The sequence below is a fragment of the Carassius gibelio genome, chromosome B11 (genome assembly GCF_023724105.1).
Source record: "Carassius gibelio isolate Cgi1373 ecotype wild population from Czech Republic chromosome B11, carGib1.2-hapl.c, whole genome shotgun sequence".
Classification (NCBI taxonomy): domain Eukaryota; kingdom Metazoa; phylum Chordata; class Actinopteri; order Cypriniformes; family Cyprinidae; genus Carassius; species Carassius gibelio.
Window position 1 is genome coordinate 4,825,819 of NC_068406.1, and position 105,374 is coordinate 4,931,192.

A 105,374-nucleotide genomic window follows, 5' to 3' on the forward strand; every position below is an offset into this window, starting at 1 on the left:
AGATATGTTTTTGAAAGCAGTCAAAACATTGTATAGTGGGTGTAATAGTTCTGTCAAACTTGCGCATGGCACCTCACAAAGATTTGATATTCATCGTGGCATTAGGCAAGGATGCCCTCTCTCTCCTTTTTTATTTTTGTTAGTTACTCAGGTTTTAGCATCGCATATAAAACGAAATCAGTTTAATGGTATCACAGCTTTAGGTGTACAATTCAAACTTAGCCAGTTTGCTGATGACACTGCAGTGTTTTTGAAAAACAAATTTGAAGTACCCAAAATAATAAGATACGTTGAGGAATTCACTGGTGTTTCAGGCCTTAAAATGAACTTAGATAAATCTGTATTATTTCCCCTTAAAGATTGCTCCTCTTCAGAAATAGAAAATATTCCAGTTAAACATAAATTAACATATTTAGGTGTAATAATTTGTAAAAATGAAAAACAAAGGAGTCAATTAAACTTTGAACCAATTATTGAAAAAACTAAAAAGAAATTTAATTTGTGGTTATTGAGGGACATTTCGATATTTGGGAGGGTTTTATTGTCAAAGGCGGAGGGTATATCTAGATCTGTTTATACGTCATTATCATTAGATGTGCCTCCCAAAATTATTAAAGATCTAGATCAGATTCTTTATAATTTTATTTGGAGGAAAAAACCACATTATTTAAAAAAGGAGGTAATTTGTAATCCTAAAGAGCAAGGCGGACTGGAGGTCTTAGATTATAATACTCTCAATGATACTTTTAAAATTAAATGGTTGATAGAGTTTATGAAAAATAGAGAAAGTCCTTGGAATGCATTTCCTAATTATATATTTAATACTCTTGGAGGCATAGACTTTTTGTTGAAATGTAATTTTTCTGTTGACAAAATTCCTGTTAAATTGGCCGGTTTTCACAGACAAGCCCTGTTAGCATGGCAATTGGTTTATAAGCACAATTTTTCACCCCACAGATATTTCATATGGAACAACAAAGACATATTATTCAAAAACAAATCTTTATTCTATCATACTTGGTTCAAGGAAGGTATACTTTTAGTAAGACAGTTAGTTAATTCCCATGGATACTTGTTATCGTATACTGAATTTCTTCAGAAATTCCAATTACCAGTTAAACCAAGAGAATTTGCGATTGTTTTTGATGCAATTCCAAAGAGTGTGATGTTACTTTTAAAAAACTGTAACTTAGAAGAAATCAGCATAGTTAATCCTTTTGGTAACATTTTCATTGAAAATACTGATGTTTTAAAGCAAAAGTGTAGCAATAAGATTATAAGAAATGCTCTTTGTTCTGTCTCCTTACCCGCAGCAAGATTTTTTTGGTCATCTTTGTTTGGTAATATCAATTGGGTTAAAGCGTGGAAACTGCCAAATAGGTTTTGTATCAATAACAAAATTAAGGAAGTGTCTTACAAAATACTCCATAGAATTTATCCTGCTAAGCATGTTTTGGAAAGATTTAAGCTTAATATTTCATATTCTTGTGAATTTTGTGGTCAAGAAAAAGAAACTATCTTACATCTTTTTTTTCATTGTATTTATTCAAGAATATTTTGGAAAGATTTGGAATTCTATATTAACAGAAAAATTGAAGGTATGATAGAAATTTGTATATTTGATGTAATTTTTTATACAGAAAACGAAAATTTGAATAGTAAAGAACAATATATTATACAATTGTTTATTTTGTTAGGAAAATTCCATATACATAAGAAAAAGTGGGCTCAATGTAAACCAAATTTTGTACATTTTATAAATGACTTTAAATTATATCTAAATCTCTTGGAACAAACCGAAAACAAAAAAGCACTGAAAACATGTAATGCTCTGAAATCATTGAAATGTATGTAACTTTTTCTCTCTCTCTTTTTCTCTCTCGCTCTCTTTTCTCTGGCAGCTAATGTTTATTTGATTATTTGAATATGTAATACCTCATGTTCTTGTGGCATTGAATTAATAAAGCATTAAAAAAAAAAAAAAAAAAAAAAAAAAAAAAAAAAAAAAAGAAACAATCCGCTGGAACGAACTCAGCTCTAGAATCAAATCACTGAGGCTGCTTCTTAAATAAGTGAGGGTGCTCTGGCTGTAATATAGTATATACACTACCAAACAAAAGTTTTTGAGTAAGATTGTTTTTTTGTTGTTGTTTTTTTCGTCTCTTCTGCTCACACAGTCTGCATTTATTTGATCCAAAGTACAGCAAAAACAGTAAAATGTTAAAATAACTGCTTCCTGTTTAAGATGTTTAACCATCATTGATCCTTCAGAAATCATTCTAATATTCTGATTTGATGCTCAAAAAAATATTATTATTATTATTATTATTATGTTGCTGAAAACAGCTGAGTAGATTTGATCCAGGTTTCTTTGATAAATAGAATATGATTAATCTAAAATAGATTGTTTTTGTAACATTATAAATTTATTTATAATCCCTTTTGACCAGGGGCGTCGCACCCGTGGGGGATGTGGGGGTTTTAACACCCACACTTTTCCCGGTGAGAGGGTTCGACACCCGCACATTTTCTGCAGTTTTTCCGCAGTTTTGCACAAACGCCTTACTACAGTCGTTCCTCCGTTTCTCTGACCGCTCTGTGTCTGCGCTCGCCGCGGCTGCCTCCTCCCCCCTCCCTCTCAAAATTGACACCGGCTTTGAGTGTGATCGGCTGATGATTGGCTGTTCTGCCTTAAGTCCCGCCTCTCTTGGGGTGTTATCCATATGATGTCTATGGTGTTATCGGTCAGCTCGTGCTGAGGAGGCGGGAACTTATGGTTATTTACATCTCCCTTTTCCAGGTACTTTGAATGAGTGTTTATGCTTTAGAGGTTTTTAAATAAGCTTTATATGTGTTTGGGAAGATGTTCTGTTAATCGTTTTGTTGACATGTCGAGTGTTTTCGGTATTATTTTTCGTTTTTTAGACTAATGCTAATTGCTATTATTGGGATATTGTTTGCGTACCTGTTGAAGAACTATGAAAAAAAAGTGTATATTATTTTAATGTTTAAAAACAGTAAATTGTTACATTATTTATACCACCAGAGAAAAAGCTTTGTGTGGGCGTTTTTTTCTCCCCTTTTCTGATTTTGCGTTTTTTTTCTCCCCTTTTCTAATTTTTTTTTCTTTTTTTTTTTCTTTTTTAATGTAGGATTATTTTTTTCCCAGCCAAACACTGCAAGCCGGAAATCCCGCACAGTGCCAGAGAACTTTAAGCCCTGCATTTTGTACCCCTCTGTCAATGTGTTCATCATTTTTATTGTTTATAAACAAACCACATCCATCCCCCACACTTTTGAAAAGCTTGCTACGCCCCTGCTTTTGACCAATTGAAAGCATCATTGACAAATAAAAGTATACATTTCTATAATTTACCCCCCACCCACCCGCTAAATAAAAATAAAACATTATATGACTACAAGCTTTTAAATTGTATAAATCTTAAATTGTAGGCCTAAATAAAGGTTTTAGAGACATCTATTGCTATGGTACAAAGAGTGCTCCCTTGATAATCACTAAAAAGCTGTCACTCATCTTAGTTCATTACGATCTCACAAAGTTAGGTTATAATCAATGAAGTACCCTACACTGCTCAATAAATCTCTTATTGACATAAAGTCTACACTTTGTTATAATGAGATGATTTGTGCTGAACACAATCTGAATAAAAACTTAAGTTTTTAAGTTAGTAGGAGTTGCTTGGATTCTAGCTTAAATGCCTCTGAAGATTGGCTGTTCAAGAAATCAACAGAATTGTCTGTGATTGGCTACAGTGATAGACAAGTTGAAATACAGACCAATCACCAGAGCACAAACCATTACACACTGGATAGTCTTCTAAATCTGCAATAAAACACTATTATTATAGCTTTAACTGAGGGTGCTATCGGTTTAGTTTGAAGGGTGCTTAAAGGGGTCATATGATGTTGCTAAAAAGAACATTATTTTGTGTATTTGGTGTAATGCAATGTGTTTGTGTGGTTTAAGGTGAAAAAAATATTATTTTCAACATAATGTACATTATTGTTCCTCTTCTATGCCCCACCTTTTTACAAAGTTCATTGGTCTGGAAAGCAAGCTGTGCTCCGATTGGCCAGCTATCCAGTGCCTCGTGATTGGCTGAATACCTCAAGCATGTGAAGGAAATGTTACGCCTCTTAACACTGTAATGTCGTGTGTCCCGGAGCGATGACAGAACCAATAAAACCCATTATAAACAAGGCATTTGTTGCATCCAGTGGGGACATAATTACGGATTATAATGACTTATACTGTCTTTTTATGCGTTGCTTATCGTGCAGCAAAAACATAAAACCATGTCTGAATTTATGATCGGAGAAACGACAAACAACAAGCTCTACTCAGCACTGCTCAAAACTCACGTTTGAATCATCAGTAACAAATTCTTTAAACATGTAAACGTACTAACGTTTGCGCTGCACACATCTGAATATTTGGGTTGATCTGTTGTTAATACGACTTAACCACTGATTTTTAGTTGTGTCCACTTTTGGAAGGCCAAACAAAGGAATTTGGCTTCCACAACGAAACACACAGCGTCTCCACGTCATGGCGGTGACAACAACAGCGAGAATAAATGTCACACCTCCTTTCTTTGCCTGAACATTTGGGAGGGATTATGCAAATCTTCCCAAATCATGTCGTAGACATGTGGGGGTGTGTTAGAATGAGCTGTTTTAGGGGGTGTGGACAAATCTTAACTTTGATAAAGAATATCTCTTTGAATTTGAGGCTTTAGTCTTTGCAACTTTACAGATCTTCTTTATGCACCAAGAGCTTGTAACAAAGTGTCTGAAGTGTCTAAATCTATCTCTTTAAAAAGATGACTATGACTAGGACTATAATTTAGCATTCAAAGAAATAATTAAGTTTAAGTATGTCATTTTCCACTGTATGCACAAAATTTAAATGAAAGGTATGTGTATGCTTATTAGACCAATTAGCCAGCTGGCTGGCTAACATAATGTAGCCTTTATTTTGTTGCCTTTGTTGTCTGTTAGACTATTTTAGGTATTTCATATTGCTCATATTTCTCTTTGTTGTATTAAGTAGTTGTCACTGTAGGTATTTGTGGGAGGAACTCATGTCTGGTCTCTTCAATATGCTATTTTAACTGATTCACTCATGAAAAACCTACAAGGAGCTTCAAAATCTCCATTGTCAGTCATGCACAAAAGTATTGGCAGTGACACAAATTTTGTGTTTTGCTAAATTTGATACTTAAGCTGTTGTGGTGTTCATTCACATTGTTTCTACAAGTAGAAACAGTATTGGCAGTGACAGACATATTATAGTAAAGTTTTGCATTATCAGAATACTTAAGTGGGAGCGGAGGGGCGGAAATCTAAAATCCCGCCTAAGGCACCAACAGAGCCTGGGCTGGTCCTACATTCAAGTTCAACCAGTTGACAGAGAGTTTACTGAAGACAGACTCACATTTCCCAACAACCCCTGCAAACACACCATTAGATAAAACACTATGAAACTAAACACACCAATAGATAATAGACATATATTTTAGCCTCAAGGATGAGTAATATGATAAATACATCCACACAGAGCCGATATAAAATACTCATTGTCATATTTTACCTTTAACCAGCAGTGATGTTAAGTACATTTGTTAGTGGACTCTAAGTAATGCATTACAATATTGCTTTACTCCATTAAAAAGTGACTAATTGCATTACTAATTTACTTTTTATGGAAAGTAATGCATTTCATTACTTTTTTTCACATGAGCTGGGCTTGCTTATTTATTTTTATATTTTCGTCAACTGTAATAGCCCTTTCACACCAAGGGCCCTATTTTAACGATCTGAAACGCAAGTGTCAAAGCGCGAAGCGCAAGTAAGTTTGTGGGCGGGTCTCGGCGCTGTTGCTATTTTCCCGGCGGGATAAATGGCTCTTGCGCCCGGCGCAAATCTGAAATGGGTTGGTCTGAAGTAGCTTCATTATTCATAGGTGTGGTTTGGGCGTAACGTGAAATAAACCAATCAGAGCGTCATCCAACATTCCCTTTAAAAGCAGGTGCGCAAGTTCCATTATGGATTGCTATTATTATGGCGTATTTACCAGGCGCACGCCAGGAGCGGTTCACAGCCGAGGAGACTGATGTTCTTGTAAGAGCAGTGAAAGACAGAGAAGTTGTGTTGTATGGGGATGGGAGAAACCCACCCAAAATTGCGTCGGTTAAACAGGCGTGGGAGGAAATAGCCACAATTGTTTCATCGATTTTTTTCCTGGTTCTTGACGGACAAACATATTTGTCAGATGTCCTTACATAGCCTATATGTCTTGCCACTATTGGGCAAACAGGTCTGATCCTTAATTACTACAATTAGCCTGAATAATTTGTAAGCTAGATTTATAACTATTTTTTCACATCTTCGTGGCACACCACAATGATTTCCGTCATCTCATGTGTTAATATTTTTTTTTAGTGTAACAGTTTAAGATTTGCAAAAATAACTGTTGCATCTGTGTAGATTACATGAGCAAAGTGTATGCGCGTTGTGCACGCTATACATTATGGTCAAGCATGCGCCCTTAAAATAGCATAATGAACAACGCGCAACGCGCCACTGACTTTAGACTAGGTTTTTTCTGGTCAGTGGCGCAATTGTTTAATGGAACAGCAAAATAGCACCAGGGATTGTTTGCGCCGGAACACGCCTCCTTTTTTGCGCTGAACCGCCCAGGGAGCGCAAGTTCATTCACTAGTTTAGCGACGTGCTTCTGTGGAGGGAAAAGCGCGCTTTGCGCGGGTGCAAAATAGGAATGACACATGCGTCGGTGTACAAAGTCAATTGCGCTGGGTGCAAGATAGGGCCCTAGGTTTTTTCTGGTCAGTGGCGCAATTGTTTAATGGAACAGCAAAATAGCACCAGGGATTGTTTGCGCCGGAACACGCCTCCTTTTTTGCGCTGAACCGCCCAGGGAGCGCAAGTTCATTCACTAGTTTAGCGACGTGCTTCTGTGGAGGGAAAAGCGCGCTTTGCGCAGGTGCAAAATCGGAATGACACATGCGTCGGTGTACAAAGTCAATTGCGCTGGGTGCAAGATAGGGCCCCAAAAGTGAAGTGAATCAGCTTCAGGGTGAAGGAAATGTTCTGTCAGGAAGACTCTAATGCCACATCATTCATTCATACTTCTGGCCAATCACTGACACCTGGACTATATAAGTTCTGAATTGTCTGTTTCATTTTTGTAGTTTATGATGCTGGTATTCCCTGCTCAATCAGAAAAAAACAGACTTTAGCCCAACTTTTCATAAAATTACTTACAAATAATTTTTTATTAATCCTCTGTGAATGATTATTTAAATTGCATTCCTTTTACGATGCACGCAATATTGTTAATATTGTGCAACAAACTATATAAATGTTTGCTGATGTCTGATCATCCTTCTATGATGTAAAAGTGTTAATATTTTCATAACAAAAATGTGAAACACAAGTGAGGCTTTTATGTCTGCTATCAGTCCGAAGAACCCAGATAGCACATGTATGTCTGCAAGATGTCTATTAAAGATCTTTTGATCTGGAAAGCATCTGCTGTGTACAAATGTCTGACAGACGTCTTTCATATGTCAGTTTTACATACATTCTAAATCATAAACATCTTAAAGACATCTAATATACGTCTATTTGACATCTTATAGGAAATGTTTTATAGACGTATTGCAGATAAGCAATCACTCAAAAAATATGTCTTGCCGATGTAAATGCAGAAGTCAAATAAACATCTCCATGATGTACAGAGTTTTGGCACATCCAACTGTTAATTTCATCAATGCATTGGCAGATGTCGGGTCTCAGGTCTGATCACCTTTTCTTGGTCTCTGTGTTTGGGTGTTGTTCAGAACAACTTGATCAGAACAACTTGATGATATAACAGAAACTATGGACTCTCTCTTTTCTAGCACTTTAAATAAAGTTGCTCCTTTACGCTTAAGGAAGGTTAAGGAAAACAGTATGACACCATGATGAGCATACTCGCACCCTAAAGAGAGCAGCCCGTAAAAAATGGAGTGCAGCTGGAGGAAAACAAAACTAGAGGTATTTCGTATTGCTTGGCGGGAAAGTAACCTATCCTACAGAAAAGCATTAAAAACTGCTAGATCCGATTACTTTTCTTCTCTTTTAGAAGAAAACAAACATAACCCCAGGTATTTGTTCAATACAGTGGCTTAAGTAATGAAAAATAAAGCCTCAATAAGTGTGCTGACATTTCCCAACTTCACAGCAGTAATGACTTTATGAACTACTTTACTTCTAAAATCGATACTATTAGAGATTAAATTGCAGATGGAAAATTTGACACAATTGACCACAACATTCTTTTGCATACACTTGAGCACTTTGTTGGCATCAATGGAAGTACAATGGTTTAAATCGTACTTATATGACCGCCATCAGTTCGTAGCAGTGAATGAAGATGTATCATATCGATCACAAGTGCAGTATGGAGTACCTCAAGGCTCAGTACTCTTCACGCTTTATATGTTACCCTTGGGAGATATCATCAGGAAACATGGTGTTAGCTTTCACTGTTATGCTGATGATACTCAGCTCTATATTTCTTCGCGGCCCGGTGAAACACACCAATTTGAAAAACTAATGGAATGCATAGTGGATATTAAAAACTAGATGACGAGTAATTTCTTACTGCTAAATTCTGAAAAAACAGAGGTGTTAATTATAGGACCTAAAAACTCTGCTTGTAATAACCTAGAACACTGTCTAAGACTTGATGGTTGTTCTGTCAATTCTTTGTCATCAGTTAGGAACTGTCACGCTGTGTAGTCTCTGGTTCCCTGGGTGTCCACTAGTGGGCTCACTTCCCCTTAGGCACTTCAGCATAGGCACTAGAATTTCTCAAGTCTGGTCCTGTCTTCACAGTAATTGCACTCTAGTTAATTGCACCAGGTGCAGGAAAGCTATTGTCATTAGCCTCCTTATAAATACCAGTCTTTCCCTGTTGTTTGTATGGAGTCCTTACCCTTCATGTCACCAGCCTCTCATATTCCGAGTTGCCTCATTATCTTGTCATCCTCCAAGTTCCCGTTCCTTTTCCTTACCTCTTCCCTCTTTTGTTTTGTTTATTTTTGGACTGTCTGTTTTGGCTTTGACCTCTGCTTGTTTTACCACGATTTGGATTACCCCTGAATTGTTAACAAACATCTGCGATTGGATCTCTCGTTCTCCCTGTGTTTCACTGGTTGCGAATCCTCACAGAAGGACTACATCCACAGAGATCCAGCGGTATGTCTATTCCAATTTCCTCCCCAGCCACCAACCAGGAGAGGAATGGCTTTGAGGGTACTCGCCTGGTTGTGTTCCGGGGGACCAGGGGAGGTCGCTCAGGAGTGAGTTGTCGAGAGGAGGTCTGACATCACTCTCCCATATGGCCCACCGGAGAACCTGAGTTTGGTTGGGAACCGCCGTCTCACCAGTGTGAATGGAGAGGGGAAAGGAGGCGCAAGTCTGCCGAGCCAGCGCCACTGCACAAGATGGCCGCCACCCCAGCTCCGCTGCGCAGAATGGCCGCCGACCCAGCACCATTGCACAGAATGGCCGCCAACCCAACACCACAGCACAAGATGGCCGCCAGCTCAGCGCCTTGAGGCAGGATGGAAGCCAGCCCAGCTCCACAGCACAAGATGGCCGTCAGCCAAGCGCCACGAGGTAAGATGGATGCCAGCACAGCGCCACAGCACAAAGTGGCCACCAACCCAGCACCACGGTGCAAGATGGCCGCCAGCTCAGCGCCAACACCCAAGATGGCCGCTGAGAAGTTTTTGGATTATTTCTCCATGCTGTCAAAGATCCTAGAGATTCCCAAAACTGTTCACGTCACGTCTGCTGAGCCAGTTCCACAGTGCAAGATGGCCACCAACCCAGCGCCACTGCACAAAATGGCCGCCAGCTTGGAGCCACTGCAGAGGATGGCAGCTACAGTGGACTTTCCTGAGTTGAGTCAGGTTCCCGTTGACTCTCCAGAGTTGAGTCAGGTTCCGGTTGACCTTCCAGAGTCGAGTCATATTCCTGTTAACCCTCCAGAGTTGATTCAGGTTCCGGTTGACCCTCCAGAGTTGAGTCAGGTTCCAGTGGACCATCCAGAGTCAAGTCATATTCCTGTTGACCCTCCAGAGTCAAGTCATATTCCAGTTGACCCTCCAGAGTTGAGTCAGGTTCCCGTTGACCCTCCAGAGTTGAGTCAGGTGCCCGTTAACTTTCAAGAGTTGACTCAGGTTCCGTTTGACCCTCCAGAGTCGAGTCGGTTGTTCATGGACCCTCCAGAGTCAGGGTTAGTCACCATCGACCTTCCAGAGTCAGGGTTAGTTACCGTTGACCTTCCAGAGTCAGGGCTCGTTTCTGTTGACCTTCCAGAGTCGAGTCAAATTCCAGTTGACTATCCAGAGTCGTGTCAAATTCCAGTTGACTATCCAGGGTCGAGTCAGGCTCCTGTTGACCATCCAGAGTCGAGTCACGTTCCAATTGATCCTCCTGAATAAAGTCAGATTCCTGTTGACCTTCCAGAGTCGAGTCAGGTGCCCGTTGAATTTTCAGAGTTCAGTCAGGTTCCGGTTGACCCTCCAGAGTTGAGTCAGGTGCTCATGGACTCTCCAGAGTCAGGGTTAGTCACCGTTGACCTTCCAGAGTCAGGGTTAGTGACTGTCGACCTTCCAGAGTCAGGGCTAGTCACCGTTGACCTTCCAGAGTCAGGACTAGTCACCATTGACCTTCCAGAGTCAGGGCTAGTTTCCATGGACTTTCCAGAGTCAAGGCTAGTCAATGTTGACCTTCCTGAGTCAAGTCAAGTCACTGGTGATCTTCAAGGACAGACTCAAGTCACTGGTGATCTTCAAAGACAGACTCAAGTCACAAGTCACTGGTGATCTTGAAGGACAGAGTCAAGTCACTGGTGATCTTCAAGGACAGAGTCAAGTCACTGGTGATCTTTATGAACAAAGGCAAGTCACCACTGATCTTCATGAACAAGGCTTCCGCCTTGACCACATAGTTGTAGTGGTCTTCTGCTCCGCCCTGGGGGGCATCCGTCCCGACCACATGGAGGTGGTGGTCTTCTGCTCCACCCTGGGGGGCTTCAGCCCTGACCACACGGTTGTGGTGGTATTCTGCTCTGCCCTGGTTAGCATTACGTGATGTCCTTCATGGACTTATGTATTTGTGTTTTTTTTGTTTGTTTGTTTTTTCTGTCTGTTTCCTCCTATTGACCTGGCCCTTCGTCCCTCCCCCTGATCCTCCACCGGTCCACCTCCCTTCTGGGTTTCTAGTCTGTGTCTGTCATTCCGTTTCCCTCTAGGACCTGGCCCTCCATCCCTCCCCTTGATCCTCCGCTGGTCCACCACCCTCCTGGACTCCTTGTTTTGTTTTGCACTTCTCTTGTTTCTGTTTCTTCATTTTACCTGGTTGTCTTGTCTCTGTTTCCCCATTTTACCTGGTTGTCTAGTCTCTGTTTCCCCATTCTACCTGGTCCTCTTGTCTCTGTTTTACCATGTTATCTGGCCCTCCGTCCCTCCCCCTAGTCCTCCGCCGCTCCACCTCCCTCCTGGTCTCTTTGTCTGTTTGGTTTTCCCTTGGGTTCGGGTGGAGCATCTGGCAGCTGCTCCGTGTAGGAGGGGGTAATGTCACGCTGTCTAGTCTGGGTGTCCACTAGTTGGCTCACTTCCCCTTAGGCACTTCACCATAGGCACTAGAATTCCTCTAGTCTGGTCCTGTCTTCACAGGAATTGCACTCCAGGTTAATTGCACCCTGTTGTTTGTATGGAGTCCTTACCCTTCGTGTTACCAGCCTCTCGTATTTGACCTCTGCTTGTTTTACACTGCTTTGGATTACCCTTGAATTGTTAATAAACATCTGCAATTGGATCTCTCGTTCTCCCTGTGCGAATCGTCACAGGAACCGAGGTGTGCTTTTTGATCGCAATCTTTCCTTAGAAAGCCACGTTTCTAGCATTTGTAAAACTGCATTTTTCCATCTCAAAAATATATCTAAATTAGGGCCTATGCTCTCAATGTCAAATGCAGAAATGTTAATCCATGCATTTATGACTTCGAGGTTAGATTATTGTAATGATTTATTGGGTGGTTGTTCTGCACACTTAGTAAACAAACTACAGCTAGTCCAAAATGCAGCAGCAAGAGTTCTTACTAGAACCAGAAAGTATGACCATATTAGCCCGGTCCTGTCAACACTGCACTGGCTTCCTATTAAACGTTGTATAGCTTTTAAAATATTGCTTATTACTTATAAAGCCCTGAATGGTTTTGCACCTCAGTATTTGAATGAGCTCCTTTTACATTATAATCCTCTACGTACGCTACATTCTCAAAACTCAATTTTGATTGCAGTGGCAATTTGATAATACCTAGAATATCAAAATCAACTGCAGGTGGCAGATCCTTTTCCTATTTGGCGCCTAAACTCTGGACAAACTACCTAACATTGTTCGGGAGGCAGACACACTCTTGCAGTTTAAATCTAGATTAAAGACCAATCTCTTTAACCTGGTTTACACATAACATAGTAATATGCTTTTAATATCCAAATCCGTTAAAGAATTTTAAGGCTGCATTAATTAGGTAAACCGGAACCAGAAACACTTCACATAACACCCGATATACTTGCTACATCATTAGAAGAATGGCATCTACGCTAATATTTGTCTGTTTCTCTCTTATTCCGAGTTAGCCGTAGCCACCAGATCCAGTCTGTATCCAGATCAGAGGGTCACTGCAGTCACCAGGATCCAGTACGTATCCAGACCAGATGGTGGATCAGCACCTAGAAAGGACCTCTACTGCCCTGAAAGACAGCGGACACCAGGACAACTAGAGCCCCAGATACAGGTCCCCTGTAGAGACCTTGTCTCAGAGGACCACCAGGACAAGACCACAGGAAACAGATGATTCTTCTGCACAATCTGACTTTGCTGCCGCCTGGAATTGAACTACTGGTTTCGTTTGGTCAGAGGAGAACTGGCCCCCCAACTGAGCCTGGTTTCTCCCAAGGTTTTTTTTCTCCATTCTGTCACCGATGGAGTTTCGGTTCATTGCCACTGTCGCCTGTGGCTTGCTAAGTTGTGGTCACTTCATCTACAGCGATATCATTGACTTGATTGCAAATAAATGCACAGACACTATTTAACTGAACAGAGATGACATTACTGAATTCAATGATGAACTGCCTTTAAGTATCATTTTGCATTATTGACACACTGTTTTCCTAATGAATGTTGTTCAGTTGCTTTGACGCAATGTATTTTGTTTAAAGCGCTATATAAATAAAGGTGACTTGACTTGACTTGGTGTTTATGGCTTGGTTTCACAGCTCTCCATGTGCATATGGTCTGTGTAATTGTTTGCCTGCTCTCCTTGTTTCTCTGTTTGTTAGCTTGGCTTGTTGTCACACCAGGTTCTTGTTAACCCCCCCCCCCAAACACACATACTTTATAGTTCCCCGTGTTTCTCTGTCTTTTATCAGACAGTTGTGGTTTATCCGGATTGCTCAGACTGTCTTGTTGGTCTCGCTCACCTGTCTCGTCTTGCTCCGTCAGGCTCCAGTGCTCATAGCTGCAGCATTATTTCCTGTCCCTCTCTGTGCATTCAGATTCCCAAGAATTCTCTTCAGCATCCAACCACCCTGGGTCTCAGCGGTCTCATTTAGTGGATTGCTCAGCCTCTCGCTCGGAGTAGTGACCTGTCTTGCTGGCTTCTTCTCCTCTGCCGTCGTTGCGGCTTGTGCCAGCCACTGTTATTCAATCAACTGTGTGGCAGGAGTTTCCACGTCCACACAAGCTGTCTGTGGAAGGGCTGGTCACCTATTCAGATTATTTTCTATTCAATAAAGACTTTGTTATACCTGCATCTTAATCCAGCCTGTCCTTGACAGGCAGAGGGAGTCAATGAGGCTGTAGTCATTTGGAGATTAGGCTAGGTAAATCTGGGTATCATCAGTATAGCTGTGATAGGCAATTTGGTTCTTTCTCATTATTTTTCTTAGTGAGAGCATAAACATGCTAAACAAGAACGGTGCAAGAATTGAGCCTTGTGGGACTCCGCATGTCATGGACGTCCACTTAGACTTATGCTCTCCTAGACTCACATAATAGCTTCTCCCTTCTAAGTATGACTTGAACCATTTGAGTACCATCCCATGACTATCAAAAGAAGATTTGATATTGGTCTGTAGTTGCTCAATATGGTGTTATCAAGATTGCTCTTTTTCAGGAGGGGCTTTAAGGGGTCATCGGATGCTAAATTCACTTTACATGTTGTTTGAACATAAATATGTGTTGGAAGTGTGTGTACACATCCACCCATATAATAATAAGAATCCACCCTGTGTTTTTTTTTCTTCTGTATTTTAAAATCCCCTTTCAGTGGTAAGGGCTGTGTCTTCTTATGATAGATAGAATAGCTGTTCCTAGTTCCAAATCAAAAAGCATCAAGGCTGTCTTAATAATGAATTTCAAGTTTCATCTTCCACCACCACATCTGCTCAGCTTTTCTGCATTGTCTTTTCAGGACTCTAGCTGCTGCATTTTGGACTACCTGTAGCTTGTTTATTGAAGATGCAGGACAACCACCTAGAAGTGCGTTACAATAGTCCAGTCTAGAGGTAGAGGTTCTGCATCAGAAACAGGTAAAAATTTTCATGGCTTGGCAATGTTTCTAAGATGGAAGAATGCTGTTGCTGTCTAATATAACACCCAGATTTTTGACTGTAGAGGAAGTAACATGGCAGTGTAAAAACTTTGGGCCACAGCATCTTTTGGTTTACTTTAACAAAAAACAGTTTCTGTTCTTTACACCATGACAATATCCATTCATTTAAAGCAAAAAGTCTTCTTAACCTTTCATGTCCTCATCGATACATGGGAAGCAGTCCTGACACAATGATATAACGTCCTGGGTGCACAGAGAAACACACAGAGTAGAGTGTTAGCAGCGTGTTGTATACTTACCTTGGTCTTGCGAGCATCAGCCCGGGAGGTTTCCAGCACGGTTCTCAGCTCTCAGCTGGGGATGCTTCTCCACGGCCGACAGCTCGAGCTACACCGAATACAGGTCAAACGTGTCCTCACCTGCACTCAAAGGTAGACACACATCCGCCATTAAAGCAAGTTACAGTGAGTAAAGCAATGGTAATGTGTGTGAATAGAGTATTAGCAATATAAGCGGGATTAACAGCAAAAAGTGGACTCAGGAAATCAAAATAAAACTAGTGGTAACAAGGCCCTCTGATTGTTTTTATTGTAGAATACCATAAGGGATATATTCGAAAATGATGGTGTTTAAAATTGATTTTAAGATCAAAAATAGATGATTAAGAAGTAACTTGATGGAGCTCAAACTCAACACATGCGGCAGCAACCACGTGTGCTATATCCAATATGTAAAAATATATAAATATAATTCTCACATAAGTAAAAAGGTCGCCTTAGCAATTAAAGAAAAAAACACTTAAGAAAATCATGGTCAGATCAAAATGTCTGAAAAACATTTGGTCCCATATTTGGATCAGTTTTACTGGTGGTCCACTGTATGAAGGATTTCTGAGTATAATATGTCACAGTTTATTTTGCTAGTAAAAAAATAATAATAATTTTTGGTTTGACTGTTTCAGAGATAAGGAAGAGTAGGATCCATGTGCAGTGAATTTTATTAAATAAATGAACATACAACACAGATTTGAAAACCAAAAACCAAAGGGACAGAACTGAGGACACACCTGCAATCTCTGACAACAACAGAAAGAAACAGAAAAACTACAACTAGACTACAAACAGGCAGGAAAAGGGAATTTAATAGATTTCAAAATAAAAGACATGACCAAAGAAAACAGACCAGAACAACAACAGTAAAAAATGCAAATATTAATTAAGAGAAAAACTTAAGTGTTGTTTTACAGTTGGGTGGAACTTCCAAAATTAAAAATAGCAATAGTAATTAAGTAAATATAGATAAAGCTTATCTTGTACAATTGTTATTTGTTACAATTGTTAATTACAAACTATATTGTAGTGTTATGAATATAAATTTAAAAGCAAAAAGTCTATGAGAGCCTGTAATACTGTTAGTACTGTTAATTGCTACATTAAATCAGATGTCACATGAGATGCATAGTTCTGTCATTTGTCATTTTTTATGTTGTTTCTGTAAATAAAGAAAATAAGTCTTTAGTTATTTCTGTTTAAATAAAATTGTGCTGTCGTTGCAATATGCAACTATTACACAAATATCAAAATACAGATTCCTCACCATTTTGACAATGAAATTCCTGCATCTTTGCCAACTCATTGTAAAATGATTAGACATCCACATCCCCTCTTTCCTCTGCTCTTTGCTGATGTCCAGAGTTTAGTTGAGAGAGAAAAGCCTGTTTATTACGCTAGAGAGTTTCAGTGAAAGGCAGCATTACTGTCATTCAGAGCGTCTAAACAGATAAAACACAGCCTCGTCTAAGGGAGCTCGCCGTCTGCAAACTCACCAGTCATCAATGAGAGTCACACACAACGGGATAAGATCATTAAAAGATCATTAAAGTAATAGCTCAGCAATTTTGTACTGTTTTGGCTTGTAAACAGTGCTTGATCTGTGAAGATTTTCATTGGAGGATCCACTGGTGAGCAAGTGACAGAATACTACAATTCTCCAAATCTGATGAAGATCTATATTATCAGCACTATTTCTTTAATCTTTACAGATATTACAAACACGACTGATGTTTAGGTGAAGGCATTATTTGAAAGTCTGGAAAACATCTCTGTGTCACTAAACCTCGTACCTCATAATAAGGCCTTGTTACAAACATACTGTACAGGTATGCATACATGAAAAAGGTGAAAAACAAAACATCTTTTCCACACGATTACGTTCAGTTTTTCAGAAGTGTTTCTAGTGTTCTTTTAATAGTCTCTGTGATTTCCTCTCTTCGTATGACATCATCTTTCTGTCCAGCGCTGGTTCAGTTGCTCAAATCCATCAGTAAAGCACGGCTTTGTTACAAAAACAGTGAAAATCACTTTTTGTGCTGAGTAACACATTCCAAGCAAGCGGCCTTTGTGTGTGTGTGTGTGTGTGTCTGTGTGTGTGTGTGGTGTGTGTGTGTGTGTTACAAACACAATCTGTGGTGGAGGCTGTTTACATATGGACCACATTCTCAGCAGGGTTCAGAGCAGAACTATTAATTAAAGTGTTGTATGTGATGTTGAGCTGTCGGACTGATGGGCGGAGTCTTGTGATGGCCACGCCTCTCTTCAAAAACACAGCTACACTTCACTTAAATCTCTCTCCCTTCACTGTGCTGTTCACTTCATGGTAAGCTTGCATTGTCTTTCATTTTCATGACATATATCAATAATTCTGCAATGATTCTTCACTGCTGCTAAAACAAAAGCAATAAGTGTTTATGACGGGTGTAAGGATTACAAGATGGATTTCTTGACCTGTGGAGAGAAGGAGCCACTGTATGCCAAATACAGCACTTTTCCCGGATGGCATTCTTCACACACGTAAGTTCATAAAGATATTTATTTGAAATGTTTGTCACGTTCTTTGAGTTCGTCACTTAGATTGAAAATAAAATCAGGAGTTGATTTTACAAGATGTTTACATGCACACAATTGGGATATTACACATAGTTATATAATTTGCTTTCATATTCTAAAAAGACCATTATTGAGAGGATAAGACAATGAAAATATATTCCTTATTATTGTGTATTAAAGATCCCCATTTCCTTCTGTTCTGTGTCTGGTTTTGTTTGTGTGTGGTGCATGTGGTTGTGTTTGGGTTTATATCTATTGGATTACCTGAGCTTTCTTTAATAAAACACTCACCTCATCATCTTTGGAGTCAAAGAAATGGACATAGCCTCTATCAATGTTGCTTTGATGGGGAATGGTCACAGGTCACAGTCCAAAGTGACTTACAAATGAGGTCAATATAAGCAATCAAGACCAACAAAAGAATAATAATATATACTAAATGCTATGAGAAGTCTCGGTTAGTATAATGCAGTACATGTAGCAAGGTTTTATTTTGTTTATTTATCTGATTAAGCATAGAATCAAGCAGATATAGAATACTAGTGTTAGAGGGTTATTTATTTAATAAATCAAAATAAAACATCTAAATAGACCAGAGTACTAGTGTTAGAGGGTCAGTTTTGTAATAAATAATAAAAAAAAAACAAGTACTGTAGATAGAATAGGAAAAGAATAAAGAATGCTAGTGTTAGAGGTAAAAAAAAATGTAAAGGGTCATGAAACCCTAAAACATCTTTGGAGATTTTGAACTGTACAGATTCCACATCAGTGAAAACAACAGCAGCAACAATAATAGCAATCATTATGTTTATTATTAAGGGACATTTTTTTTTTTTTTTTCGTTTAGTTGTTTCTTTTTTGGAGCAAACGTCATGAAAACTGATGTATGCGTTAATCTGGAGTGGTGATTGGCTGCCGTGGCTGGAGAGTATGCATCTTCATCATCAGTTTTCCAAGCGTTTCTAAGTATTACTGATGAGAAAAAAGTATTTTAATCCGGTCACTGCTCTGAATTCTGCAAGAGGTTGTAGTACAGCAGAGGATTCAAATGTCATACAAGAGCTAAGTTCAATTCTATAAACATGACTGTAACAATATTTAATATTGTTACAGTCATGTTGAGCGCATCAAGTTGTATTTTTTTAATATATATATAAAGAAAAAATAGATAAAAGAGAAAACTAAGTAAGTTTTTCAGCATCAGCTGTAGCCACCGCACGATGAGATTCAGCTGATTGTACCTCAGTGGGATTCCTGCTGGTGGATTTCTTCAGTTCCCCCCGAATGGATTGATGGATGCCTTTTTACCACTTCAGAACCAGACCCAGAGGGCTTACATTTTATGATTCATTATTCCTCAAACATGCCTTTTTTTCTTCTTTCTCTATGTTATGTTTTCACTGAATTATCATATGCTTATGTTTTGTCGTTTGTATTATTGTTATTGTCTTGTTCTGTGCCGACAACCAATGCAAATTCTGTTGCCAAGATTCATGAAAAAGAAAATGAGTGAAATTAGCTAAATATTGTAATTGAAGAAGTACAGAGGCAAAATATATTGTATTTTTTATTCAGAAGGTTGAACATTGTTAACTGACACACGTGAGATGTCAGAAGCAGAATGTGAAGAAGTGGGGGAAGAAGTAGTCCAAAGATGGTTAAAAATGCATTGACATTATTGATAAAATCAAATGCGAAACCAAATATACCATACTCGACAGAAAAACATGGTGATAAGAGTAAATGTATTGGAATGTTTTTATCAAACCCATTAAAGAAGTAAATTCTTTGTGTTTTTTTTTTTGTTTTTTTACAATTTCCCACCTATGATGGTTAAAAAGATTAACATTTTGTCATTAGGTGTACATCAACATGAATAAAGAAAGGAAATATCTTTTTTTGTGCATAAATTGGTCATAAAACCTTTTCTTCATCCAAGTCACAACCACAGACAAACACAGGTTGTGTCCGAAAGCTTAGGTGATAAAGTAAGTGAATATTGAATTACTGTGCAACTGATTTCTTGTTACAAATAACATCAACTGTACAAAAAGTTGATCAGGAACATTTACATTTACACAAACTGACCACCAAATGCAATTTTCAGATGGTATCTTTAATATTTTAGCCCAAACATCACAGAATGAAAAACACAGGACTGTGGGATATCAAAGGCAGTGAAGGATACATCTATTCTGCCTTCAAAAATCAGTCCGATTAGGGTATGTCATGACAGGAAGCGAAGCTGACATTGGATTCGGACGTGCCATGATGGACAGGGCAGGGATCAGACTTTAGGTCAGCTGACTTTTCACTACAGTTAGCTGTTAAGAGAAGTCATTAACATGACATTCAGCCAAGTATGGTGACCCATACTCTGAATTTGTGCTCTGCATTTAACCCATCCAAAGTGCACACACACAGCAGTGAACACACACACACACACACACACACACACACACACACACACACACACCCGGAGCAGTGGGCAGCCATTTATGCTGTGGTGCTCGGGGAGCAGTTGGGGGTTCGATGCCTTGCTCAAGGGCACCTAAGTCGTGGTATTGCCGGCCCGAGATTCAAACCCACAACCCTAGGGTTAGGAGTCAAACTCTCTAACCACTAGGCCACGACTTCCCCTTAGGGGAACTTAGGGATTTGTGTAATTTTTCCTATCTGCACTGTGAATGTTCATGTGGTGTGTTGTAACTCGTTCATGTGGACTGTGATTGACTTGTTTCGACAGCTCAAGAACAGTTAAAATTTTAGAGAGAAATCAAATTATGTTTCTTGAAACTGTACATTACTCTTGTTTTTCTTAACAGATATCAGCACAAACCTTCTACAACCACTTACCTGCAACACCTGTCGGAGTACATCGACTCAACTGGGGAGCCAAAAACTTGGGTGGCGTCAGGAACCAGAACTACCAGGGATATTTATGACCTTAACAAACAGACTGAAATAGCATCAAGTGCAAATTTTCATTTACACACCAGGTTATCTCACAGAGAATTAAAGGACTACATTGGTGAAGTGAGAAATCCTGTACCGATAGAAAGACAGAGATCAGATAAGGGAAGGTATGCAGAAAGAGACTCACATGCACAGCACAAAGGGTGGGAAAACACATGGCCATTAAACTACAGAGAAATAAGAGAAAACTCTGGAACAAACAGTCATAATGAGATACAAGCCTATGCCGATTGCTTTCACCATACGCCTTCCAAAAATACACCTCGTTTTGAGGTTGGGGAGTGGAGGTCATCTAGGTGTGCTTCAGACATAGAGGGAGTGTTGGGATATGACCAGTGGACTGTTAGTCCAGACACCTCTGAACAATTCCAGCCAACTGCTTTAATGTCACAGACAAATTACAAAACTGAGCTCACTGGGGAACATCGGTGGAAAAGGAGCCCTTGGAATTTAAGAAATACAGAGAGTGTTTTCCCAGAAGGATCTTTCAGACAGCCTCCATCCTACACGGTACCACCAGCATACAGCTCCCAGAAGAAGGGGGACAAGATAACAGCAATACCAAAAGTTACTTCAGAGACAAGCGTGGAAGCATTTGAGCAGACATTTAAGAGCAGAAAAGCACCCTTTACAGATTTGACAGAAACACATTGTGATCATTCATCAAACAATGGACATTATTTAGAAAACACTAACCAGAAACAGAACACAGAGAGTTATTGCAGAGTTATCACAGGTGGAAAACACTGTCTAGAAGCTGTAAATGAATCCACTGTCATGCGGTACACAACAATAAACACAAAACCAACTTCAACTCAAGAACAGCTTCAGTACCGAGAGTCTCCACACATGACCCATCCTGAAATTACTCGGATAAAGCAGAACAAACTTGGAAGAAGAAAAGGTGGTGAGACTGTGTTTTGTCTAGTTTCTCGAATGGGAGAAGTGTCAGGCTTGTCAAGTTCTCCAGAGGAGCCTCTTAAATCCCACGTGTTACCTCTTTTAACTGATTGCAAACTGGATGACAAGCCAACCACCACTGAGCAGATAAATCCACCTCAGCACAATGATGACAACAGACAAAACCAGGACGTGTGCTTGAATAAGGATGAAGCTCTAGGGCAGCTCCACGAATCCTTAATGTTTGGAGAGTATAGGCACACACCCCTAGCTCAAAGACCCAGTTCTATCCAGGATCTGGGTAATGCAATAGGACCAGATGAAAATAAAGAAGAGTTGCAATGTTATGTCCAAGGGAATGACTCAGAGTCAAACTGTTTAGCCCAGAAATCACCAATGCAGACAGAAGGACATGAAAAACCATGCAGGGAAATCATAGATAAATTCCCATTGTGGAAAGAGCCACAATATCAACATCACTCGACAGGGACGGCAGAGCAAAGAAGCCAGGGGATAAACGATGATCCTGAAGCTAGCAAACGTTCAACGAGTCTTGTGGTCATTGACGCAACTTGTGTTGTTGTCAAGGTGGAGCTTGTACTTCTTCCAGAGAAGGAGCATGTCCAGTATGTGTGTTTGACTGAGGAGAGTCCTTCACCAAATACTAGAGACGAGACCGAGGTGCAGAAGCAGTACAGCAGTGTCATCTCAAACCTGGGGACTCCTGAAAACAATACTTTGGACGAGAGAGTAGAAAAGATTCCTGGAATACCACATGAGCATCCCAGGACAAGTGTACAGACACACGAGAGCATTTCAGAAAAACATGACCGCTCCTCTGAGAGTCACGTAGTGGATCCGGTAAAAGAGTTCGAGGAATCTCCATCCGCAGCTACAACTGTTGATGACCGGCGAGTGCAGGAAAATAAACTGATGGTGGGACATTCCTGGAGTGGAACAACACCGGAGAATAATGAAGGCGTAGAAGAAGTGCTCAACATAATGGAAGGGCAATCCACTGCGCAAGAAGACTTTGAGACTTTCACAAATGCAAAATCCACATCTGAAATCCAACCTGAAAAGACCTTAGATATGAATCAGTCCACAGGATTGGATGACAGTGAGGTTGAGCACAGTACACAGAAAGATAATGATAACCACCAAACAGATACTACTAAGGACCTCACCGAGGACAGCTCAACAGAAGACAACCTCTCAGATGATAAGCGAATACTTGCTTCAGATTTCTTCACACCTGTCCTTAGGAAAAGTGCCGAAAATTGCATCAAGGTTGTTTTACCTTCACCTGTGGGTTCCAGGACTCTCAGAAGGTCAAGCTCTTCACCTCATTTGTCATTCACCTTTGCTTCCAACACCTTGGATGTATCAAATGTTTCAGCTTCTCCTGTGGTTTCTGACACAGAGAATGAGCCACTGTTGCCTCCATCTTTTACCGACACAGAAACCAGCCAGTGCTCCGGTTCTCCAAGAGTTCGGTCAAGCTGTACATCCTCATTCCCCGCTCCTTCTTCTGCTCCAGTTCCAGAAGCTTCTGAAAATGCATCTCTCCCACAGACAAGACATGTTCCTTCTGATGATTTACTCTGCACTTCATTGCCTGGTGAACAAAAAATGCAACATGCCAAGTCTCTGTGGGATGCGGTAAGTCGTATACGCAAACACACTGCTCCTGACTCTGAGACCGAGGAAGAGGAGACGCTCGAGTTTGGGGAACAAACTGAAGGTGCAGACACTGACTTGCTTTATCAGAGACCGAACACAGAAGAAGGAGGAGAACTGGAGGATAATACTTTAGAGAACTGAACAAAAACCAAATGTTGTTTCTATTCCTGTGCCAGAAACACTGTGTGTATATTATCATTGCAAGCATAGGCTGTAGTGAAATAGCAACAACCCCAGTGACACCACACACCAATATTTCACTGCCGCAGTCAGTCTGTGTATTAGTATTAGGGATTTTACAGTGACACGTTCTGCAGTTTACGTTGTTATGCCAGTATGTCTTAATGAGTGAGTCATTGAATCGTTCATTCAACCAATTAGTTCAAATATGGTGATTGGGTGTACTTAACACATGATTTTCTGCATGATCTGCATAATTTTTGTTGCATAAATAAATTTTAGTGCATAAACAATAATATACAGTGAAATTTGTTGTGCCTGTCGCCTGAGACTGGATTTGTCAAATAATAAAAATTAGGCCTGTACAATGAATGAATGAATGAATGAATGATAAAATATGGCTAATAAATCACTTGGTATTTATCTGTAGCACTCACAAATACAGTGTTTTTTTATTTTGATAAATAGTCCATAGTAATATATTTTCCTTATAGTGTGATTTTTACAATAGCAATAGGTCTAAAACTTTAAAGGTTCTCAATAATGCCTTTTGGAACTTTTACTTAATTTACTTTCTTGTATTAGATGTTAAACTGTCTATGCACCAGTGGTGTAGCGTCATATATGGATGGTATGCAGGTGCATATGTGCCCGGGCAGTTTGAGGGCACGCCGAGCTGGGGGGAACTTTTAACTGAAATGGGGGAACAAATATAGTCCTGCATGAGCCCGGCCCTTGTCCAACAGCTGGTGAGAATTCCCGGCCCAAGTCCGACTGGATACCGTGTCTTTTTCTCTCTCTTTCCCACTGCACAGCTATTAAAATAGTTCAGCTTTAGTTTTTAATGGCAAAGTTGTCATTTTTCTTTTTGTTTGTTTGTTAATTCAAGTGTTTGTTTTTTAAAGGAACGACCAAGCGGCAGACAGTGAGTTGAGCATTATTTTTGATCAATTTAGCCTTCTCAAACCAACACGAATTGCCTAAAATAAATAGACATAAAACACTTCATGCATGTCACAGTATTAATTTAAACATGTATGCTAGATAAATGAGCACTGTTAGGTGTATATCCAATCGTTTGAGGAGAGTGGAAGCTAATGCATGCTTTGCTTCGCCTGTGCGATCCCTTGCATTATTTATTTTTTAATAAAGATTTTTTTTTATTAAATATACACCAATCATTTTTGCTCATAAAGGTAAGATTAGGCCCATACATCATTCAGAACAGCAAAGGGTCTACTTGGTGCTTCACCAACATGATAAATTAATCTATAAAATGCTTAAAATGACTATTTTAAAACAAAATAATTCAAATCGAAAACAAAAACTCTTTCATTATGTAATCCATAAAGATGCATTTCCAATGAGGAGATGGTGAGTCAGGGTCAAATTCATTTTTGCAACATCGATCAGAAAACAGTAGTTTATTAACAAACAATTCAATAATTCCCTCACAATTTTTTTCTGTTGGTTTGTGTTTTGTTTGTTTATTGTTTGTTTTTTAGCCCGCTGTGCCAAACTTGTGTTTGCATTCAGTAGCCTATACAGCAGCATTTTTGTGCCTTGTTGAAAAATAACAAATAAGATTAACTTCATAATATTTGTAGAATAAAGTCAAAATTACGATGATAAAATCATGTTATATTGTGAAGTTCATGTGAAAATTCCACCTGTAGACCTACTTCTGTAATATCCGTCATTTTGACTTTTTTTTAAAACTCTGATCGATTTAGAAGACATTCGTTTGTATTCAATTGTTCAGATTTTTTTCAACATGCATTCAAATATTCATGTTTATTTTGTGCTGCAAATATTCAACAGGAAAATCTATGTAATGGGGGGCCATGCTAATCATTTAGCATATGGGTCCGGGACTGACTCACACACAAACACAAATAGTATGGAATGTATGTATGGTATGAAATGTGTTAGAAATGTGTTGTAGTGCAGTGTCAGCTTTTGTAGTTCAAACGGTATTGGTATTAAATTACAGAAACAACAAGACTTGTGCTTATTTATGACCTTCTTTAATGACTGTCTGTGCCTGAGGGTCAGTTGTATTGAGATTGTTTAATTTTTTACTTTCTCTTTATATCCTACTTCGTGATTAAAACCCCTTTACGTGCAAACATCGCCGACGGCCCCAGTTTATTATTGTTTCACTTTCACAGCACATTAAACATCACTGTCTTACTTCATCTGGACAAACTGTGCATCAATTGAAAGTTTAAAGACTCTAGCTTCGATATTTGACCAATATTTTGATAAAACATTGTTGCAGTGACAGATATTTAGTGATTTATGTCAGGAGTGCAAAATAATAAATCCGTATTAATGCCACATTTTGAATAGAAATTCACCACTCACTCATATTCAGTCACGTCAGCAGCGGTTTATTTGTGTTCACATAGACTCACTGAACAGCGTCAATAAGGATTTTTAGACCAAAGATGCATATCTGCGGAGATATATGGATATATTTACTGATGTTTACTTCATATTTCTTCAGACAGAATCGTCATTTCTATTCATTTTCCACGGATTTACGCGATCAGATGATAAACAGCCTCTCCCAGCGATCTGTGTGTGCGTGCAGTAGTCACAGCTCGTGCGGTGTGTGACTCAGACTCTGATTGGGTCTTCCCTCCAAGTATAGAGGCTTGTTCGACTTCACGCAGCTCTGCGCAAACCGATCGTCGGCTGACTTGAAGCAGTGCATGACTGTTAGAAATTTTGTCCGACTTGATACAGCGCTGACGCCACGTGACTGTGACGTGTGCCGTCAAAGTACCGCGAGAGCGATTCGAGAGTAGCCGGAGAACTCAGCCAGCGCAGCTTCTGAAGAGCGGCTGCACAGGTTCTGATGACGACACAACTGATCCACGATTGGCTGGATTCACTGATGACACAGATGACGTGCGTTTCAAGTTTATTGCCAGTCACTTCAGTTTCAGAAATTCTCATATGGACTTTTAAAACAGTTCAATACGTTTTTATTTCGTCTACATCTTATATATCATATTTCTTAAATATTGTTTTACTGTATTTACTTTATTGTTAATATAAAGTTTGTGTATGTTTATTTCGCATGACTTTCTTTTTTATACAGACCCTTTACAGTATTCAGCAGCATAACCTATTCAAATGAGCATTTTAATAACTAAAATATTAATCTTAAAAACATACAATCTAATGTGGTCATAAATGTATGCTCCATATACAAATGATACATAATACATTATGTTCCTCCATTTGTTTGGTTTCTTCATATTGTCTAGTTTATTTTGCTGTGTTTATACTTCACCTGCATGTGGTTAGCAAACTGCTAACAACTTGCTGTAACTTCAACTTAACAACATTTAAGACCCTTCCAAAACACCACTTATACACACATTTAAACGCGATCAAGTAAGCAATCGCCATGTGATCTGCCATGACTGACGTAATTGCAGCAAACTACGGGAGCCACAACGTGTCCGGCTTCATATCTCCGTTTGCAGCTCCTCCCCACCTGCACGCGGCTACTCTTGCCGATCGGTTGCATCCAGCCGCAGTCGATGTCGAACACACCTAACGTCTCTGCAGGAAAGTAATGGGAGTTACGAGATCAAGGTGTTTTTACACCATGATACCTGATTAGTTGATGTAATAGTGACGTTAGGTTTAGGGGTGGGGTTGGGTAAGGGGGATCATTTAGATTGCATGATTCAGAAACACCCAGCAGTTTTAAACCACCCACATGGTGATAAACGCCCACTTTTACTCTGCAGAGACCTAAGTCTCCTTCCCAATGTCAATCTTAGAGTGTCATATCTGGACACCGCCCCATCGTGTCACATGCTTCCTGCACACTTCCTGGTAGTTATCTGGCCAAAACAACACTGAAACACCTCTGTACACACGAAATATCCGAATAATAAACCCGCGATTACGATAGTAAAGCTTGGTATGAGAATTTCTTGAGATCTGGGGCGTTTTTATGAAAATGTACGGAAATGCTAACTTGTGCAGCGATGAAAAAGGCTACAAATAACATATTTTTTACAACAGTAAACGACCAAATTCCACCCCTGATCGCTAAAGGAAGTTATTATAAACACTCGATCGGGGTTTAAAGTGAGTTTTGAGTAAAAGTGTACTAATAATTTCATAAATTGTCAGATGTAGCTCGATGCTAACGTTAGCACCAATGCTACTAATAGCAGGTGCTTTTCTTCTTCATAATGCATTTTTGTCTCAATAATTCACGTAAGGTCGTAAGAAAATGTTTTGTTGTATTTTTATAGTAAGACTTTTGATAAATAAGGGCTAAATGCAAAGAGAGACTGAAGTGAGATCGCTGCTTTGTTGCTTTGTAAAGCCTGAAAAACCACAATCAAGGCTAATAAAGGTGGAATAAAAACAAAAGAATAATGATAAAAGAATAATGCGGATAATGTGTCGTACCTGGCGGAGGTGTGAAAGACTCGTTTGGTGAGAACAATACAATCATGAATCGGGCAGCTTTCAACAGTGAAACATACACAAAGAGCACAGGAATGTTTACATGTGAGATCTTATAGAGATGACAAGTGCCATAAATCAATCTGATTAGCCTTCTCTAAAAACACACATGACATGGCCTTAGAAAATATTTCATAAAATTCACAGTTTTACAGATTCGATTATGAAATTTTTTATGAAGGTTTGAAAGACTTGTGGCCTTAGCTACACTGTGTTTTCAAACTCATTTCCTACATCAACATTTTTTTAAATACATTTAAAACATATGTTTTTTATATTTTTATTTTTGTTTTTATGTTTGAGCTTATATATCTCTATTATCATAACAGTCTGAGTGATTCTGATTCCTGAACAGTAAACTTTAAAGTGTCAGCTTTGTGAACAAAGGTTGATTATGTATCTAGTCAGAAAGAATCATGAGCAGAAACCTTTTTATTTTGGGTATGTAATTTCGGTCTCCATGCCAAAAAAGGGGGGTTACTAGTAAGGGGTTAAACTTGTCGTAAAGCTTCAGTTCTCATAATTTCAGCATTTTCCAATTACAGTGCCATACACAAGGAACAGTAAAATTCATGCACAGTTTTATTTTACATTTCTGAAATGGAAAGTTTACCTTTAAAGGTACTATTTTAAAATGCCTTTTTACGGCATTAATGTATTTAACAGGAGTCACACTGGGGCTTGTGGATCACTAACAATACCTTTACTTAAGCAACACTTAATGGTTAATCACACATGACTGGTTTTACGGTTTTACCGCATTATCGGTTTAATATTTAAAGCTGCTGTATCTTACCCATATCTAAAAACTAGCATTATAATTATAACACTGTACATTCATAAGTGTTTGGAGAATAACCTCCTCTAAAACTTACTAAAATAAATAATTTCAAACCATATCTCAATATCGTATCATGTTCACACTTAATTAAATTAGTTGAAGTATAGAAATGCATATTGGGCTCAAAAGATTTCAACAGCAACCATAAAGGAATATTTTGTATTATAAATACATAATGGCATTATATGTGTCCTGTTACTCCCCAATATTCAAACTTCCCAGCTTCAGATATAAAATTAGACTCTAATATGCTAATATGGAGGACGGATGGAGGGCTCATCTCAAAGTAGCTTTATAAATATTGATATTGCTGTCAGGATCTCTGTGCACGAGCTCCACGCCGAACATCTGCGGTAACATGCGGTCGTAGAAGTCTTGAGCGCCGTGTTCTCTGCGCATCGTTGACGCCAGATAGACAACAGCCCCGTCCCGGCACAGATGAACCAGTGTGTCCAAGAGAAGAGGGAAGGTTTCAGGCAGATAGACGATGTCTGTGCCCAGCACAAAGTCCCAGCTGGAGGAGAATCGGCGGTGGTCCAGGCCCCACGCCAGCGCTGACACCGTGGGGCCGTCCGAGGGCCATCCTGAGAGCGGCGTGTTCACCGCAATGTTCCTCTCGATCTGACAAACAGCAGAAGGTAAGTCTGTGATGGTCACATGGGCTCCTAAAAGACATTCGAAGATTTACTGTGAGTAAGGTTTGCTTGAGTGAAAGATATTCAGCTCTCCTTATGATCATGTTGAGATTAATTTTAATAATTTCAATTATTATCACACACATGAATCACAGCTTTACCTAATCGTGCAGCCACTATGCCAACCAGTCCTGTTCCTCCACCCAACTCTATGATCCGCGTCCCACTGAGATCCAGAGACTCCTTCTCAAAGAACTGACATAAATGCAGAGCCTGTGACAAAACAAGGTAAATGACTTAAAGTGTCCTCCACTAATATTGGCACCTTTGTTAAATAGGAGCAAATGTGGCTGTGAAAATAGATCTGCATTGTTTAAAAAAAACAAAAACAAACTCTAGCATGTTCAGTTGTCAGACATGGCCTGAACTTCAGCACTGGCTATTGCAGTGATGCCATGCATCTAAACAAGGTCAAAAACCAACAGATAAACAGATGTTATTGTACCGTTTAAACTGACTGAACACTAAAAAACTCAGTTCTACACTGGGACCTTGAAGGTATGTTTTTCTTTATTGACTCTGTCTCACACACACACAACTCATGCACACACACACACTTCAAGAACTCCCAGTATGCTGAGCACACAACTGGGTCAAAGTGAGCCAGAACAGGTGGTGTGGCGTTCTGCAGTCCAGTTCCATGGCTCATCTTTCTTTAGTAATTGATGGAGGGGTGCTGTGGTTCAGTACTGAGGCAGAAAACGAAGATAGTAGGCGGTCATGCCCTAAAAGGAGGCTACCTTGGATCTGGGATTCGGTGAACAGCCTCAGTATTTGACTGGAGAGGGGTTGATTCCTCTGGACGTGAGAGGAAACCCCACAAAATCATTGGCTGAGGTGGTAAACGTGTATTTCTTTGCATTCAGTGTAAGATTATGCTCCATAAGAGAAATAGCCGCCCTATTGAGACGTTCATTATGCGTCTGGATATCTGCTGCATGAACTACTGTGTCATCCAAGAAAACGACGACTCCAGGAATACCAGCTGATTTGGGGGAGTGCAGGGCTGCAGCAGTGGCAGATGGGAAATACTTACATACTTGTGGTATGTACTGACATTGAGCAGAGATGCCGCTGCACCCGTATCCAATAGCGTAAGGCTCACCTTACAGAGAAGCACAGTACATGTCCTAAAAGCAGTTTGGCCCGCTGAAACGTGTCTGATTTCATCAGAGGGAGACGGTTGTAGCTTCTGTGATGCTTGCGTAGCAGCTGCTGATCAGCGTTCTTTATCGAAGTCATTTAAATTTAATGCAATTCCTGCATATCTGTCCCCATGCAGGACAATACTGGGCCCTTGAGTTGTGTGAGCTAGATCCACAGATGCTGCAGAAAACTAAACTTCTATGATTTCCTTGAAGCTGTGTAAGCTGCACTGGAAAACACGCTTCTTCTGTGTCTATCTTATCTGAAGGAAATGGACCGTGGTGTGTAAGACAGACTGATCGTGATTTGCTGAGTGAAGTGTTGGGGAGTAGCTAGCTAGAAGAAGCGACGCCACTAGCGCAAGTAAATATATCAGTAGCTTTACAGTAGCGATGCTACTTTTAAAACAGTGTAGCTTTTCCATTAACTAACAACTTTTCCCAGCAAATAGCGATGAAGCGCGACCAAATGATAAATTCTGTTTTGCGCTCTAATAAGTCACACGAATCAACCGTTATTTATGTAAAACAAAGATTAAAATGCATATTACGTAGAAGACTTAAAGCACAGGATGGGGAATAATATCCTTTTAAACAAATTAATTTTCTTTATTGCACTCTAGATCAAATGTCTAATATAATCTGTGCTTTACAGTTTTGCAATGAACACTTACTGAACAGAAAACACAATTGTGATATAGTAGTGTGCTTATCATTCTGGTTGCAGTGGTCTTGTGCACAGCTGATGATTGAGGTCTCCATTCAGTCAGTGAATACCACATGAGCTGTGAGTTTAACCTGCTCTTTATGACTCCTCTCTATCCAGTTTAAGTTGCAAATATTTTGATCTTCCATTGATGTTACATTAGTAGCAATTTTGCACTTTGAAAGTTTGTTATTTTATGTCAGTTAAAGACAAAATAACTATATAACTATACAGTAGCCTATTTTATTGTGTGTATCGGATAGTTTACCAAATCAAATGATTGGGACACTTTTTGTCATTGAAATGGTTTGTAAAAGTGTCCCAATCAACCTAAATTCACCCTACTGTTTGAAATCATGATGTTTATTATTTAGTAAAAAATGAAAAGAAAAAAAAAGTAGTTTCAATGTAATTTGTTTGATAGCTAGCTACTTTTACAGAAGGGTATCTTGAATGTAGCTTTAATTTAATTCATGAGTAGCTTAACATGTTTACACTCATTCTTATGTATGATCCCTTTAATTGCACTCTACCTGCACACTCCAGCCAGATGAATTCATTAATTAATTGCTGCAGTGAGTGAGTGCTCCATGATAAATGTATATTGTATTAACTGGTAAAACCATCTTATGAACTAATATTGAAATATAACTGCGTTTAAATGAATATTGTATGATTTGTGATTATGCTACATTATATTTGTGGTAACATTAAGTTTGTTCAACTTATTATCCATCCTTAGTTTACACCAAACAACGCAGAGACAACCCTATTACATTGGTGCCGTGACCCGGATGGGACTGAAGTTTGGGGTGGGGGGTGAGTGTAACGGAGGCCAGCGAGTAGGTGCTGTGCAGGTAAACCTCACTCCCCGATCTCAAGAAAAGCACTGTTAGTTCCTTGTTAGTGCGTCCAGCTCCCACGAAGAGACCCGGGTTCGAGACCCACTCTGAATGAGAAGGAGGTGTGGTGGTGAGGCCCGGGAACTCATGCACATTCACTTAAACAACTCTCTGTAACATGCTGAACACAACAGTTATGAATAATGCGGGTTTCAAATACATTCAAGTATTAGTTAGTTGCACATAAATACAGAAATCATCTGCAACACTTTGTTTATGGTCAAAATGTGTGCAACCAGTCTTATTATATCATGTTATATCATTATATTATGTTTTACAATTTTTAAGTGCATGGAGTGGCTATAAAGAAGACATCCATATACCCAAATGAGTATAAGATTAGTAAATAAATAAATACATAAAAACTATTTATTTGAATACAAGACACTTTTGTTTTATTTTTTGTCCTTAATTTACCTATGTGCTAATTTATTACCCATATGTGTTCTTCACTAGAGGATCTGCTTGCTGTCTAAATCTACTCATAACTCACGGAGTCCCAGACTGACGCAGCGACGCCCAGGCTCGCGCTGTAATCCTGCTGAATCCTGATGTTCAGTCCGTGGACTCTGTATGTGTTTTCCGTGCTGAACGTCTCCTCAAACAAACCATCTTCTGCTGGGAAAATGTGCGCGGCGTCTCCGATCATGACAGCAACAGCTGAAGACGCGTTTACATCTGAGAGTCAGTGCAGAAGTCTTGAGTACGGAGCGCCATCAGCGCCAAAAATCACCAGCAGGTTTTAGTTTGCTGCGCTAAATCGCCTTCACTGTGATATAGTTTCATCTCTCTGCTGACAGGCTCTGGTTTATGATCATGTAGATGCATTTCCTCGGCTGCAATGAATCCTGCATATGATGTTAAATACAGTTAACATTGTTATTAACTGTATTAAACTGTTCTTAAGTAAACGGTAAAATAGTGACTTTGATATTGTTAGGAATTTCGAGATGAACACTTCACTTCACTTTACTGATTTATTTATTTTTAAAACTAATTTGGTCTAAAATCTGATCGTCAGACTTCTGAGGAGCCTATATTTTTCATCTCTCAATCATCATTGGATAGCATTGCATGTTTGGATCATTTTAATCTCATTTTACTTAAAAAAAAAAAAATATATATATATATATATATATATATATATATATATATAGCAAATTCATATTTATGTTCATTTTAAGTCTCTGAGGAAAATTGATTTGAGCCCCCCCCCCCCTCCCCCTCCATATTTTCACTATATCAGACTATATGAGCTATACAAATCTGATATAAAACATATATGCTAACTTGTTTTTGGAAGAAAACCGGGAGGCTTGAGACTGTTCCATTCAATCCAATTAAAATACACTGTCAAGGTCCAGAAAGTATGAAAGACATCATCAAAATAGTCCATCTGCCATCAGTGGTTCAATCTGACTTTTAATAAGACAATGAGAATACAAAAAACAAAATATCGACTTTATTCAACTCAGAATTGTGTTCCGAAGACCAATGATGCATTTACAGGTTTGGAAAGACATGGGGGGTAAGTGATTAATGACAAAATGCTACCCTTTAAGATCTTAACCAACCTTCACCAGAAGATGTCATCCTTCCATCAGCTGCTGTTCATGGATGACTCTGTGATTGCGATCACACAAACACTTACAGGAACATGGATCACAGAGAGGATAAAGTATACCATGTGTCAAAAATTTGATTGATGAGGGTCATAAAAGCCATCTGTTCTGGACACCTGTTTGTACCCCCCACCCCTCCCCTCCCTGTACACCCCGGTGACCTAGATATGAACTTACGACCCTAAGAAGGAATTTCTGTGAGGGAGGGTGAAAATGTGTTGGGGGTCTATGTGCTTTTTTTTTTTAAACTGTGGAAAAGGTTGAATTCATTAAAATGGTATAAGGGAAGTTTTTATTAAGGTTTTAAGTACACAGTGCATTTCAAGAAAAAAGGTTATAACACAAACAAAATGGGAACGATGCAATGATTGTTTTCGTAGTTGGAAAAGTGTAAAACGTTGTTAAAGTTGTAACAAATAAAAAAGAAAAAAAAAATAGGTTACTGGTTATTTATCTAAAACAACTAAACAAGTCAAAACTATCAGATGTGTTTTCGTTAAGCAACACGGGAAAAGATGTGAGAGCTTGTAAAAATTTAAAAAGGTGTTTTGTTACCAGTTAGAAAAGAAAGCATTTAGCATTTGTACCTTACCTCAAACTAAAAAAGAAATGAATGTAAAGCGGCGATACAAACCAGAAAACTTGGCGTTTGTCACGATGTTATAAAAAGTTAAAAAGAAAAGAAAAAATATGGTAGGCATTACGCGGATCAAAAATAAAATCCATCAGACAAGATCCTTCAAATCAAATCTATGTTGTACTTTACCACTAACTACAACTTTAAAAATCGAGAGTGTTACTGACAGAGAGTTAGACGAAAGAAAAAAAGATCTCACAGCAAAGTGTCAAGGCATCTCCGTTGAGCGATACTGACAGCGCCGCAGACACACTTAGAATGAGGCTCGGGGAATGCTCCGGAAAAAAAACCACGCCTCCGGCGCTAGAGACTGCCCCGCTGTAGGCGTGATAGCAGCGTCAAATAGATTTAAATGTTAAAATAATTAAACTAAGTATTTCTTAATAAATAGACATCAGTCCTTAATTAGTGAAAACTTTAAATCCGTTTAAACATAAGATCAATTTGTACTTTTTAAATGATGTAGCTTTAGGCGATTTTATTTACTTTTAGTCTTAAAAAATAAAAAATAAAAAATAATAATAAAAAACAGCACTGAAAAAAAAGCATTGTTTGTTTTTAATGTATTAAGTTAATTACTCTAATCTACGACTAGTCTAAATTTAGACTATTGCCGTCGATATATCTTTTATTTTTGTCAAGCTTAATTTCTCAAGCTATGACAATTAACACACACACACACACACACACACACACCCAGCCACCCATCCACACTTTCCTTCAGCCGAGTTTGTGTCGTGTTATCTAGTAATTAAACCAGACATATGTAGTTAAAAACATCCCCATTTAACAATATGACAGGGAAGGAATGTCTCGTCTCAGGTCGTGCAGCGAAACGTGACCGTGTCGTGCATCTGGTGTCTGTGTGATGTCGCCTGCATATCAGTTAGACATCAGCGGGCGTAAAAACATCTAAAGGTTTTTGGGGGTTTGCAACTCAACTGTTATCTAATTAGTTTTCCGGGGGTTCTGGTGTTGTAGCTAAATGGTGCGCTGCAGGTCGGCTAAAGTTTAAAAAAAAAAAATGTGTGTAATCAAATTCAGGGATCAAAGGCGCGACAATTTCAAATTTATGGCTTAGGCCTGTGATCCTGAGGTTATCTGACAGTTCATTTAGTGGGTCAAATGGATGTGAAATCTTTTAACAAGTCAGACCATATAGGAATATGTAGTTTAATTCGAGTTAATTTAGTTTATTTTAGTTACATTTATAATTTTTATTAACCCCTAGATCTTTCAACCTCAACATAAATGTACCGAGAATGCAAACAAGTACACTCACACACACACACACCCACCCACCCACACTTTCCTTCTGCCAAGTTTGTGTCGTGTTATCTAGTAATTAAACCATACATATGTAGTTAAAAGTATCACCCATTTAACAATATTACAGGTAAGAAATATCTCGTCTCAGATTGAAACGTGACAAACTTAGTAGTGATTCTTTAAATCCTGTTTATCAACTCTTTGAGATACTTAATCATTGAAACATTTCTATAGTCACATCTTTATTTAATATTTTCTAAAATGAGATCTGGTTTATTTCTATTTTAAGTGTAACTAAGTTGTATTCTTTCGTTGTCATATCTTTTACATTTTATTAAAATAGGTTCAACTGATTGAGGAAGATCACATTTAACACAAAGTCCAGACACATGTTTTTCCTCTTATAAATAATGACTGATTAAGTGCAATGTGTCCAATTTTATGGCGAGAGCTTCCTTTCTACCCCCAAAATTCTCCTTTCATTAAATTTGATGTCTGGCATTTTAATGTTTTTATCTGATCCACTACCTTCTATTCCTATATGTGCAGGTATCTATACAAAATAAATATTTGTTTTTGGTTGTATTCTGAACAAACTCTGAAAAATGAATGACAAATTGTCTTGTTGAAGATTCGCCACACTTTAAACTTGGTAGTACTGCAAATGAGTCTGAACATATGACTACTTTAGGTATATTAATGTGTTCAACCCACTGAAGAGCCAAAAATATGACAATCATTTCTGTAGTATAAACAGACGGATGATTAGATGTTCTTTCAGGTATTCTATATCTACCCACTTGGAACATATGTGTCCTGTTTCAGGATCTTTAGATACATCTATGTATATGAGTTACTTTAAAACTATATGCTCTTTATTTTTCATCTAAACAAAAGTCCTTGATGTTTTATTCTATTTTAATTAGCCACTCAAACTTACTTTAGTAGCCTAAATCATTGAATATGTCTTTTATTTTCTTAATATCAACTTCTGGCACGAAATTTTACATTCATAAATGTATGTTTTTCAAAATCCTCACATTTAGTGTCATTTAAAGAGGAATTTGTGATGTATTTGGAGACGTTAAAAGAAATGAAAAGTCTCAAAGCAAGATTTTTGTATTCTTCATTAAAGGACTTTGGTTTTTCTTAATGTGAAAATCTGTTACTCCCCTACTTTTTCATTCTTTATCTTTTTCTTCAGTGTTGTTTTATTTATTTTACATTTATTTTGTTTTATGATGTACAGAGTGTGAACGAAAATTGATTGTAATCTCAGACCATATTTGTAAATCTACCAGTAATGTACGCCTTTATATTTTTAATGTTTAAAGCATCGAATAAAAAAGAAAAAAAACACCCACTAACACATCCCCCTAACACCTCCCTAATAAAGTTGGTCACAAAGGTTTAAATGTATGTTAAAAGAGTTAAACAAAGTAACGTTTTTAATAAAAACACATCAGTTCTTATTTGATGAAAACATTCTACCTGGTTTTAATATTAGACCGATGTTTTTACTTTAAAATTAGGTTAACCTATACCATTTTATTTTCATCTCAACAAAAATTCCTTGTTGGAAAAAATTGTTGCTTTATTTCATTTTAATAAGTCACTCACCCATACTTTAGTAGTCTAAATCCTTGAATACGTCTTTTATTTTGTCAGTATTAACTTCTATCATTGCTATAGCGTAGCTATATCAATTAAAACATGCGTTTAGGCATACACAAATCTAACTGGAATGAAATGTTTTGGAATGTCTTTGATTTTTTTGCCAAAGAAACTTTAACAACATTACAGGAGAGGCTAAATATTTCATCTCAAGTAGTGCGTAGAAACGCGTCTGGTATCTGGAATCTGATGTCTTTGTGTTTACTGTTACGACCATGTCAGCGAAGATTGTAAAACATCTAAAGGTTTTTGGGGTTTCCAACTCAACTGTTATCTAATTAGTTTTCCGGGGGTTCTGGTGTTGTAAATGGTGTGCTGCAGGTAACCATAAAATGGTTTATGGTTTAGGCCTGTGATCGTGAGGTTAGCTAAAAGTTAATTTACTGGTCAAATGGGTGTGAAATCTTTTAACAAGTCAGACCATATAGGAAGATGTAGTTTAATTGGAGTTAATTTAGTTTATTTTAGTTACATTTATAATTTTTATTAACCCCTAGATCTTTCTAAACCTAGATCTAGACCCCTAGAACCTCAACATAAATGTACCGAGAATGTAAACAAGTACACAAACACAACCATACAATCATAAACACACACACACACACACACACACACAAATGTAAAACATTACAGAAAACATGAACATGCAAACTAAATAAATACTAATATACACTCAAACAAGTAAAGAATACACAAACAAACAAAATAGGTCACAAACACGAACATATCTATATAAGATTGAAAATGAGTTGTCCTAAGTTTTCTTTGAAACCAAAAGTGTTTGTTGGTACAAATGTCTGACAGAAATGTATACAAAAGATTAGACATCCTTTCTCACTTTCCAAATGGTGTTGTTAACCATGATGTTTAAAATAGTTTTAAAAAGTATTATTTTTTAGCATTCATGCAGGATTCATGTCAGCACTCAAGTGTTTTAACAAGAGTCCAGAGACAGATGAAAATAGATGTGTGAAGAAAAAAAAAATGTAAGAGGATTTTAAGGATAGACTAAATGGTTTAGATTGTTTAAAACAATTGAGTTTACGCATTTCTCTTGAATGTGTGTATGGTAACCGCTGCATACATGACGCAGAACAAATACATAACTCATAAACGCATTGTGGTTAATAAAAAAGACTTATTTATCTAGCATAACTTACCTTCTTTTCATAACAATAAACATTCTTACGACTTTAACAACTGCAAACAAATGGTTTGGTTGGAAAAAAAATTAAAAATAAAAACATATTGTGTTTTCTTAGTTAGAATGCTTATAGTTTGTAGTAAAATCACATATATAAGATAAAAAAAAATTCTTCCAAACCATGCTGCTTTCACACACACACACACACACACACACACACACACACACACACACACACACACACACACCTCACAAAACTGTCAACAAGGACCTTAAGTTTTTGTTATAACGTTTAGCTGTAGCTGAGACCTTGGTGAAATTATTTTACGTACAGTTTTGGGGAGTTTACTATGAACGTTGTAATAGGTTATAGATCACAAATTAACCCATTTAAAAATCTAAAAGTTTAAAAAGTAATGTAACTGATAACATTTGATTACATGTTTTAAGACTAATGTTTTCAACCGTTAATCTTTTGAAACGTGTAAACAGGACAGGGGTTAACATTAGAGTACTCAACAACTAATGACCGTCAGACTTTTCAAATCCTTCATCACTTAAATTAGGATTGTGAACATTTCATTTTAAGAGCAAACCCTTGTTTGTGGACATTGTACGCATTTTTAAAGTTAAAGAGGGTAATGAACTCTTTCACCAACTATTCTTGTTAGAACGCATAATCAGTGTTAGGGGGTCAACTAGTTACATATAGCTAAATTATATCATTTGATTAAAAATAAATGTAATCAGTTACAGTCAGTGAGAAAAATAATTAAATTGGTTAATTATGAAAATGTTACATCTGAATATTTTTACAGATTACAGATTTCATTGATATATTTCATAAACCACCTTAAATACTCTAAAATATGAGTCAGATGTTTCATGAGTTAAAGACGTATGCTTATTTCCTATTTGGCCGATGTATATTTATTTGTTAAATTGAACCGATTTACCAACCGTTGTTAGATGCCATGGCATTTCCCTTCATAGGTGTGCAAAAATCTGATTTAAAAACAGTGTCATAGCTGTTAAACTTTCTTGTTGTGTTTTTAAATATGTATTTAATCTCCAAGCAAATCTGATTTCGTGGTGGTTGTGCTTTAAAATGAAATGTTCACAATCCTAATTTAAGTGATGAAGGATTTGAAAAGTCTGACGGTCATTAGTTGTTGAGTACTCTAATGTTAACCCCTGTCCTGTTTACACGTTTCAAAAGATTAACGGTTGAAAACATTAGTCTTAAAACATGTAATCAAATGTTATCAGTTACATTACTTTTTAAACTTTTAGATTTTTAAATGGGTTAATTTGTGATCTATAACCTATTACAACGTTCATAGTAAACTCCCCAAAACTGTACGTAAAATAATTTCACCAAGGTCTCAGCTACAGCTAAACGTTATAACAAAAACTTAAGGTCCTTGTTGACAGTTTTGTGAGGTGTGTGTGTGTGTGTGTGTGTGTGTGTGTGTGTGTGTGTGTGTGTGTGTGTGTGTGTGTGAAAGCAGCATGGTTTGGAAGATTTTTTTTTTATCTTATATATGTGATTTTACTACAAACTATAAGCATTCTAACTAAGAAAACACAATATGTTTTTATTTTTAATTTTTTTTCCAACCAAACCATTTGTTTGCAGTTGTTAAAGTCGTAAGAATGTTTATTGTTATGAAAAGAAGGTAAGTTATGCTAGATAAATAAGTCTTTTTTATTAACCACAATGCGTTTATGAGTTATGTATTTGTTCTGCGTCATGTATGCAGCGGTTACCATACACACATTCAAGAGAAATGCGTAAACTCAATTGTTTTAAACAATCTAAACCATTTAGTCTATCCTTAAAATCCTCTTACATTTTTTTTTTCTTCACACATCTATTTTCATCTGTCTCTGGACTCTTGTTAAAACACTTGAGTGCTGACATGAATCCTGCATGAATGCTAAAAAATAATACTTTTTAAAACTATTTTAAACATCATGGTTAACAACACCATTTGGAAAGTGAGAAAGGATGTCTAATCTTTTGTATACATTTCTGTCAGACATTTGTACCAACAAACACTTTTGGTTTCAAAGAAAACTTAGGACAACTCATTTTCAATCTTATATAGATATGTTCGTGTTTGTGACCTATTTTGTTTGTTTGTGTATTCTTTACTTGTTTGAGTGTATATTAGTATTTATTTAGTTTGCATGTTCATGTTTTCTGTAATGTTTTACATTTGTGTGTGTGTGTGTGTGTGTGTGTGTTTATGATTGTATGGTTGTGTTTGTGTACTTGTTTACATTCTCGGTACATTTATGTTGAGGTTCTAGGGGTCTAGATCTAGGTTTAGAAAGATCTAGGGGTTAATAAAAATTATAAATGTAACTAAAATAAACTAAATTAACTCCAATTAAACTACATCTTCCTATATGGTCTGACTTGTTAAAAGATTTCACACCCATTTGACCAGTAAATTAACTTTTAGCTAACCTCACGATCACAGGCCTAAACCATAAACCATTTTATGGTTACCTGCAGCACACCATTTACAACACCAGAACCCCCGGAAAACTAATTAGATAACAGTTGAGTTGGAAACCCCAAAAACCTTTAGATGTTTTACAATCTTCGCTGACATGGTCGTAACAGTAAACACAAAGACATCAGATTCCAGATACCAGACGCGTTTCTACGCACTACTTGAGATGAAATATTTAGCCTCTCCTGTAATGTTGTTAAAGTTTCTTTGGCAAAAAAATCAAAGACATTCCAAAACATTTCATTCCAGTTAGATTTGTGTATGCCTAAACGCATGTTTTAATTGATATAGCTACGCTATAGCAATGATAGAAGTTAATACTGACAAAATAAAAGACGTATTCAAGGATTTAGACTACTAAAGTATGGGTGAGTGACTTATTAAAATGAAATAAAGCAACAATTTTTTCCAACAAGGAATTTTTGTTGAGATGAAAATAAAATGGTATAGGTTAACCTAATTTTAAAGTAAAAACATCGGTCTAATATTAAAACCAGGTAGAATGTTTTCATCAAATAAGAACTGATGTGTTTTTATTAAAAACGTTACTTTGTTTAACTCTTTTAACATACATTTAAACCTTTGTGACCAACTTTATTAGGGAGGTGTTAGGGGGATGTGTTAGTGGGTGTTTTTTTTCTTTTTTATTCGATGCTTTAAACATTAAAAATATAAAGGCGTACATTACTGGTAGATTTACAAATATGGTCTGAGATTACAATCAATTTTCGTTCACACTCTGTACATCATAAAACAAAATAAATGTAAAATAAATAAAACAACACTGAAGAAAAAGATAAAGAATGAAAAAGTAGGGGAGTAACAGATTTTCACATTAAGAAAAACCAAAGTCCTTTAATGAAGAATACAAAAATCTTGCTTTGAGACTTTTCATTTCTTTTAACGTCTCCAAATACATCACAAATTCCTCTTTAAATGACACTAAATGTGAGGATTTTGAAAAACATACATTTATGAATGTAAAATTTCGTGCCAGAAGTTGATATTAAGAAAATAAAAGACATATTCAATGATTTAGGCTACTAAAGTAAGTTTGAGTGGCTAATTAAAATAGAATAAAACATCAAGGACTTTTGTTTAGATGAAAAATAAAGAGCATATAGTTTTAAAGTAACTCATATACATAGATGTATCTAAAGATCCTGAAACAGGACACATATGTTCCAAGTGGGTAGATATAGAATACCTGAAAGAACATCTAATCATCCGTCTGTTTATACTACAGAAATGATTGTCATATTTTTGGCTCTTCAGTGGGTTGAACACATTAATATACCTAAAGTAGTCATATGTTCAGACTCATTTGCAGTACTACCAAGTTTAAAGTGTGGCGAATCTTCAACAAGACAATTTGTCATTCATTTTTCAGAGTTTGTTCAGAATACAACCAAAAACAAATATTTATTTTGTATAGATACCTGCACATATAGGAATAGAAGGTAGTGGATCAGATAAAAACATTAAAATGCCAGACATCAAATTTAATGAAAGGAGAATTTTGGGGGTAGAAAGGAAGCTCTCGCCATAAAATTGGACACATTGCACTTAATCAGTCATTATTTATAAGAGGAAAAACATGTGTCTGGACTTTGTGTTAAATGTGATCTTCCTCAATCAGTTGAACCTATTTTAATAAAATGTAAAAGATATGACAACGAAAGAATACAACTTAGTTACACTTAAAATAGAAATAAACCAGATCTCATTTTAGAAAATATTAAATAAAGATGTGACTATAGAAATGTTTCAATGATTAAGTATCTCAAAGAGTTGATAAACAGGATTTAAAGAATCACTACTAAGTTTGTCACGTTTCAATCTGAGACGAGATATTTCTTACCTGTAATATTGTTAAATGGGTGATACTTTTAACTACATATGTATGGTTTAATTACTAGATAACACGACACAAACTTGGCAGAAGGAAAGTGTGGGTGGGTGGGTGTGTGTGTGTGTGAGTGTACTTGTTTGCATTCTCGGTACATTTATGTTGAGGTTGAAAGATCTAGGGGTTAATAAAAATTATAAATGTAACTAAAATAAACTAAATTAACTCGAATTAAACTACATATTCCTATATGGTCTGACTTGTTAAAAGATTTCACATCCATTTGACCCACTAAATGAACTGTCAGATAACCTCAGGATCACAGGCCTAAGCCATAAATTTGAAATTGTCGCGCCTTTGATCCCTGAATTTGATTACACACATTTTTTTTTTTTAAACTTTAGCCGACCTGCAGCGCACCATTTAGCTACAACACCAGAACCCCCGGAAAACTAATTAGATAACAGTTGAGTTGCAAACCCCCAAAAACCTTTAGATGTTTTTACGCCCGCTGATGTCTAACTGATATGCAGGCGACATCACACAGACACCAGATGCACGACACGGTCACGTTTCGCTGCACGACCTGAGACGAGACATTCCTTCCCTGTCATATTGTTAAATGGGGATGTTTTTAACTACATATGTCTGGTTTAATTACTAGATAACACGACACAAACTCGGCTGAAGGAAAGTGTGGATGGGTGGCTGGGTGTGTGTGTGTGTGTGTGTGTGTGTGTTAATTGTCATAGCTTGAGAAATTAAGCTTGACAAAAATAAAAGATATATCGACGGCAATAGTCTAAATTTAGACTAGTCGTAGATTAGAGTAATTAACTTAATACATTAAAAACAAACAATGCTTTTTTTTCAGTGCTGTTTTTTATTATTATTTTTTATTTTTTATTTTTTAAGACTAAAAGTAAATAAAATCGCCTAAAGCTACATCATTTAAAAAGTACAAATTGATCTTATGTTTAAACGGATTTAAAGTTTTCACTAATTAAGGACTGATGTCTATTTATTAAGAAATACTTAGTTTAATTATTTTAACATTTAAATCTATTTGACGCTGCTATCACGCCTACAGCGGGGCAGTCTCTAGCGCCGGAGGCGTGGTTTTTTTTCCGGAGCATTCCCCGAGCCTCATTCTAAGTGTGTCTGCGGCGCTGTCAGTATCGCTCAACGGAGATGCCTTGACACTTTGCTGTGAGATCTTTTTTTCTTTCGTCTAACTCTCTGTCAGTAACACTCTCGATTTTTAAAGTTGTAGTTAGTGGTAAAGTACAACATAGATTTGATTTGAAGGATCTTGTCTGATGGATTTTATTTTTGATCCGCGTAATGCCTACCATATTTTTTCTTTTCTTTTTAACTTTTTATAACATCGTGACAAACGCCAAGTTTTCTGGTTTGTATCGCCGCTTTACATTCATTTCTTTTTTAGTTTGAGGTAAGGTACAAATGCTAAATGCTTTCTTTTCTAACTGGTAACAAAACACCTTTTTAAATTTTTACAAGCTCTCACATCTTTTCCCGTGTTGCTTAACGAAAACACATCTGATAGTTTTGACTTGTTTAGTTGTTTTAGATAAATAACCAGTAACCTATTTTTTTTTTCTTTTTTATTTGTTACAACTTTAACAACGTTTTACACTTTTCCAACTACGAAAACAATCATTGCATCGTTCCCATTTTGTTTGTGTTATAACCTTTTTTCTTGAAATGCACTGTGTACTTAAAACCTTAATAAAAACTTCCCTTATACCATTTTAATGAATTCAACCTTTTCCACAGTTTAAAAAAAAAAAGCACATAGACCCCCAACACATTTTCACCCTCCCTCACAGAAATTCCTTCTTAGGGTCGTAAGTTCATATCTAGGTCACCGGGGTGTACAGGGAGGGGAGGGGTGGGGGGTACAAACAGGTGTCCAGAACAGATGGCTTTTATGACCCTCATCAATCAAATTTTTGACACATGGTATACTTTATCCTCTCTGATCACTCTGTGTTTGGTTCAAACTACCAAGAGATGAGCTTTGGACTGAGTTCAGTTCACCGCTTCATTTCCAAACAAAACGAGTTACAGACCACTAATGTCAATGAAGCATTGAATGTTCAATCTAGACGTGGCCTTTAGAGCAGACTTTAGGTTTAGAGGACTCTGCAGCTGTGCTGAAGTCCAGTGTTTTTAGGAGACTGATGTTCAGAGCACACGCTGACCCTCTGAGCGCTCGCTGGGAAACCCCAGAGCAAACACAGCGTGGCCTTGTGTCCACTAGAACCACACATCCTGGCACTCGCCTTCTCAGAAAACCTGCTGTTAGAGCAAGTAGGTTAAATGTGCTTTCGTGGAATCACCGTGGACTTCACTATAGCAGCGAGCCAGACAAAGCACTTACCTTTAACATTTACTAAAAATTTAAATTTCATTCAAAATAGAAAAATTGTCCGACTAAGCAAGCAATCATACTGCATGTAGTTTCAGCAGCCATTTTTCAAGTCTGATATTTTTCCTGAATACACATGGCTGATCTTATGTCAGTTCAGAATTTCATGTGGGAAAAAAGCACTTTGTAGCAGTGGCTACGATGAACAACCTGGCAAATTTCAGACACAGTAGCACCAAATGGTAAACTTCGGATATAGACCATAAGCACAAGCTGCTCCTCATTTGTTTTGCACACAAGCATCTATAAATGAAGAGTTTTTCTCTCTTTCTAGTCTCTCCGTTGTGTAACAAACATCCCTTCATGAAGATCTGCAGCACGGTCTGCACAGCTTCATCCAGCGACGGACAAGCTTCACTCCTTACTGGGTTATGTCTCATAAGTTAAGGAATCACAGGTTAGTTCTTGAGCTGGTGTCCGCTCAGGTAAAGAGAGCGGCTCCTGCTGCAGACGTCCCAGCGTCCTCCTGGCTCTCTGTGATGGACAGGGCCAGTTCTGTCACAGCCGTTCACTCGGACCGTCAGGTCAGCGCTCGATGAAGCGGAGGTTTATCTGTCTCTCTGGCACCAGAAGAGTTCTGGTCATCGGCCGGACCGGACCGCTATCCTCCGCCGGCTCCACGTTAAAGTGCATTAAAATCTGTGAGAAAACAAGCCATGCATTAGTGGTTCAGTCACGACCTTATGATTAAACGTTACGAGCAGTGTTGGGGAAAACGCATTACAACTAACACAAGTTACTGTCCGTAATCAGATTACTTTTTCAGATTATATTTTTAATATAAAAAAAACAAAACAAGCAAGCCCTGCCCAGATTTAAAAAGTTACGTAACGCATTACTTTCCATGAAAAGTAACTGAAAAGTAACGTATTACTTTCCATGAAAAGCAACGTAACATTACTTTCCATAAAAAGTAACTGAAAAGTAACGCATTACTTTCCATGAAAAGTAACGTACTGATTTACATGAAAAGCAATGTAACATTACTTTCTATAAAAAGTAACTGAAAAGTAACGCATTACTTTCCATGAAAAGTAACGTACTGATTTACATGAAAAGCAAAGTAACATGACTTTCCATGAAAAGTAACTGAAAAGTAGCGTATTACTTTCCATAAAAAGTAACGTAACGCATTACTTTCCATAAAAAGTAACTGAAAAGTAGCGTATTACTTTCCATGAAAAGTAACGTAACGCATTACTTTCCATAAAAAGTAACGTAACGCATTACTTTCCATAAACAGGGTATATACTGCAATCCTTAAGTTAAATTTACTACTTTTTAATACATTTTTCACTACCTTCAGAATATTTTTTAAAACCATCACGACACTGAATTGCAAGTGTTAATCAGCGACCTTTCTATTATTTACACAGATTTTGACATATATAACATACAAAAAATAATAGATTTAGAGACTGATGTTGACAGCATATTGCACATTTATTTCACTTAGTAAATAAAAATAAAAGAAATACCATAAAATGTGCAATGGAGAAAATGGACAGACCGAACAATAATCCTGCCTGTTAGTGTTGTCACGGTACCAATATTTCAGTATTCGGTACCGATACCAGTGAAAATCCACGGTTCTCTGTACCAATTTCGGTACCAAAGCAAAACACAAAAATTTGCTAATAAAAAAAAAAAAAAAACTTTTTAGCACTAAAAATAATACCAATGCCATTCTTTATACTTATTTAGAATTGTGTTTAAAGTTTTTCTACAAGTTATATAATTATGAAAAACAGTAAACAAGTTTCACCCAAATTTAATTTGTCTTTTAATTTATCAAATTTAAACACATTTTATGTTTGGTAAATAAAGGGGATTTGCTATTAAAATTAAAACATGGAAGAAATATTGAGATTTTTTTTTTTTTTTTAAATAAAGTTTTTTATTTTTTTGCAACAGTGGTAGCAGTATCACATACGTTTTACTAAATAATAGTAATATTTCTAGCACAATGCCCTTATGTAAAAATTTTCTTTTAGGCCTAATGAATGCATATTTGTCATTTTGAAATTGCTATTTGCGCATTAGCTCCGCCCACTACCGGAGAAACCGGTATGTCTTCTGCTTTTTCGAAAATGAATATGAATAATTCTAAATGAACTCCATTATTTTGACAGGAGAAGACAACAGATGCTGAAATTAATGCAAGCGTCATGCGCTTCAGTCTATGCAGTAAATAAACCAGCACGTCTCTGCCATTCATTAATTCACACAGAGACGCGCAGAACACGGATTCATATTTCAAGCAACTTTTGCGGCTTAACATTTACAGATACTGGTCCATATGGAGATTTGATTTGATTAATTTATGCTTTCACAAATTCCATGACTTTCCATATTAAAATGTAGCTAAGTTTCATTTACATGACTGGATTTTGAGATTCCGTACTCGTTTTCTGCTTCGCGGAAATCATAGCGCTGTATGCGTCAAGAACCGGGTTTGAACGGGACCTCGGTACTACCGGTCGTTAACCCAGCTATTAGAAAACTTGCATTTGTCCATGAAGACGACGATTATGGAGCCAGAAGAGTCTCAATAAAGATAAATGCACACACTACAGTCACATATGCACACATAGGATTCATACATGCACACACATAATTCATAAATACACACACAGGATACACAAATGCACACAAGATTCACAAATGCACACAAAATTCACAAATGCACACACAAAATTTAAAAAGCACAGAAGATTTACAAATGCATACAAAATTCAGAAATGCACACAAAATTCAGAAATACACACACAATTTAGAAATGCAAACAACATTTACAAATGCACTCAGGATTCACAAATGCACAGGACAAGATTCAGAAATGTATTTCTGATGCACACACACATATATCTTGATTTACAAACTGCTTGCGGTCTGTGAACTTCACTGCATTTGTGTGTGAATTTTGAGACTCCCCTGACTTGGCTCTACACACAAATGCCTTTTTTTAAACAGGGAATGATCTGCAACCAATCAGATATCTCCCTTGTTTTAGCCAATCACAAGAATGCACCCCACGTGGGGGATTGTTTACTTATAAGCCAATCAGCGAACGACTCACTTTCCTCACGTCACGCAGCGAACGACTCACTTTCCTCAGCGAACGACTCACTTACCTCACACAGCCGGCGACTCACTTTGCGCAGCCAGCGACCCACTTTGCGCAGCAAACGACTCACTATCCTCACCCAGCGAGCGACTCACTTACCTCACGAGACACGCAGCGTACGACTCACTTTCCTCACCCAGCGAGCGACTCACTTTCCTCAGCGAACGATTCACTTTCCTCACGAGTCACGCAGCGAACGACTCACTTTCCTCACCCAGCGAGCGACTCACTTTCCTCAGCGAACGATTCACTTTCCTCACGAGTCACGCAGCGAACGACTCACTTTCCTCACCCAGCGAGCGACTCACTTTCCTCAGCGAACGATTCACTTTCCTCAAGCAGCGAAGTTGAGCGAACGATTCACTTTCCTCACGAGTCACGCAGCGAACGACTCACTTTCCTCACCCAGCGAGCGACTCACTTTCCTCAGCGAACGACTCACTTTCCTCACGAGTCACGCAGCGAACGACTCACTTGCCTCACCCAGCGAGCGACTCACTTTCCTCAGCGAACGATTCACTTTCCTCACGAGTCACGCAGCGAACGACTCACTTTCCTCACCCAGCGAGCGACTCACTTTACTCAAGCAGCGAAGTTGAGCGAATGATTCACTTTCCTCACGCAGCGATCAACTCACTTTCCTAAGCGAACGACAGCCGGAGACCCACTTTTCGCAGCCAGAGAGCCACTTTCCTCTCGCAGCGGACCACTGACTCTCTCTTCATGTAGGGACTGAATATTGTAATTAAAGTGACTTCTATATTGCATCCAAAAGAATATTTAGATATATTTAAATATTCAAAAAGGTTTAAACATTTTTTTTTTTTTACTTTCATTAAAATATTTCAATAAAATGAAATAATTGCCTATTGCAAATTTATGAATCCATGGTTAACTTTTTTTCTGCAGTTTCTGGGCTATATGTATTGAGACATTTTTAAATTTATATTTAGTAAAAAATAATAAAAAATAAACCTGAATTGTAATCTAAACATCTGTATTTTCATACAATTTAATACAATTGCTGTGTGAACACGTTCATGTGATTGGCTTATAAGTAAACAATCCCCCCACATGGGGTGCATTCTTGTGATTGGCTAAAAGAAGGGAGATATCTGATTGGTTGCTGATCATTCCCTGTTTAAAAAAAAGCATTTGTGTGTGGAGCCAAGTCAGGGGAGTCTCAAAATTCACACACAAATGCAGTGAAGTTCACAGACCGCAAGCAGTTTGTGAATCAAGATATATGTGTGTGTGCATCAGAAATACATTTCTGAATCTTGTCCTGTGCATTTGTGAATCTTGTCCTGTGCATTTGTGAATCTTGAGTGCATTTGTAAATGTTGTTTGCATTTCTGAATTGTGTGTGTATTTCTGATTTTTGTGTGCATTTCTGAATTTTGTATGCATTTGTGAATCTTCTGTGCTTTTTAAATTTTGTGTGTGCATTTGTGAATTTTGTGCGCATTTGTGCATCTTGTGTGTGTATTTATGAATAATGTGTGTGCATCTATGAATCCTGTGTGTGCATATGTGAATGTAGTGTGTGCATTTATCTTTATTGAGACTCTTCTGGCTCCATAGATGGTTGTCCAGTCGTTGAAGATATGCCTTGAAGCAAGTCTAAAATAAAACGTAAGCCAGCCACTTCTGTTGAGCGCGCAGTGTTCTGAGATGATGCCGAACGACCACTGAATATGACGTCAGCATCAAACATACAGTGAGACGGAGACGGAAGATCTTTGATTATGTGCCCAGATATGCTAAAGCCCATATAGACGAACTAACACGAACGCAGATAGAATTTCAATCAGAATAAGACACCTGATAGTCTGGAAAAAATAATACCTAATTTTGAAAAAAATAATACCTCTGAGACCACATTTAACACTTTTAATGGCCTTAAATTTGACCGTTTTGATTTATCACTTTTTAATACTTTTTAAAACCCCGCGGACACCCTGATAAAAAGTAACGTAACGCATTACTTTCCATAAAAAGTAACTGAAAAGTAGCGTATTACTTTCCATAAAAAGTAACGTAACGCATTACTTTCCATAAAAAGTAACTGAAAAGTAGCGTATTACTTTCCATGAAAAGTAACGTAACGCATTACTTTCCATAAAAAGTAACGTAACGCATTACTTTCCATAAAAAGTAACTGAAAAGTAGCGTATTACTTTCCATGAAAAGTAACGTAACGCATTACTTTCCATGAAAAGTAACTGAAAAGTAACAAAACCTATTACCTTCCATGAAAAGTAACTGAAAAGCAACGTAACGCATTACTTTCAATGAAAAGTAACTGAAAAGTAACGTTAGGCATTACTTTCTTTAAAAAAAGTAACTGAAAAATAACGTAACATATTACTTTCCATAAAAATTAATTGAAAAGTACCATAATGCATTAATTTCCATAAAAAGTAACCAAGTAACATAATTAGTGTAACGCAATATTGTAACGCATTACTTTTAAAAGTAACTTTCCCCAACACTGCTTACGAGGCTAAATACATACGCACAGATGAACCTGACAATAAGATCAACAGCATGCACTTAGAAAACCCCTGGGGTGAGTTCAGAGTAGCTGAGATACCCGAGACAGCGCCAGGTAGAGCTCCAGTTCAGCGATGCGTCGGCCGACACAGCTGCGCTTGCCCACTCCAAACGGCACGGAGGCGTACGGGTGACTGCCCTCGGAGCGGCTCAGCCAGCGCTTGGGGACGAACTCGTCCGGATCGCAGAACTGCCGCGGGTCACGGGACGTGGCGTAGTGACACAGAGTGATCAGCGTCTATGAGGATCGAGCAGACACAGACCTTCACATCAGCAACACAAAGTTTACACCCACGACTGTCATGTGACTGCGTTCTTTCTACATTTAATCAGAATTATTGCACTTTCATGTAAGCACAAATCAAGGGAACATCAACTCGTAGTTTAGTTTATATAAACAAACACTCTTTACACTATGAAGAAAATTCCCAGCTGAAAAAAATTATAATGGTTTTCACTAGAATACCATTGCAAACCATCAACTTTTAACAATTAAAACAGTTAAAATTGTATTTATTTATATATTTATCGATTTTTAAAGATGCATTTAAAGACTGGTAATATTCTAAGATCATACAATCCTCATCAATAGAGACATTTTAGGCTTAATATTAAAAAAAATGTACATTGTGCACAAGTAGTTCTCCAAATAAAGTTTATTTATCAATTTTATACCAGTAAGTCTTGAGTGATGTGACAGTAAAAATATTAATAGATCTCAACTAAAAAATAAATGCATTTTAAATGTATTCTTTTTTTTTTTTTACTAGGGCAGTTAAAATATTGCACATTTATGCTTAAAGGGATAGTCTTCAGTCATCATTTACTCTCATGTCATTCCAAGCCAGTATGAGTTGCTTTCTTATGTTGAACATAAAAGATGATATTTTGAAGATTGCTGGTGAACAAACAGTTGCTGGTTCCCACTGACCTCCATAGTATTATTTTTTTTTTGGAACGACATGAGGATGGGTAAATGAAGAAATGAACTATCCTTTTAATTAATTGATTTATTAAGCAAACCATCAGAGTTAGAGTGTGTTTTATAACCCTGCATCAGGCCTGCTGGAGTGTGCAGTACTCACGTTTTTTGGGATGAGGTATCCGCCGACGGTGATATCTCTGTCTGTGATGACTCTAGCGTTGGCTGGGATCACAGGATACAGCCTGGAGAGCGTTCAATGCTTTATTTTTATACAGCGCACAGGATGAACTGTTTGATGACACGAGAGAAGGCTCATACCTGAGGATCTCCTTTATCACGGCCTTCATGAGCGGCATGGCAGCCACATCACGCGCCTCGGGGACGCTGCGGTCCTTCATCACGCGCCGAACCTCGTCCCGCAGCGCCGTCTGGACCTCAGGGTGCCGCGAGAGCTCGTACAGAGACCATGACAGCGTGCCGGAGATCTGCAGCACACATACACAGCGTGAACACATCCTCCACACACAGATGTTACACCAAAACACCAGTGTTCACTGCTCTCCAAGGATGGAGAGACATCAGATAATCAGGTCAGATCTTGCATCACCACAGTCAGAACTCCCTAAAACAGCTTTCATCACAGATCTAGTCTTCAGGGAATCAGCACTTCCTGTTCTAGCTTGACCGAAACCTTATATAACAGGCATTTCTAGTGTTCATCTTATGATAAATGGCTTGTTGTATTTCTCAGTTTTGGATAAAACATTGTCTGCCAAAGTGATTTCAGATGATTACGGTTCACAGAAATGCGGATTGATTGAAAGGTGCAGTCAGTGTGTTTTTGGTAACACTTTATTTTAAGGTGTTTTTTGTTACAGTGTAACAAAACATTGAAGTACTGAGTAATATTAATTAACTAGTACATGTACAGTACTTACTATATGGTTAGGGTTAGTGTTTATGTATAACTTATTGTTATTATAATAGTAAGTGCATGTAATGTGTAACAAGAAAACCTTCAAATAAAGTGTTACCTGTTTATGTTAACGCAGCACGATTAACTTAGTTAATAAGTTACTATTAACTCAGTTAAAGTGACTGAAGGATGATGACTATAATGAAGGGTTATTAGAGCTATTATAGTTATTATAATATACTTTTCTTTCCAGCTAGTTAACAAGGCAACACTTCTCATTTTCATTTAGTTCAACTATCTCAATTCAATATAACTGAATAAAAACTATATTAGTGTCCATACCAACTCACAATAACGTTCGGTTTATGATAAACGCTGGAAATACATTTCTGAAAGTGATTTCAGTGATATCGCATATTGAATATTTTATATTTCCATATTAATCTGTCCTGCTGACCCTTCGTTCAGAAGGTGGGAGGTGTTTTCTGGCTCATACCGTGTCGACGCCAGCGAGCAGCAGCTCCGTCACATTGCTGTACACAGATTTGAGAGGAACCCCGGCCTGAGACAGGAAGTAAGTGAGGTATCGTCCCTCTAGACGCTCTCCTCGAGCCATCTTCTGCCTCTCCTCCTCGAGACGCTGGTCGATGTGACCTTTAGCTGCGGTGACACAGAGAGATTCAACATCAGAAACCTCTTATACATCCACAGCTCAGATGAAGAACTGTTGGAATGTCTTCTATAGAGACGTGTATATGATCTACTGGATTCCTTATGAAACACTACAGGAGTAGTGCAGCCAAATATCAAAATGTGCTCCCCTCAGATTTCATCACATGCAACCCAAGCGAAAATATGAGTGCATAATCCATAATAACAATTCCTCCAGTGAAAAAGTGGTCTGAATCAGGAGAGAAATCTGCACAGATCACAGCTTTGAACAAATTAGGATTTTGACGTGAGAGACAACAGGAGATGCACTTTCGCACTGTTATAGACTCCTATTTTAGTTAAAAGCGTCTTAATGCTGGATTTGTCTTCTTTTCTGCAAGGTGTACTCGTTTCAGTTTCACACTCATGAGGTTGGAGAAACTCCAGTCATGGGAACGGTTTCAGCTCCAGAGACACTCACCGAACTGGAACATGTAGTCCCAGCAGCGGCAGAAGGTGTCCCAGGGTTTGGGGAGCAGCCGGTGGAGCCAGCGAGGCATGGCCATCGTGAGGAGCGTCATGACAAACATGGTGTTGATGGACTGGATGAAGCGCTCCGTCTCCACAGGAACCACCGGGTCGAGACAGCCGATCCTGGACTCAAACAGCACAGACGAGATCCCTGCAGGAGCAGCACAAGACTTCTTTAAAAACCAGGAAAGAATGCCGTGGTTTAGTGAATTTAAGACTTTCTGCTTGATTTAAGATCTTAATTGGAAGAAGCATGAATCGAGATTTGTTAATTTTTCTGATGCATAAAGGTGCTTAAAAGGTTCTTCACAGCGATGCCACAGAAAAAACATTTTTGGACCATCCCTTCCTTGCTTTCTTATAATCTGAAGAACCTTCTTTTGCCACAAAGAACCTTTTGTGAAACACAATGTTAAAGGATCTTCATGAAACCATTTAGACAAAGAAAAGGTTCTTCCATGGCATCGTGAAGCACCTTTATTCTTTTTCAGCTCAGTTGTAATGAAAGCTCGTTGTGGGTGTACCTTCCAGACCGAAGCAGTAGAACTCAGCAGAGATGTCTGTGACGAGGCCGCTGGAGCTCTGCTGCGAGCGTAGCTTGAGTTTGTGGATCAGGTCGGTCACGACAGCGTTCAGGGGGCCGTCATACGCCTCCACAGCTTTGGGCCGCAGCATGTGCTTCCCCAGGAGACTGCGCACGCTCTGCCACTCCTCGCCTTCACTGCATCACACATTTAGAGGTTACAATTTAGTGAAATCCCCTTATTGGACTAAAAAATATTGAATTAAAATCACAAAAGCATAAATCGATATTCAATCTCATATAACTACATTGATTTGTATGTTGATCTATAGGAATTTGGGATGTTTAATATTAGGCTTTTGTTTAAAATCCACCACCGTGGCTCCGCCTACAACATCAAGCTCCGCCCCCTGGATAAAATACGCTCCCCTGGTTATGTTTGGCTACTTTTGCCAGTATAACCCATATTAAAAATGTATTTCTTAATATTTTTCTGAACATTCAAAATATAATATTTTTTTATCATTTATAAAGGCTTTTTTTTGGTTATGTGTTAATGTTAAGGACATTTTTGTAAAGATTATGGGATCGTTTTTTTATTTTTTGGATATTATTCTGAAACGAGAAGCAACATTTAAACTGTATTGTGTGTTCATACAGCTTCAGTACAGTGAATAATTGTTCAGTTCTCATTAACCACTGAATTCCTAACACCTGCAGCAACCGATTATTACTCTACACGCTTCCCTGGTGTGTGAGATGCATGTAAAACTGGCTCCTGCAACCAGGGTTTTAACTGAATCATGACGGACGAGCTGCATGCATGCAATCTGCTTGTATTGCTCTGAGCGAGCGCTTGTACCCACGCCGTCAGGAGTCCGTATCCCTCTCCACGGAGCCTGCGGTAGTCCTTCCAGGACGAGAGGTCGGAGCGCATGGGGTGCGTGCCCTCCTGTCTCAGCACCTGCTCGATCAGCTCCGGCTCGGCCACATGCACCGTCAGGATGGGCCCGAAGCTGGCCTTCCACACGGCCCCGTACCTCCTCCGGCCCTCCAGCTTCAAACACAGCCACAGAACACACTTTTAAAACACATTACAAATGATGTGGATTGGTCTCAGTGTCTGCCTCTTTTTCATACTCCTTGTGCTTGTGGTGTCAAAATGACAGACCTACAAAAAAATGGGTATCATTTTCTCATATGCTATATTATTACCAAGTATCAGATTCAATCTTCTTTCAGCTTGTTTGCTCTCAGTTGAAACACAGGTTTTGGGATTGTTCCTGAAACTGATCGTCGGCCTCATTGATCTGAGCTTTTGCTCCTCATCTGTTCCACAAATAACGCTTGAGGAGCAAGAGCTCAGATCAATCAGTTCCTAGTCCTGTGCTGACTGACAGAAAACAGGCTGACGTAAAGAACAGAATCCATCATGGAGCATAAAGAGAGATTTAGAAACTATTTGGCTAGGAATACCAAATTAAAAGGACTTCCAGCACAGCACGGGTTAAAAAGAAAAACACTGTGATATTTTTCAGTTTGTTTCCCTAGCCAAAGAAAAGAATGCTTCTTATTAGCCTACTTTTTTTATACAATACAATTAATCTTAATAAACTGGATGCTTTCACTACAACTTTAACAGAATGTAATAAGCGAGCAGTGACGTTTCGACGGGAGATCGCGCGCACCTGCAGCTGATGGAGGCGCGAGAGTCCGCGTCTGAAGAGCAGGTCCCAGATGAAGCCCCCGGATGAGGGTCCGGGCATCTGCTCCAGCGTCTTCACCTGGCGTGACGCAGCGCACGCGATGACGTCAGCCCAGCGGTCCGCGCACCTGAGCAGCGGGAGCGCGCTCCTGCCGGCCATCCTCAGAGCCTGCGGTAGCATCCTTCACAGGACGCTCGTGCAGCGGGACTCTATTTATAGCGAGACTTCCGCGCACACCTTTCCTCGGCTCAGCCAATGGCGTGCCGGGGAGCGCCGAGGCCCCGCCCATCGGCCTGACCGATACGCGGAAACCTCTTCAGATGAGCAGCAGTCGATGGATCCATGTATTGACGGGTGATGAAGTAACCGGAGAGTGTTTTCCATCGAATCATGAGACATCACACAGGGTTCAGTGGTCTGTGAGGGTCACAGGAGGCCATGATGAGCTCTGACCTGATTCCAGTGATCGTGTCTGTGTGGGGTAATATATCAACAGTACTGAGAAGCACTCTCAGATGTGCACTGGGACAGATGCCTTTCACAGAAACCCGATGATAGAGAGGCGTATCTGCTGGAATCACATTAGGGTCATTCCTACAGTTTGGTCGACGTTATGTCCCCATTTAAAAAACGCTGAGTGGTGATTTTGCATGCAAAACAAAAATGTATAATAATTAGTACTTAATAACAATAAAATCATCTTTTTGAAGCACTTGACAGAGAAATCCCATGCATGCTTTTTTTTTTTTTTTTTTTACACGTTCTTCCTACATGTCAATCTTCTGCTAGTCTGTTGTTCTTCCCTAGCTAGTAATGGGCTTCATTCACCAGGTCTGTGTTTCCCAAAAGCATCATAAGACTGGGTTGATCATAGCTTCATTGGTTTCACTGGGTCTAAGCTGTACATAAACATGCAATGATTTTGGGAAACACAGCCCAGTATGTTCTTCTGATAGACATTTTTTTCCCTCTGATAAGACAGAAATGTAATATATATATATATATATATATATATATATATATATATATATATATATATATATATATATATATATATATATATAGACCGACAGATAGATACATGGAAAGATTATTCCAAACCTGCAGGAGTGACTCATTAACACACAGTCTCTATTATAATCAGGCACGAGTGTGTGTCGGTGAAGTTAGATGCGGTGGAGCTGCAGAAATGCACATGTGCTCAGTGTAATCAGTGTTGCAGAGATCCTGGGAACTGGCTTTGATTCCTGCATTGACGCAGCGTAAACACAAGCTTGAACAAACATCAGGAGCTCTAGTAACACTGCCAGGAAGGCTATTCCAAACGCTCCTTCTCTCGGGTCAGCCAGCTGGACTTTTTGTGACCTTAATGGACAGACTCTAGTGTGACAGAAGACCGATCAAGAGTGTTCGTATTATATCATATTCATCATGCAAATGTGAATTTGAATGCAAAAGGAAGAATGACCCCAGACAGATCCAAACATAACATTCTGCCTTCGCTTCCTTTCACGGCAGGAGGTGAGTGTTTATCATCGCTGACACTATAGACTGGGTTTATCCTTCAGGAGCGTGCTATATCCACACAGCCGAGCATACGGTGATACAAGAGCAAAAGACACCTGAACAGGTCAAACTAGGGCCTTTGCTTTCTAAGTATAGGAATGAGGTGACGGGTGAAGTTATGTGGAGGAAAGGTCAAAGGTCGTACCAAGAAAAGAGCATTCTGACTGTCCGCTGAACCTACCTGAAGAACACAGGCTTGATTCGTTTCTTCTTTCTCAGGTTGCACAGTCACTGTCAGCTATGTTTTTGATTCATTTAACGGGAGAGAAGAGAAATAAAATACCTTCAAAGGCAACACGTGATTAATGTTGTGAATCTTCTAGCTACTTAAGCACAGAATGCATATATCTCAATATCTCTTTAATTAATTAATAACTAGAAAGTGCATTAAAAACAATATCTGTGGTAGAAACATACTGTATCTGAAAGATGTCAAGAATTAATCTACGGTGAGTGACGCATTGCTGCCACACACATTATATTTTCAACCCAAATATGTCATAATAATGAGAAGTTATGTTGTTTTAACGTCTGTTCTTGTAATAACGAGATATTACATTGTTAAAATCACATCTCTTTCTGATTAAAATTACATATTTTCCCATAATAACGAAATGTAGCGTCCTTAAAATTAGATATTTTCTTGTAAAAACGAGATGTTACATCATTAAAATGACATTTTTCTCATTAAAACAACGTAGTTTCACATAATAATTCCATATTTTCTTTTAATAACAAGATCTTATGTCACTAAAACAACATTTATCATTATAAAACAGGATATTTGTCGTTAAAATTACTTTTCTCATAATAACGAGACGTTACGTCTTGTTCTTGTTAAAACAACATAATTTCTTGTAATAAAATGAGATGTTACTTTATTAAAATATTTTTTCTCGTAATAACGTGTTACTTTGTTAAAATTACATCTTTTTCTCATTAAAATTATATCTTTTCTCATAATAACGAGATATGTCATTAAAATGACATGTTTTCTTGTAGTAATGAGGTTACATCGTTAAAATTACACATTTTTCTCATTAAAAGATATATGGTTAAATTATGATCAGAAAAAAATAGTTATTTTTGAATAATTGATTCTGGGCTTGGAATATTTCTTGATTTGAATTACTTTAAGTTTGATTTACCACCAAATAGAAATAAGAACGAAAATAAATAAAGAGAAATGACAAAGTATTTATTTCATTATTATTTATATTATTATTATTATTATTATTATTATTCTTTAATTCTGTTTGAGAAACCGAAAAAAGGAAAATTAAGCTAGATTTTTTTGGTATTTTTAATTTATGGGTAAAAAAAGAAGAGCTTTAATATTTGTTTCACACACATTAAAATGATTTAACAAGAATTTTTTAATGAGATCATTATGTAGTTTTAACGACATAATATCTCATTATCACAAACAAAGATGTCGTTTTAATAAAAAAAAGATGCCGTTTTTAATGACATATCGTATTATTATGAGAAAATGTGGTTTAAATGAGAATTGCCCAGATCATAACAAGTCAAGGATTTGCGATGTTGCTCATTTACACTACATACAAAATGCAAGTGACAGAAATGAATCTGTTGAACTGCTATGTGTATGTACTTTAGGAGTCACTCCTGAAGATGTAATGCAGCTCAAAGCAGCAAACATGACACATGGCAGAACACATCATAGATAACTGAACTGTGTGTACACATGAAATAAGAGTTATGGTCTTATTGAGCTGCGGTGTGAATGTGTCTGATGTGATTCATGAGCAGCAGGAACTGAACTGAACACGTTCTGTGCTGCAGTATTTCAGAGTCTGAGAGATGATTGACCATCAGACATGTCAAGGATCCTGCGGTCTGAACGCACGTGTGTTTGATCTCAAGAGCGCTCGCATGTGCAAACATTTACTCTGTCATTGCTCAGGTACATGTGACCATACCAACATGTGTGTGCTGCAGTGAGCTCAGAAACTTGGAATAAAAACATCACAATAATCCACAGCACTCCAGTCCATCAGTGAACATCTGGAGAAGAGCATTAATCCAGAATTAAGATGTTTTTAACTTAAATACACGAGTCCATAATCCATAAAAACACTTCCAAAAATTAATCTGCTGTTGTCTCACATATTCGTTTGGAGCTGTTTAAACGCTGCTTGATCTGTGCAGATTTCTCTCCTGATTCAGACCAGAACACTTTTTCACTGGAGGAAGTGTTATTCTGGATTATAGACTCTATGTGTTTGAGTTAAAATCATCTTAATGCTGGATGCGTTTCATCTTTTGTCTTCTCCTGATGTTCACTGATGGACTGGAGAGCTGAGGATTATTGGGTTATTTTTATCAGACTCTCATTCTGACGGCACCCATTCACTGCTTATGTGTGTTTGTTTATGTTTAAACTCACTTGTATGAGAACACCACAGAAGCCTCATAATGAAACTCTCAGTACGGTGTTCAGCAAACTCAAAAGGATCATAAAGTATGAGTTTATTTGCATCGATATGTAAATCGAAAAAACAGAGAGAGGCACTTAATATTACAAACATTTAATATAAAGAAAATGTCACGAACAGTGTTCAAATTGCTGGCTGATAATCAAATCATTGGAAACAGAAGAGTGCGACGGCTTCATCCGAGGAGCGTCACGTTTGAGGATCTTCCACCCTGCGGAAAACTGCTAAGAAATTCTTGCCTCCGTTTCTCTGGACCTTCTTTCCCTCCTCCGTACACGTCCCCAGATGACTAATGATGATGTCATCAGCCTGCGACGCAATCAGACAAAATATCACGTTAACCAACCCAACACACAAATACAATCAACGTGCTTTAATACGATTCCTGTGTTCAGGAATTCAGGCTTAATAAATGAGGTCTTGGGTCTTAAGTCGATGTAAACGTACCAGTTCTTGATCAGACACTCTGCAGAAGAGAGGATGATCGCTGAAGTGTTTGACGATCCAGTGGTGAACCTCCTCAACATCAGTGTTTGTGTACACTAAACCCTGCACAGGAACACCAAGACCAACAGAACACACATTGAAGGACTGGCCACCACACGTTCATTCACTGAATGATTAAAGGGGTCATCAGATGCCCATTTTCTACAAGTTAATTCTTTAGGGTCTTAATCAAAAGTCTGTAACATACTTTGTTAAAATCTTTCAAAGATTGTGTAAAACAACACCCTTTTACCCTGTCAAAATCAGCTCTGTTTTCAGCAATCCGTTTCAGTGCATGCCTCTTTAAATGCTAATGAGCTCTGCTGGCCCCGCCCCTCTCTGGGGCCACAGAACTTGCTTATTAGCACATTATTAAGAAAGGCGATTTGCAAAAAAAACTTCTACACACTTCTTCTAGAGGTGAAACTACATCATGAACAATTTGCGCAAACAAATGCATTTCGGCAGATCGGGGGCGCATTTCCTTCAAAAATAAAAGTTGTCTTCAGCGGCACAGATGTGGGGATATTATTTATTTATATTTATATTATCCTTATAGGGTGGATGTGTTCACACACTGCCAACACACATTTATGTTCAAACATGTAAGTGTTAATTTAGCATCCGATGCCCCCTTTAAATGAGAATTTCCCTGCAGAGCCGTTCAGGACGTGCACACACAACACACACCTCTGCATCGCTTCATCTGAACTATTGATTTGACTCTTGCCCAGCACATTTTACATGAAAATCAATGCCACGGTCCTGCCTTAAATACTTTGAACTGTAACAGATTTCCATGACAGAGAGGGTCAAAATAGCAGCAGAGCAAACACGGGATCTTATCGGCCGTGTCATTGGCGTTTACTCTGTAGACAGCGCAGACAGAATAATGAGAAGATGAGATTCTGGGAAGTGACACAGGTCTTCAGCAGCCCCTTCACTCTTACCAGCAGTGGGAAACTTTATTTGACGTTAATTGAGTCTCAACACACCTCATGTTACCTTTGTCCTCACCGCTTCCATCTTCACTGAGGCCAGACCTCCATATACACTGCTGACTGTGCAGTCAGTCTGCATTAATAACCCACCATCACAAACACAAGCCTGGCATTGTTCTGTTCTCATCGACCTCCCCCAGCGCCGTCACACGCACACACACACACACACACACACACACCTTCAGACAGATGTGCCACACGAGAGGCCATACAGAGATAGTATGACACGTTTCCTGTCATACCATATGAATAACACTAAGGTAAAGCAAATAAATAAAAATGGATGCTCTACAAGGCCTAACAAAGAGCATTTACACATTAAAGGACTGAAAGCTGTACTGCTCTGACTGCGGGAGGGAGGTGCTTACAGGTCAGTGCTGCGGGTTAATTAAGGATTTAAACCGGTGTAAAATGTGCGGGCAATTAAAGTCTTGTGCTCGACATCGTGCATTCATTTGTTTTAAATGGCTCATTAAAGAGGAAAGTGCTCTTACCCCGACTCTGAGTGTGTATGCATACTCCGCCAGTAGCGTAGGGCTAATAATGCGCCACTTGTGCTTGGTTTTCTTAAAGTGTGGATCCGGAAAGAGAAAGAACATCTTGCTGAGCTGTGAACGACAGAGAGGAGTTATTTGTAATTAGCACACTGTAGGTGCAAGTAAGTGCACATACTATTAAATAGAGCCCAGCCCATAACTTTCTAATGGCAGGAATAATTAAAATGAATATATACATACACTCACCTAAAGGATTATTAGGAACACCATACTAATACGGTGTTTGACCCCCTTTCAGCTTCAGAACTGCCTTAATTATATGTGGCATTGATTCAACAAGGTGTGGGATGCACATCCAGGGCACGAAGCTCCCGTTCCACCACATCCCAAAGATGCTCTATTGGGTTGAGATCTGGTGACTGTGGGGGCCATTTTAGTACAGTGAACTCAAAACAGCTCAAAATCACCTTTCTTTCCCATTCTGACATTCAGTTTGGAGTTCAGAAGATTGTCTTGACCAGGAACACACCCCTAAAGGCATTAAAGCAACTGCCATGTGACTGGTTGATTAGATAATTGCATTAATGAGAAATTTAACAGGTTTTCCTAATAATCCTTTAGGTGAGTGTATATATCATTTTTTTTCTGAGTTAAATTTTACAAATAATTACAAGGTGTCACACTGTACTGTCACTAGGACCCATTGGTTAATACTTATGTCACTTTTTCAGTGACATAACAACAGCAGTCTATAATAAAATGACCTAACAGTCTGAACCCAGAATTTGGGTGAGAAAAATAACCCAGCATTTTTTTAGTGTGTAATGTTCATATTTTGTTGTTCTGTGTGATTTTTAATTTCCAGTCCATTTTAAGCCACGATATAATAATTTTTAAACAATAGACGACTTAAAACAACCCAGCACAGTGGGTAAAAACGTTTACTCCAGAGGTGACCAAACTCGGTCCTCGAGGTCAGGTGTCCTGCAGAGTCTTCTCAAACTTGCCTCAACACTCCTGGCTAAGGGTGTTTTAGTATACCGAGTAAGAGCTTGATTAGCTGGTTTAGGTGTGTCTAATTGGGGTTGTATCTAAACTCTGCAGGACACTGGCCTTCAAGGACTGAGTTTGGGCACCCCTGGTTTAACCCAACAAGCTGAGTCAAAATAATACATGTGTTCTGTCCATTACTTACCCAGCACTTCTATTAGCAATGAACGAAAAACTTCATATTGGGGACTATAAAGTAAATAATGGATAATGTAACATTTGGTGGCAAAGTGCTGATTAGTTGTACCTCTTGAATTCCCTCAGTGGCCAGGTTTGAGCACCTTGGTTTAAAACAGCCGCTCAATATGGTGGCCATGATTGTTCTCACCCTTCTGAGGTGGATTTATCCAGTCTGGAACACATCAAGTGTGCACAAACACAAGCTCCCTAGAAAGATACATCCTTATCTAGTGTCTGCACTTTTTCTTTCCAGTGTTAACAGTGATAATGTCTTTGTTCTCGTATAAACTTTCCCCACACAAGAACTCGTCAATGTGGGTGTCTACTATTTCTATCCTCATAGGTCCATCAGGGGAGCGGGGAAGGATTCAAGTATCACCAGATTCCCTGGACCCTGAGCCCCATGCTGAAATCACGGCAGAAGGTCTGGGAACCTCCGCTGCTTTGAATGGCCAAAGCCTGCCCAAGAGGCCATAGGAGTGACCGGTAAAACAACCAATCACGTTTACCGGTAGTATTGTGCCACGTCATGTTTAGGGATATGGAAATGTCCCTACAATAACAGACCTGTGTGTATTTAAAAGTGTATTTAAAAGATTATATGCCACAAACTTTCAATTTTTCACATGCTTTTGCAAAATCCAGCATTTAGTTGATCATGATAAGCAATCATCGTCACAATTGTAAACGTGATGATTTTCTTCTTTCTAAGGGGGTTTGGCATCATGGCATCTTTGTTTCCAGGCAGAATGTCAAAGAACAAGACACACAGACACCTCCCAGAAATCCTGAATAATTTATCCAATCCAATGATGAAACTCTTGAACTTGAAATTCCAGTCTTTCCAATCTTCTGTATGCATCAGATGTTCAGCCAACGGTCCATTGGTGTGATGTCTGAGACTGAGACTATCCTGCCACTGAAGTGCCATGGTTCCCCCGGACTGAATAGTGGAATCCGAATCCCCTCGGAAACCCTTCACAACTCTTAATATCAGTAGGGACACTACTATTCTTCTTTCCCATTTTAATATTTTGTTGGTCTCTAAAAGGCCTGATGCCATACCTACCATCTTGCATTGCTCCGTTGCACAGCGCAGCAGCCGATGGCATCGTCCTTTCTTGTTTGTAAATGTATGTGAAAGCCCGGTCTTGGACGGAGAATCAATAAAGATGTTTCTCCGGCATGATGTTAGAAGAAGAGCTGCCTGGACAGATATCCCTGGTCTGCCCTCTCCACATGGAGCCGGCTTGAGGAGGTAGCACTCCTGGGTGTTCGGTGCAAGGAAAAGCTGGAGGTCATATGACGGGGATGATGCTTAGGGGGTGAGGGGGTTGTATAAGACTAAACATCTTAGATCACCCCCTTTACCAGGTTCCCAAAGGGAGTAGGTGTGAGAGAGGAGGGCACCGTTGCAAACAGAACTGGTGGCATGTGATAAGGTGCACCTGAAGCTAATTAAGTCTTGTCTCTACCGTGGTTATATTCCGGATGTGCTTCTCCTCGAGAGACTCTGCATGCTGGAGTCCTCAAACGCCCAAGAGAAGGCAGAACTTAGACCTGTAGCCCTGTGCAGAAGCAATGCACTGCCACCCGACTTGTGCAGAAATTGTCAAGCTATTCTGCTTCTCAAACGCTGTGCTTCCAGGGAAACAGACCAGCTTTAAAGAAGCTGCTGTGCCTCGTGACCCAGTGATGGCTTGTGCTCTGGAGCACGAAACCCAAATTTCTGCTCACTGAAGCCCATGCAGACGTGTGAGGGGTTGAGGACTAACCTGCTGCTGGCCTGGAATTCCCCGCTTTCTGAGCGTTTATTACACAGCTGCTAATATTAGAATAACTCTGCACACTGGTTTTTATTAGCCAAATAAATAAAGACAAACTGTAGGATAATTACTGGGAGCAACAGGGCCTCTGGCTGTCTTTTTAGGCCCCATCTCACAAGGTGGAAAACACACTTTGTTTTAATTAAGGCTTTACTAAAAGAAAGCAGTGAGAAGGGTGCTGTAAATAGAACTGTGGGTCTGCTTTTGGGTTGTGCATGTACGTTTCATGCCAAAAGCCCTCCGGCTCTGAAGGATCAGTTCAGTCTCATTCGTTTCATCCTCTTGTCATGTTCAGGTGTGGTGACGGTATTATTTACATCCCTGAGACACAGACATGTTTTGGTTTCGGTGGAGTTACGGATGTTCGAGCTATGAAAGACTTTGTCCCTTTAACTTTGTGCATCTCCGCGCACAGTTATTGCAATTTAATGATGCATGACTGAAGTCAAGTGAGGCTACAGACTCATTAGTGAAAAAAAGTAACTACACAACACTACAGTCAGGATGTAAGCCTGGCATTTTCTACAAAATAAATATGGCACAAAGCATTTTAAAGGTGTGGTTGATTGGGACTTCACTTTTTTAAGGTTAGCTAGTGTGTAATGTTGCTGTTTGAGCATTAACAACATCTGCAAAGTTACAATGCTGAAAGTTCAATATGAACAGAGATAGTCTTTTAAAGTTACGTTAGTTTAATGTGTACAGTTACGGCTTGTAGGGACTACAACGAGCTTCTTCTCGTACCTAAGGTTCGGTATGATTTCAGTACAAAGAGGGAAAAACTAAACATGCTGTTGTTTAACTAAACAGTGGTTTACTGGATAAACTGCTCTTTTTTTCTTTATATAAATTGTTATAATTAAAATTTTCTAGTTTGAACTGTGGTGTTTACAGCAGTTTGTATCACCACATCAAAGAGCACCAAAACAGCATTTATTGTTTACATTTCCAAAAAAAAAAAAAAAAAAATGAATGGATATAATTTGAAAGATGATACTTTGTTTCTTATCAAGTAAGAATATGTAACACTGAAAGATTCCAGTGAAGTTCCACTCGTGCAGTTGTTGTTTTTTTATCATTTGCAGTTACACATTCAGTTCATTACAAAAGCAGCTGTTAAACTGGAATTGCCCAGATCAGGCTTTTGAGATTTCTGCTGATTTTTGATAGAAAGAGCTCAATAAGATCACCTTTCAAAATAAAAGAAAGGATCGTCACAAAAGGTCAAATCGTCTGATAATTGAAGAGATGCACTGACCTTGATGAAAGCTTGTTTCCATCATGGGATTAAAAAGGAATTGCAACTTTTTATATCTCACCAATCTGACTTTTTTCTCAAAATAACAAGAAAAGGTCTGAATTGTGAGATATCAACTGAGAATTATGGGATACAAAGGTTGCAAATCCCTTTATTGTATCCCCTCATGGAAACAGGCTTCTTTAGAGCTCTATGACATAATTGTTGTTTCAGTTTTGTGCATGTTTCTACATGTTGATAATTACTTTGATTTGCTAAACTTTCGTTTTTTTTCCAGGAATAATGATTGAGAGGGGATCAGTTGATTGGCTGGTGATGTGAGGACTGAACCCGCTCTAGGAGTCTGTTTTGACCCATCCTACACATTATACGCAGCTGTCTTCTGACCCTGGTTTGTGAGGTGCATGATGGATCTTCCTCTTCTCTGCTGGGCCGTGAACTTATAAAGGGCTTGTTTTATTTCCCTCATCTGCAAGTCTAGACAATCTTCTTTGCACTAGACATTACACATAAAACATGTCTTTGCTTCAGTATTGCGTCTTTGAATATACGAGTCCATAGCTTAGAGAGTGTGCTGCTGGATTGGACATATCCCAGGTTTATTAATGTTCAGTAGATCAGTGGCCTGCTGCTGTTAAAACACCTCCATATAGATCTGCTGCAGAGAAGACCTGAAGACAAGTCGAGGCAGAGCTGTAGGGAAAGTGTTTAGGTATTTATTCTGGTGTGGAAACTAAAGCATGTGGATTCTAGTGTTGGTGTGTCCCGAGGCTTGATGATATCTGCTACAACAAGACAAAGAATTGGTGAAATACAGAACTGCGGTTCACTGTGCCTAACAAGCTTTGCATCAGGATCATTTCATTATGCAATGAAAATATTATACAAAATCTGTCCCTGTAAAAAAAAAAATTGGTTGCAAACTATTTATTTTAGCCACATTTAATAAAGAATATTTATATATGCTGAAAGTTAGTCAACTACATTTGTACATTTGAATCTTTTTTCTTAGTGTGTGATTGAACTGCTCTCCATGAACAACACTGTAAAGTTTGTCTAAGTCCATGCAGATGGACCAGAAGACCAAATTTTGTGAATTGTTTTTGTACTCACAGCGATCACACCTCATGATAATGTGAAACGTGAAAGTGTTATGGTTTTTGAATGACACGAGCATGAATAAATGACAGAAATTGACCCTGTCAATTTAGGACCCACTCAATTTTTTTTTTTTTTTTTTGCTTTTAGTCCGACCGACTTGCTTGTAAATTTGCATTAAGACATTTTACTCTTCAAACAACTAATACAAAGGCAATGAAATACTATAAATTATATTTAAGTATTGTAAATATATAAATTGCCTAGGACTACATACAAACGAAGGCTATCTTCTTTAATAAAAAAAACCCCGTGACGTCATCTATGTTTACACTATTTGTTAACGGATGTCACACTATGGTCTGTGCGTTCACTTCGTCTCATACTCTCATTCACTGTCAGAGACAACGGTTCGCTCTTGGTAATGATGGCTGCGGCTGCAGTAAACTAAATGTTCGCGGTCACTGTTCAAAGTCATACGGGTTCGGGCACCATAATACATCTAAAACATTCATTAAAACAGCTCGACTACGCTTTAACTTGGCACGAAGTTCTGGAAAAACTACGCGGACCACAGGTTGAAAACCACTGCTCCAGAAAATGCATGAAATATGTGTTCTGTATGAACAGCTTGGTTTCAGTTTTGATGTAAACAAGATCTTCTCCACATTGATGTTCTCTTTTTTTTTTTTTTTTGTAGTGGCTTAAACTGGATAGGCTAACGTAACCTTATAATGCAATGCCACATACATCGTCATCGCAACTCGTGCGCCACTGATAAAGATCAAGTATACTTCGGCCATCCGCACACTGTCTGCATTATGTCCTTTTCGTCATCCGCATGCAGACATTTTTTGAGAGCGCGGATGGTGTGCGTACACGAGGTGAAAGATGAGACCGCAGATACTGCGTGTTGAGCTTGTCCGCCTATGAAAGTTGTGTAGACACGGCTGTAAGCGCGGCGAGATGGACTGGAACACAGACTGTGAAGTACCGGGGGCTCATAAGGGCCGTTTCATAGTCAACGCATCTGTACGCATACGCGTCCCCGAGGCTACGCATCCTTACGCTTCAGCCGCCATTATGCGTTGGTGCGTAGCCAAATGTGTCGTCCTAGTTTTTGATACGCGACACGCCGATTCACGCAATACTATGCGTTGTTGGTGGGGGCGACATTGCAAGTATTGTACATTAATTCAAGTATATTGTGTTTACAGAAGAAGAAGGTTTGAATACAATGGCGGGCGAAGAGGAAAAATTATGCGAACTTATACGTATTCATCCACATTTATACGATAGTTCATCAGCAACAGAATACACCCCTCTTCAGTTGCCATTGTGATCTGAATATCACGCGACCCGACTCTACTAATATCACCCGACTCTACTACCCCCTGTTGATTGAGCGGTGTATTGCATACACGCATCACCCGTGACGCATGCGTTCACTGTTTAGACTATGAAAGGGAGCGCGTCGCTTGCGTTGCTTGCTCGCGTTGACTATGAAACGGCCCTAAGGCAGCTTCCTTAATGCACACCTAAAATTCGAATGCAATGTTTTTGCATTCAGATGTGGATTTTTATTTTAAATTAGACGAATATTCGAAAAACTTATTTTTGACAGCACTAGAAAATCACCTATGCGATTTTTTAATTGTTGTTGAAATGTAATCGTAAACACAGCCATGTTGAAGCCTGCAGTAAATGTTTTGCATTATGGCAGTCCACTCTGCTTATTGTTTTTCGAAAATGTTGCACTCCTGTTTGTCACTGTGCACGTAACTTAACGCCAATAAATCATCAGAAATATTGGTCTTTAGCAATATATTGAATCTTTACATTCCTCCAGCCTGTTGTCCGTGGATTTACCTGTATTTGGTGTTATTTGCTGTATAAAACTTATTTAGACATGCAAAATCGATTTTACAATCGTTTCAATGAACACTTGTCACTCAAATCAAACAGGATTTTTTTCACAAAAGTGACAACCCAAGAAAGCAAATTAAACGTTCTCTCATTTGTAGGTTGCATTGGATGCAAGTAAAACAGTATAATAATACCTCATTTTTTTTTCCTTCTCACCTGAAATTCATGCAATAAACATGTTTTTGACAAAGATTTCAATTTGTTTGTGGTCTATATATCCTGCATCAAAATGAGGTTTGCAATGAGGCGCCCAAAGGCACGGGTTGAAAACACAGTCAGTGACGTCACGATATGCTAATTTGTTTAAATTCATACATACGTCAACAACATCACAAAGATGTAAAAAAAAAATTCAGTGAAACTTGAAAAAAAAAAATAATAATAATAATATATATATATATATATATATATATATATATATATATATATATATATATATATATATATATAGACCAACCTGCCGACCCTTTTTTTTTTTTTTTTTTTTTTTACTGTTACTGCAAACCAAAATAATTTTAAGAATGGGCCTGAAATGCCTCCACACACCTGTCCCTTGGTGAAGAAGTTGGGCAGGTACTTCATGGCGTTGCTGCGCAGGCAGGCGATGTTCTGGAAGCTGCCCGGCTCAGCCGCTCGCAGAGAGCGAATGCGGTCCTGGACGTAGTCTGAGACCTTCACCCGGATCTCCAGACCCAGAATCAGCTGCTCGGGGAACAGCTTCGACAACGCCACTGAGAGAGAGAGAGAGAGAGAGAGAGAGAGAGAGACTTTTAGGCTTAAATGTTATCTGTGTGCACCGGGGGTCTGAGAGTAACGCAGTTTCGATTCTCTGTATGTATGTACTGTATATGTGGAAGAATTGACAATAAAGCATGAAAATAATAAAAAGGTGGCAGAGCGAACTTTCATCCATAGTGGTTCTCACATAGTCCTTCTATGTCACCACATAGTGTGCGTTATAAGTTAAGTGATCAGTCTTTAAAGAGAAGGACTACGTGAGAACCACTATGGATGAAAAGTTCGCTCTGTCGCTTTGTTATTATTTTGTCTTTACTTTATTTGTAAGCCATGAAAGAGTTAGGGGCCATTCACACATCGCGCCTAAAAACGCATGGAAAACGCTAAACACGCCTCTTTCTCTTTCTTTTCCAAAGCGCTCGGGCGGTTGCACCCCTGAGGCGTCTGCCTTTGCTAAGTAACCATGACGTGCTCTCTCCATGAAGACGCGGAAATTTCAGCAAAGGATAAATGAATTTGCAGCACTAAAAATCGGTTGCAGTAGCTCAGCTACTAAATTTATGTCAAAATGGCAATCCATATACAACTATGATCAGTTGTTCCTTCATCTTTGCCGAGCTTTCAATGTTGTTACGGGAAAGGATGAAGCTGATTGGTTAGTTCTTGTCACATGACGCGCAGTGCGCTTGCGGCATTCTGAAAAATTTAAATGTTTTTAACTCGATGCGGTGCGGACTCGCCAGGAAAAAACGGGCGCGTCGCTTCCATTATGAGCATGCATATTGCGCGCCTACATAGGATATAATGAACTTGATCGCAAAAGACTCGATATGTGAACGGCCCCTTAGGCCTGGTTCACACCGGACACCGAAGCGGCGTGGAACGGAATGGAAAATCACGCACGGTCCAGCGTCTGCCTGTTCACACCAGACGCATATTCTCCGCGGCGGTCGACGAGCGCTTCTGCTCAGTAAAAATAAAATAATAGTTATTATTATAATCTAACACATTTATAGGAAAATGAGCCTAATATCGTCTTGATTATCGACAGAGAAATCTGCTTATGTCAATATCTCTGACTAGCGTTGATACACGATACTATCGTCTATCGGCATAACCTAGTTCATTTACTGCTTCGTTCCTGTTGCTGATGATGTTGAACGGGGGAATGTACACCGAATGAGCAGTATAGCAGTTTATTCCCTCGGCAGATAGAACGGCCGGCACTTAATAATCAAACTCCACCGGGGGTGAGCAGTGTTTGCTGATCACAACAGCATCGCGGCACCACACGTCATTGATGTAAACACAAAGCCCGCCGCCACAGGTTTTTCGCCGCCGCAGTCTGGAATGCTGTTGCTGAGCCATGTTTCCGTGAACACAAAAACACAACAGTCTCTGAGTTGAGCGTAGTAATCGAATGTAGTCCAGTTTATTGTCCAACGAGCGTACATTAGCCAGTACGATGGTGGGGATAGATGTATGTGTGGGTTTTATTATTAAATTTATTATTAATTATTAAATTATGATTAATTGTCATGGATAATTTTTGTAGAAGGGGTCAAAAAGACAATTTTGACCTGAGATTCAGAGCCAGATTACAGGAGGATGAGAATGACTTCGGAAAGATGGCAGTATTGTTACATTATTTTCACACAGTGTACAAAATCTGTTCGATTTGAGCAGTCTTTGTTGCATTATGTGCCAGTGCAGATCATTCAGAAAAGGGAAAATTACTCTCAGACAGGTATTCAGTTGTTTTGATAGAGGGAAACGAAACAAAAAGAAAACATTAACCAACATTTGGTTTTTGACAGGATTTAAGCTTCTACAGTTTGATTTGACATGACAGGCCTTAGAGATTTGATGCTTACATTTCCACAAACATCCACTTCTTGTTTACTATACAACCCTATGAGTGTAGATGGGAAGACTGTGAGGTTTAGACCAGCTCTCTCTGTGATGAGGAGGAGATCACACTGATCCTGACCCCAGCTCTGTGAGTCGTGAGGCTCTATCTAAGGGCAGTGCTGCTAAATGTTGCCCTCTTGCAGCTCTAAGATGTAACTACATTAACCAATGACAGTCAGTCCACACCACAAACATTAACATGACAAACACACAGCCCTATGAATCCAATCAGTGACTCATCTTCTGTGCACTTATTCATTTTGAGCGGTTTTTTTTTAAATTAGGCTACAAAAGCATAAAATTACACATGCATATTAAACACAAGCGTCTGATGTTTCAAACAGCTCTTGTAAATAATTATTTTGACCTGTATTTATAAAAAAAAAAAAAATGAAAAGAAAGTGAGTTATAATACTGAAAAATGTCTTGCTGATAAACAGGTATAACCTAGTGGTTTGAAAGATAGTGTCAAAGATTATTAAAGATTTTAATTAAAAAATTACAATTAATTAGTATTTTACTGCTGCAGTGATCATTAACAAAAAATAGTGTTTTATTTATTTATTTCGTCATCAAATGATTCTTGTTGTAGATAGATGTCTGACAAGATTATTTTATATAAAACTTATTATAATGCTGAATTAAATTTTCCCCTGTATTTCATGGTAAAAATGTATGATAGTCTTCTTTTTCCTAATGGAAAAAAAATAATAATAACACTTTCTCATATTAATTGTCTACTGCTCTTGTCTGTATTAATACTATTTTTCGTGTAATTATGAATATCCAGGGGTCAACATTTGAAATGGATCTAAACAATTAATCAAAGTTGCATTAAGACATGAACGCATTTTGGTTTTCGAACAACTTTAATTAAAGGAATGAATCAGCTGTTTGAACAAATCTGTTGAATGAAGGACTAACAGTCATCTGGCGCCACCTACTGGTGGTTTGGTTACATATTTAAAACTCTCTACATGTTTTTCCCAACATTTCTTATTTGTGTTTAAAATATATTTAAACCAATAATTTTTATGAAATTCTTTATGCATTTTAAATTTTGCAGTGTAAATAGCTGTAACTTAGTCCAAGATTGGGGGAATTGTATTTATTATTACTTTTTTATGTCAATAAATTTTTGCATTGACATTTTTTTGTTGTTTGTATTTTTGCATATGTTATGAATTATAGTTCTTAGAAAGAGATCGGACTTGGCAAAATTGGGTAGCTGCAGGTCACACTTTAAAAAAATTAAATAAAATCGACCAAGGAAACTGCAATTGGTGCTTCTCTAACTTTATACAGGTGCTGGTCATATAATTAGAATATCAAAGTGCTACAGCTACCAGTACGTGGTTTAAGGATCAGTGTGTCCCTGTTCTTAATTGGCCAGCAAACTAGAGCTGAAGATCTTTGCCCGAACCCGATGGGACCTGACGGGTTCGGGCTTCATTTATATCATCTCACGCGGGTTCGGGCTTGTGCTCCGGTCATGTAATGTGTTTCGGTTAGGGCGAGAAAAAGGCGAAAATGGATGCGGAGTAGGAGAAACAGAGGCTTGCCTCTGGCGATTAAGTTTTGGTTGCACCAGCAACTAAAGCAGAGTCTGAGGTGTGGAAAAGTTTTGACCCGTTTATAATGAGAATAATGACATCATCAGTGAGTGCAGGAGCGCGCTGAAGACATCTACAGTGGATTCAATCATTTTCCTCCACAAAAACATGCAGGTTTAGCCTAATCTCTGTGAGTAAAGGTTTTTCAAATGATAACTATATATTCACTGAGTCTTAAAGGCATAATGTGGACAGAGTATTTACGCTAATGTTGGCATTATTCTTTTATTAAATGTCAGCTGATAGTGCAAAGCAAATCCGGCGGACCCTTTATCTTAATTTAGTTATTGCCAAATACCAATCTTAATTAAAAACTGATCTTAATTTAATTGGTTAAAAAAGACTGTTTTTTAGTGGTGCGTTGGTCTATTTATAGGCTAAATGAGTCTATGTCTATATAGAGTGCTGAGATGTTACGATGTTACAGAGGACTTGTTTTATTTCTTTATTCCAACTTCCAAGTGGCCTAGTCTACGTTAGTTATGAATAAATTATGTTAAAAAATGTATAAACGACTCATTCTTGACAAAAGGCAAAAGAGCGGTGTGTGTGTGCGCACATTTGAATAATGTCAGGTTGTAAACGTGTTCGGGCTTTTAAAAAGCTGTCAATCAAACTGTACTTGTCGGGCTCGGGCCGAAACCTGTCGGGCCTAACTTTTAAGGCCCGATTACAGCTCTACTGCACACTCGCCTGACCTTAACCCCATAGAAAATCTGTGAGGTATTGTGAAGAGGAAGATGTGATATGTCAGAGCCAAGAATGCAGAAGAGCTGAAGGCCACTATCAGAGACACCTGGTCTCTCATAACACCTGAGCAGTGCCACAGACTGATCCACTCCATGCCACGCAGCACTGCTGCAGTCATTCAGACAAAAGAAGCCCAACTAAGATTTAGTGCTGTACATGCTCATACTTTTCATTTTCATACTTTACAGCTGGCCAAGATTTCTAAAAATACTTTCTTTGTTTTGGTCTTAAAAAAATATTCTAATTTTCTGAGATACTGAATTTGGGATTTTCCTTAGTTGTCAGTTATAATCATCAAAATTAAAAGAAATAAACATTTGAAATATACCAGTCTGTGTGTAATGAATATAATATACAGTTTCACTTTTTAAATTGAATTAGTGAAATAATGATGATACTCTAATTATATGACCAGCACCTGTATTAACCCAATGCTTAGATATTTTCTCCAATGTTAAATAAGTAAGTACAGGTTACCCAGAAGTCCTCCGTATCCGCAGCCGATGTCCGCGAACTCCACCTGCGCGTTGTGTTTGTCCGGTTTCCCGTTTCCGCCCAGCGGCCGGAAATACTCCGGGTACAGCTGAGACCAGTCCATCTGCTCGGGGCACACCGGGCTACCGACACACACACACACACACCATCATCATCATCATCTCTCACACACACACACACACACACACACACACACACACAGAAAGAGAGCACGAGGAGAGAGCGCTCTTACTACTGGAAGCTGTGGTCCGCGATGGGATTGGAGTGAGCTCTCTGCCGGTAATAGCGCTTCTGCGGCATGGACACACTCATCCTGCTGCTCACTGTGTGCGGTTTAACTCCAAATACAGCGTGCTGTCTTCACTCTCGAAACCTCACATGTGATGCTCTTCTTCGTCTGACAGACAGAGCTGAAGCAGGAGCGCGCTCACCCTCTGCTGGACATGCGCAGAGCTGCAGGGTCGTGACGTCATGAGCACATACGTGACCCTGGAGCACAAAACCAGTCATAATGTCAATGTATTGAAATTGGGATGGATGCTTCATCTGAAGCTGAATAAAACATATCTCCATTGATGTCTGGTTTGTTAGGAGGAGAATATTTGTCTGAGATACAACTATTATAAATCTGGAAACTGACGGAGTAAAAAAAAAATCACAATATTGAGAAAATCATCTTTAAATTGTTCAAATGAAGTTCTTAGCAATGCATATTACTAATCAAAAATTAAGATTTGATATATTTACAGTAACAAATTTACTAAATATCTTCATGGAACATGATCTTTACTTATATTGTATTGTTGCTCCAAATATACCTGTGCTACTGATGATTGCTTCTGTGCTCCAGGGACACATATAAGGTCAAACAGTATATATTTAGCATATAAACTTGTAAAAGATCTGTAAAATCAAAATTATTTTGATAACGTTTTGTCACATGGGATGTCAGAGTTTCATGCAAAATAAACTAGTTTTTCGGAAAATGCAAAATGTTGAAAGATGACTCAAGAGTGTCACGAATGAGACACAATACACACCTCATGTACACTTATGCACTACACTCAAGTATGTAGTGTATGAATTATAAGGTTATGTTATCATTTATAAGCAGATACGTAAGTAAAGCTGTGACAGCTGAGTGCATGAAGTATTCAGTCTTACACGCTTTGTTTTTTGGTAATTTAAGTGCATCATCCGGGTAAGGTGCACTCTTTCTTTTCAGCTTTAAATACCAGTTGAGCCAGTTTTGTTCTGCAGCCCTGCCCTCAGTCCATCCAAGATGTAGATGAGTTTATTTCTTCACGGGAACTGATTTGGCTAAACTTGGCTATGATTACAGGGAGAGGACAATAGCAATGTCACTGGACAGTCCACAAGAATTTGATCCCTGACATTGTTTTTATATTACTTTTTGACTACAAAATGAAAGCCGTTTCATGAAAAAGCACTTTGGATTATACAGTTGAACCTCTTTTTTAAAAACAATATACTGTATAAAGGATTTTGATGAGTGAATTTACTGCGGTGAATATTAAATTTTGTAAGATGAAATATTAGGTTAATAATACACAATTCATTAATTTGATCTTTTTGTATATTAAAGAAGCCAAACAGTGCATCATTACAAACCAAAGAGAAACCCTGGAGCACACTGTGATTTATAACATTAGAGAATTTATTCCAAAATAGCTGTATGAGGACAATCCCAAAAGTAATGTACATCAGTTTCATTAGGGTCACCACAAGAAGAACAGTATCCTTGTCCGACTTAAACCTTTTCAAAAACACTTTAGCTGGGTAAAATCAATTTGAATGAGATCTCTCTAACCTTGTCACTAATTATATATTTAAAAGGCAAAGTCCATAAGTTTTTCCAGTCAATATGATTAAAAACATTAGTCCAATAAGACACCACATATGGAGTTGTAACAAGCTCTTTTTGAAAGAGCCATCTAATCTTATAGTTACATGAAAGATGTGACAAAAAGCATAGTTTTCCTACTGGGATTTCAAATGGGTCTAAAGATAAAGATAAAGTGCTGGATGATCTAATGAGTCCCTTAAAGGCATAACAGCTCCTTTAGGAATAGCGTTCATGACAGTGGAGTTACTGGGAAATCTAATTTATATACAATTTCTTCGTAATTTAAAATAAGACCTTCTTCGGAGTCAAATAACTGGGAAACAATCAAAATGTTTTTCTCAAACCAATTACTAAAAAACTAAAAATAAACTATTAAAAATAGAGAAAAGATTTTCTCTTATATACAATGTCTGGATTGTTCCAAATGAAGTGCTGGTGATGGGAGAAATTGTTCTTAAAGATTAATGACCATGCAAATAATGCCTGTTTATGAAATTTTGATAAATTGTAAAGGATTCTAGCAATATAATAATTATAGATCAATAGGCTGACACAAGTTTTACAGCCCGCTGCTCATTATTCAGCTCTTATTATGAAACGCACCGCTGCTGATTCAGCATCATACTGACATGTGACTCGCCTGTGCTCAGGACTCGTATTATGAAATGCATCGCTGCACTCAGGACTTTTGTTTTGAAATGCTTCTCGGCTGATTCAGCTTCAGACTGACAAGTGACTCTCCTGCTCTCAGGACTCTTAATATGAAACGCTGCACTGCTGCTGATTCAGCATCAGACTGACTCGTGACTTTCATGCTCTCAGGACTCTTATTATGAAATATGTCGCCACTGATTCAGTCAGACTGACACATGACTCTCCTGATCTCAGGACTCTTATTATGAAACACGTCGCTGCTCTCAGGACTATTATTATGAAAGACTTCGCTGCTGATTCAGCATCAGACTGACACGTGACTCGCATGCTCTCAGGACTCTTATTATGGAACGTTTCTCTGCTGATCCAGCTTATACTAACACGTGACTCTTATGCATCGGGACTTTTATTATGAAATGCGTCGCTGCTCTCAGGACTATTATTGGGTGCGTTCGACTTGAAGCTCGGCTACAGATGGCGATCGGCGAGAGTAGCTGCTTGCAGTTAGGGGCGGAGTTAAAAACAGACATGTCAAGCCGGACACCTTCGGCTCCCGTTAGTGACGTGGTGTTTGCATACTTTATCACAGATAAAGTGCATTAAATGCAATATTTGTAAAATACACAGACGTTTTAGAAACGTTTTCATGAGCAACAGAAACTTAATACTGCTTAATACTGCACCATATTTTAAAAAATAAAGTTAACATAATCATATACTATTTAAATACTAATACAGTGGGGTATATATGCTTTTATCAGTGTTGAATGATAAACGTGACTCAATACAACAGTGCGACTACAATACAAAAAAATGCTTTTACCATTCTAAAAACACAAATTTGTTACCATTATTGGAACTGAAAAGGTTCGTCTAACCCGAAACACACGTTATAATTGTCTCGTGGTGGATCTGGCCAATCGTTAAGCAGCTGTGTCGTCATCAGTGCTCCTGCAGCCGCTCTGGAGAAACTGCGGCGGCTGAATCAGCCGGCTGCTCTCGAAACACTCTCGCAGTACTTTGATGCTTTCTGTGCTTCAAGTCAAACTGTGATCGGTTTGCGCAGTGCTTCATGAAGTCGAACGCACTTAGTGTCAGTCTGACACGTGACTCTCCTGCTCTCAGGACTCTTATTATGAAACACGTCACTGCTCTAAGGACTATTATTATGAAATACTTCGCTGCTGATTCAGCGTCATTTTGACAGATGACTCTTCTGCTCTCAGGACTCTTATTATCAAACACGTCGCTGCTCTCAGGACTATTATTATGAAAGCTTAACCGCTGCTGATTCAGCATCAGACTGACACGTGACTCGCATGCTCTCAAGACTCTTATTATGAAACGCTTTGCTGCTGATCCAGCTCAGACTGACACTTGACTCTCATGCGCTCAGGACTTTTATTATGAAACGCGTCGCTGCTCTCAGGACTATTAATAGGCTTGTTTAAGATGAGCAAAATCTGTGCAGAATCAATCACCAGTCATCAGCGCGAGATGCATGCCGGTTAGAAATGTGTCCGAGTGCGGTCTGCCTTGCTCTGATGTCATGCTGACATATGTCAAAAATCTCTCGCAAGCGCAAGGTGCACGTGTCGGATTCTGCAGTCGGGCGCAGTTGCTCTCCACCGATTGCGCTGATCAAAAGCATGATGGGAAATGATTTGATGACGACACAGCTTAATGCCCATTGGTTTAAATAACTGTGATATATTGTTCTCTTTTTAAAAAAAATATTTTAAAACTCGAATATCATGTTTTATAAAAAAATAAATAATAATAATTAATAAATAAAAACACATATGTCTGTATTAAAGAAAAAAATATTTATAATTATATTTATAACACGTCTTTGGTATGTAATTAAATGGGTGTCTGGTTAATTTAATTTATTTTCATATAAAAGCAACAGAACTTGAATTACATCCAGTTTATTAGCAACACTGTGCAAGAGCGTGAATTCAGCGATAGCCATCTTTGATCTCACAGTTGTCAGATCCACCTGTGCTTTGTTCACTCCTCCTCTCACTGCAGCCGCGTACTCTCGCATACATTTCAGGCAAGGCAAGGCGCATCTCAAACAAGCCTACTGCGGTGGCTGTGTCAGCCGGCTGCGCTCGAAACGCTCTCGCGGTACTTTGATGCCACACGTGATGGACAAAATTTCTAACCGGCATGCTCTGCTTCAAGTCAGACTGCGATCGGTTTGCCCAGTGCTTCATGAAGTCGAACGCACCTATTATGAAAGTCTTCGCTGCTGATTCAACGTCATTATGACACATGACTCTCCTGCTCTCAGGACTTTAATTATGAAAGCTTCGCCGCTGCTGATTCAGCATCAGACTGACACATGACTCTCCTGCTCTCAAGACTTTAATTATGAAAGCCGCTGCTGATTCAGCAGCAGACTGACACGTGACTCGCCTGCGCTCAGGACTCTTATTATGAAACTGCTCTCGTAACTTTTATTATGAAACGCGCCGGTGCTGTGCTGTCACCTTCGCGTCCTCATGGCTGGAGATTACAGCAGCTCTTCAGTTCAGTGACCGAGGATCTTCATCGGGCAGCGCATCCTCATCCTCAGGTGACTGTGTGAGTGAATGTGTTTATTCAGAGATGTGTTAGTGTTTCATCTGTCAGGATCGATCAATTAAACCCCAGCAGGATCCGAGAGTGTGCTGTAAAGCGCTGAACTCGTCTGATCTGGAGTAAGTTGCTAACGTTAGTTAAGTTGTGTGATAAACTCGAGTTAGACAGAAACAGCGCGGACTTTGGGAAAATATCACCCAGCAGACATAGCCACGAATCTAAACACAGGTGCTTTGCATAAGCAAACCTCTAAAAGAAACAAGACAAACGGGTTATACTGAGAATGGAATTCGCCTCCTGTATACATGATATTTATAGAGTAGTTCTTCTGGACAGCGTTAACCTGATCGGACCGATGCTGTATTAATAAATGCGCATTAATCTCAGGAGTGTGTGAGAGATCTGTCTTCAGTGCAGCTGTTTGATGAAGAAGAGTTAAGTGAGTGACACTTCTTCAGATCTTCATCATCATCTTCATCACGTGTCTTCTCTCATGACAGAGAGGGATCTGTGTTCCTTCAGATCAGTCCCAGTGTTGGAAAGAAAGCCTGATCAGGGACCCACTGAAGACAAGTCTGCTCAAGTCCGGCTCTGTTTTCTCTGTCCTCGTGGGATCTGAGTTTCCCCTTGAACCTTAGATTTACCCAAAACTAATTACACCTCATGTTCTTATGACCTCCTCCCAATACTCACTCCAGTCCATCAGTGAACATCTGGAGTAGACTAAACCTGAAACACATCTAGCATTAAGATGTTTTAACTCAAATACATACAGTCTATATTCATAACAACACTTCCTCCAGTGAAAAAGTCTCTCGCATATTAGTTTAGATCTGTTTAAACGCTGCTTGATCTGTGCAGATTTCTCTCCTGATTCAGACCAGAACACTTTTTCACTGGAGGAAGTGTTATTATGGATTATATACTAATGTCGCGTTTCCACCGCAGGATCTTTACCCAGGAACTAGGGACTTTGGACTAGTACTCGGTGTGTTTCCACCGCAGGAACCAGGAACTTAATAAAGTTCCGGGTAAAATATGCCCCTCAGAAAGTCCCTGCTGGCGAGGTGGTACTTTTTCAAAGTTCTGGACCTTTTGGGGGCGGGACTTGGGCGCTAAACATTCTGATTGGTTGACTTCAACCACCATTTTTTCGGTGGCTCTTATGTGTCTTTAGTGGTTAAACATAAAATATAATTCAGCTGCGGGGTAAATCTAACAGGTTTTCTTCGGTCTGTATTCAATTTATCTATATGTTAAAATGAAAATAAAAATGCAAATTTATATAATATTTCGTTTCATTGTAATGGCTGTATATATACACATATCCCTGAACTAAGTACATTTCTGCAGCTGTTATTCTGCTTAAATGAAAACCAAAGGAGGCAGTGGTATTTGATATCCTATTTCGTTTTATTGTAAATATACAGAGAGGAAATTAGCAGTAGCCATGGTCAGCTGACTGATGTTATCAAGTACGCTGCTGTTTATAGTTTTACCGGACTTGCGTCTGAGCTACCGAGGATGCACGTCAAAAATCAGCGTACTATAGTATTGAGAAACGCGCGCAGACCTATGTCACCAGTCAATTTGCCTAATCTTCCCGGTACTTTACACCGCGGTGGAAACACAGAAAGCAACAGGTCTGGGGGGGGGGGGAAGTTCCTGGTACAAATGTTCTGGGTTATTTCGGTGGAAACGCGGCATATGTATTTGAGTTAAAAACATCTTAATTCTAGATGTTTCATCTTCTGTCTTCTCCAGATGTTCACTGATGGACTGCAGTGTTTTATAACCACACACTCATTAACCCTTTCCTGAAATGTTTATTAACATGATCATGTGAAAGAGTTATATACCTCCGGTTCCTGTAAAACTCAGTGATGAAGTCATATTTTACAAGATCAAGTTGTTCTCAGACTGTAGACCGGATGAAGCGGTGTGTGTGTGTGTGTGTGTGTGTGTGTTCTCTTTCTGTTGAGTGTGTTTGTTCTGTGTGTGTGTTCTCTGTCTCCGTGTGTGTGTGTGTGTGTGTGAATCTGGGCGTGTATTGTGCCGTTGGACTTATCAGAGATGTTTCTTGCTGCTCTCCTCAGATTACAGCGGCGAGGTCACGAGCACTTCCTCCGTTTCCCACAATCCTCTGCTGCAGATCAGTTGAGCTGAAGTTCAGTTCAGTGCTGCTCTTCATCTCACTTTGGATCACTGATCTTCTCCTGGGTTCGTCTGTAAGTAGACACTGCTCTCTCTCTCTCTCACACACACACACACACACACACACACACACACACAGAGCAGTCGTAGCTGATTTCAGGTTTAAAATGAAACTCTGTTCAGGTGTAAGTGTTATGAGAGATTAATAATGGGATGTATTTAACACACTGCTCCTCTTCAGTTGATTTCGTCTCTGTTATTCCCTCACTAGATCTCACACAGTGTGTGCACAGAGAGGTCAATCATTCACAGGCTGTGGAATAGATCAACATGATTTAATCATGAAAAACAGCTCGTTTTATTCAAACTCTTAGTCATATCTCATCTCAAAGCAAGCTGGTTTTGTATGTTTCAGTAGATTTCAGAGTTGTCTCCACTTCTTCATTAATCTGAGCTCTGTCAAACAGTTAATCACATCCAAAATAAAAGTCTTTGTGTGTGTACATAATCTATGTGTGTGTGTACTGTCTATATTTGTGACTCATGCATGTATGTATTTTCACAATATATACTGTATGTTTGTGTATATATATTTATAAATCACAAATATACACACTCATATTATGTAAACAAAAGCTTGTGATTAATAGTTGGACAGCTCTAATTGAAATGTAATCAGGCAATATGAGAGGCAGCTGTGTCTCTGAAGGACCCGTGACACACTCACTGTGTGTGTTATTACAGTAACTGACTGATTCAGTGTTTGACTAATACTACGAGAGCAAGATTTAGACTATTGCACACTGAGCTGTGTGTGTGTGTGTCTCTCTGTGTGTGTCTCTCTCTCTCTGTGTGTGTCTCTGTGTGTGTGTGTGTGTGTGTGTGTGTGTGTGGTCTGATCATGTGAGGTTGTCTCAGTTAATACTATAATCACTGCTCATGAAGAAAAAAAACCCTTGCGGACTCTAAAACAGACAGACTTAATCATGTATGTAGTGTGGTGTGCAGGGTTTGTGTGTTTCTCCTGTGTGTGTGTTTCTCCTGTGTGTGTGTGTGTGTGTCTGTGTGTGTGTGTGTGTGTGTTTCTCCAGTGTGTGTGTGTGTGTGTTTCTCCAGTGAGTGTGTGTGTGTGTGTGTGAGAGAGAGAGAGTGTGTTTCTCCAGTGTGTGTGTGTGTGTGTGTGTGTGTGTGTTTCTCCAGTGAGTGTGTGTGTGTGTGTGTGTGAGAGAGAGAGTGTGTTTCTCCAGTGTGTGTGTGTGTGTGTGTGTGTGTGTGTGTGTGTGTTTCTCCAGTGTGTGTGTGTGAGAGAGAGTGTGTTTCTCCAGTGTGTGTGTGTGTGTGTGAGAGAGAGAGTGTGTTTCTCCTGTGTGTGTGTGTGTGTGTGTGTGTGTGTGTGTGTGTGTGAGAGAGAGAGAGAGAGTGTGTTTCTCCAGTGTGTGTGTGTGTGTGTGTTTCTCCAGTGTGTGTGTGTGTGTGTGTGCGTGCAGTGTGTGTGTGTGTGTGAGAGAGAGAGTGTGTTTCTCCAGTGTGTGTGTGTGTGTGTTTCTCAGTGTGTGTGTGTGTGTGTGTGCAGTGTGTGTGTCCTCACCGTCTCCTCTGTGTCCTCTGTGTTTCAGTCTCTCGGAGGCACTCGTGGAGCTCATGAAGACTGAGCAGGACGGGGCTGGAGCGCTGGAAGGTGAGACACACGTCTGAAATCCTCAGGACACTCTGGAGATCACAGTAAACCAGTGCTGCCTCAGCTCTAGTGTGCACCCTAACACTGCTGTCAGACGCTTACTAACGAGTGACTTCACTAGATCAGCACTGCTGCTAATAAAACTGGTTCATTAATCAGACGCTTACCAGAAATATATCAAAACTTCGTGTTTGATTAGTAATATGCATTGCTAAGAATTCATCTGAACAACTGCAAAGATGATTTTCTCAATATTTAGATTGTTTTGCTTCCTCAGATTCCAGATTTATAATAGTTGTATCTCAGACAAATACTGTCCTCCGAACAAAACACACATCACTGGAGAGATCATTTATTCAGTGTGTGTGTGTAAAAGTGTATTTGGTAATTAGCTGTCGTAAGACTCAGAGGAAGTGATCTTGAGTTTACTGCTGTCGTTTCCTCATGTTTTACTGTGCTCATGATGTTTATGATGTGTCGTATTCTTCAGTGAACTCCGTGACTCTCACGAGCAGCTGCTGGTCACGGATGAGAGCGTGGCTGATGTTACAGTGCAGAGTGTTAATGAAGTGTGTGTCTCTGTCCGATGTGTGTTTCAGAGAGCGGCTCTCAGGGGCCCGAGCTCTACAGCGCTGCGTCTCCCGGCCCGCAGCAGGAGCCCATCTCCACATACTTCGAGGAGAAGGTCCCCATCCCTGAAGATGACATGACCAAGGTACCTCAGACAGCACAACTCAAACATTTGACTTTACAGCACTTGTTCCTCATCAGAGACACAAGTGAACCAAACTAATGCTACTGTAATAAGACAAGAGTACATGACCTTTCACCTTCATAATCCGGAAAAGAAACTAACGTGATGGGCAGGTTATGGCACTGCAGGTTTATGAGCGTGAGCACCGTTAGCACGTGTGTGTGTGTGTGTGAGTGTGTGTGAGAGAAGGCTGATGGGTAAGAGAAGTGTTTATCAGATTGTGATGTTTATAATCATTAACTCATGAATTAGTCCAACAACAAGACGAACTTGAGGAAAAACAAACACATGCAGAGTGTTGTGAAACAGCACTGGACTCTCGTCATGTGACCAAACTCTCACGTGACCTCTGACCCTCCGTGGGGTCCTGCTCTGACCCCAGCTGCTGTCAGGAGTGTGATCAACTCTTCCTCTCTCTAGCTGTTCAGCTTTCGTAAGCTCTGGGCCTTCACGGGGCCGGGCTTCCTGATGAGCATCGCCTACCTGGACCCTGGGAACATCGAGTCGGATCTTCAGTCCGGGGCTCGAGCCGGCTTCAAGGTGAGTCTGCTCCACTATCTGCTCCTGAATCAGTGCTTCTTGAGCAGATATAATAGAAGAATGCACATGTCTCATTTTCTGGACGACCCTGACGTGTGTGTGTGTGTGTGCAGCTGCTGTGGGTTCTGCTGGGGGCCACCATCATCGGGCTCCTGCTTCAGCGTCTGGCCGCTCGTCTCGGTGTGGTGACCGGGATGCATCTGGCCGAGGTCTGCAACCGTCATTACCCCACGGTGAGAGACCACTACTCCAGTTAATAAGTAGTGCAGAAAACATGATTTATATAACACTAATACTAACTGAGCCATTCATTTTACACTCAGTACTATTCAAAAGTTTGGAACAATCAAGATTTTTCAAATGTTTTCCTTTAGTCTTGAGTAGCAGGAGTCTCTTCCTCTCACCTCTCAGCAAAAACTGTAATATTGTGAAATATTTCGTTTGAAACCGCTGTTTTCTGTGTGAATCTGTGTTAACCTGTTAACTGTCACCCGTCCGCTCTGTGGGACGCCTTCATTTACTTCACTATATTACAATTTAATCTAATCTAATCTTGACAATCTATATATCGTTGGAAAGGTCTAAGACTCCCAAATATGTATTTTACCAATATTTTTTGTAAAAAATTATGTAGGAAAAGTAATAGATTAATTTATGACAAGAGTGCACCCTCAAAAATCTACATTATAATAGGAATTTTGACCTTTGTTTAAAAAACAAGACTTCTTTGTTGCCTTTTTCTCTATCACATTTTAGAAATCATGAGAAATTATATATCAACTGAAAACTTAAAATCTCAAAATTCATCCTTTAAAACTCATTTTAAAATCAGACATTGCATTACCATGTAAATGGTACACCAATATCATGTTACAAAATGTTTTCAGTCATGAATTATAAAAATGTAAGCTTGGATCGTGCACTACAAAGTCAATGTTCAAAAATATGAGTGACAGTTAAGGGGTTAAAGTGTACTGTATTTCTGTGATGCTCCGCTGTATTTCCAGCATCATTCCTCCAGTCTTCAGTGTCACATGATCTTCAGAAATCATGAAAATATGATGATTTACTGCTCAAGAAACATTTCTGATTATCATCAATGTTGAACACAGTTGTGCTGCTCAATACTGTTTTGGAAACTGATACATTTTATTTTTTAATGATTCACAGATGAACAGAATGTAAATGTCTTTACTGTCATTTTTGATCAATTTAATGCAGCCTCTATAAATTAAAGAGTGATTTTTAAAAAAACATGTGACATTCCGAGATACTGAATTTGGGATTTTCCTTAGTTGTCAGTTATAATCATCAAAATTAAAAGAAATAAACATTTGAAATATACAGTATCAGTCTGTGTGTAATGAATGAATATCATACACAAGTTTCACTTTTTGAATGGAATTCTGCAGTTTTCTATGATATTCTAATTATATGACCAGCACCTGTATATTACACTTTAACAGATTCACACAGAAAACAGCTGTTTAATTTATGTTTATATTTATCACATAAATGCAGTCTTGGTGAACAGAGGAGACTGTAATGCACCTGTAAAGAACAGAAGATTTTCAGAAATCTTGTTTTAGTAGAAGACCTGTTTTAGTGCAGATTGAAATGTGAGCAGAAACAGAGCAGCGCAGTGCGTTTTGTCTTGAGTCTTCCTCTGAGCATCATTTCCTCTGTGTGTGTGTGTGTGTGTGTGTGTGTGCAGGTGCCGCGGATCATCCTGTGGCTGATGGTGGAGCTGGCCATCATCGGCTCTGACATGCAGGAGGTCATCGGCTGTGCCATCGCTCTCAATCTGCTGTCGGTCGGCAGGTACGTCCTCCTCTTCATCCTCATCCTCTCTTCAGCTGTGAGGATGTCAGCTACTGTGATCCTGATATATCTGTGGTTGAGGATGTGATGGCTGATGCTCTCCTGCAGGATTCCTCTGTGGGCCGGAGTGTTGATCACCATCATCGACACGTTCGTCTTCCTGTTTCTGGACAAGTACGGTAGGTCCGCGCCGGAGGAGGATCGCAGCGGCTGCTGTCGGGGCTCTAACGCGAGTCTGCTCTGTCTTCTTCAGGTCTGAGGAAGCTGGAGGCGTTCTTCGGGTTCCTCATCACCATCATGGCCCTCAGCTTCGGTTACGAGGTTGGTGCAGCTGCAGCATGTTGTCCGCAGGTGTGTGTGTGTGTGTGTGTGACGTGTCTCTGCTCTGGCTGTGTGCAGTATGTGCGTGTGGCTCCTGACCAGGGCGAGGTGCTGAAGGGCATGTTTGTGCCGTACTGCAGCGGCTGTGGACCCACGCAGCTGGAGCAGGCCGTGGGGGTCGTGGGGGCCGTCATCATGCCTCACAACATCTACCTGCACTCCGCTCTCGTGAAGGTCAGTGTACAGCTCGCATCACATGATCAGTGTCCTGCAGCACAGAAGCAGTCATCAGTAGCACAGGGATATCTGGAGAAATAGACAACAATTATACATTTCTCTTTTATGGCAAACATCATTAGGATATTAAGTAAAGATCATGTTCCATGAAGATATTTAGTAAATTTCCTTCTGTAAATATATCAAAACTTCATTTTTATCAGTAATATGCATTGATAAGAACTTCATCTGAACAACTTGAAAGATGATTTTCTCAATATTGTGATTATTTTAGTTCCCTCAGATTCCAGAAGACACAGTTCAGTGTAAATAAACCGTTGTAGTGAGATTAAACCAGCTAAACCAGTGACTTGGGCTGTCAAGCGATTCATATTTGAAATCTACTGTATTTTTCGGACTATAAGTCGCACCTAAGTATAAGTCGCATCAGTCCAAAAATACGTCATGATGAGCATTTATTTAGAACCAAGAGAAAACATTACCGTATACAGCCACGAGAGGGCGCTCTGTGTCTTCAGTGTAGACTACAGGAGAACTGAGCAGCATAGAGCGCCCTCTGGCGACTGGAGATGGTAATGTTTTCTCTTGGTTCATTTCTCTCGATTCATGTCAAATTAATTTTGATAAGTCGCACCTGACTATAAGTCGCAGGACCAGCCAAACTATGAAAAAAAGTGCAACTTATAGTCCGGAAAATACAGTAGTTATAGGCTAATTAATTATTCAATTGCATGATGTGCTGATATGTTCATCTAATTCATTGCACATCAGAAATTATTTTATTATTATATCATTATTGTTTCAATTTAGAAAAGCATTGGATAGACATTTACCAAAAATAGCTTTAGAGATAAATATTTTGATTCTGCATAGAACTTTTAAGGCATTTACCTTGCGATTAGAATTACTTAAGTAATGCTATAAGATAAATGGGTTTTCAAACATACTTGATTATAAAATATTAACTTGTTAAAAAAATATATATATTCTAAATCTGAAACCAAAGTTGCCAGTGAGTCATTGTCTTAATGAGTGAGTCGTTGAATAATTCACTCAACCGATTCGTTCTAGCAGAAGATTCATTCTGGAACTGATTCACTGAATCACTGACTCACTTGTTCAGAACTATTTTAGCTTGTGAACACACTTACTTTTCATGTTTATTGAAATGTTGTATAAGTCAATCACATTTGTTTGTCCTCCTATTTTGAGTTTGATGTTCACTCGAAAAGACTCCTACATCATATTCATCAGAAACTGAATCAATCCTTAATCATTTAAACATGTTATTTCCCCCGTAATCAATCGCACCCAGTTAAAGCACTAAATCAAGTTTGTGCTGATTGGAAAGTGTTTCATGCCTCATAGTTTTGGTCGAATAAGTAAATAAATGAGTGAAAACTTGTTTGTGTATTATTTCTGTGATTGTCTGATGTGTTTAATCAGAGTGTTTTCTTGGTTTCAGTCACGAGACATAAATCGATCAAACAAGAAGGAGGTGAAGGAGGCCAACAAGTACTACTTCATCGAGTCCACCATCGCTCTCTTCGTCTCGTTCCTCATCAATGTGTTTGTGGTGGCTGTGTTTGCAGAGGCTTTCTATGGCAAGACCAACATGGAAGTGGTGAGCGCTTTCATCTACTTCCTGTTAGAGAGGTGTTCATGTTTGAGCTCATGGATGAATCTATAACTGCGCTCCTTTGGGATTGTCTCCTCAGAGTCTGCAGTGTAATGAAACAGGAAGTGCTCACAGTGAGCTTTTCCCAGCCAACAATGAAACACTGGAGGTGGACATCTACAAAGGGGTAGGACACAAACACACGCTGGATCGCTTGGGTTCATCTCTCTCTGAATACAAACTGAAACAGTGATGTTAGCCGAGGAACATAATCTCTAGAACAGCTCGGAGCTTTATTTTGAGTAAAACTATCTTCATATTCAATCAGAAACTAAAGGTTCACACAGCAACTGGACAAAATAAAAGTTCGGTTTAACTTGAAGAAATTGTGACAGACATATTATTTCATTTACTGATAATTAAATGATTATTAGTACATTATTTGTTTATCAGAGAATATATATACCAGAATTTGTTTAGCAAAAAAACATTACAACACAGTATTTATATATAATAATATTTTTTTTAATTAAATTGATAAATTAGAGATGCTTTTGAGAATCACAATTTAATGAAACCATTAAAATGGAATCCAAGTATTTGGTAAATTTTTATTATTATTATTATTAATTAAAAAGGATTTTGAGGAAAAAAACAATACAACATTTCACAGGACATTAAAATATACATTTTGTCAAACTTTTGAACAAATAGGTGTTGTGTAATCGATTAATCAGACATGCTTTTTGGTCAAGTTAAATGTTTATTTAATCGTGAAAACAGAGTCAAAAAAAAAAAAAATAGATAAAAAAAATGAAACCGGAATCCAGAAAAATGAAGTGTAAAAAAACTAAATGAGTTTTGAACTGATTTGATTGGTTCCTGAGCGCCACCTGTCGGTCAGATATATATATTTAATGCTTCAAATGTGAGTTTTTCTATGGATGTCCTCTGAATGATCTCTGTGTGAAGGGGGTGGTTCTGGGCTGTTTTTTCGGCCCGGCGGCGCTGTATATTTGGGCCATCGGGATCCTCGCCGCTGGACAGAGCTCAACGATGACCGGGACCTACTCGGGTCAGTTTGTGATGGAGGTAAGTGTCTCTCCGAGCCGCGGGTTGATTGAACGGTGTGATGTTTGGGCAGATGTGAAGTCTCTGGCTCCTGCAGGGCTTCCTGAACCTGCGCTGGTCACGCTTCGCTCGCGTGCTGCTGACCCGCTCCATCGCCATCTTCCCCACGCTCCTGGTGGCCGTCTTCCAGGACGTGCAGCATCTCACCGGCATGAACGACTTCCTGAACGTGCTGCAGAGCATGCAGGTGCACACACACACACACATCCTCACTTTAAAATCCTATTTGAAACATTTCATTAAGCACGAGAGCTATTGCAGAGCTGCATTTCCTCAGTGTGTTATCTTATCTGAACTACAGATAGGAAGGAGGTTATTACAGAAACCCCCTGACTTGACAAAAAAGATCAGAAGAACGGTCTTCACTTTAGTGCAACCCATAGCTGTCCTGACTTTTAGAAATGATCTGAAAGCTGAAGGAAAGGCGCTTGCCATCTAACAGTGAACAGACTCCTCTGTACAGTTAATGCTCAGCTCTTGCCCTGTCTTTGTCTTTGGGAGTGAGCGAAGGGCAAAACGTACCAAATAGTATCGGCTTGGCCTTTTTTACCCCAGACAGAATTGTCCTTTTTGGGTGAACTAACGGTTGAGTTAAGATGTGAGCTGAGTAAGATGTGTGGTGTTTGTGTTGAGCAGCTGCCGTTCGCTCTGATCCCCATCCTGACCTTCACCAGCCTGACCTCACTGATGAACGACTTCGCCAACGGACTGTGAGTATCTGTGCTAGCTAGAAAAGAGAAGCAGAACCTGAGCGACAGGGTGTTTCACGTGTGAGATGTGTTGATCAACTTCTTGTTTTCCCCTCGTGAGTCGTTCTGTGTCACTGGAACAAAGCTTTGTTCTTTTATTTATTCTGGTGAAAGACATATAAATTAAGAAGGAAGCATAGCATGGATTCATATACTAATCCACCAGTTAGTAACTGCTTCTCACATGCAACTGAAAGTGTTGAGCAGCGTCCAGCAGGTGGCGCTGCGCTGTGGCTCCGTCTCATGGGTGACGGATGGGTGTTGTGTTTGCAGCGTGTGGAAGATCGGCGGGGGTCTGGTCATCCTGGTGGTGTGTGCCATCAACATGTACTTCGTGGTGGTGTATGTGACGGCCCTCAACAGCACCGTCCTCTACGTCTTCTCTGCCCTGCTCTCCATCACCTATCTCAGCTTCGTCTCCTACCTGGTGAGAAGTGTCTCCGTCTCAGAGAGGTCCAGTCATTGTGTGTGTGTGTGTGTGAGAGAGAGAGAGAGAGAGAGAGTGTGTGAGTGAGAGAGAGAGAGTGAGAGAGAGTTTGTGTGTGTGTTTGTGAGAGAGAGAGAGAGTGAGTGTGTGAGAGATAGAGAGAGAGAGTGAGTGTGTGTGTGTGTGTGAAACAGAGAGAGAGAGAGTGTGTGTGTGTGTTTGTGAGAGAGAGTGTGTGTGTGTGTGTGTGTGTGTGTGAGAGAGGGAGTGTGTGTGTAAAAGAGAGAGTGTGTGTGTGAGAGAGAGTGTGTGTGTGAGAGAGAGTGTGAGTGTGAGAGAGAGAGAAAGAGTGTGTGTGTGTGTGAGAGAGAGAGAGAGAGAGTGTGTGTGTGTGTGTGTGAGATAGAGAGAGAGAGAGTGTGTGTGTGTGAAACAGAGAGAGACAGAGTGTGTGTGTGTGTGCGTGTGTGATAGAGAGAGAGAGTGTGTGTGTGTGAGTGTGTGAAACAGAGAGAGACAGAGTGTGTGTGTATGTGTGTGTGAGGGAGAGAGATATAATTAGATATATAGAAGTAATAGAGGTCTATGGAAAGCCCCCACATTTCCCAGAATCAAACGTGTGTGTGTCCTCAGGTGTGGCGCTGTCTGATCGCTCTGGGCGTCTCTCGTCTGGATTTCAGAGGTTCAGCTCAGTATCCGCCCGCCGTTCTCATGGATGAACAGCCAGAGTTTGATTCCTGAAGCAGTCTGAACATTAGTTTGTTCCTCCAGTGTGAGGAACGTCCTTACTGTAACCAACAGTACAGATATTAGTCTTTTTCTTGGTTTTCCTGCATCAGTCCCTGAACCCTGGCCCTGCCACTTTATATAGATCTACTATTGTAGGTCTGGCAGCACTGAGAGATCTGCTGTACTCCTCAGATAACTTATTTACTACAGCTGCATGTGTACAATCAGTGTAGAGTCAAGATAATTTACCAGTACAAATGAAACATAGTTAATGACTCATGAGATGGTTTGAACCATTATTTATAGGTTCTCAAAGGTTTTTTACCATGAATAAACCGATGAAGTGTTTTTACGACCCACAGGAATATTAGCCTGCCTTCCCCCTAAATCACGTCTGTGATAATGCCTGAATTAAGAGAAATTTGTATTTATTTTATTAAAAGAACAGTTCAGATGGCATTAAATGCATGAGACAAGTGCTCTGTGATAAACACACCAAACCTTCTGGTCAGAACTAAAGCCGAAAATAAATTTATTTTATATTTAAGTACATTTTTTTTTCCTCATTCCAAAGATTCTCTTATCATTGGCTATTTATTTAGTTAGTGCATCACTGTTTCTAACTTTTTTGCTGAACAGATCTGCCATCACTTGACTGTACTAGCAAGAGTTTCTGAACAAAATAAAAACCATTACAGTTTATGCAGCTGTATTTAAAAAAAAAAAAGTACAAAAAAATGGAAACCACAAAAGTGCCTTTAAAATTCTTCATTGTTATGTCTGATATGATGTGTCTCCATTAGGAGATGCGACTGTCATCGAAAGTTTGCCTTCATGCCAGATCATTTCATTGAAAAAAGATTTTCATTTCTCCGTTTTTATGTAAGTGTAAATGTGAGTTATGTTGGTGTAAGGCAGATTCTTGTCTTCTGTTCTGCTTTATGTTTGAAACACATTCCATGCTGTCAGTAATTCAGAACTGCTGAGATACATTTATGTTTTAAGACATGAATCCTGATGAACCTGAGTCTGTACAAACTGTACATGTGTAGCTAACAAATTAATAAAAAGCCCTAAATGTCATCTTCATAAAATATGATGTGAATTTTTTTAGTGCTACAAGAACAATTTAAGGATTGAGTGCAAATAAACCAGAGTGAGTAGTCTGTCAAAGACCGAAGATCATACAAGTCTGTGGTTCCCAACACTGATCCCTGAGGCACCCCAAGACTGAACATTCAGATCATCAGCTCATTAGTACCAAGAACTGAAATTGGTGCGTCAGAGAAAGGAGACATGCAAAATGTGCAGTGTTGGGGTGCCTCAAGGATCAGTGCTGGGAACCACTGATTTGTTACATATATGAGTGTCTTTACATACAAGCATCTAAACTCTAGAGCAAGTGCACTTCATAAGACAACAATTTTTTATTACTTCTTCTTCTCCAAGTCCATCTGTTTGTCTCTTGGGTGTCAGTTTAATTTCAGTTCCGATCTGCTTTAAGCAGGTGAGTATGCAGATTTGAATGAGATGTTAATACACAGATGATGAACCTCCAGTCTGTCTGAGTTCGAGTTAAACATGCCTAATGAAATTTTGTGTGTTACCCATATTTGTTTACGACACCGATCTTAAACTCAAAATGAAGTCCACTTATAAGGGATAGAATCATGTGCCATTAAAAGTTCATGCAAAACTGTTGGGTAAGGCAGAGCTCACATTGGAAAGAGTGAGGGCCGACAAGACAATGTCAACTCATAAGAACAATTAAATTGTTTGATGTGAAAAAGATAAGTGGTCAAATGCACAAAGAAAAGAAGAGGCTGAAGAGGATGGATGTATGGCCTAAAGAAAGATGTGAGGTTCCAAAACAGATTCAGGCATACTGGACTTACAAAGAAGAAATGAGCTTCACAAGCACTTCTTTTTAAATCGCCAAAGCTCATTGTTCCAAGCAAATTGAGACAGGAAATGATGTTCTGTATTGGCCAAACTGAAGAATGTGTTTCCCAATGTCCAAAGCAGTCCAAGAGAGCCAAGGATATCACATCCAATACCAGGAACACCTTGGTCAAAATTCGGCAGAGATCTGTTCCATTTCAATGGTTCAGATTACTGACTGCCTGTTGAGTATTACTCCAAATTCCCAGAAATCAGCCCACAACTGCTCAGAGTGTAATTGTGGCCGTGAAGTCCATGTTCACGAGGCATGGTCCACAGTGCACCAGCACAGAGTTCAGTGACTTTGCAAAATTGTGTGACGTCCAGGCCAGGACACACAGCTGGACGAGCAGCCAAACCATAAAAAAACTGTTAAAGAAAGCTCAGAGTGGCAAATGTGACCCTTCCATTGCTTTACTGGAATACCGAAAACACCATTGGGCGAAATTAGGATCCAGACACATTTTTACCAATACATTTCCATGACTTCTGAGACCATGTTCATGACCTAATGTTTCATCATTTTACAATAAGAATTCCAATCTATTCAGATTTTTCAAAGCGTATGTTAACTAAACTAAACACAGGGTACACATAAGTGATGGGACTATATATAGCCTATATGTCTCTTTGAGATCAGCTGTAGAGATTTCACAGTCATTAAAGGTTCAGCAGCTAAGTGATCATTTCTGGTGAGCTATTAAGAGTCCAGTCTAGTGTAAAGCTTCATCAGTCTTCACTAAATCTGTTCTAAAACACAAGTGCTCTCCTGAGAGACACCGAGTGCAGCTGCTTCAGAGACTAACCTGTTCCTGCTCGCTGGAAGAAGCTTGCATCCGAAGAGTCTCTCGCTTACAGCACATTATACTCGCACTGAAAAACATCTGAAACCTTAGAAATAAACTGAAATTGTATTTTCTGATAAAACTTTATTTTAATGACCAATTCTCATTATTAACCACAGTAATCAAGATTTTAGGTTAAAGTTAATCAAAGTTGTCCTAAGGCAAGAACACATTTTGGTTTAAGGAAAACTTTGATGAAAGGTTTTGATCCACTTCAAATGTTGATTACAGTAGTTGTTAATCAGCATGCATATTTGTACTTATTGAGCAGATATTAATGCTTTATTCTGCATGATCATATTCTAGATAGATACCTTAATCCACCCCATAACTAAACTTAACCACCACCTTATTAACTATTAATAAACAGCACATTAGGAGTTTACTGAGGAAAAGTCATAGTTAATAGTGAGAACTGCTCCCCAAACTAAAGTGTGACCCTATTTTCTTGTAAAACACTCCAATAATCCCCATTGACAATAAAAAAAGAATTGTTTTATTCACAAATGTATCTTGCAAGTGAGGCGTCATTAAGACAAACCTCAAACACTCATCAGCTCTTCAGTCTGTAATCCGATTTGTAGTCATGGTGGTTAATGGAAGTCTTGTGTAGATTCGTCCCTGATGACATGAGCAGCACTTTAATGGCAGATCCCAGTGTGTGTGTGTGTGAGTGAGGCTTCAGCTAGTTAGCATACACTGTAACAACCTCGTCATTAGGGCAAAAGGATATTTCTTCCATTGATGAGCATTCAAGAGTTGCTGTTTATTCTAGCATTGCTGTGAACTCCTGGGGATGAATGAGAAGGTTAACAGATGAAGTCTCCAGGACTTCAGTCACTAGTCTTCTGGTGATTCTGACCATGTCATCAGAGGAGAGCTCTTAATGAGGATGAATGAGCGTGTTGATCTCCTCTGGGATCCATCATACAGACCATCACCAATCCCAGCATCACAGATAAACCCTCTTGTGTCTCTGGGGTCAAACGCTCTCTGTATTTAAGGCCAGTCTCCAGATCTGCTCCCACACACACCACTAAACCAGTGCAGGTCCGGTAGCTGTAGTGGTACTGTAGTGATGGAAGCGGGAGTGTGGTTCATGCTGCTGGGCGTGCTGCTGGTCATGACTGATATGGGTCAGTCCATCCCCAAAGACGGCATGCTGGAGTCACGTGAGGACACAGACAGAGACAACATGCTGGAGACTCCAGGGGTGAGATGCACACTCTTCTGTGTTTGATGATATAATATGTGCATGGCAGCAGGTAGATGCCTTTGGCTGTGAAATTTCTCCTATATTTAAAGAAAGCTTCCTTATTAACTCATGGCATATCAGAGCAGAGAGTTTAAAGTCAAAGAGCAGGTTGAGTGCTGGTGAAGGAGGGAGATGCTGACTGTCACTGATGTGTAACAGGCCACTGAGGAGCAGATGGATCATCTTCTGGAGGAGCGTCTTCTGGTGGAAATGTTGCGCTCTTTACTCCACAGCTCTCAGAGATACGAACGCAACCCTTCAGTGCTGCACCATCCACAGCGGTGAGCACAGTTTAAAGAAACATCTTTTTTTATTCATTATTTCTAAGATTCAGTACAATGAAGCAAACTTATTTTTTACAAGGACATAATAAGCATCACATATTAACCGCATCTTTAAAGTTACCATCTTATTCAATAATGTCGACAAGGTACAAATCTGCATACTTCTGTAAATACACTTGTAGTGTAGATTTAGCTGCTGTTTTCAGTCCTTCCACTGAAAACCTATATCTGTGAGTTTTGATTGCACACAGAGGAAGGGTCTCAAGAGGACCATGTGTTGGGATCATGACCGGTAGAGATGTGTGTAGCAGCGGCGTGAAACATCTCAGTAATGTTAGAAGAGGAAGAGGCCCAATACCGAACCCTGAGGTACCCCAGTGGTTAGTTTATGTGGCGTAGACACTGCTCACCTCAAACACACTCCACTGAAAGTCCTTCTGTAGAGGTGGCAGAGTGCAGCTGGAGGGATGTTTGTGTCACTCTCAGTAGAAAAGAAGATCTGGTGATTTACTGTGTCAGAGACAGTGTATAACTAGATCCCCTGTTCGGCAGTACCATAACATTTACACCGTTCTTAACATTCAATGGAAGATTGTGGGTTGTCTGTAAGATATTCTCTACCTTAAAGATGACAGAAATATCCGCAGGATTTACTTTGGCGTTATTCTTTTGCTCTCCAGGTTTGGTCGGGGGACTCGAAGCGGCTTGTCCACAGAGGAACGGATACAGTCTCGCGACTGGGAGACTGTTCCTGGACAGATATGGAGCATGGCTGTGCCACAAAGATTCGGCAAAAAATAACACCACCCAGAGTGAGGTCTTTAAAGTTTTGTAATTAGTAGATTTGAAACATCTATAAGAATCTCATTCTCCCAACCAGTCAAACACAATCAGTCACTCTTCTGCACATTTCATCAAACCCTGTGATAGTAATTATAACACACCAAAACAATAATATTTAAATGTATTTAATACACTTCGTAAGTTGTGAATGAGTGAATGGAAATAGACACATGAGGGCAAATTGTGATTATTCATCCACTGTAAATCATATGTGTTGTGTATTGTATTTTCTGTCTATGAATAAATGCTAAACTTCTTGTTCAGAGACATTTCTGGTTGTTCTTATTCTTGAATTTTTAGCTTTCTTTTTAGAAATGTCTACGGCAATTACATTTCCAGTTATTGAACATCAGTGGAACCTGTTGGTTGATTTTAAAGTTCTGAGTAGACATTAAAATGTCTAAATCAGAAATCTGATTATATAATCTTTCAAGAACTACACCTCAATAAGTCTTAAAATTTGTTTGATAGACAAGAAATTAGTGTAAATATGATCTACTTTAATAATAATAATAATTTAATAATAATTTAATATATATATATTTCTTTTTTTATTCCTGGACAAGCCGCTCCAATGCTATTACAAGCACTTTGTTAACATGTATATAATTAGGATTTTGTTGTGAATAAATCAAATAAGTTAGCAACATTTTGCCAGTTAAAAAAAGATTTGCTACTTGATATTTACACGTGTCAATGTAGAGAGCATGCCAGATGAGCTCAGGCTATTTTATTTTTATTATATCTGCCAAAGTTACAGATCTACAGGCTCATTATAGTCTAATAATAATGCATGATACAGACATGCATACATTTAACCTTATGCACATATACTGTCTAAATAAAAAGGAAAAAGTAAATAAAAAAGAGCATTGTTCAAATCAATAACCCAATGAAGTTTTTCTTTGTTCTGATGTACAATTATTATTTTATTCATTATTATTTTATTCATTACTTTTTTTCTTTTTTTTTCCTTTGTCCTCTACAGGTTCTTGTAGCACTTATTTTTTAACCACAATAATAATGGTGATGTCTGCCTGAGTAAAGATTAAGATACAAAAATAGTTGTAACAGCGAGTCTAAGTTACTCAAATGATCATTTTTAGCCCACAGATATGGTTTAACAGGTCTTGTTACATTAATTCTCTCTTTCAGTAGCAGTATTTTTGCATTAAATGCAATATTTCTTGATCAAATAACACCAATCTCGCTTCCTTTCAGACTCTGTTTATATGAGGTGAGTTTAATATATCATCACATAAATCAAATCTCTCTGTGGTTTTCTCTGAAGATGGATCCGAGCACTGCTTCACGTCATGCTTCTCCTTCACCGCCAGGTGGCGCGATCAAACACCGTTTACACTGATCGAGTGACCGCAGGGGGGCGCTATTTACGGCGTGTCCTTAAATCAATCAAGGCTTATGTTTATTTGTTTAATTATTTTCTAATTAAAAAAATGAACATCTCTCTTTACTGACCTTTATATCATTATATCATATTTATTTTTGTTTAGGAACAATAGGAATCACGTGTTGCTTCTATTATATACTTTATAATACATAACCAACTATATATCCAAATCTCACATGCACTGCATGTAAACAATCCAAACTGCTAACGTTACATGTAGAGAATTATGCGATATAAACATTAATATCATGCTTGGACACGATGTGTATAGTGAACCACAGGTACAACTTGATAGAATAAAGTGAATAATAACCGTGGATGTTGTTCTGTCTAATATGTAAACTTCTGGAACGAGTCATAAGAGTTTTATTAATGATCGATGTCATGTTTTTTATGCTAACTATTCCTGTAAAAGAGTGCAACGCCAGACTTCCTTGAGTCTCTGCTATTGTCTGACTTCCTCAATGGACAGTTTCCTTAATAACAAAAACATATCTTACGAGATTAGAAGAAATAATGAGTTCACTATCACAATCAGAATGTTTTTATAAAGAAGGTTTCCAGGAAGGAAATGGGCGTGTCTGCGCTGCTGACGCACAGTGACGCACGGTCTCGCGATATTTGGTGGCGCTGGGTCTTGATATAATCCCGGCGCGTCTGTGTGTCCTCTCGTTCGTCCTCAGTGCAGGATAACGATACTCTCGCATACGACAGCTACAGATACAGGCCACAGACCGCGAATACCGCTTACCGACACCGTGAGAAAACAAGCATCTCAGACATACGTGAGGTGAGTAACGTTAGCTTGTTCTCGAAGAATCGGCTCGGAGCGTTCGGTGAAGGACGCGTCTCCACGCCATACTAGTGTGATTACTGTAACGTCAAGAGTCTTCACCTCAGGGGTAGATTATCTTTAAATCTAGATCTTATTACACGATATATCTAACAACTTAAGCGAATGGTCACTGGCGAGCTAGAAAATGTCCATTTAATGAGTAGATTCCATTGCCTTTCGAAAATTAAAATTGGTTTAATTACAAAAAATTATATAAATATATATATATATATATATATATATATATATATATATATATATATATATATATATATATATATATATTAGTAGTAAAACCAGCGTTAATTGAATGGACTGGAATCATTACAAATTAATTACCATTTGTAAAACCAGAGTTTTACTACAAATGTCATGGTTGAACTATGGCTAGAGTTGCAAAACCGATGGTATTTGTAGTAAAACTGGTTTTACAAATGGTACTCAATACGCCAGAAGACCTGTAACTAGGTTTACTACAGTAAAATCATGGTTGATTGTGGTAAGAGTGGTTCGAGTCCGAACTCGTTTGTCGTGAAGCGGTCAATATAAAGGTGTGACAGGAGTCATGACGTCACTCCCACCTGAAGCTGCCGGTTCACCTGTGAGCACCCTTCACTCGTCATGCACTGCTGTGTGAAAGGGTTAATGGTGTTTGGAGAGCATACTGAGCTCAGTGTAGTGCGCTCTGATTCCTGTAAGACTGAGTCATGTGTCTGGTTTATCCCTGAACCATTGTCCCTGAGCCCGCTGACCTTCAGAGCCGTCCCTGAAAGAGAAAAGAGGCACTTCCAAAACACTCTGGCACCAGCGATGGAAACATACTTCATGTGTTTAAAACAGTGTTTCCAACTCCAGTCCTGGAAGTGTCTAAAATTACTGTATCCATGTATACAAAACAAGTCATTAGTCATAAGATTTTTGGCTTAAGGTACATTTAAAGAATATTCTATACAAGTTTATTTACCAAAAAAAAAGAGGCCTGTTCAGTGTTTGGTAAGTTACTCTAAAAAAGTAATGAATTACTAGTTACTACGTAATCACATCTTCAGCACTTTTACTGTATTACTGTACAAATTACTCTTTCCAAAAATGATACTAGTTATTTTCTAAATCCTGGTCCTGATTCCTGTCCAAACTGTTGCCTAAAATATCACTATATACTGAACATTAAGATCTGTACTCATGGAAATGACCGAAGCAGTCAAACCTGTTCATTAGGAGGGGTGCTAATACTTTTGTCTGTTTGAATGACGCTCCGCTGTGTTTCTCTCCAGACTCTCTGGACGATCAGTGATGGACGCCATCATCCGCTGCCCGTTCCTGTCCCGTGTCCCTCAGGGCTTCCTGCAGCAGGCCAGGAAGTCCTTGGTGGCGTACGCTGTGAAGTGTCCCGTGATGATGGACCTTGCGTCGAGGCCAGTGGTGCGCTCGCTGTGCTCCTCGTCCTCCAGCTTCCAGAAGAGTGAGAGCACTCCTCCGGCCGGCGAGGGTCAGTCTCCGCTGCCTTGAGCTTGACTTCAGTGTGTTAGTGTGCCTGGCTGAAGAATGTTCTTCTGCTCTTTAGAAGCCAAAGATGTGTCCGGAGGTCACCCGGTGCTGCCCGCGGGGCAAGCGTCCGCCTCCCGATGCCCGTTCCTGGCGGCCGAGATGGGGAGCAGTGGCGTGGTGCGGCAGGCCAGCATGGCGCTTCAGGAGGACGTCTCTGAAGTTCGCACCCTGAGCAAAGGTTTGTGTTTCAGGAAGTGTTTCAGTGTTTGGCTCCGCTGTGCTTTACTGGATGTTAGGAGGTGCATTTACAAAACCGTACGGTCAGAGGACTTTTGACCAGAAAGATGATATGCCTGCACCATTTGGAGAAAAATAGCTATTAGCAATTTTTTTTAAAAATCACTATAACATAAAAAAAAAAAACCATTTGATTATTTGAGAAAAAAAATATTATTATTTCTAAAAATATAAAAAAACGAACTAAAAACAGAATAAAAAAAAGTGTTTAAAAGTAATTATAAATAATTACTATGAATATTGTTATTATTACTAAATATACTAAAAAGGAATTTCTAATTAAAAACAGAAAAGAAAAAAAAAAATGATAAAGAAAAAAATAATTACTATTATTTGTATATTAAAAAAAAAAAGATTAAGAAAAATAATATTTATATTTTTATTATTACTAAAATATAATAAATACTAATTAAAAATAGAAAATAAAAAATGTTTTATGGAGAAAAAAAAACTTGCTATTATTCTATAAATTTATAGATAGATTAAAATATTCCATGTTGTTTCCATACTTTGCAATAGATGTCTCTCCGTCTGAGCTGAATCCTCTGGTGAAGGACACCAAGTTCGGAGGAACCCTGATGAAGAAGCTGATGAAGCAGCGCCCCGCTCGCGTCTCTCATCTGCTGCAGGAGAACATGCCCAAAAGTATGTGTGTCCGGTCACAGTGAAGAAACCCCTGCAGTGACAAACCACTTCCTGTTTTGAAATGCAGTTCCACATTGACTCTTCTCTTTCAGCCGTGTCCAACTTCCGCTATGACGAGTTCTTCGAGAAGAAGATCGAGGAGAAGAAAGAGGACCACACGTACCGCGTGTTTAAGACGGTGAACCGCAGGGCGACGGCGTTCCCGATGGCGGACGATTACACCGAGTCCCTGTCCTTCAAGAGAGACGTCTCCGTGTGGTGCAGCAACGACTACCTGGGCATGAGCCGTCACCCGCGGGTGCTGCAGACCATCATGTGAGTTTGGGAGGATGCCTCATCAAATAGACCGAACACAGACTTTTTAAATCGTTGGCTGAAATGAATGTGTTTCGACAGGGACACGTTAGAGAAGCACGGTTCAGGAGCCGGAGGAACTCGGAATATATCCGGGACGAGTAAGTTTCACGTGGACCTGGAGCACGAGCTGGCGGATCTGCACGGGAAGGACGCGGCCCTGCTCTTCACCTCGTGTTTCGTGGCCAATGACTCCACGCTCTTCACGCTGGCCAAGATGATGCCTGGTGATTATCCGTCTCATGTCTGACACGCACATTAGGCCTAAATCAAGGCATACAACAAACTAACTTTACTGTGTAATGCACGACTTCTGCATTTATGCATTCAATAATCAGACAAATAATCCAAAGCATCAGGTGAGGAAAAAACCTCACAATGGGATTGATTGTGATTCTGTACAGTGTAGATCTGAAAAGAGGCTTTATCTCCGCCTGTGCTGCTCTGTGTTTGTGAGATCGGGTCGCTCAGGTTTCTGAGAGCAGCTCTTCTCTGGTTTCTCCTCAGGTTGCCAGATCTATTCAGATGCGGGTAATCACGCCTCCATGATCCAGGGCATCAGGAACAGCGGCGCCAAGAAGTTTATCTTCCGTCACAACGACGCCAAGCACCTGCGCCAGCTGCTGGAGACGTCTGACCCCTCGGCTCCCAAGATCGTGGCGTTTGAGACGGTGCACTCGATGGACGGTCAGTCACTGACTCTCTCTCTGCGCTCGCTGTGAGGAGAGGTCAGCGCGTGTGTGTGTGTGCTCACGCAGACTGTGTGTGTGTGTGTCGTCAGGTGCTGTGTGTCCGCTGGAGGAGATGTGTGACGTGGCTCACGAGTTTGGCGCCATCACGTTTGTGGACGAGGTGCACGCGGTGGGGCTGTACGGCCCCCGAGGAGGCGGCATCGGAGACCGGGATGGGGTCATGCACAAGATGGACATCATCTCCGGCACTCTGGGTGAGTCTCGGAGACCGTGTGTGTGTGTGTGTGTGTGTGTGTGTGTGTGTGTGTGTGTGTGTGTGTGCTCAACTTCACGCCAAACCAGCCAAACCGGTTCCTCCTCTCACTCCACTGATAAAAATCATGATCTCTCTTCTTTTTCTTTTGTTTTAATTCAGGCTAGCTGTGCTTGTTTGTTAAGCTCCGCTGTTTAGCCAAAATTAGTTTTGTTTATATAATACAGCTTTAAAAAGATAACACAATCTTACATATTTTAGATTTGAAACACTTACACGGTGTATTAATCTTGTCTAGTATGTATTTTGATATCTAGCTCAAGGTTAGCTCAAACCCTGATCAAACACAACTAGCTGTGATTTTCTCCTCATCCTGCAGACATCGATTAGCAAACTCTGCTGTGTTTGATTAGCGTTAGAGCTGAACTCTGAACTGGTCTTTGTGATTTGTTATTCATGAAACAGTGTTTTAGCTCGTGATCACGGTTCATGGTGTGTATCTGCGTCTGACCTCTCTCCTCTTGTGTGTGTGTGTGTGTGTGCGCAGGGAAAGCGTTCGGCTGTGTGGGGGGCTACATCGCCAGCACTCACGCTCTGGTGGACACGGTGCGCTCGTACGCCGCAGGCTTCATCTTCACCACGTCTCTGCCGCCCATGCTGCTGTCCGGCGCGCGCCAGTCCGTCCAGATCCTGAAGAGCGAGGAGGGCCGCGCGCTCCGCCGAAAACACCAGCGTAACGTGAAGCTGCTGCGGCAGAAGCTGATGGACTCGGGTCTCCCGGTGGTGCACTGCCCCAGCCACATCATCCCCGTCAGGGTGCGCTCAACCACAGACTCACTCACACACTTTGAACCGTGCGTTGTGAGCTAAACTCTGAGTAGAGCACTGGTCGTCTGACGCGTGTGTGTGTGTGTGTGTGTGCTCAGGTGGCGGACGCAGAGAAGAACACGCAGGTGTGTGACATCATGATGAGCCGCTACAACATCTACGTGCAGGCCATTAACTACCCCACGGTGGCTCGAGGAGAGGAGCTTCTGCGCATCGCTCCCACGCCTCACCACACGCCGCAGATGATGAGCTACTTCACCGGTGAGTGACATCACAGCGCTTCAGCCATCACTACAGAAGTGTGTGTGTTGAGCTGTGTCTGAGTGTTGTGTGTGTTTGTGTGTGTGCAGAGAAGCTGACGGAGGCGTGGACCGAGGCCGGGCTGGAGCTGAAGCCGCACTCCTCCGCCGAGTGTAACTTCTGCCGCCAGCCGCTGCACTTCCAGCTGATGAGCGAGAGAGAGAAGTCCTTCTTCAGCGGCCTGAGCCAGCCCATATCGGCCTGCGGCTGACAGCACACGCCCACACAACACCCCTCTGCATCTGTCTGCTGTCTGAAGTGTTTTCTATTTAAGATGTTTGAGTGATGTTGTGTTCGATCAGTCAATCATTAATAAACTGATGTCACACACACACACCGGCTCTGTTTATTGTGTTGTCTGTGCTGGGGATTGTGATGATGCTGACCTGTTTCTCAGAGAAGAGAGTGACCTCTGTGTGTAACAGGGACACTGACCTGGATCTGCAGCGGTCAGGTAACGAGCGGCTCGTGTGTTAAACAGGTCAGCATCTGACCCACATCAGAGAAGCTCAGGGACCCTGTGCTGTCCGAGAGAGAGGAGCTGATGTCTCCGTTAATTATTTCTTCTTAATATCACTCCGATGTCAGCTGATGTCACTTCCTAATCTGGGAAGGGTGTCACATGGTACAGTTTTCTGAGAAATTGAGTGTGGGAAGCTATTAAACAAAATTAATCTTGAGTCTAGAGCTGGGCAAAATAACTTCCTCGTTTCCTCAAATACTGTCTGGAGCTTAACAA

The 105,374-nt window shown here is 39.3% G+C and overlaps 6 protein-coding genes across 8 annotated transcripts; 3 read left to right on the top strand and 3 right to left on the bottom strand.

The window, feature by feature from the left end:
* Positions 1–28,262: 28,262 nt before the first annotated feature.
* On the bottom strand, positions 28,263–32,871 carry LOC127967827 (EEF1A lysine methyltransferase 3). Its single transcript, XM_052568546.1, has 3 exons — positions 32,628–32,871; positions 29,483–29,594; positions 28,263–29,351 (listed from the first exon to the last, which is right to left on the bottom strand). Exons 1-3 carry the CDS (start codon positions 32,781–32,783, stop codon positions 28,963–28,965), a joined length of 657 nt encoding a protein of 218 aa, XP_052424506.1. The 5' UTR covers positions 32,784–32,871; the 3' UTR covers positions 28,263–28,962.
* Positions 32,872–45,252: 12,381 nt separating this feature from the next.
* LOC127968595 (25-hydroxyvitamin D-1 alpha hydroxylase, mitochondrial) lies at positions 45,253–56,436 on the bottom strand. Its single transcript, XM_052569894.1, has 9 exons — positions 56,224–56,436; positions 55,402–55,592; positions 54,537–54,733; positions 53,963–54,163; positions 53,327–53,490; positions 52,233–52,399; positions 52,075–52,156; positions 51,030–51,227; positions 45,253–45,945 (listed from the first exon to the last, which is right to left on the bottom strand). The coding sequence occupies exons 1-9, from the start codon at positions 56,419–56,421 to the stop codon at positions 45,832–45,834; spliced, it is 1,512 nt and encodes a 503-aa protein (XP_052425854.1). The 5' UTR covers positions 56,422–56,436; the 3' UTR covers positions 45,253–45,831.
* A 3,907-nt stretch (positions 56,437–60,343) lies between these two features.
* Positions 60,344–75,542, bottom strand: mettl1 (methyltransferase 1, tRNA methylguanosine). Its single transcript, XM_052569195.1, has 6 exons — positions 75,328–75,542; positions 75,078–75,217; positions 70,135–70,319; positions 62,248–62,361; positions 60,714–60,815; positions 60,344–60,575 (listed from the first exon to the last, which is right to left on the bottom strand). Exons 1-6 carry the CDS (start codon positions 75,405–75,407, stop codon positions 60,456–60,458), a joined length of 741 nt encoding a protein of 246 aa, XP_052425155.1. The 5' UTR covers positions 75,408–75,542; the 3' UTR covers positions 60,344–60,455.
* Positions 75,543–80,056: 4,514 nt separating this feature from the next.
* On the top strand, positions 80,057–93,447 carry slc11a2 (solute carrier family 11 member 2). Of its 3 annotated transcripts, none has more exons than XM_052569192.1 (17): positions 80,057–80,200; positions 82,302–82,433; positions 83,976–84,037; positions 84,637–84,752; positions 85,212–85,331; positions 85,445–85,564; positions 87,046–87,152; positions 87,261–87,331; positions 87,406–87,473; positions 87,552–87,707; positions 89,176–89,334; positions 89,429–89,515; positions 90,301–90,420; positions 90,497–90,646; positions 91,096–91,169; positions 91,482–91,635; positions 92,269–93,447. In XM_052569192.1, exons 3-17 carry the CDS (start codon positions 84,001–84,003, stop codon positions 92,374–92,376), a joined length of 1,647 nt encoding a protein of 548 aa, XP_052425152.1. In that variant the 5' UTR covers positions 80,057–80,200; positions 82,302–82,433; positions 83,976–84,000; the 3' UTR covers positions 92,377–93,447. The 3 variants fall into 3 exon arrangements, with proteins under 3 accessions (XP_052425152.1, XP_052425153.1, XP_052425154.1); XM_052569193.1 differs by having other exon boundaries at positions 80,077–80,208; XM_052569194.1 differs by having other exon boundaries at positions 80,187–80,324.
* Positions 93,448–95,868: 2,421 nt separating this feature from the next.
* Positions 95,869–97,703, top strand: npffl (neuropeptide FF-amide peptide precursor like). The gene is made up of 3 exons (XM_052568431.1): positions 95,869–96,363; positions 96,565–96,686; positions 97,370–97,703. The coding sequence occupies exons 1-3, from the start codon at positions 96,229–96,231 to the stop codon at positions 97,488–97,490; spliced, it is 378 nt and encodes a 125-aa protein (XP_052424391.1). The 5' UTR covers positions 95,869–96,228; the 3' UTR covers positions 97,491–97,703.
* Positions 97,704–99,544: 1,841 nt separating this feature from the next.
* On the top strand, positions 99,545–104,969 carry alas1 (aminolevulinate, delta-, synthase 1). Its single transcript, XM_052569383.1, has 11 exons — positions 99,545–99,733; positions 101,053–101,267; positions 101,343–101,504; positions 102,083–102,208; positions 102,301–102,523; positions 102,605–102,789; positions 103,070–103,249; positions 103,344–103,508; positions 104,055–104,323; positions 104,434–104,596; positions 104,686–104,969. Exons 2-11 carry the CDS (start codon positions 101,072–101,074, stop codon positions 104,844–104,846), a joined length of 1,830 nt encoding a protein of 609 aa, XP_052425343.1. The 5' UTR covers positions 99,545–99,733; positions 101,053–101,071; the 3' UTR covers positions 104,847–104,969.
* The last annotated feature ends 405 nt before the right edge of the window (positions 104,970–105,374 follow it).

Bases quoted from the DNA above. Each gene is read 5' to 3' on its own strand.
- LOC127967827 (XM_052568546.1), bottom strand. From the start codon at position 32,783: ATGATCGGAGACGCCGCGCACATTTTCCCAGCAGAAGATGGTTTGTTT. The intron at 29,595-32,627 runs GTGAGTTATGAG...GTTTTGTCACAG, and splicing joins CTGCGTCAGTCTGGGACTCC to GCTCTGCATTTATGTCAGTT. The intron at 29,352-29,482 runs GTAAAGCTGTGA...AATGTCTTTTAG, and splicing joins CATAGTGGCTGCACGATTAG to GAGCCCATGTGACCATCACA.
- LOC127968595 (XM_052569894.1), bottom strand. From the start codon at position 56,421: ATGCTACCGCAGGCTCTGAGGATGGCCGGCAGGAGCGCGCTCCCGCTG. The intron at 53,491-53,962 runs GTGAGTGTCTCT...GTGTCACCGCAG, and splicing joins GGACTACATGTTCCAGTTCG to CTAAAGGTCACATCGACCAG. The intron at 52,400-53,326 runs GTATGAGCCAGA...TGTGTGCTGCAG, and splicing joins TGCTCGCTGGCGTCGACACG to ATCTCCGGCACGCTGTCATG.
- mettl1 (XM_052569195.1), bottom strand. From the start codon at position 75,407: ATGAGTGTGTCCATGCCGCAGAAGCGCTATTACCGGCAGAGAGCTCAC. The intron at 75,218-75,327 runs GTAAGAGCGCTC...GTGTGTCGGTAG, and splicing joins GCGGACCACAGCTTCCAGTA to CCCGGTGTGCCCCGAGCAGA. The intron at 60,576-60,713 runs GTACGTTTACAT...ATTGCGTCGCAG, and splicing joins GAGTGTCTGATCAAGAACTG to GCTGATGACATCATCATTAG.
- slc11a2 (XM_052569192.1), top strand. From the start codon at position 84,001: ATGAAGACTGAGCAGGACGGGGCTGGAGCGCTGGAAG. The intron at 84,038-84,636 runs GTGAGACACACG...TGTGTGTTTCAG, and splicing joins CGGGGCTGGAGCGCTGGAAG to AGAGCGGCTCTCAGGGGCCC. The intron at 85,565-87,045 runs GTGAGAGACCAC...GTGTGTGTGCAG, and splicing joins GCAACCGTCATTACCCCACG to GTGCCGCGGATCATCCTGTG.
- npffl (XM_052568431.1), top strand. From the start codon at position 96,229: ATGGAAGCGGGAGTGTGGTTCATGCTGCTGGGCGTGCTGCTGGTCATG. The intron at 96,364-96,564 runs GTGAGATGCACA...GATGTGTAACAG, and splicing joins ACATGCTGGAGACTCCAGGG to GCCACTGAGGAGCAGATGGA. The intron at 96,687-97,369 runs GTGAGCACAGTT...TTTGCTCTCCAG, and splicing joins GTGCTGCACCATCCACAGCG to GTTTGGTCGGGGGACTCGAA.
- alas1 (XM_052569383.1), top strand. From the start codon at position 101,072: ATGGACGCCATCATCCGCTGCCCGTTCCTGTCCCGTGTCCCTCAGGGC. The intron at 104,324-104,433 runs GTGCGCTCAACC...GTGTGTGCTCAG, and splicing joins GCCACATCATCCCCGTCAGG to GTGGCGGACGCAGAGAAGAA. The intron at 104,597-104,685 runs GTGAGTGACATC...GTGTGTGTGCAG, and splicing joins GATGATGAGCTACTTCACCG to AGAAGCTGACGGAGGCGTGG.